Source organism: Esox lucius, chromosome 5 (genome assembly GCF_011004845.1).
Source record: "Esox lucius isolate fEsoLuc1 chromosome 5, fEsoLuc1.pri, whole genome shotgun sequence".
Lineage (NCBI taxonomy): Eukaryota > Metazoa > Chordata > Actinopteri > Esociformes > Esocidae > Esox > Esox lucius.
The window spans coordinates 18,615,849-18,745,956 of NC_047573.1; the positions used below are offsets into that span (position 1 = coordinate 18,615,849).

At 43.3% G+C, this 130,108-nt stretch overlaps 2 protein-coding genes across 11 annotated transcripts; one reads left to right on the forward strand and one right to left on the reverse strand.

Annotated features, from left to right (window-relative positions):
* Nucleotides 1-951: 951 nt before the first annotated feature.
* bahcc1b (BAH domain and coiled-coil containing 1b) lies at nucleotides 952-67,669 on the reverse strand. Of its 5 annotated transcripts, none has more exons than XM_010906056.4 (23): nucleotides 67,252-67,669; nucleotides 56,014-56,338; nucleotides 35,609-35,767; nucleotides 29,686-29,802; nucleotides 27,378-29,516; nucleotides 26,858-27,154; nucleotides 26,567-26,716; nucleotides 24,430-24,635; nucleotides 23,475-23,814; nucleotides 21,352-22,248; nucleotides 17,816-17,982; nucleotides 16,290-16,531; nucleotides 12,095-12,330; nucleotides 11,817-11,999; nucleotides 10,171-10,559; nucleotides 9,979-10,053; nucleotides 8,933-9,071; nucleotides 8,685-8,802; nucleotides 7,899-8,200; nucleotides 6,342-6,476; nucleotides 4,295-5,772; nucleotides 3,678-3,914; nucleotides 952-3,555 (listed from the first exon to the last, which is right to left on the reverse strand). In XM_010906056.4, the coding sequence occupies exons 2-23, from the start codon at nucleotides 56,180-56,182 to the stop codon at nucleotides 3,346-3,348; spliced, it is 8,385 nt and encodes a 2,794-aa protein (XP_010904358.2). In that variant the 5' UTR covers nucleotides 56,183-56,338; nucleotides 67,252-67,669; the 3' UTR covers nucleotides 952-3,345. The 5 variants fall into 5 exon arrangements, with proteins under 5 accessions (XP_010904358.2, XP_010904366.2, XP_010904383.2 ...); XM_010906064.3 differs by lacking the exon at nucleotides 67,252-67,669 and adding an exon at nucleotides 62,219-62,311; XM_010906081.3 differs by lacking the exon at nucleotides 67,252-67,669 and adding an exon at nucleotides 59,486-59,528 and having other exon boundaries at nucleotides 11,817-11,996.
* A 20,398-nt stretch (nucleotides 67,670-88,067) lies between these two features.
* On the forward strand, nucleotides 88,068-119,645 carry slc38a10 (solute carrier family 38 member 10). 6 transcript variants are annotated; one of them, XM_010906108.3, is made up of 17 exons: nucleotides 94,194-94,454; nucleotides 94,678-94,916; nucleotides 95,520-95,683; nucleotides 95,809-95,902; nucleotides 98,431-98,574; nucleotides 99,752-99,876; nucleotides 103,940-104,042; nucleotides 104,162-104,344; nucleotides 108,231-108,342; nucleotides 109,426-109,532; nucleotides 109,866-110,025; nucleotides 110,943-111,134; nucleotides 111,397-111,816; nucleotides 111,929-112,030; nucleotides 116,111-116,131; nucleotides 116,682-116,819; nucleotides 116,972-119,645. In XM_010906108.3, exons 2-17 carry the CDS (start codon nucleotides 94,821-94,823, stop codon nucleotides 118,168-118,170), a joined length of 3,360 nt encoding a protein of 1,119 aa, XP_010904410.2. In that variant the 5' UTR covers nucleotides 94,194-94,454; nucleotides 94,678-94,820; the 3' UTR covers nucleotides 118,171-119,645. The 6 variants fall into 6 exon arrangements, with proteins under 6 accessions (XP_028975840.2, XP_010904410.2, XP_010904404.4 ...); XM_010906102.5 differs by lacking the exon at nucleotides 99,752-99,876 and adding an exon at nucleotides 100,560-100,684; XM_029120005.2 differs by lacking the exon at nucleotides 99,752-99,876 and adding an exon at nucleotides 100,560-100,684 and having other exon boundaries at nucleotides 111,947-112,030.
* The last annotated feature ends 10,463 nt before the right edge of the window (nucleotides 119,646-130,108 follow it).

Consider the following 130,108-nt stretch of genomic DNA (forward strand, 5'->3'; position numbering starts at 1 on the left):
AAACCCCAAAGAGCAAACAACAGTAGTGTTGAATTTTTACTCAGGAGTAACTTCTGTCTAGCCACTCCAAAGGCCTGATTGATGGAGTGCTAAAGATATAGTTGTCCTTCTGGCAGGTTCTGGCTTGTTCACTCAGCTCTGTTAAAGTGGCCATCGGTTTCTTGGTCACATTCCTGACCAAAGTCTTTCTTGCCTAATTACTTAGTTTGGCTGGACAGCCAGCTCTAGGTAGAGTCTTTATGTTTCCAATATAATTTTATTTCACAGTTCTGGAGCCCACTGTCCTGGTGGAAACCGTCACTACTTAACAATAATTTTTTTAACATTCCCTGAATCTATGCCTCTACACAATTCTTTGAGGTCTGCAGAGTTCATTGGACTTCATGGCTTGGTTTTTACGCTGACTTGCACTGTGAACTGTGAGACCTTATATACACAAGTCTATGCCTTTCTAAAGTAATTAATGAATGTCCAATTAATTTAATGAATGTCCAATTAATTTAATGAATGTCCAATTAATTTAATTAATGTCCAATTAATTTAATTAATGTCCAATTAATTAAATTTGCCACAGGTGGACTCCAATCAAGTTCTACAGACATCGCAAAGATGATCACAGGATGCATCTGAATTCAATTTGGAGTGTTGGAGTGTCAAGGGTCTGAATGGTAATGCACATGTGCAATATTTCATTTATTATAAATATGCACAAAATATATACTTAAGTCTGTAACACAACAAAATTGTGGGGAAAGTGAAGGTTTCTGAATACATTCCAAAGACACTGCACTACACACCAACCCCAGAAAACCATATTCTACCATTTGTCCTTCACTTAACCATATAAAGTTTCAAGTTTGCATTTCCCTTATTTTTTCTCTAATTTCCCATCTTTCTTCATCAGACACAAATCCAGGTACTTTGTATCCACACAGAAACATTTTGCTTATATCCTTTTGATACTTTGTTTAATGAAACGCAACACAAAGGCAATAAAATTAAGATAAATAACGTTCGTTTTTTGTTTGTTTTTTTACACAGTGGAAATATTTTTCCAACAATGACCGAGACATGTCACAAAGTATATATCAACCCTACAAAGTAAGTCGTTTCCAGTGGGTCATAAAAACAGGTTTTGGAAAGATTATGTCACTTTCCCCAATGTGATGTTTAGAACTGAATCCAGTGTTTCTTTAAGAAAATACAGCTTTTAAAAAATCGTTTAAAGATTTACAAAAAGTAACATAATATGGGTTTTCACATTAGATTTCTTTGAAAGCGTTTGCTTCGCAGTGTAACAGTAACAATGTTAAAACTGTCAGTCGATGTATGTCACAAACAAAAAGGCAAAAAATATTATCCTTGTGAAAAACCCAAGACAGCGTCACAGGTTTGCATAACAGTCAGGAAAAAGACAATGGTAAAATAAACATGAAAAACAGCAAGAGACATTTTTGGCAAAGCAAGAAAAAGTGACACGGTTACACACAATTTTGATTTGATCCTCTTCTTTTCAACATCCCCCTCTTTTGATTGGCTCTGATTGTCCTTCACTGTCATGTCATGTGGTTGTCATGTGCCACAGCTGCTGTGACGTTTTCAAAGGCTCCCATGGTAACATGATGTTGAACGCTAAACCGTGTTTTATGCCAACAAGTGCGAGGGAACACAGGTGTCTTATTTTAAAACGATTGCAGGGATCCCGGAATTCTGATTTGATTGAATATTTTTATATTTCTTCATATTGCATTCTAATGTGATGAAGCGTAAACATAGAGGCGCTTTGGTTATTTTTCTTTTTGAGGCCAGATAAATACCTACATAGATCTTCTCTAAGAATATAATATAGATATAGCACAACTAGAACTCTAGTTTAGATCTTAAAGGATCAGCAAATGGAAGAAACTCAGTTTCTTTACAGTATTTCTAAAAATAACAATGCAATAGAGATTCGAAACCCCCACAGAAGAGTAAGCACATAATTACAGACATGAGAAAAATATACAAAAACAGACCAATGATGATATGGACACAAAAAGCCTTTTCCACTTTTCTTATAAAAACACCTCCTAACATCCCATCACCAAATCCACTCTAAACCCCAAAATGGGCCTTTCCGCTTTTTCGTATTTACAGCTTTACCCCCCCATGGACCCCATCTCCAGAAAAGACGCCCCAAAAGTTTGGGAAGAGAAAAAGTCTAAAACCGCCTCCTCCCAAAGCCCAAAAAACAAAAACGTTAAAGTCAACAGTCTTTGAAAAAATAACACAACTTTAAGAGCAACAAAGGGGAATATAATTCTCTCTTCATGTATATTATATATGTATACTATGTACAGTTTACAATGTCTTCATACACAATTCTGTAAAACACAAAGAGACGTACATCTATGCACCTGAATAGAAAGACATGACAGAGGTATTGAAGTGTATGGCTTGACTGGAGAAATAATCATTCCTTTTTGTCTTTTCTTTTAGTCTAGAGAAGAAGCCGTTAGTAAATCGATCAATATATTAATTTATATTCATAGATTTACGCTTAGTAGGTTTACTTTCCGAGTGTTAAAAGACATCGAGGGTTTTTCATGGTGAGGTCCAGACTAGACCAACCCTAAAGCACTATTTACTCTGAGCTCTTCAAGTACCAAATGCATCCATTACAACCACTCAGTACACAAACATGCTCACACACACACACACATACACACACACACACAGACACAGACACAGACACACACACACACACTTCAGTGTTTTTGGTCCTATAGGGATTTCTCAATCCTGCTGTCACATTTTATCGTCAAACTAGTGTGATCACTGGTGAGACCATTTAACCCAATACAAGAAGAGAGTGGTCGCTCCTGCCTGTCTCTCTCTAATATTCAACCAGGTCTATACTGAGAAACAAACACATTCTCGCCTAAAACAAAGACTTAGGGGGACAGTCACCGGAGTCTCTATCTCTCTGACAGACTGCCTGAGTGTCCGTATAAGACAGACTGTAGAACACCTCTTGGAGAGGGGACACCGTCCGACTGTTTTGGGTCACTAGAATCCTGAAACTTTTTGTTTATTCCAGATCATATCAGATAGCCCCAGTTCTGATAATGGAATCCATTGTGGTCCAAAGTGCTTCTCTCCCTGTTGGGGTTTGGGATTGTCCACACCCAAATAGGACCCAGAACCAAGACCCAGATCTAGGAGAAACTAGATTCTGACCAAGGAATGCCTCGTTTCCAGACAGAACCATGTTTTACTGACACCAGCGCCAGTAGCTGTCGTTGTCGACGAGAGGTGAGGTGGCCATTCTTAAGGCTTCATTTTAATCACTCCCCGTGGTTGTCGCTATGGGACGATGGCAACTCCCTCAGCGCTGACTAGCTGGCCTGTTGTTGGATCATAGGTGCCAGCCAAGTAGAACAGGTCCTGAGCTCCACCCCCCGGCTTCTGTCGACGAATCAGGTGCTCGTAATCAGCACGGCTGACCACCTGACAGCGATGGGAGATGGTCTGGACATCGTTCTCATCCTCGTGGCTCGACTGGTACAGCGCATGCTGGATGGGGGTTAGACACGAATGGATTGGCAAATCAAAACAAACACAGACACTTCTTTAATCTCAACGGGGAAACATCCTAAAGTCAGTTGAGAGCTTGATGGAAACAATGATGCGTGTACCTTTCCATCGCGATGCCTCTTTCCCAGACGCGTCTCCTCAGGATGGTAGAACCACTTGACCCTGACCACCATGCTGGAAGACCATGATTCCCAGAGGCTCTCCACACGGCCCACGTAGGGAAGCTGGGGCCTTCCGGGTGACAGGAACACCGCACAGTCCCCGACACGCACCGTCTCTCCACCGCGCACAATTGCCTTGTAGAACAGCTTACGCGCCTTCCCCTTCAGACCACGCCTCTGTAGGGCAGGGCAGGGGACTGTCATTCTCAACCTAATGCATGTTATTCTATGGTTCTCTGTTCTGCAAAGAATCTTTGAAGAACCTTTTTGGGGTTGATTTTTGAGTGGTTATGAACTTTTGAATTGTTATTCGAGGAACAATTAGATGGAGTTTTATTTTCTTAAATGCCCTTTGACATCCCAGAGAAGAGAATTAGAAGGACTGTAGGCCAGTGAAGTTGCGGAATCAAAGGTTAGTGACGGCAGAATGAAACCTAAATAGATGTTTGAGAAGGCTGATATCTATGATTCCTTCACTCTAAATGTGTGTTAAAACAGTGTTTGTGAACCATTGTGGCTCATGACGTGATGGCTCTGCTTTGTGGGTGTCCTCTCACCTGAGTAGGATTTCCAGACCACCTCCACAGCTGGCGACCCGGCAGGAGGGAGGCCATGTTGGCATGGGGGTCTGGAGAAGACATCCTCTGCCTCTTGGCTGCAGGGCGGTCCTTGGTAGGTTTGGGCTGGGAGGGCGGTGTCTGTGCGTTGGTATTCGGAGTGTGTGTGTTGGGGGTTGGAGCGTGTGTGTTGGGGGTTGGAGTGTGTGTGTTGGGGGTTGGAGTGTGCGTATTGGAGCATGGTCCATCTCTGGTCTTGGTTTGGATTTTGGCTCCACTGCCGTTACTACTGGATCTGCCTTTAGATATGTACTCCTTCCGGTCATCTCCTCTGTCACCTCCTCTGACCCTTGACCCGCCAGTTTGAGACATGGCTGCTTTAGAAACATAGTTAAGTGGGGGAGCGGAAGCAGAGGAGACGGGACTAGGGTTGGGGTTAGTCGACGGGTCAGGGGTTAAGGGGTTTGAGGTCACGCTTTGTCTGTGTTTCTGTTTCTGCTGCTGGAGCAGGGCTCGGCGAAGGAGCATTGATGAAGACTCCTCTTCGTCTGATGAGTAGGATGAGTCGTTGTCAGAAGAACAGAGGGAGGAAGAAGAGAGGGAGCCGGAGGAAGAGGAAGAAGAGGAGGACGAGGAGCAGACAGAAAGACGGGAAAGGAAACGTCCTGCGCCTGCCGCTGCTGCTCTCCTTCGATCTACGTCTTCATCTCCATCATCCTCATCATCATCCTCATCCAGTTCCGAATAGGAGCTGGGGCAGTCACTGGGGTAGTCCATAGCTCCAAACTCTCCCCCAAGTCCCCCTAAACCAGATGAGGGGAGCCCCTTTCTAACGGCAGAAGCCCCTTTCAGGGGCAGCTCAGATCTGGACCCTGCCCCCTCTCCTCCTCTTTCTCCTCCTTTCTTTCTGCCCTTCACCACCAGGGCCGGGTGGATGTACCTCAGGGGTGCACCATCAGGCCCTGCCGAGAGGCCCTTGTGTCCCCTTCCACCAGCCAGACGCAGTAGAGCTTTCCCGTTCTTAGTTTTGGGCGAGGTAACCCCCTCATGGTCCAGCTTCACTAGAAAGTGCTTCCTGTCCCTGTCGCTTGACTTCCTGTTCGAGGGTGTCGTTGTCATGGTGACCGATTCCCTGAGACCCAGGGGCATAACCGTGGTAACAGGCCTGTGGTTTCCAAAGGCGCCTGTATAACCATTGGCGATGCTACTGAAAGAGTCAACCTCAAAGGGGGAACTGAAGATGCCCTTGAGGGGCACAGGATGGGCATGGGGGTGGGTGGTAGGGCGGTGGAATGCTCCCGGGTCTCCCTGGCGACCCACCCTGTGGGTTTTACGGGATGTCCCATTGAACAGGAAGAAGTCCGCTGGAAGTCTCTTGGCTGGCCAGCTCAAAGAGGAAGGGTTACCTCCGGTTACTCTGTCTGACGCCATTGTGGAGGAACTATTGGTTCCTGGCTTGACCTTCTTCGGTCGTCCAACTGGAAGAAGGGAGATTGAAGGGTAAGAAGAAAAAAAGAAACTTTTTGATTTATTGACAAAATGTATCTACCTAACCTTCATATTAAAACCAGGTATGTCAGTGAGAACAGAGTTGTAACCATTAATAATGTGTCACATTTAGGGTGCATTGACTTTTGAGAATGCTGTGTGACTACAGGGTATGCAGATAACAGTGACATTCCATGGACATGGGGAGAAGTTTAGGAGATTAAATGAATGCAGTCTTTGTGGTTTTATTTTATGAAAATGACATCAAATTATATTAATAATTTATTTCCCTGAACCTAATTTAGCTTTTGATGTTATTTTCCTTTGACTTTTAGCTTGCAGTGGCTAAAGTTAGCTAAAGTTAGTTAAAATAGTTAAATTCTCCTTTAAGGTTAGTGACAGTTGAAACCGTATGGTGTAATTGCTTCCAGGTACAGGACATATGGGGGTTTACACACAATGAGTCAGTAAAGCTGGTCTGTTTACTAAATTGGCAGATGAGCCTGTATTTTGTCTTGGGGCTATAGTGACTCGTTAGTGACAGACTGGGACCTAGTACCTGGTCTCCTTTCCTGGCTCCTCCCTCCTGCCTCCCCATTGGTTGGTCTCTCTGTCGGTTTGTCTCTACTGTCCTGCATGGAGCTTCTGCTACCACGGCGGCCAGGTGATAGCAAGGCTGGAGATGGTTCCGCACCTGAGAGAGAACAATAGAGACAGAGAAAGGATGAGAGAGATGGGGGAGAGGTGGGCAGGAAGGAGAGCAAAAGAGACAGAGAATTAATCTTTGCTCTCAGAGAGTGAGCCTTCATTGAATGGTGACTGTCCCTGGGTAGCACAGAGGTTAAAGGCACTTTTTCATAGCCCCAGCCACAGTCTAGGTTTGAGCCATGACTGTTCCACCAGCTGAAAAGAAATGCAAGATGTCTATGCCCGGTAATGGGCGGATTGGTCAGCAGGGATTTCCTAATCTCACTATGCTCCAGCCAGGGACGTCACTAGAAAATCATGGTATGGGGGGTTCTCGGGATACTCCCCAAAACATATTTTCATCATATATATTTAGAGTAACAATGGGTGTAAAATCAAAATAAGGTTATTTTTGGTCAAGGTTGGCAAAAGGTATACCTGTCTCATAGTTTGTGTTATACACTTATCTAATATGACTTAAATTCTACCTAAATAAAAAAATAAATTCCACTCTGTCCTCATCCATCCAACACCAACAAAAGTCACAAAAACAGCTGTACTATGTAGCCAAAATACTTCTGTTAACTATAGTTAATATTAAATGAAGATATACAGTATATTCTGTTTCTAAGCGAGATTTTTCTGAATAATTTCAAGACAAAAACAAATTGTCATTAACCGATTAATCTCGGAATAAAGTCTTTAAAAAATATAACATGATTAAAAAAAGAAACATTTAACAACCGGATCTCCCTTCCTCTGAACAGAATACGTTGCAATAAGTTAACTTCAAACCCAAACAAACATGAATCTGTGAAACACACACAGTTTTGCAACTGTGCTCCTGATGATAATTAGTGACATACAAATGTTAGCTAGCATGTCATTAATGGGAAATTCATATTTTCAGTAGTTGGTTAGTGTTGTCACAAAAAAATACGACCCCCTATTATCGGCCACTGTCCCCAATTATTGGCCAACTTACTATTTTGTTACATTACATAATAATTTTTTTAAATAAAAATTCTAGAAAGAATTATTGCAATGAGACAGTTTTTTTAAATGGACAAATGTTGACAGAGCAAGTACATTTTGACAAACAAATCGATTTGTGGTCCACTGCTGAATTTTTGTATCCTGATCTAAACCCTCCTGAAGCACATTCTTTCCCCACACTAGTTCAATGTGTGTGTGGTGTGTGTGTGTGTGTGTGTGGTGTGTGTGTGGGATGTGTGTGTGTGGTATGTGTGTGTGTGTGTGTGTATGGTGTGTGTGGAATGTGTGTGTGTGGAATGTGTGTGTGTGTGTGTGGTGTGTGTCTGTGTGGTGTGTGTGTGTGGTATGTGTGTGCATGAGTGTGTGGTGTGTGTGTGTGTGTGTGTATGGTGTGTGTGTGTGTGTGGTATGTGTGTCTGTGTACTGTACTTACAGTGTATCTGGTATCCCGGTGGCAGCAGACGTATGTTGGGAAGAGAGATCCTCCCTCTGTCTCCATCATCAAACTCCACCATCACACTGGCCTCCTTCTCCTCCTCGCCCGGACCCCCCCTCTGGACATATCCAGGGTATAGGCAGCGAGAGCGCTCGCTCCAGTAGGCACACACGCGCGTCCCCGGAGTTAAGACGGCCTCGGTCTGTGGCCGCACGTCCAGCACTGCCTCCTGCAGTAGCTGTTCCAGAGAGTATATCCTTGGGCGGTTTCCTCTCTCCCCTTCAATCACTACGCTGAATCTAGACAGAGATTGGATCTAATGAATATCAATTCCCATGGCTAGTATTTTGCATCAATCTGTGTGCCTATTTGATTGACCTATCAGTGACCTACATGTCAGGGTTAGGGTTAGGCTCAGTGACCTACAGGTCAAGGTTAGGGTTAGGCTCAGTGACCTACAGGTCAAGGTTAGGGTTAGGCTCAGTGACCTACATGTCAGGGTTTGGGTTAGGCTCAGTGACCTACAGGTCAAGGTTAGGGTTAGGCTCAGTGACCTACAGGTCAAGGTTAGGGTTAGGCTCAGTGACCTACAGGTCAAGGTTAGGGTTAGGCTCAGTGACCTACTGGTCAGGGTTAGGGTTAGGCTCAGTGACCTACAGGTCAGGGTTAGGGTTAGGCTCAGTGACCTACTGGTCAGGGTTAGGGTTAGGCTCAGTGACCTACTGGTCAGGGTTAGGGTTAGGCTCAGTGACCTACTGGTCAGGGTTAGGCTTAGTGACCTACATGTCAGGCAGGTCCAGAGTGTGTAGCCGGGCAGCATACAGCAGTTCATCTTCCTTAGATATCAGAACCTTCAGGCCGTCCACCAGCATCTCCTGGCTCAGCACGCAGTTGAGCAGCGCTGCAGAGACACAGGGAGGACAGGGAGGACAAACACATAGCGTTACACTGTGACACTGAAAGGTGAAACTGTGGATGTGTACCCTGTGGCTCTGTGGTGTGTGAATGTGTGTGTGTGTGTGTGCTCTCACCTGGAGTTGTGTGTGCGTGTAGTACATGTCGCATGTCTTCCTCCTCCCCCTCCGAGAAGCTGCTCTCCTCATCCAGACGAAATCCTTCGTCAGCTGCGAAGCTCTCCAGCAGCCGGCTAACAGCACGGCCCTTCTGCCCCTGGAAACATGGAGTTACACCATTATACTGATGTCAGAACTGCCCCTTCCTTCCTCCCACCACACACAAACACCTCAGTGCCTCTTCATGGACACACACACACCAAACCGTTGTCTTATTCCAGTCTGAACTGGTTTCCTACTCATGATTGATGACTGATGATGAAGCTGTAAAATCAGCCCGCTCAACAGGTTCTTGCCTGTTTCTTGCCTTTCTACCGGAATTTTCCACAAGAAAAGGCCGTATATTAGAGTGACAGAGGTATTATCACCTCAGGGTATGGAAGATCACTCATCTCTCCAGGTCGGTGTGTGTAGTGGGACAATGTGTATGCACGCATTAAAAATGTCTGGAAGGGTATGTGTTTAGTATGTGTGTGTGTGTGTGTTTAGTATGGGTGTGTGGGTATAAGTAGGTGTTTTAGTTCAGTGCTGTTTGCCTCTGGTCATGTGCTTGTCACATTCCCTCGGTATGACGATGATAAGGATCAAATGACTGGGAGGACAGTTCTCACCAAAACACACTAGACTGGTGTTTAGACAACACATACGCCCGCAGCCTCCTTCTCTGGCACTACGCCCGCATCAGTTGACTGATTGATGCGGTTATTTGGAATTGATCAGCTCATCATAGTTAGGTAATAATGTCTTCAGTTGGGTCATGTTACAGTTTAAGACTTCTGTGGGTGTTGGGAAAGGCATTTGCCTAAGGGCTTTTCTATCACCTTTCTTTTTCTGTTATCTACCTTGTCATTCCTCCTCCCTCTACCCTGTTTTCTTCTTCCTGTTGTTCCTGCTTGGGATTCTTCCCTTTCAAACACACTCACACATTTCCTGTCCCGCACTGCCGCTGCCCAGATGCTTCATCAAATTCCCCAACACATGCCCGTTCAGAGCCCCATGCCCACCTGTTTGTTTCTGTTCCTCCTGCCCTTGGTGTTGACCTCTCTCTGGGTTTCAGTCTCCAGCCAGCAGCCTCTCCTCTGGAACAACCACATAGGACAGGACATCACAGGGTAGGTTAGTATTTTCACCACTGATCCTGTTCACCATGTAGCTAAAGAGAAACAGTAACCCCACCCCCATTTCCACCTGCTCACCTTTCCCAGAATGCTTTGTGGTCCTAAGCTCTTGCTTTCAGCTTCGGCCAGAGGTCCCTGGATCCCCCTGTTTTCCTGGCGGTTGTTTGCCACTAACGAGGCCCTCCAGCTGGGTACAGGTTCTCGCTTAGCCCCCTGTGGCTCCTGGATCTCTGGGCGTCTCTCATCTACAGTAGCAGGGCCTGACCTGCAGGGGGCTCCTTTCCTCCTCAGCTCCACACTGAGCATGCTCACATCATCAACTTGCCTGTCCTTCTTGCTCCTTGCTTTCTGACCGGACTGAAGCCTAGCGGCCTGGCCAATCACAGCAGCCATGCCTTTGGAGGATGGTGTTGTTTCACTGACCTCATTGGCTCCTCCCTCACTGTCGTAGCTTTCCCGCCCTTCCTCTGCGGGATCAATACAACGCATTAGAAACTGTTCGGAAATCATTTGTGACATGACCATATCAACCCCGGCCGTTATTGGGTGCCAGTGTAGAGCAGCTACTGTAGATTGTAAAACGAGAGCCGCCCCGTTGACCTTTGGCCTTCAAGCAGTTGTTAACACATGGGTAGTGGAGTGATGACACACTTTAGTCGGGTACCTGCGGACAGAGAAGCCCACTGTCCCTTCTCCCTTTCTAATGCACGAACGAGCATGCACTCATATGCACGCGCAAGTACGCGGCCGTGCAAAAGCATACGCAGGCGTGCATGCCGGCAAAGAGATCAGATGTTTATTGGCAGCTGTGTGTGGTTGACTGCTAACACCTTGCTGACACAATTGTCACTTACACAACGTTCTCGTCAACACTCTCTCGCACACACATCACAAACACTCACTTGGCTGCCCGCTAAGGGGACTGGAAGACGGTGGCACACACACACACACGCACACACACACACACGCATACAGATAAATAGACACACACACACAGAGGACCTAATCAAGTCACACACACTAGAGCGGCTTCAATAAGAGCTTGATTTAATTTCTATGTAATGTTGATTTGAGATGATTGGGGAAGGGGGGGCACAATGTCTTCACCGGTTGGTTTGAGGGGGTGCAGCAGGGACGACAGGGGTGTGACATTCTAACAGAGGCCATAGTGGGGCTCATGTTACGCCGGGGTTCGGGGGCCACATGCCACAAGGCAGCCGTTAATGGTTTTAATGGTGTGACAGACGAGCTGGGAAGTGAGAAGCCACCAAGATGGGAGACATCTCACTCTTTTTCTCACACACGCGCGCACACACACACACACACAAACAAACATAGATTTAGGGTTTTCAATCCTTTTTCTATAAAACATTTAAACTAAACCTATTCTCTCTACTCCTCAATCTTAACCCTAAACCTTAATTATAACATTTACCCCATTGTAGCCTTTATAAGAAACCTAACCCCTGTGCTAAAGGATAGTAAAATAACACAAACATATTTGTTCATCTATCCTTGTTGGGACAAGAAAAATCCCAATTTTTTCAAAACCCCTCAATAAACTAACTTTTATTCCTAAATGTAAACTAATCCCAATTGGAGGTTTTACCCTTAAACCTTATGCCTAACACAGAAACAGCCTTTTTTCTTGTGGGGACAAGCTAAGAAAACTCAGTAAAAACGAGATCACACACACAGCTGGATCTCACTGGCACATGACTCACCCTGGCCTGAGGTGTCGCTGTCGCTCTTCCCCTCTGTCACTTCCTGGTTCACTGAGGCCCCACACCCTCTACGAAGAGCTCTGGTTGAAGGTCTGCCCAGTTTGACCTTTGGCTGAACTCTCCTTCTCCTCCTCACCCCCTGATTGGGTGCCCAGTCCTGCTGGATACTGGATGGATCAGCTGCTGGGGGGACATGGAGAAATGTGTTAATGTCAAGGACTGTAGTAGTATGCCTGTGTATATGTATGTGTGCACGTGTGTGTGTGTATGTGTTTTACCTGTGTCACTTTCTCTGCAGTTTTCCAGGACTCCAGGTATAGGGGCCCCTCTGCGGCTGTGCCTGGCCACTGACGGAGCAGCTCTCTGGGCCACTGCCTTTTGCTTCAGCTGGGTCGCCCTCCGAGCCAGTCTGGAACTCAGGCTGGGACGACCTCTCCTTCTCTTCAGGAAGCCATGATTGGTCATCCTCTTCCTCCGCTTCTCTCCGCCTCCCTCTGCTTCCCCCTCCACCATCCTGAAACACATGAAGGAGGGAAATGGATTTTAGAGAGATGGTTTTAGTGGTGGTGAAGACGGAGAGCTGCATACAAAAAGCCCAAAGAAGATCAAAGAAAATGGAACAGATCGTGTCTTTCTGCCCTCTGTCCCTCCCTCCCTCTCTTTCTTTTTCCCCCACTCTCTCTTTCAAGCCTTTGTTTAGTGTGTGTGTGTGCGTGTGGGGGGGGGGGGGGGATCTTTCCCGTACGAACGCTGGGTTTGGAAGAGAAAGCCTTATGTCATTAAACTCTGAAATATCCAAGAGGAGTGTGAATATGAGACGCTGCTGAATCACCACAAGACAGAGACATGGCGGTAGAGGCAGGAGGTGGCAGGGGAGTTGATGGGAGCTAAAGGAGAGAGCACACACAGCAAGGGCTAGAGAAGGAGAAATAAGGAGAGAGGGGAGTGCTAGATAGAGAGGCAGTCTCAGGGGAGTCTGTCCGTTGACCTGAGCTCCAGGGCTGGATCGATAAACACTAACCTCTATTGAACAACACTCCTCCTCCTCCCACTTCTATTCTCTCTCTTCCCCTCCTCTTTCGTTGTCTCCCCTTTCTCTCTCTGTCTCTGTCTTTCTTTCTCACTCTGGCTTTCACGCTCTCCGTCTCTCCCTCTTTTTCTCTCTCTGAAAACGTGCCCGTGAACACACACGCGCACGCGCACGCACGCACACTGCGAGCAGCTGGTGTCTGAGGCAGGTGAATCCTATATTCCCCCAGAGTGCTCAGGATCTCCCTTCAAGAAGGAGAGAAGAGGAGGATAGGAGGGGAGGGGGATCGGAGAGCTAAGAGGATAAATCAGGGAACAAGTGGAGAAAATGAGGAGCGCAAAATACAGTTGGTAATCTCAGATATAAAGAAATCTGATGTTCTGATGAAGTCAAGATGTACAGAGAAACCAGCTTCTGGAACTTCCCTAAACATACCCAAACAGACCTGCACATATCCCATACCCGTCTTTCCCCATACCATTCATTCGCCATACCAGTCTTTCCTCATACCGTTGTTCCCATACCTATCGTTATCCGTACCTATTGTTCCTCATACCCATGGTTCCCCATTCCCATCATTCCCATACCTGTCATTCCCAATACCCGTCATTCCCCATACCTGTCATTCCCTATTCCGTCATTCCCCATACCCGTCTTTCCCCATACCTGTCGTTTCCTTACCCGACATTCCCCATACCCTTCTATCCTCATAGCTGTCGTTCACATACCCATCATTCCCTATACCCGTCATTCTCCATGCCCGTCATTCCCAATACCCATTGTTCCCATACCTGTAATTCCCCATACCCAACATTCCCCATACCCGTCGTTCCCACCCCCATCATTCCCATACCCATCATTCCCCATACCAGTTGTCTCCATACCGTCGTTCCCATACCCATCATTCCCCATACCCATCCTTCCCATACCCATCATTCCCATACACAACATTCCCCATACCCATCGTTCCCATACCCATCGTTCCCATACCCATCATTCCGATACCCATCATTCCCATACCCAACATTCCCCATATCCATCGTTCCCATACCCATCATTCCCCATACCCGTCATTACCCATACTCGTCGTCTCCATACCGTCGTTCCCATACCCATCTTTCCCCATACCCATCCTTCCCATACCCATCATTCCCATACCCATCATTCCCATACACAACATTCCCCATACCCATCTTTCCCCATACCCATCATTCTTATCCTCAACATCAACCCTCCATTGCCCAGCCACTTTCCCTTCATCAACCCCACCACCTGACCTCTCCATTGAACTTCTGAACTTCTGATTCCCAGTCAGCCCTTAAGTCCCAGATGTGGCCCTCTGTCACACCCTAACTGGAAGGAGCGTGTTGGAAGAGGGCCGCCAGTTGACATCCAATGACAAAAGATCCACAGAGAGTTACATTACAATAACATGAGCCTTCCTCTCTGTCCTCTATTCAACAACGCTGCCATTGCTACAATGTCGCTAGAGAAAATACTAGCCCTTGCATCTCTCGCTCTCCACTCTCCTTTCTGTCCCTCTTCTTTCGCTCCCTCCCCCTTCTCGATCTCACTATCTCTCCCTCTCTCCCCTCTTGCCCTCTTTCTCTCACTCTCACAATCCTCAATCTCTCATAGATGAAAGAATACACTAATGAAAACATGCTCATTAATTAAGACAAAAGATATACTGTCACATACCAGCCAGATCCAGTAATTAAACAAATCAGGGAATGTGTGTGCGTGTTATCTGTGTGTGTGTGTGTGTGTGTGTGTATGTGTGTGTGTGGGGGGGGTTGTCTGTCTGTGTGTGTGATGTCTGTCTGTGTGTTGTCTGTATGTCTGTCTGTATGGGTGTGTTGTCTATCTGTGTGTGTGTGTGTTTTCTGTCTATGTTTATGTTTTGTCTGTGCATGTTGTCTGTCTGTGAGTGTTGTCTGTCTGTGTGTGTGTGTGTGGGGGGGTTGTCTGTCTGTGTGTGTGATGTCTGTTTGTGTGTGTGTTGTCTTTCTGTGTGTTGTCTGTATGGGTGTTTTGTCTATCTGTGTGTGTGTGTTTTCTGTCTATGTTTGTGTGTTGTCTGTGTATGTTGTCTGTCTGTGTGTGTGTTGTCTGTGTGTGTGTGTGTGTTGTCTGTCTGTGTGTGTGTGTGTGTTGTATGTCTGTGTGAGTGTTGTCTGACTGTCTGTGGGTCTGTGTTGGCTGTCTGTGTGTGTTGGCTGTCTGTGTGTGAGTGTTGTCTGACTGTCTGTGGGTCTGTGTTGGCTGGCTGGCTGTGTGTGTTGGCTGTCTGTGTGTGTGTGTTGTCTGACTGTCTGTGGGTCTGTGTTGGCTGGCTGTGTGTGTGTGTTGGCTGTCTGTGTGTGAGTGTTGTCTGACTGTCTGGGGGTCTGTGTTGGCTGGCTATGTTCCTTGTGTGTTGGCTGTCTGTGTGTGAGTGTTGTCTGACTGTCTGTGGGTCTGTGTTGGCTATCTGTGCATGCGTGATGGCTGCGGGTGGGGTTTTGTCTGTCTGAGTATGCGTGTTGGCTGTCTGTATGTGTTTGTTGTCAGTCTATTTGTCTCAGCATTATTTGTATATACTGTGTACACCTGTAATCCTACCATATATCTGCACATACAGGATGTGTGGGTGTGTATTTATTTGCAGTCATTTGTCATCAGTGCATTGTAATCATGGTGGTAGCCATGATAAACCTTGAGTTTGTTTAATCAGTTTATCAGAGCTAGCGGGAACTAAAACTATGACAGGTGGAGTACAGCCAGAAAACACCTTCATCAATATGACCACTCAACACTGTAGGTGTGTTTCAGGGAAACGTATAAGAAGGTATATGGCATTAAACAGACACTTTTATTTAAAACACCTTATATGTACAGGTGGTACCGGGAATTGAACCCACTGGCGCTCTGAGCAGCATTCAACTAAATAGGACTGTGCTTAGGGTAGTAGGAATTTTGCTATCTAATTGTGTGTTTGCTCGTGCATGCAAACCGTATGTGTCTGTGTGTGTACTGTATATACAGACGTGTGTGTGCACGTGTGTGTGTGTGTGTGTGTGTGTGTTTGTGTGTGTTAGAAGAGAGAGTGTAGTGTCATTCATCACTATGATAAGTTTACATGGAGACTTTGTCCAGCCATATTAACATGTGCTGAGAGGGAGAAAGGGTCAGGACATAATCAATGAAAGTGATAAATATGATTAAATGTGATTAATGATGATTAATGAGTTTCTCCTCTGAGCTGATTAATCTATGAACTTCTCCCATTTACAAAGCACACCGGGTTTACAACCAGGATCGCGCGCACGCGTGTGTGTGTAGGAGAGAGATGGAATGGTTTTCCTCTCAGCAGGAAGCCCATCCTCTCATACAGAAGAGAATTTTCATTAATATTTAGCCACATAGCTACGTGATGAACAAATCCCAGCGGAGGCACTAACCTGAGTCTCTTGGGGCCATCTGGGTCAGTGGACACGGGCATAGATTTGCGTTTTCGGGGTCGTCCAGGCCCCCGGCGAGCTGGGCTGTGAGGGGTCTCTGTTTTCTGGTGGTCGTGTTTTCGCTGCAGCTTGGCTAATTCTTTCTGTTTCTCTTTGTAACGTCTCTGGATCTCCGCTAGCTGAACGCGCATCGCGAGCTCCGCTCCATCCATCGTCTCCATGGCACCCTTTACCGGACACACCTGCAATACGTACAGATAGGGGAGATTGCTACATGGAAAAGTGCACTGACAGTGCTCTGTTTTATGTAAATGAGAGCTTTGTGATTTACGTCTCCACTGATGTATTGATTATTATTCCTGTTATTGTACTTCTCATTTAGTGTATCTCTGGGTGATTTTGCCTATTAGGGCTGAATATTTTCCTGAGAATCTCAGATGGTTTCCCCTTAGAAGATTCGAAAGAAATTAACAGGCATCAGGGTTTTCCTGTTAAAACTGGAAGTGATATTTGAAAGTATAAAAATAAGTCATGTGTTGTTATACCAATGGAACAATCACATGTTTTGTTGTTGTATTTGAAATGTACTAAACTTTAGTTCTCTTTAAATAGTTGTACACTTTCATTAATGGAACTTATTTTTCTCTTCAGTTGTTTTCAGGGGAATTTGGAAAAGGTTGCATCTGCTTTTTACTAAATGATAGCCTGCCTGTTGAGGTGACTGTCAATGGTAACATCAAGTCTCTGCTAAACAAACAGATGAGCTAACAGAAACAGAGACCGGTTTCTTTGTGTGGAAACAGTGTGGAAACTTCTAATGCCCATTTCCTCAAAAGCTTATATTGCATGTTGTTATTAGCGACAGTTTATATTTTGTGTCTCTGCCGATGCGACAGACTGACATCAAGGATCGGCATTGCTTATCATAACCCAGTACAAGATATTGCCAGGCAATAAATGTTTTGACTGTTCTAATGTAGTCTATGAATGAAGCCAGAGGGCCCCGCTACGTTGTACCAGGTATGATCCGTCTGATGGAGTCCTGGAGTTATCTATTCTATCGCTGATCTTACATAGCTTGACGGTCAGCTTCCTGTATGCGATGGCATTGTGGGAAAAGCAGTTGCACAAAGCGTTTTAATCGGTGGTAACTTTGTTCAAGCGTAAGTCGATGCGATAGGCAGTGCATGCAGACACACTGAGGGTGGATGATGGAGTGGATGATGTATCATGCAGGGAGGAGGCTCCAGAGGAGCACAATTTAGACACCGGATGTAACCAAATCGCTCCATGTCGCATCACACTGGTCACAGAAAAAAAAAAAAGAAATCCCATTTCTCCTCATTATTTATCTTGGGCAACCATAATAGGTTTTGGTAGGATCTCCTGGAAGATCCAGATAAAACAGTTCCTGTTCTGTTTTATTTGAGTGTGAACAGTGTTATGTATTATATTCAACTTTTACTATAACAGGCAGGTCAGTTGGATGGCCTGGGTCTTTGTGTACTTGAGGCATAAGTTCATACCGGCTCGTGGCGAGGTGTCCAGCTGAATTTTCGTCGCAGGTTGAGGGTTCTCCTTATGGGACAGTTCTGCACCTCCAAGCTGTCTGTACCTCCGCCCCCTAGCTCCAGACTGCGGGCCGCAGCAAGGGTCGCCAGGCTACGCAAGTCAAAGGTCAAAACATCCTCTCCTGTGGAGATACAGAGAGAGAAAAAATACTTTTATTTTTTCTCCTACTTTTGTCCTCATTGCATTAAAACCTGCCCCCTGTCCTGGGCCAAACCAGAAATTGAATAAAATATATGTTTATTTTTCCTACTTGAATACCTGGGTCCTATCACAAGCATCCCAGGATGTATGGGCCCTATCACAAACATCCCAGGATGTATGGGCCCTATCACAAACATCCCAGGATGTATGGGCCCTATCACAAACATCCCAGGATGTATGGGCCCTATCACAAACATCCCAGGATGTATGGGCCCTATCACAAACATCCCAGGAGGGAGAAAAGAGAGAGAGAATGTGATGCTACAATTCTTAAAACTGGTGGGATTATATGACATGATTGACAAACGACCTAATGTTTAGCTCTTACACACACACACACCTACACACACATAAACACAAACATACACACACACACACACACACACACACACACACACACACACGTACACACATGAAGGCTACATGAGAGACAGAGAGAAAGGGGGCAAAGAAAGTAGCCGGAGAGTGTTGAAGGAGTGCTGTCTCCATCTATCACTGTCATTAACTCTGTCATCGTCACCGCCGGAGATCAGCTTGAATATTCATGAGGGACAAGCCAGAAACACACACACACCACGCACCCACCACACACACACACACACACACACACACACACACATTCATTTCTCTGAGCTGCACAAACACAGTCAAATGCAGGGTAGAATATTGAGAGAAGAGACAGAGACAATGAAACAAAGAAAGGGAGGAGGTAAAGGGAGGAGGTAAAGGGAGGAGGAGGTGAATGGAGTACAAGAAGGAGAAGTAATAAGAAGCAAAGTGTTTATTGAGCTATCTATTTATTCCCCCACATCTCCTCATTACTGACATGGACACAATCCACTTTACCCTGCGGGGGGGGGGGGGTTCAGTCTACTGTGAAGAAGAAAGAGATAGTGAGTGAGAAAGAGGTAAAGAGAGGGGGCATAGCAAGGGAGGAGGGAAGTGGGAGGGAGGCAGAAGGGAAGTGAATGACAGGGGAGAGAGAGGGGTGTGTCTTCTAGGCCAATAAGGGGTGTGTCTGTTAGGATAGTAAGAGGCGTGTCTGCTAGGCCAGAAAGGGTTGTGTCTGCCAGGCCAATAAGGTGTGTGTTTTCTAGACGGATAAGGGGTGTGAATGCTGGTCCAATAAGGGGTGTGTCTGCTGGCCCAATAAGGGGTGTGTCTGCTGGAGGGCACAGAGAGATGGACAGAGAGAGATGGACACACAGAGAGATGGACAGAGAGAGATGGATACACAGAGAGATGGACAGAGAGAGATGGACAGAGAGAGATGGACACACAGAGAGATGGACACACAGAGAGATGGACAGAGAGAGATGGACAGAGAGAGATGGACACACAGAGAGATGGACACACAGAGAGATGGACACACAGAGAGATGGACACACAGAGAGATGGACACACAGAAAGATGGACACACAGAGAGATGGACACACAGAGAGATGGACACACAGAGAGCAGAGGTAATAAAGGTAGAGATGACATAGAGGAGTAGAAGGTTGAGATGGAGGAATATAGACCTCAGATGGAGGAGCAGAATGTTAAGATGGAGGAGTAGAGGGTTAATTTGGACAAATATGGGGCTCAGATGGAGGAGTAGAGGGTTTAGATATAGAGGAAGAGGAATATAACTCTCCAGCTTAGCAGAGGACAGTGGAGTCTCATCTGTCAGACCTCTGGGCCAATGAGAGGTTCTGGTTACCCTTGACTGGATGACATCACCCCTGACATCAACAGGACTAATTTAGCTGCCCTGAGGATGGTCACAAAACCCTCAATGCCTTCCCCACACACACTGCTGTTTAACACCTTTAAAATGTTTAAACTGCTTTTTAATAAATGTAGATATTTTGTTTACCCACCTTTTTAACCCCTTTCCTGAGTTTATGTGGTTTAGATTATACACTATCTACAGCGCTGTCTTACGGCAACAACTACCAATGGATTTGGGAGAGCTAAGGATTGCAGAAAGCCTTCTTACAAAGCATCTACAGCAAGCTATTCTGCTTTTTTCCACATCAATTTCCAAGTCAATGGGGTCAAAGCATGTAAAGGCAAGCTCAATTACTTGATGAGCTCAGTTAGCATGGCAAGCTCAGGACCAGGAAATTCCTGCTGACAATGCCTCCCCCTGGTGATGCTCGTCAACTGGCGTCACCCATGGGGTGTCCCTCAGCTAGAGACCCAGTCAAGGCTCAAACGTGTCAGCTTGATGATACAACTGGCGTCACCCACTGGGCTTCCCTCAGCTAGAGACACAGTCAAGGCTCTAATGTGTCAGCTTGATGGTACAAAAGTGCGCCTTTTACTAACACTCATTCGTTTTGTCATTTGGGCTTGCTTAGGATTTACATACAAAATTATATACATTTTGCAACAAAAAAGGAGGAAAGAAGAAACTGAGAAAGCGCAGCCGGTGTGGTGGGGAGAAAACAGCGATGCTGATGGAGTGTAACAGCGATTCATCTGGGATTACTTAACAGCTTACACACACACACACACACACACACACAAAAATAAAAAAACGCTCTCTCAGAGGGACAAGGGGAAAAGAGGAACAGTTTAAAGAAGAAGTGTTTTCAACAAGATCTTCTAATTAGCCAAGCCACACTCCAGAGCCTGAGGGACACACGGATGAGGCACTTGCTTTGGCACTTTTTTTTCTTTCTTCTGCTCTTTCGTTTACTTCCTATTTCTTTCTCTATTTCTCTCTCTTTTTCTGTCTTTCGGTCTTCTGTTCTTTCTTTCTATCTGTCTCTTTTGTTCTCTTTCCACATCCAGTCTATGCCCTTCCCTCCTCCAGCCTCTCCTCCTCTCCACCATATTACCCCCAAGGGAAACATTTGATCTTTGGACTTGAACAGAGACTCTGAGAGAACAGAGGAAGTAAGCTGGACCGTCATTGGGGAACGTGTGTGTGTGTGTGTGTTTGAATATGTGTGTTGTTAAAGTGTGTGTGCATGTTTGTAAATGTGTTTGAATTTGTGTGTGATGTTAATGTGTGTGTGTTGTGAATGTTTGTGTGTGTGTTGTGAATGTGTGTATGTGTGTGTTTGTGTGTGTTGTGAATGTGTGTATGTGTGTGTGTTGTATGTGTGTGGTGAATGTGTGTGTGTGTGTGAGTTGGGAATGTGTGTGTGTGTGTGTGTGTTATGTGTGTGTGTGTGTGTGTGTGGTGAAGGAATGTGTATGTGTTGTGTGTGTGTGTGTGTGTGTGTGTGTGTGGTGAATGTGTGTGTGGTGAATGTGTGTGTGTGTGCTGGCTCTCACAGTCTCTCGCCTCACTCACCTCCTATCTCTTTGTCCTTGTCCCTGTTTCTCTGCTGGATCTCCAGTTCGGCCAGCTCCCCCAGTATCTCCATGCCTCGATGCGGAGGTGGGCACAGCGAGGGCAGGGGTGTGTTGGAGAGGGGCACAGGGGGGTAGCGGGCATCCCAGGTGGCACACAACGCTGCTGCAATAAGAAGCTCCAGACTCCAGATGCAGGGGTCATCCCTGAGGGTGAGGGTGGAGGCTGGGGTTGGAGAGGACCGGGGGCTGGTTGGTAACTCCACAGACGCTTTGCCTGGACTCCTCCTACCTTCTTCTTCCTCATCCTCCTTCTCCGCTACCTCCTGTTTCTCCTCCACCGCCTCTCTCTCCTCCCCCTCCCTATGTCCGGTCAGCTCAAAAGGCAAGGAGACAGTACCATCTGGTAGGAGGCTCTTTTTCAGCTCCACGGAGATGTCCTCCTCTTCCCGTTCCTCCTCCTCTTTCTCCTCCACTGGTTGTGTATTCATCAAGCAAGCTGGCTGGTCCAAGCTGGCCACAGATACGTCTCCTTTTCGAGCTTCCTCAGAGACTGTGATTGGAGATGGAGCTGATGCTTGGGCAGGACAAGGCACCGTTTCAGTGGTCTTCCCTCTAGGGTCTAGTAGTGAGGGCTCAGATAATGAGTGTCCCCCCACCTTTACTCCTTCCCTTTCTACAACACTACTAGATTCCAGAACTTTACACCTGCTCTCCATCTTCTCCGATTTCATCTCCTCGTCTTCCCCAGTCCTGACTGTGTGTGGGCGGGGCTTAGGGCTGGGTTCGGCTTGCTCCACCCTCAGATCAACATGCTCAGTCAATCGGGCCTCCTCTGGCGAAGGACCCGCCTTGTAGCCCATGGTGAGTTCTGGATAGGTGTAACCCGGTGGAAGATCTGAGAAAGACAAGAAAAATAAGCATGTTTAAACAATTCAATCAATCAATAAGGCAAGAGAACTATAATAGTTTGGGAAACATTGATGCAGCATCCGTTTCTGCATTGAGGCCTTATGTACAAAGTGTCTGTGTGTGCGTGTATTGATGACACCCTGCTGTCTGGCTGTGTGTGTGTGTGTGTATTGATGACACCCTGCTGTCTGGCTGTGTGTGTTGTGTATTGATGACACCCTGCTGTCTGGCTGTGATTGCAGTCCCGGCCCTGCCACCCCACCACTCTGTTATTGATGGTATACATCCGCCCCCTGACAATGCTGCCAGATGAATACATATCCTTCCGCCTGCTGCCTTTCAAGGACCTCTGAAGGATAAGGATGGTCCGTCAGAAATGTCTTTGACCTCGTGACTATAGCACGCACACACACACACACACATGCTAGACCATGGGTCCATTTTTCTTCAAACATGCTTTGTAGAATCAAAGAATAACAAACAGTCTTCAAAGACCAAGGCCTCCTTATCTTTCCTGCAGCATCGTCCTCTCAACATTTCCTTTATCTGTTTTCCTCTTTTCTTTCCAGATCCTTTTTTCACTCATTCTCTAGAAATGTTTCTCTCTCCCTCTACTCAGCTCTCTCTGGCTTTCTCCACACACACTTTCTCTTAATCTCCTCTCGGTTCTCCTCTCCCTCCTCTATCTTGCTTTTGTTCCCGCCTGTCTCTCTCCTCTCTCTCTCTCTCTCTCTCTATATATATATATTTCTTCTCTCTTTCCCCAATATCTCTCCCTCTTCCTACTCCTCTATCCAGCTCTACTCCTATCTCTCTCTTCCTTCGGTATCTCTCTCTCTCCTTGTCTTTATATCAGTATTAAATGGAGTCTGGTACAGACCCTAACCTTGAGAAGTGATGAAATGTTGTTTTCTCATCAGTGCAGTGTTTCTTGTCTCTCTTCCACTGAGAAAAAGGATAAGCCAACTCTGCCTGTCTGCTCTGTTTATTAGCTGGTGTTGATTAATACTGCATCAGTAATAAAGATATCACATTAGAGCGTGCCAGGGACTAGAGCTCAGGTGTTTGTCAAAGATGGAGTGCATGTGGTGCATATTTGTGGGAAAAATCAGAAAAGATAGAGAGTGGAGAGAAGCTAGCAGGCTACTTGTGTGTGATAGGTTTATAGTGTGCCATGAAACATATCACAGACATTAATCTATCTGAACTCACCTGGTTCTAAGGATTGTGGGTAATCCTGAGGCGGCTGCCCCTCTCCTCTTTCTCCTCTTTCTGCTCCTTTGGAGAGGTGTGAGGGGGCGGGGCTTAGAGCTGGGGATCTCGGGGCTGCTGCAGCAGGGCTGGGAGCGGGGTTTAATGGCTGTTGGGGGTGTGGTCTCCTGGAAGGGGAGTGGCAGCAGGGTGATTGGCGGCTGCTAGGACACACCCCTTGCAAGGGAGGTGTGTTCTTTGAGGGAGGGGTGTGGGAGAAGGGCTTGGCAGCACGGGAGGTTCTCGAGGTCTCATGGAGTGGAGGGTCGTCAATGGTGATAGTGGTGTCGTCTGCCTTTCTCTGTAGGGTGGAGTTGGAGGGGTGCGAGGGGGAGTAAAAGAAATAGAGGGTGGAAGAAAGGATATATGGTAGAGAGACAAAGGGGAACAGAGTTAAATGTATTTCAATACCACAAGTGAGAATAAAACAACAGTCTTTAAAAAATCCTCACCATTATATAAGGAACACAATGGCAATTACTGGGCCAAAGCCACAAGCTAGTAGAGACCTTTACAGCAGCCAAAGGTCACTGGCAGTCTGCTAGGGTCCTTTGTCTCTTGACAAACACTTTTCATTTGAAAACAAAAGCCTGGTTTTCCCCTCTCTCTGTGTTGAAACCTATCTGATTCTTGTGGTTGAGAATCAACAATATTTTAAAGAAGACTGAAGATGGTGAAAGCATGAACCCTGGGTTTGTTTCAGAATGTGATTTCCTAACTTCCTGATCCACATGTGCAGACGGTTTCACAACATCATGAATGTTGGTCATGGTCAAGGAGGAAACTCGAGTGTGGAAATGTAATTTTGGCCATAATGTTAATGGGAGCAAAAGTAACTGGACTTAAGTGTCCAAAGCGTTCAGGTCACCGGCGTGTTACCTCAGCCTGGTATAGGTGTGTGCCTGTGTGTGCCTACCTGTGACAATGTGTGTTGTCGGTGCATGTGTTCCATAGCTCTGTGTTGTTGTTGCTGCTGCTGCTGATGATGCTGATGCTGCAGGGCGTACAGCTCCTGTTGCCGTAGAAACGGTGAACGGGAGTACACTGGATGATGCTGCATGTGAGGGGAGGGGCCTCGGGCACCGTAGACCGAGGGCCACAGGGCCGACTGCTCCATCACATCTGAAGACAGAAGGAGAGTGAAAGAGTTAAAATACCACCGACAGAGGTACTTTATGTCTCTACTGTTCAAATAAATTAGGTTTGATTGAGTTTGACTTGGAAGTGGACTGTGTGTGTATAAAGAGAGAGCAACAGAAAGGATGTGTGAAAATAGCCATGTTGTTGTTTGTGTTGCTGTGGCCTTGAGCTTCAGACAGCCATGAGATTCTGACCACAACACTCTTCACAGGTTCTGACCACAACAATCCTGACAGGTTCTGACCACAACACTCTTCACAGGTTCTGACCACAACACTCCTCACCGATTCTGACCACAACATTCTTCACAGGTTCTGACCACAACACTCCTTACAGGTTCTGAACACAACACTCCTTACAGGTTCTGACCACAACACTCCTTACAGGTTCTGAACACAACACTCCTTACAGGTTCTGACCACAACACTCTTCACAGGTTCTGACCACAACACTCCTTACAGGTTCTGAACACAACACTCCTTACAGGTTCTGACCACAACACTCCTCACAACCCTCGTCTTTCTCATTGGGGTGTCTTTATGTGAATGGCAAGAGAAACACTCCACAAGACATGCCATGCATTTGCCCAATTTCCACACACAGATGCGACCTGGGTTCAAACACTACTTAAAACATTTTCAACATGAGAGTGTATTTGGAATGAAACGTCTTTGCATTTAAAACTTTTGTTTTTAATAAGTATTTGAGAATAAATTAGCACATTTAGAATAGAAGCAGTTATTTCAGGCCACGTTATTTGAAAATACTCCAATGCAAAGACCATAGGTATTTAAAGAACTATAGAGTTGACACATGTATTCGCAACCCGGTCTCAGTCCCATGCACATCCTCCTCTCAGTGGTTGCCACTGCTGTTGCTGGGAACCTTTGTTCTGTGAGATTAGCCTGAGTGGGCTTATGTTTCCCTGGGGAAGGGTTCAGGAGATGCACTATCCCTCTCTGTAGGAACTCCCAAGGAGCGAGGCAAGAGAGCAGGCAGATAATTAAATTTCACAGCCTGTTCGCAAAGGAGCGGTAACACACGCACACACACACACACACAACAATCATTGGACTATACCACACCACACACACACACACCCCACCAAATTGGATCACATTAGAACAAACACAAAAACTCATCCCACATATCTTTCTCTGTGGCTGAACCAGGAGAAGAGGTGCCATCTCTCTGGCTGAGTTTTAGTATCATTAGCTAATCATAGTAAAATGGTTGGCTAAGTCCCTCTGTCAGTGGTTCTGTGTTTTATGGCTTTGTTAATGGCAGCAGATATTCCAGTGGCTCCTCTTTGACTTCACAGCATTATGTAAACCATTCTAATTGAGGTTCATCTCATCTGTTGGCTCACTGACCGTGTGTGTGTCTGTGCCTGTGTCTGTGCGTGTGTCTGTGCCTGTGTCTATGATTCTGTCTGCGCCTGCGCCTGTGCCTGTGATTCTGTCTGTGATTCTGTCTGTGTCTGCGCCTGTGTCTGTGATTCTGTCTGTGCCTGTGTCTGCGCCTGTGTCTGTGATTCTGCCTGTGCCTGTGTCTGTGACTGTGTCTGTGTTTGTGTCTATGTTTGTGTGTATGCAACTGGGATAAACATGTTCCCAAACTGGTTAAATCAGAAAAAAATGACTAATTCCTGTCTCAAGTTAAAAAGAAAATGTAGATTGTGTTTGGTTTAGGACAAATGTTACAATTGGTTACAACGTTTAATCATAAATGTAGGGTTATTGATGTTAAGGTTAAGGTTAGGGTAATGTTTAAGGTTAGGATTAGTAAAAGTAAGATTTTTAAGGGCCAATCAACTTTGTTGTGTGTGTGTGTGTGTGTGTTTGTGTGTGTGTGTGTGTGTGTGTGTGTATGTATATGTGTGCGTGGATTGCATGTGTGTTTGTGTATCTTACCAAGGTGGTGGTGTGCTCCAGGTTCGGAAGGCAGAACCACCAGGGAGCCAGAGGCATCCTGGGATAAAGGCAGGACAGGCTGTAGGGGGCTGGGCAGGCCGGGGCCAAACCCTGGGCCCATACTCTGGTGCAGCGCTGCGTGGCTTAGAGCTGAGACAGAGAAAACAAAGAGGATTAAGACATGATCTTTGGTCTTGTTTCCACACTTCCTGAGCCACGTGTAAGGACAGTTTCACAACACAACAAGCGTTTGTCATGGTCAGCGGGACGCTGTACTGAAAAACAGCTAACCATATGAATGACCCATCCAGAGAGAGGGACTTCCCGTCCGTTGCATCCAATGGTGGTGGGCATGGGCAGAAGGGTCTCCACCTAATTGGCTGGCCCCACCTGGCACCAGAAGGTGAGAAGTCAGGTCCCTATGGCAACTACTGGATGGGTGGATCCGGGCAAACTCTACTCTCTCCTTGCTTTCCCTGATTAGGAGTTCTCTGTCTCTGTCGAGGTGATGAAGGCTTAGTTGCTCCTCAGTCATCCTCTTCCTCTCTTCAGCCTCCCGGCCCAGCGGGTACACTGAGCGTGACAGACCTGGTAATACACACCACAGGAAATAGGAGGTTAGGAAAGCAATCTGGCAACCCGGAAAACAAAGCTAGCCTAGCAATGCCCTAATTCGTCCTGCCAGATTTCTAACACAATGCAGCTGTTGAAAGGAGTTGGGAAACAATTGAGACTCATTGAAAACATTCCAATACTCAAACTAACTTCCATAACTTACAAATACATACAGATAAACAGAGCCACCCCTCACCTTTGACACTGGGCAGCACCCTGCCCTGTCGACTGTGTCCTGGGGGGGTATCAGACGGGCGTTGCGGGGGCTCTCTCTGCCGGGCAACGGCCACAGCTATACCCACGGGGGGCTGTCGCACTTCCCCTTCCCCTTGTGTCTCCCCTGCCTCCCTCCCCGTCCTCCCCCCTCCATCTGTCCTCTCTGCCTCACTGGTGGATCCTCTCCTGGGGGGTAGGGGCGGTTTGGGGGAGTCCTGAGCGGCGTTTGATTTACCTCCCTTCTCTCCCCTCTCGTACCCCTGTTTCAGGCAGCCAAGGCCCCCAAAGGGACTCCTCTGTGAGAGCAGCAAAGGCTGCTGGGAACTGTAATTCATCAGGTTTTTCATAGCGCTGCTCTCCTCCTCGGGGTGCGGTGAAGTGCGGGACGAGGGGTGAGTGTGAGGGTGAGATGGGTGAGGCGCTGTCATAGACTGCTGTTGATCATGATGCTTTGGAGTCCTGTTGTCGGGGCAGGACTCTGTGTGAGGTGACGTCCTCCTCTGGTCTTCTTGGGGACCCCTAGGTACACCCCAGGGGTTCAGGGCAGGGGGCGTTTGACCCCTGAACCCCATTATGCCACCACTCTCACCATTCTGACTGTGACTCTGCCTCCTTCCCTCTGCCCCCCTCTCAGGCCCTGATCCGTCAGAACCTGACCCGCTTCCATTACTACTGTGCTGCTGGTGCCGTATTCTAGCAACTTTCTGTCCCTCTCTTTGGGCACCTCCACTCCCCCCCGATCCCCCCTTTCCCTCGGAGGGACCCGAGTGGGAACAGTTCCGGAAAGGCGGGGTACTGGCATAGGGCCCGGTCTTGGTGGCGTGGGTGCCAGCACTGGGGTGAGCGCTCTGGGCTTCCAGAGGCAGAGAGGGCCGGTATACCTCCAGGACCTCCAGGTCTCCACTGGAGGAAGAGGCCTCCACGCTGCAGGAGAGAGGCCCGGACATGGGGTTAGGATGGTGGGGCTGTGGGTCAGGGTTGGCCTGGTTCTTCTGGCTCTGTTGGTGTTGGCTATAGCTGTGGTTCTGGTTCCAGTCCGGGGGCTTGTCTGCCTTGCCGTAGCCCAGCTGCTGCTGATGCGGCTGGGGCTGCTGTGTCTGAAATGACACCTTCCTCTGGCAGCTACTAGAATGAGGAGGGTGATGGTGGTGATGAGGATGAAGAGGAGGAGGAAGACTTTCATTAGACCCCCCTCCTCTCCCTCCGTTCTTCTCTGGCCCTTTTCCACCTCCTCCTCCTCCAGCCCCACGGCAGTCAGAGGCCCCCAAGTCCACCAAAGGCCCGACCGAGGGGACGTACGTTGGGCCAGACAGTTTGGCCTGCCTCCCCGACACTCCTTCTTTAGGGGGGGCGGCGGGAGGAGGGCAGTAGAACTCAGGCTGGGCGTGGTGGGGGTGGTGCAGCCAGCCCCCACCCACAGAAGGGCCCATGTGTAGGGTTGGAGGAGGGGGGGGTGGGGGCATGGAGTAGGAAGGCATGGTGTGGGGGCCCATCATGGCTGCTCGGCGCAGACAGTCCGACGAGGAGGGGGGGAGGTTTTCGCTTATCCTCATCTCCCCGCTGACACCCCCCTCCTTGGAGCACCGCCTCACCCCCCCAGTGCCACCCCCTTGGGGTCTGCTGGCCCCTCCACAGCTGTTCAGGGACCCGCCCTTGGACGAGGACCCAGAGTCCCCGTTAGATAGTTTACTAAGTAGAGCACAGTTAGTCATATGTTTTGAGCCCTGGTTTACGGAGTCATTGCCATGGTTTACGGGGTCATTGCCATGGCTTACGGGGTCGTCCCTGTATTCTGTTGGCAGGTTGGGGGTTTTGTGTCTGTGGTCTTCCTCCCCGATGTGAGTGGGGAGGGAGTGTGGGTGAGACAGCGCATTAGGCTGCTGCTGGTTGTGGTGGTGATGTCTCTCTTTGCTGCTAGATCTTTCTTTCTCTTTCGACACACTCTTTTCCACCATTCCTAGTTCCTTAGAGCTCTTTTGGGGTCCTCCTCCCCCAGAGTCTGTTTCTCTGCTACAGGACCCCAGAGGATGTCCAGGAGCCGTCCTGGACAGTGGCGGAAGGCTGTGATTGGTTGAGAGAAGAGGGGGCTGGGATGGCAGACTTCGCAAGTAGAAATGATCTAAAAAAAGACAGTGAAATAATTTTTTAAGAGCTTTAAATGTTAGGTGTAAGCTTTGCAATATCAACAAACAAAAAATAAATGTAATAATGTTTATAAAACAATTGGCTAATTCCTTTTTCACTAATAAAAAAATACCAAGTTCAGATCCAGATAAGAGTTCTCTCACCTTTTTGAGTGTCGTAGAAGCGGTGCTGTCCATAGAGAACGCTGCTGTTGCTATGGTGATCCAAAGGGCTCATGGGAAGAAAGGGAGAGGTCAGACCTCCTGAATACCGGGGGAACCCTGACAGACAGAGAGAAAAGAGGGGGAAAAGAGAGAGCGAGAGAATGGAAAATAGGAGAGAACCATAGAGTGACCCAGAGAAAGAGGGAGAGAGAGATCAAGAAAACGAAAGAAAACAAGAGAGAGAAGTACAATGAAATTCAAGGTCATTTTAAACAACTGGGCTGTTAAATGCAGCCAACATGATTATCCCAGTCACAGGACACAGCGGTGACATCAACCATGCCAGAGTATTACTGCCAAGGGCTGAGTATTTTACAGGATGGACTTTGCTTATACAAAACAAGTCTGTGTTTTTCTCTTCAGGACGCTCATCCAAGACAAATAGAGCTGCCCATAACCCATTCCAACCCGCCTTTTCATACGCACACACACTCACACAGACAAACACACATTCACACACACACACACAACCACACTTCTTCCCAGGAGGTCAGCGGGAGGTAAATGGCTGTTCCGTTCAACTCCTCTGCCTCCAAGGCCGTTGAACTGCATCCTGGTATAGTGGAGGTCTCAGCAGGGGTTTAGGGGATATTTATGTGAAAACTAAACATTTCTGTCACAGTGCAGCAGACAGACACACACAAACCAGATACACACACACATGTGCATCGAATGCATGCAAACATGTACATTCACATCGTAAAAAGGGACTACAGCTACAGAAAGTGACCAAAAGGTTTGGTGTGTGTGTGTCTTTGTGTGTGTGTGTGTGTGTGTGTGTGCGTGTGTGGGTGTGTGTGCGTGTGTGTGTGTGCCCTTTCCCAGCTGGTTTCAAGCCCCACAGTGTCCTTGCCGGGCCGGTTAATTGGCAGCAGTTAAAAGTTTAACGGTGGTGGCCAAAGTAAACAGCTCTCCATAAAACTCATCCTCCACATTCCTCAGACGCACAAAACCACCAACACCCCCGACATGCTGCTCCATCAGTGTGTGTGTGTGTGTGTGTGTTTTTAACAACCACTGAATCTAAATGGCAACAATTAACCAAAAGGCTTCACCGGCCATCCAGAGGCAATCACAAACTAATGGGGAGGGATAAACCCTGGGGAGGGAGGGGCTCGAGGTTAGAAAAGACAGATGGAGGAGTAGGAAAGACAGACGGAGATTGAGGTGGTAGAGCGGTAGGAAAAGGAGTGGTAGGACAGACAGATGAGGAGGTGATGGAGGAGTAAAGAAAGGAGTAGCAGGAAAGACAGATGATTGAGGAGTAGGCAATGGAGGAGTCAGTGATGCACGAATCAGAAAGAGCTGGAGGAGGAAGTGATGGAGTAGTCAGCAATGGAGGAGTAGGAAAGACTATCTGAGGAGGAGTTGAGGGAGGGCAGAAAGAGGAGGTGGTGAAGGAGTAAATCCGAGAGATACCAGATCACAGGAGTTTGGGGAGACAGGAAGAATGTGCTCATAACACCCTCAAGAAGAACCATAATCTGTGGGAAGTAAGCAATATTTATTTACCTGTTGAGTTGACTGAGAACACATTGTGCTTTACATTAACAACCTGGGGAAGACGTGCAGGCAGAGGAGGGGGGGTGGAAGAGCCAATGGGAAGTTGGGCATGATTAGGTGAACATGTGGGTATATCGGCTAGATTGGACCTTTAGCCAGTAGTAGACAGTATGGAGAAGGGAAATAAAGGGGTAGAGGATGGACGATGAAGAACAAGGGGTGGAGAGCTTTTAGATAAGAGAAAAATAAAGAAAATAAAAGCACATGGGAAAGAGGGAAGACGAGGACAGGTGTTTGACTGTGTGTATAAGAGGCCAGGCCCACCTCTCGGTGCTGGCTGGGCTCCACTCTCGGGAATGAGGCCAACTGGCAGGCTGCCTACTGGAGCTCCCTGGCTAGGATTCTTCAAAACAATAACTTGTGCGTATGTGTATGTGTGTGTGCAAAAACACACACACACACTTGAAACCTGATCTCACAGACTCACACGTTATTTAACGTTTGTCCTGTGGAGGTCCATGAGTGAAGTGAAAGCAAACATCTACAGATTGGGATCTGCAAGGCTGGTGCTAAGGTTAGGGTTGGGATTATGCATTATTGTAAAGGTAAGATGTTATGGTTAAGGTAAGATGTTGTGGTTACAGTTTAGGGTTAGGGTTTGGTATTATGGTTAAGGTTTAAGGTTAGAGTTAGGTATTAAGATAAGGGATTCATTTCGAATGGTTCATAGTAAAGGTTTCAGAAAATATCCAGTTCAGCAGCAGCTTAACTACAGATCCTCCGCCACTAACTAACAAAACCCTAGCGAACCAGCAGTCTCTTTAAATTGATTTGACTGCCCCTAGTGGCTGGTATTCATGTCATTTACAGACTTTTCCTTACTTGGACGAACGTCTAATAGACAATTCTGGTGCGATGCTCCACACACATAAATACGTTCACAAAGACAAACACACACACGAAAACACACACTTAACCGAGACATCAAAGGTGAGCCACACAGGCATCTGTCTGATACCCACACACAATTTCAACCCTGTCTGGCACTAACACTTAAACCCGTTCCCTCAACCCTGTCTGGCACTAACACTTAAACCCGTTCCCTCAACCCTGTCTGGCACTAACACTTAAACCCGTCCCCTCAACCCTGTCTAGCACTAACACTTAAACCCGTCCTCTCAACCCTGTTCAGCACCAATACTTAAACCCGTCCCCTCAACCCTGTCTGGCACTAACACTTAAACCCGTCCCCTCAACCCTGTCTAGCACTAACACTTAAACCCGTCCCCTCAACCCTGTCTGGCACTAACACTTAAACCCGTTCCCTCAACCCTGTCTGGCACTAACACTTAAAGCCGTCCTCCCTCCCTGTCTGGCACTAACACTTAAACCCGTCCCCTCAACCCTGTCTGGCACTAACACTTAAACCCGTTCCCTCAACCCTGTCTGGCACTAACACTTAAACCCGTCCCCTCAACCCTGTCTAGCACTAACACTTAAACCCGTCCCCTCAACCCTGTTCAGCACCAATACTTAAACCCGTCCCCTCAACCCTGTCTGGCACTAACACTTAAACCCGTCCCCTCAACCCTGTCTAGCACTAACACTTAAACCCGTTCCCTCAACCCTGTCTGGCACTAACACTTAAACCTGTTCCCTCAACCCTGTCTGGCACTAACACTTAAACCCGTTCCCTCAACCCTGTCTGGCACTAACACTTAAACCCGTTCCCTCATCCCTGTCTGCCACTAACACTTAAACCCGTCCTCTCTCTCTCTGACTCTTTCTATGAATTCAATTAAAACCAAATTTGCTTCAGGCAGTTTTAGATTAACAACAAGAAAACAGCAAACGTTAGTACTCTCCCTTTCTCTGTCTGACTATCATGCTGCTTTTACTAGTGTAGTGTACAGAATTTTTTATATACGGGGGAGATAATAAGTATTCCCCTCCCTTGTGGATTCATATAGGGAATGGGATTGTCAATGTTCGTAACAAAATGTTCTTCACTGTGTAACATATTTTTTTTAAATGTTAATTGAAGAAAGAAAGGAATATACATTGAACAGATAAGTTATAGATAAGAGGCAATACATGTTAGAAACAGCTTTCGCCACAATTCAAGTGGGCTTCTTTGGTCTTTGCAGGTCTGCATTGTGCAATATTTATTTGAGAATATTTTATTTGAGATTGCTACTATTTCTCTAAGTCTTACAATAGATTTCAGCAGATTTATGTCAAAACAGTGACAGTAACAGACTTCACGGTCTTCTTCGTAAACAACGCCAGCATAGATTTGGTGTTGATGTTATTGTCCACTTGCAGGGTTTCCTCTAGAAATTATTCTGTGCTTAACTCCATCCCAGTCCTTTTCATACTGAAAATCTCTCTAGTCTTTGTGAAACATTCCCATTCCATGACTCAGCCAACACCATGCTTAGAAAAAGGAGAGTTACCTAGTGATGTGTTGGATTAATCCCAAACATAACCCACGGAGCAAAACAATCTGAATGATGTCTTTTCAAAGTCCTCCCCTCAGTAGGAATGCTTTTCATTTTCTGTGGTATTACTTCAGTGCCTTGTTGAAGACAGCACACACGTTTCGTAACATGTGTATTCTGCATTGTATTCTGCATACGGATGCTTCTTTTCACTCCATCATTTAGGCCATTATTGTGGAGTGACTACTGTGTTATTGATCCATCCTCAGGTTTCTCCAATCACAACAATTCATCTATGTTGCAATTTTAAAAATCCCCACTGGCCTCATTGTAACACACGAATGCAGTTCTTCCAGTTCTGCAGCTTAGATCGTAAGCATAACTGTGTCTTTGATGTGTCTGAGTTATTTAATACATCATTCAGAGCATAATTATTAACTTGAGCACGCTTAAAGAGATATCCAATGTCGGATTTGATGTCTGTTACCAATCTGCTAAGTCTCATTTTACCAGACTATGAAGATCCCCGCCCACTCTGGAGTAGAGTCAGCTATTCTCAGACGAGAAGCTCTGAGGCCGAAAGCGACGAGCAGCAACAAGCCTTCACCTACTGCCTCAGAGTCGTACGGCCCACGCTTGTGGCCACGGATACGCCTTCCACGGAAATGGAGCTTTCTCTCAGTGACGGAGGAGACGGTCAGTGTTTCTGAAGGAAGAGGTCATTCTGTCCACGCACACACGAGACAGAGCGAGGCAACAGACCGGCACAATTGCCACTGGAGGACATAGCTTTCTTTGGCACATTAGAAACATTTGTCTGTGGCGACGGCGCGACGGCATCTCCTAATACACACATTATTTTGTGATTCGTTAAAGACAATTTTTACTCCTGAACTAATTGATACTGTAGTTACCTAAACAAGCAGAGTAAATACTCCCCAACAACTATATTCTATTGATAAATATATAAATAAACAACTTAACATTTTCACTTTCGCATTGTGGATTATTTTGTGTGGATTAATCACACAAAATAAACACTGTAAAGCAAGAAAATCTGAAAAAGATCCAAGAGGGACCAAAACTTCCCATCATCCCCTGTACACCCATACCTTCACTACGCATAAACAAATGAACAAACACAGACTTACATGCACGCATTCACTGAGTATTCCAAACTGCCATCGGTTAGCTGAGAAAACACTGAAAGCAACCTTCTGTTTAGTGTTATCTGTTTTAGGTCATCTCCTCTTTCAAACTACAAACACAAATACACACATATACACACACACACACACACACACACACCTGACTGGGGTAGATAACTGGGACAATCTCTCTTCCTGACCGCAAACGGTTAACAGCCAAAAGAAGACTCGGCGCACCCTTCCAAAAGATACAGAACACATGCGTATTTCAAGTGTGTGTGTGTGTGTGTGTGTGAGTGCGTGAGTGTGTGCGTGTAACAGGAAGGGGGCCGTTGGAGGTCGGTTAGCCCAGAGGGGCCCTGAGGGTGGGGCTGCGGTCTGAGTGGGGGGGGGGGGGGGGCGGGGTACAGGGGCTCCCGTAACCTGAAGCTACACTCATGATAGCCTCAGTGAGGGTGGTTAGTGAGGAGAGAGGGGGTTGAGAGAAGAGAAGCAGGCTGAGGAGAGCAGAGGGGAGAGACGATGACAGAGGGGCTACAGAGAGAGTGAGCAGCACACACACACTCTCTCAATCCCCGTTCCCCGACTGTGTAATCCCAGGTCGGATTTGGGATTAGATAGAGACAGAGTCATTAAGTGACTTAACAAGCCTCAAAGTCAAACAGGGACCGGCATAATTTCTGTTTACACAGCAACACTCCAAGGATTACACAGCTCGGTGTGTGTGTGTGTGTGTGTGTGTGTGTGTGTCTGTGTGTGAGCGAGTCTTACCTTCATGTGAGTGTGGGAACCAGATGGGAGAGGCACTGGAGTGAGGTCCTCCCCTATAAGAGGGGGATGAAGGGGAGGCAGGTGGGCCGGACGGGTGAGGGGGGTGAGATGGGGGAGAGCCCAAACTGCTGGCCAGGAACGAACCCATGAACGATGCACCTGAGGGAGGAAGAGAGTAATGTGAGTTGTTGTTGTGTTGAGATAGAGACATTTAACCTTGTTAAAAACCTCTGACAGACACAATAATCACATTCACGGCAGCCTGTTACACATAACGCCTGCAAACACACACAAACACACACGTGCACACAAACACACACTTGTCCTTGACAGTCAGACCACTACAAAACACCCAAGCAACCACAACCACAAGAACCTTCAACTGCCTCACATTTAAGATGTTGTTTTCCATCTACACCAACCCACTTTCACACACACAGGGCTATGCTACAACATAATCAGCTATGTGACCCAGAGTTTCATTTTGGAGGCACCTTAATAAATTCAAGGATCAATCCTTTCGAATTTCCCAATCATTTCTCCCCTGACCCCAACACCAACCAGGGACAATTACTAGCCCCGATCTGATAGGCCCACAAGGAAACTATATGTTTTCAAATTCTGAAGCAAAGCAACCATGACCGTCTGTCCTGCTGGTTCCATTGGGCATGAACTGAGCAAATCACAGGCTCAACGGATTTGTCCCCCAAAAATCTTTTTGATGTGTTCCCGCAATGTTGGTAATTTTATTTATGCATGCTACTACTTTCCTCACTTTTATATACACATACCTCTCCTCAACTGTTTCCTAAGAAATAGAAATGCACAGTGTTTTAAAAGAAAGTTTACTAGATTTATGTTGGAAAATAACTGTAGGAAGGTGAGGGGGTAGAGTTTCTCTCAACTTCTGTTATATATTTTCCCAAATACATTTGAAAGTAAAAAAACTAAAAACTATAACTATTCATAGAGAAAAAAAACTAAATTCAGGGTCAATTTTAATGATTAAGTTAAGTCAGAAGACCATTATTTTAGTTCTTGGAGAACTAAATAATATTATGATTATTCTTTTAATTCCCCTTTAATTTCCCATCTGGCCCTTTAATTGCACATCTGGCTACACATGGAGTGATAGACATGCTCTCACTACAGATACACAGGTGTAATATTACAGCAAATGAATTGCCAGATAGTCTGTTTCGGCCAACAATTGCCAAACAGAGTAGGACAATGTCAATATTGCATTGATCAGATAGGAGCTGGAGGCTTGTAGTGTGTGATAGTTGTGAGATCGGTTTATGACAGTTTCCTGAGAAACACATGAAGATTGCATGTCATTTCAGTTTGTTTGGCAAGCTATTAACATGTGGGCTGCAAGCTATAGGTGTCTATATATGAATCAACTCGTAAGAGAGTGCTGGTCTAAAGAAGCTGAAGGAAGTGGCTGAGAATGATCAGCAGGATGTATGCACAAAGGAATAGGCTAATTTGACCAATTTGGTTCCTTCCTTGTCATATTTCCTTTACTTTTATACTAACTAACTTTCACCCAAGAGTTTCTATGTAGGTACTGAATATCAAGTTTAAGTCAAATACCATGAATAATTGATGGAAAAAAAGTTACAGGTTTTGCTGCTATTGTGCTGCCCTAGTAACGACCTTTACCAGTATTACCGCTAAGTCACTATACCAGTATTACCAATAAGTCACTATACCAATATTACTGCTAAGTCACTATACCAGTATACCAGTATTACCGCTAAGTCACTAAACCAGTATTACTGCTAAGTCATTTCACCAGTAGTACCACTATGTCACTATACTAGTATTACCATTAAGTCAAAAGTCATGTTTCCAGTATTACCACTAAGTCACTATACCAGTATTAATGCTAATTCACTATACCAGTATTACCACTAAGTCACTTTACCAGTATTAAGCCTACATGTTGTAGCACCAACAGAAAATATATAAGTATTCAGAATATTCTGGATCTCAGTCTGGTAGAACTTCTCTGTTTCTGGTGATCTTACATTTTATGGGGTGCTCCAAACTTTTTTTCAAGACTTAAACTCTTCCAATTAGTCAATCTGAAAAGAGACAAATGGTGTGCCTTTGATGATTCATCGATGATGTAGATAAATGACTATCACTCGCAAAATACAGCTACAGTATCTAGAGTAGGGTTATGCTCACGCCTCTATCACTCAACAGTCTCCAAATATTTTGTTCTCACAGGACTACTTTTTGAATGGAACTTGTTGTCAAATACATTGTTTAATGGGTGAATTGATCAGTTAGACACCTTAAAGCTGTATCGTTTTGCGCCTTTAAATTAGGAGTAGCAGTACAAGCATTAAATTGTTTTTATTTAAAGCCCTGCACACAGTGTTGACAGTACAGGGAGAATGATGTGGTGACAGGATGGCTTGTGACTAGAGGGGCTGAAACTCTTCCAGTAGTACAGTGAATGAGACTGAAGAGGGCCATGGTCTGTGGAGCACAAGGCGGGTCATTTGGACGCTCTGTTATTACAGCTTGATCCCCAGCTTGCTCATGCACACACACACATGCACACACATATTCACACGCACGCACACACACACACACACACATACACACACGGACACACACATACACACACATGCACTAGCACGCACAACGTAAAAGTAGAAAGCATATTATTTACCATCAATATTTTCATTGAGTGCAGTCATAATAGGTTACTGGGTAAAAATGAAAGACACACAGATCTTTTCGTCCCGTTCCCGGCTGCCATCCAGACGGGTGCTAAATTCTTTCTCTCTAACCCCCTCAGCAGAGGACGGTTGTCTGTCTGACCCCAACAGTTGTACACATTTCTGTCCATCCAAGTAAACACTCCAACGCTGTCTGAGAGTCTGGGTTCTCACATAGCGTCACCAGGGTTCAGATATAGGACTGATACACACATAAACTCAGACACACATACCACATTGATGTTCAGGAAACCAGCCTTTAAACAAAACAGTGCCAATTCATTCCAGACTGCGTCTTGATTCTCTCTCTCCCTTTTTCAACCCACCCAACATCTCTCTTCATCTCCTCCTCTCATTCTGCTTTGTTTCCCGTCTGTGTGTTGAGGAAAAATCCTATTTGTTCTCCCTCTGGACAGCTGTTCTGGAACATCATCTCAGAGAACAGCAGGTGCCAATTCTCTCCTCCACCCCTCATAAATATCCATATTTTATTCTCTCTATCCTCTTCTCTCTCTGTTATTCCTGTTCCTTATCTCCATGGTATTCCTGTTCTTTCTCTCTCAAGTATTCCTGTTTCTTAACTATCTCAAGTATTCCTGTGTTTTTGCGCTCTGGTTTTTCTGTTCTTCACTCTCAGGTACAGTGGGGAGAACAAGTATTTGATACATTGCCGATATTGCAGGTTATCCCACTTAATAATTAATTAGCATTTTATTGCATGAAATAAGTATCGGATACATCAGAAAAGCAGAACTTAATATTTGGTACAGAAACCTTTTTTTGCAATTACAGAGATCATACGTTTCCTGTAGTTCTTGACCAGGTTTACACACACTGCAGCAGGGATTTTGGCCCACTCCTCCATACAGACCTTCTCCAGATCCTTCAGGTTTCGGGGCTGTCACTGGGCAATACAGACTTTCAGCTCCCTCCAAAGATTTTCTATTGGCTTCAGGTCTGGAGACTGGCTAGGCCACTCCAGGACCTTGAGATGGTTCTTACGGAGCCACTCCTTAGTTGCCCTGGCTGTGTGTTTCGGGTCGTTGTCATGCTGGAAGACCCAGCCACGACCCATCTTCAATGCTCTTACTGAGGGAAGGAGGTTGTTGGCCAAGATCTCATGATACATGGCCCCATCCATCCTCCCCTCAATACGGTGCAGTCGTCCTGTCCCCTTTGCAGAAAAGCATCCCCAAATAATGTTGTTTACACCTCCATGCTTCACGGTTGGGATGGTGTTCTTGGGGTTGTATTCATCCTTCTTCTTCCTCCAAACATGGCGAGTGGAGTTTAGACCAAAAAGCTCTATTTCTGTCTCATCAGACCACATGACCTTCTCCCATTCCACCTCTGGATCATCCAGATGGTCATTGGCAAACTTCAGATGGGCCTGGACATGCGCTGGCTTGAGCAGGGGGACCTTGCGTGCGCTGCAGGATTTTAATCCATGATGGCGTAGTGTGTTACTAATGGTTTTCATTGAGACTGTGGTCCCAGCTCTCTTCAGGTTATTGACCAGGTCCTGCCGTGTAGTTCTGGGCTGATCCCTCACCTTCCTCATGATCATTGATGCCCCACGAGGTGAGATCTTGCATGGAGCCCCAGACTGAGGGAGATTGACCGTCATCTTGAACTTCCATTTTCTAATAACAGTTGTTGCCTTCTCACCAAGCTGCTTGCCTATTCTCCTGTAGCCCATCCCAGCCTTGTGCAGGTCTACAATTTTATCCCTGATGTCCTTACACAGCTCTCTGGTCTTGGCCATTGTGGAGAGGTTGGAGTCTGTTTGATTGAGTGTGTAGACATGTGTCTTTTATACAGGTAACGAGTTCAAACAAGTGCAGTTAATACAGGTAATGAGTGGAGAACAGGAGGGCTTCTTAAAGAAAAACGAACAGGTCTGTGAGAGACGGAATTCTTACTGGTGATCAAAAACTCATGTCATGCAATAAAATGCAAATTAATTATTTAAAAATCATACAATGTGATTTTCTGGATTTTTAGATTCCGTCTCTCACAGTTGAAGTGTACCTATGATAAAAATGACAGACCTCTACATGATTTGTAAGTAGGAAAACCTGCAAAATCAACAGTGTTTCAAATACTTGTTCTCCCCACTGTATTTATGTTTCTTCTCTCTGTTGTATTCCTGTTCCCTCTGTCATTGGTATTCCTGTTCCTTCTCTGTAAGGTATTCCTGTTCCTTCTCTCTCTGGTATTCCTGTTCCTTCTCTGTAAGGTATTCCTGTTCCTTCTCTCTCTGGGATTCCTGTTCCTTCTCTCCATTGTATTCCTGTCCCCTCTCTCTCAGGTATTCCTGTTTCTTCTCTCTGTTGTATTCATGTTCCCTCTGTCTCTAGTATTAGTGTTCCTTCTCTGTAAGGTATTCCTTGTCCTTCTCTCTCATGGATTCCTGTTTCTTCTCTCTCAATGTTTTTCAAATCTTGTAAAAGCACACAGCTGGATCCCACAACCCAGATGTGGTGTACAATACTGTGCAAAAATCGTATGCACCTGAAAGTCGAACAATTTTTTTCAGTGCTCCGAAAGTAGACAGTGATTGGATAAATGCTGCGATTATGTCCTGCCCACGGGATGCTCAGCGTCTCTGGGGGTGAATGAGGAGTGGGCTGGCCCGGACTCCGGGCTTCCGCGTGATGATTGGAGGATCTGACAATCTGTCAAACTGCATCTCCTTTTGACTGACAGCGGTCTGTACTATAAGAAGTCACTGAAGCTATTTCGCGCTCAGTCCCATCGCGGATTTCTTAAGTGTATTCGAAAGACAAACTGCTGCAATATTTCTTGATATTTGTTTGGCGAAATTGCTAGCCGATTTGCATCATACATTTCACACAATTACAGGCTACGCCGCAATCCTTGTTTCAGTTTTACAAAGCTTAATATATATTTTTTTAGATAGTTAATTCATTCATTCATTCATATACAGTAGTAGGCTAGGCTAGTGTCGTACGCGGGTGAAACTGCGCACGATGGCAGACATTGCTAATATTGTCGACCTGATTTAGCAAATTATATTTGTAAAAAAAATAAATAAATAACAAATATTGTTCTGTTACAAAATTACATTTTATTGTCTGGGGTCCAAAAGACCCCAAAGACCCCCAAGTGTCACAACAAATGAAGACCATCAGAGGGTTATAATGTAGGCCGAAAAGGAGCTTCCCCTCTTTGAAAGACCAGCAGCCGCCACTGATATATATATATATAGCTCCGTAAAATATTAAGGGACCACTGCACATTTTTCTTTCCTTTCCAAAGAAGTTGCAGTGGTCTCTTGCAGTCAGCTGTATATGTACAATATCTCACAAAAGTGAGTACACCCCTCACATTTTTGTAAATATTTGCTTATATCTTTTCATGTGACAACACTGAAGAAATGACACTTTGCTACAATGTAAATTAGTGAGTGTACAGCTTGTATAACAGTGTACATTTGCTGTCCCCTCAAAATAACACAACACACAGCCATTAATGTCTAAACCGCTGGCAAGGAAAGTGAGTACACCCCTAAGGGAAAATGTCCAAATTAGGCCCAAATTGTGAATACTTTGTGTGGTCACCATCATTTTTCAGCACTGCCTTAATCTTGGGCATGGAGTTCACCAGAGCTTCACAGGTTGCCACTGTAGTCCTCTTCCACTTCTCCATGACAACATCACAGAGCTGGTGGATGTTAGAGACCTTGCGCTCCTCCACCTTCAGTTTGAGGATGCCCCACAGATGCTCAACAGGGTTTAGGTCAAGAGACATGCTTGGCCAGTCCATCAACTTTACCCTCAGCTTCTTTAGCAAAGGAGTGGTCGTCCTGGAGTCGTTATAATGTTGGAATACTGCCCTGTGGCCCAGTTTCCGAAGGGAGGGGATCATGCTCTGTTTCATTATGTCACAGTACATGTTGGCATTCATGGTTCCCTCAATGAACTGTAGCTCCCCAGTGCTGGCAGCACTCATGAAGCCCCAGACCATGACACTCCCACCACCATGCTTGACTGTAGGCAAGACACACTTGTCTTTGTACTCCTCACCTGGTTGCCGCCATACACGCTTGACACCATCTGAACCAAATAAGTTTATCTTGGTCTCATCAGACCACAGGACCTGGTTCCAGTAATCCATGTCCTTAGTCTGCTTGCCTTTAGCAATCCGTTTGCGGGCTTTCTTGTGCATCATCTTTAGAAGAGGCTTCCTTCTGGGACTGACTGACGACCAATTTGATGCAGTGTGCGGCGTATGGTCTGTGCACTGACAGGTTGACCCCCCACCCCTTCAACCTCTGCAGCAATGCTAGCAGCACTCATACGTCTATTTCTCAAAGACAACCTCTGGATATGACGCTGAGCACAGGCACTCAACTTCTTTGGTCGACCATGGCGAGGCCTGTTCTGAGTGGAACCTGTCCTGTTAAAACGCTGTATGGTCTTGGCCACCGTGCTGCGGCTCCGTTTCAGGGTCTTGGCAGTCTTCTTATAGCCTAGGCCATCTTTATGTAGAGCAACAATTCTTTTTTTCAGATCCTCAGAGACTTCTTTGCCATGAAGTGCCATGTTGAACTTCCAGGGACCAATATGAGGGAGTGTGAGAGCGATGACACCAAATTTAACACACCTGCTCCCCATTCACACCTGAGACCTTGTAACACTAACAAGTCACATGACACCGGGGAGGGAAAATTGCTAATTAGGCCCAATTTGTACATTTTCACTTAGGGGTGTACTCACTTTTGTTGCCAGCGGTTTAGACATTAATGGCTGTGTGTTGAGTTATTTTGAGGGGACAGCAAATTTACACTGTTATACAAGCTGTTTATTATTATTATTATAATTACAAATAAACACTTACTATCCAAATAAATGACTTTAGTTTGACTTTCAGGAGCCAAAGATTTTGCACAGTACTGTATATCATAACCTGAACTATAAACCCCTACTAAGATCTAAACCATTGCTCAGGTACTTGACTCTTTGTTTTTTCATTCAACATTACAGCCGTATTTGGTGTGATTCCCAGGCATTTACTGGAGATGTTACACTTTGCAAGCCTGACAGAATGGACTAACTAAAATGAAATGGAATGTTTGATAATTACAAGCATTCTGGATGTTACCTGAAATTAACAAACCTGTTGGAGAGCCAGAACCAAGTGGCAAAGTCTGCCAGTTTGTTTAGGCACAAAAACATTAATAGCCATTTATAGAAGAAAAAGGCTTTGCTGCCTTTAGTTTTCAGACCTTACATTATAGATGTTACAGAGTCTGAACTAGACATTCATATCTGGAAGATGTGTTGAACAAATGTATTCCATTGTTTGTCATTTGGAATGTTTTTAAAATCCTTGCAGAATGCATAGTGCATTCAGATTGCGCCAGTAGCCTGAATAGCCTGAAGACGAACAACAATTTCTATATGTACCTCAAAATTAACATCTACCAATTCAATGTACACAAAAATACAATATTGTTTTCTATTACGTTTTTCTGAAATATTGTATCAAAATATGCATGAGAGAATATCGATGTGTACGGTACTCTGTAAAATCTCATGAACCTGAAAGTCAAAGTAAAGTCATTTATTTAGATTTCTTTTTTTAAACACTTATAAAAAATTGCCTTAGCTCGACTTTCAGGTGCCTAAGACTATTGCACAGAACTGTAAATTATGTTAATCTACTTTACTGGAAACTGGACAAAATCACAATATTTTTGGGGACACTCATTATTAGAAAAAATAACACTCCTGTACAATTAACATTGTTGATAACACTCTTCTCATTTCATCTAAAAATAGTATTGAATAGAGTCTGCATGTGAAAATATAGACCGGAAGGATAATAAGAAACATGGTTTCATTTGGAAATGATACATTTTATTTTTGAATATTCAGGTTGACCTTTGCATGGAATGACTAAGACAACCACACGTTAGCGACCACAACCACAACCTAAAACAGACACAGACAGTCAGCCATGCAGGCACGAGCAAGCAGAAAAATGAAGGGGGGTCTAGAGAGGTAGGGAAGTGGCTCATAGACAATGCCAAAAATAACAAACACATCCTCTCTGATTGGTTTAACAGATGTTGTCTTCTTAGGCCTGGCATCAATGACCTCTAACACTGATGATGTCACCAGCGTGCGTCACCTTGGAGACACCAGAGACTGAGGGTCCAGAGACCCATTACAAGGATCAACAATATTTCCATATTTTAAGATTCACGGATCTGGTTGTCTTCAGCCACTGCTATTCTTTAAGCCAGACATGTGTACATAGACGCACACTGTTTAAACTGTTTGTTGTCCACAGCTGCTGAGTGGAATCTGGACGGGAGAAACCGAGTGAAAACAGATAACTGACTAGACGACTCAAGGTCTCCCTCTCCCCTACATTCTAACACAAACACACACGCACACACAGTGCTATTATCAGAAGTGTATGAGGAGGTAAGTTGGGGCGTAAAGATACAAATTAAAGGATGGATGAAACTGAAGAAAGAAGTGGGGCTTCAAACAGAGTGAGGAGGAGGAGGCTTGAGGAGGAATTTCCTTCAGTTTAGATCACTTTGAATATACCCTTCCTCCAAGTAGCCTGGTCTGACTGAATATACCCTTCCTCCAAGTAGCCTGGTCTGACTGAATATACCCTTCCTCCAAGTAGCCTGGTCTGACTGAATATACCCTTCCTCCAAGTTGCCTGGTCTGACTGAATGGACTGCCTCTGAACACACATTTACACACTCCTATGAGAGGGGAGGTTGGTAGACTCAGTCGATCAGCAGCCAATTGGAAATCAATATTTGCTTGTGTTCGATTGTCACTTTAGCCAATTAACAGTGCCTCTGTCTGCATGCTGACATTTTGACCACTGAACACATGAATTCACTACCTCTACCGGATATACACTGCCGGATAATGAATGAATTGGGACATATTGACAGAAATATACCTTGGAATAGGAGTGGAAAAAGGGATTGGGGGAATATTTGTGTGTGTTTGTGTGTTTGCTAGACGTTCTGACTCGGTTAGCTAAGCTGTTCTGTTCTGTGCTGTACAGTCATCACCCTCCCCTTGGTGGGACTCTTTCAGTGGGCTCCAGCCAGCCGCCCCCCTGGCAGGATGCCCGTTGTGTGTTTCAATGTGTGTCAGAGAGTGTTTCAGTGTGTGTCAGAGAGTGTTTCAGTGTGTGTCAGAGAGTGGTAGTCAGGCCAGGTCCATCTGATGTGTTTTGACGGGAAGGAATTGCTAAAGTGACAGTACTCAAATAAGGTGGCAGTGGTGAACACCCGTGCCGAGCACACACAAACACACACACACACACACACACACACACAGTTACATATACACATTCATGCACAAACATACACACACACACACACACACACACACACACACGGGACACACCCACCAACCCACCAACAAACATAAATAGGCACCAAGCAGTTTACCAAAAAGTCACACACAGACAGAAAATTAGGCTTTTTGTCAAACCAGATCTAGATGGCTTTTCCCTTCACTCTCCTTCTATTCCTCCGCTGTTCTGTTCTTGACTCATCCATTTTACTCCATCAGAGAGAGAGAACTGGTGAGTGAATGTGTGTGTGTGTGTGTGTGTGGGTGTGCGTGTGTGTGTGTGTGTGTGTGTGTGTGCATGTGTGTGTACAAGAGTGTGATAGCGAGGCTGAGAGAGAGAGTCTGAGCATGTCGCCTGGGACAACCAGCAGTACTGAATTACATTACGGGAGAGAGAAAAGAAAAAAGGGAAAGAAAGAAATGAAAAAAGAGATGAAAAGCTACAAATAAGAGATTTCCCTTTGAGGCGCATAAATCAGGAGAATATGTACAGGAGGGGAAGAGAAGAGGGAACCACCACTTTTATCTTCTTTTCCATCTCTCTCTCTCTTTCTCAGGCTCAAGAGAAAGGTGGACCTTCTAACAGCCAATCCCCATTCAGGTCCCTGTTACCCTAATATATCCTACACCAGATCACTGCTGATTCTCTCTATGGCCTGCCATGTGATTGCTTACAGAGGGCAAACAGCTGGTTTCCTAGATCTAAATCAGATGTTGATTTAAAGGAAAGAACAAAAGGTTGTGACTATGACTAAATTGTCAAACAGTGCGTTGCAGAACACCAGTCCCTTGGCTTGAATCATTAGACCGCTGGTCCATGGACAGACACCTCTGTCCCAGCAGACTGTAGTTTAGCCAGTCCTACAGAACGAATCAAGTCCAGATCAACCCATTAGGAGAGGAAGAAATGGTTCCAGTATTATAACCACATGGTTCTTCTGACTAGACTTCAGTCAACCCACTGTGGCAGGAACAACCATATATGGACTTTCAGGAAGTAGCTGGATCAGTGAACTTTCCATGTTCAGCATAGTAACAGGGGAATGTGGGGATATGGACCATTCAAGTCCACACTAATGAAAAGCATAAGGGTGGATGATATTTCTGGAGAGCCTGTGGTGATCTGCCAACTTCAGGAGAGAGCTGGGAGCCAAGAGCGCCTTGTGTTTGTCCACTCAGTCCATTCAATCTCTAGTCTTGGACAAACACTCACTCCCCTCAACATCAGAATGCAGAGCAACACTGATTCAAAACAAACATGAAAAGCATGCAGAGAGAAAGACAGGGAGACATTTTGCCAAATGAACGACTAAATAACAGATGCATATTTCTCTCACATTACAGAGACCCACAAAGAATTAGATGACAAATCAGATCTTGACAAACTCCTATCTCTGTTACGTTGATATTATTTTTAAACTGTGTGTAAGGTTACATTTATTGTCTGATTGTTTTTATTCTTCTTTAATCTGACTTTGCTTGTTTATTGTTGTTGTTTATTTTTTTTAAATTACTTGCTTTGGCAATGTAAACACGTTTCCCATGGCAATAGAGCACCTTTGAAGTGAATTAACAGAGAGAGTGAGAGAGATACAGAGAACTCCAAAGAGAGATTGAGAGAGAGAAAACGAGAAATGAACAGTGACAGAGAGACAGAGAAAGACATACAGAGAGAGATAGAGACAGGGAGAATGTTTTTCTTTTCAAAACCTTAATTTTAAACCAGCATTCACAATCCATGAACAGAAAGAGAGAGACAGAGTGACAGAGACTGAGAGAGACAGAGAGACAGCGACAGAGAGACAAAGAGACAGGGAGAGACAGAGAAAGAGACACAGAGACACAGAGTGACACGGAGAGACAGAGAAGAGAGAGACACAGAAAGACAGAGAGAAAGAGACACAGTGAGACAGAGAGACACGGAGAGACAGAAAGACAAAGAGACAGAGAAGACAGAGACACAGAGAAACAAAGAGAAAGAGACACAGAGACACAGAGAAACAAAGAGAAAGAGACAGAGACACAGAGAAACAAAGAGAAAGAGACACAGTGAGACAGAGACACAGAAAGACAGACACAGATAGACAGAGAAGACAGAGACACAGAGAGACAGAGACACAGAAAGACAGACACAGAGAGACAGAGAGACAGAGAAGACACCCACAGAACCCCATGCACCCACCTGTCTCACATGAAAACATTTTTCCAGTGCTCTGATTTGAGCGGATGTAGAAGTTGTACATGCGTATCTAAAGTTAGAACAGGTATTGTGCCCACCAACGCAACCCAAGCATGAACATTATCCCAGAAAAGCATTTTCACAAAGCACAGAGTGTGTGTGTGTGTGTTGTGGTTTATGAATGTGGCACTTTGCTTTACTTAAAGAGACTCTTAACAGCTCTCTGCACAAGTGTCAGGGTGTGTGTGCGTGTGTGTGTGTTTGTGTGTGTGTGTCATTAGCCAGTGAATGTGTGCCAGTGCATGAGGCACCATGTGGCAATGGGGGTTGAGGAGGTGAGGGGATGAGGGGACTGGGGATGGAGGAGCACTGGATGAGGGGAGGAGGGGACTGGGGGATGAGAAGAGCAGGGAATAAGGGGACTGGGGGATAGAGGAACAAGGGATGACAAGGGGTGAGGAGACTGGGGGATGAGAAGAGCAGGGGATGAGGGGACTGGGGGATATAGGAATAAGGGATGAGAAGAGCAGGGGATGAGGGGAGCGGGTTAGCAAACAAAGAACATGAAAGCAAGAGCGAAAAAGAGAGGGAGAAAGGGAGAGAACGAGAGGGACTTAACTAACCTAACCTCATTTCATCTATACGGAAGGTATTCAATCTAGTCCCTTTTCATATTCCCTGGCTTTTGCAATATTTACATGGGAATTTTCTGCCAATAAAAGCATTATTGAACAGAGAGATGGGGAAAGACTGATCCAATGAGAATCCAGAATGCAAGATAAGACGAAGGGATCGCAATTCACACAGACACACACAAACACAAATTCACATGCACGCACACACCCTGAAAAACAATGACAGATATGCACGCGCTGCAGCATGCATAACTAGGCACAAAAGCATGCGCGTAAAATTCATGCAGGCTTCCAACATGAAAATGCATACACGTTCTTATCAAAACGACTGAAAGGGACAGCAGATGATGATCAAAGTGACAAGAAAGAAAAGACAAAAAGGAGGAGAACTTCTAAACTTGCAATCAAAGATGGAATGAACCAAGCAAAAAAAATGGAGTTTGGTTTTAATCAGGGAACAGCCAAAATGTAGACATACAGCCGACACAATGAGTCCCCCAAGGATTAGGACCCAGGCAGTAGTGTGTGTGTGTGTGTGTGTGTGTGTGCGAGTGTCCCATGAGACTGATTATCCATGAATGACTGATGACGGATCTTTGTTGTTGTTTTTTTTCTTTTCTTTTTCTTTTTTCTTGTTTGGTTTCTCTCTGCACTCTTGAGCGTTCAGGAGACAGACACACTCAAAGATCTGCATGTATATTCAACAGAGGATCTGGCATAAACTAACACTTTCATGAGTTCTATGGTGTAACGTTCCACACTGTTCGACAGAGTCGCTTCCCCCGAATGCACACACTAAACACACACACTTGCTGAGAAACCGAAACACAAATGCACACATAATGAAGAAACAACTGTTTATACTCAACCTTTATTTAGGTAATCCTCGTAGCAAAAACATTGTTTTCCAATATAGAACAGGTCTGAATGGTTTTACAAACTATAGAAATGAGGCTAGATACAACTGGTGAGGAGTTCGCTAGCTATACAAAAGACAGGGAAATAAAGGCGGAAGATCAACCACAGTAGAATACAAGAAAAGAATCTTACTCCCTCAACTTCAGGAACATCCTCCATACTGGTCTATCTGACACCATATATTCAGTCACCTTTCTGTGAACCTCAGACCACTTCATCCATCTAAGAGCCTGACACTTTAACACACAAACACTGCTCAATGGACCGCATTACAATATCAATGAGCCAAATGAACCGAACACAGCTGAAATGAATCAAATAGAGCTGAGATGCGGCAAACAGAGCGGACATAAACCAAATAAGGAGCACACACATTTCAGTTGCACAAGGCCATTTCAGGGCAATTTCAAAGGGGGCTATCGCTATGCTTCATCTGTGGTCAGTAGTTTATGATTCAGATTCTAGACCAACGACCAGAGGAGAAATCTCATCCTGGGTGATGTCATGTCTGTCCCTGTCATGATGTCATCGCTCTGGCTTATGTAAATAAGGGATGCCTTGACCCAGGGCGAGAGGTAGATGCCCACAATTTCATAAACACCACCTTCTGTAAAGCTAGATACACACAGACACACACACTCATAGGCTCAAGCGTCATCCAAAGTGTGATCTCTTGTTTTCTTGAAAGTATTTTTATATACTCCAATGGGGTTGAAATAGCAGTATGAAATCATTCTGTCATTATAACGTGATAATGATGTCATTTCTGACTGTCCAGGTGGGGTGGAACTTTTGAACTACTGTGCAATGTCACAATGTTGATCTGGTTTTAATACCCCAGTGACTATTCTTCTGGGTATGTATGTATGTAAAAGCTTTGAATGTGTCCCCACCAACACTCACATAAATTATAAAAATGATAGGTCTGTCTTTTTTCTTTTCATAAGCACATACAGAGATTAATTAGACATGATCTTCTTAAACATTGCTAAGACTGAGAAACCAATTATACAGTACACCATTTAAAACCTTGATAAAAATCACGCAGTTTCCAATATACAGTCAAAGGCTAAAATAAAAACTGCACTTAAAAAATATAAGTAATGACAATATGGAAAACGGTTTCACTTGGAAATTTTTCAATGTTGTCTTTTTTTCCAGGTTGACCTTCATGTGGAATGGCTCTAGGACAACCACACGTTAATGACCACAACCACAACCTAAAACAGACACAGACAGTCAGGCATGCAGGCATGAGCAAGCAGAAAAATGAAGGGGGGTCTAGAGAGGTAGGGAAGTGGCTCATAGACAATGCCAAAAACAACAAACACATCCTCTCAGATTGGTTTAACAGATGTTGTCTTCTTAGGCCTGGCATCAATGACCTCTAACACTGATGATGTCACCAGCGTGCGTCACCTTGGAGACACCAGAGACTGAGGGTCCAGAGACCCATTACAAGGATCAACAATATTTCCATATTTTAAGATTCACGGATCTGGTTGTCTTCAGCCACTGTAAGTCCAGTGAAATATTAAACGCCGGAAGTGTGTACACATACATACACATTGACACACATACAAAAACACACACACTTAAAAACCTCCCCACCTCCCTCCTAAAGAACAAGAAGCTGTTTTAGCGTTGTGTTTTGCGGGCTGTTTAAAATGTCATTTTTCTCTCGTTCTCCGACTTCAAAGGCACTACGCTGAGCTCTTACTCCGACTGCCAAATCCTGCAATCGTTTGTGATTTAGTGAGCTGGCCACGAGCCGAGAGACTGGGACAGACTATTAACAACATTGAGAAGGAAGGGGAGGTGAAGAGACAGAGAGAGGCAGCGAGGAAAGAGAGATGTAGAAAGAGATTGAGAGGAGAGAAATATAGACAACAAACAGACAGACAGACAGACTGACAGGAACAAAGTAGGGACAAAAGAGAGGAGTGGGGGACAGAGAGTTGAGGAAATGTCCTGCTGGTCTTTTTGTTCACCTGATATTAACTCATCACTCCACATATAAGAATTGTATAACTAAGAACTGGCTGGTCCACATATTAGGTTAATACATACTATATCACTGACATACACCCCATAAAAACAGATACACAGTAGAACTTTGAAAGCATTCTATCTAGTGTGTGTCAGACATATATGTGTGTGTGTGTGTGTGTGTGCGTTTATTTGGGTGTGTGTGTTTCTGACTGGATTGTAGTAGCTATTTAAAAAGCTCTTGTATGTCTCTAAGTCTGCAACACCAGCAACCATCATCTCTAGCTCCAGAGAGGGGTTGCCTACCTGTCATGCCCCAGATGAAGGTTTCTCCCCTAGGAGGATGGTGAAGGGGGCTGGGGCCTGTCTCTGTATGTGGCTGCGCTGATCTGCTGACTCATAGCCGACACATATACCAGCTAATAGCCCGCGTGTTCCTGCAGAGACACTCTGATGATTTGCCAGGGACGTTGGTCGATGCCGTCAGGCAGTGGTAATCTGACTGGATTATCAGCCAGGTGGAAATGCTCAGCCACTCTCTCTCTTTTCCCCGAACTCCACACTCCCTCCATCCTTACCCTTGTGTGGTTTTGTCCACTCCTAACCTGCAGTTTTATCCCCATTGCCTCTCACCCCCCCCCCCACTCCTCTCCAATTCCACTATACCTCCCCTTCTCCTCCCCAACACCCATCCCTCCACTAGCTCTCCTGCTACTTTCTTGACTTCATCTAGTTAACTCTTCCTTTACTTCTCTCTTCCTTCACTAATTTCTTTATCTTTGAATCATCAGCCCATTCCTCTTTTCTACGCTGATACTTATCCCCTCTTCCTCCAACAACACATCAGACCTTCCCCCTGTTCCTTTATGAGGCTTTTAGAAGTATTCCGGAACAGATGCATGGCTTTAACTGTGATCACAGGACATTATCTTCCACTGTTGTAAAGACTCTGAAAGATGCAGGCAGGCAGGCAGACAGACAGTCGGTACTAACTGGTCTGCCATTGGATGGGGAGAGAGAACAGGCTGTCTCGTAACCGTGGCGATCAAAGTCATGGCACCCGGAGGCTACAGCACCTCGAAAGCCTCAACCAATCAGCTTGCTTTCTAGCTTCGAGTCCCAACCAGAGTGGTTACAAGTGCATTAGGATGACTGGACAGGACTGCGGAGTGTGAGACAGTGTCTGATACGCACACACGCAGCAAATACGCAGCAGTGTAGGGGCTTGCGCTGACATAACGAGACACAGCACTCGAGGAGAAAGGAAGAGGGGAGGGAGAGAAAAAGGGGAAGAATAAAGCGAGGAAAGTGAAGAAGAGAGAGCCAACGAGGGTCTGACAGCCAGGTCCGCAGGTCTCTCTGAAACATGATTATTACAGCACAAAGCCTGAGCTGCTACAGATAGGAAACCCCTGTCTGCGTGGCGGACTTTAAATGTGTGTGCGAGCGCGCGTGTGTGTGTGGCAGCATCTACAGCACAATTACTACTTTAGAGGCGGCCTCTTCTTCTCTGAAACGGACACACGCACGATAATCCCAACCTTCTTAAATGAGGCACACCTGTGTAAGGACAGGCTGGGCCACACCCTCCTTGATACAGCACACCTGTGCAATTATACACCTACAAGTTAGACCTGCTCTGTCTACCCCAGACAGAACACACACCTGCACCTATACCGCCACAGCCTCCAGGCTAACGTCAAAGAGAGGAGGGGGAAAGTGGAAAAGAAGGGGGTGGAAAAAAAATGCACACGATAGAAAATGTATATGGGAAGAAAATAAAAACACCAACAGTCCTGTGACAATACAAACCCCTCAAAGGTAACACAATATCAATGGTGTTCAAGTGAGGGGCTGAACCTTATAACGCAGGATAACATAACTGCCATTCAGTCACATCGTCATGCACAACAGTTACCATGTGACTCCAAATAAGGAGGTGGGCGTTACAGAAGGATTATATTACACGCAACAACAAAAGAAGGAAATTGACATTTTTCCTCTTCATATCTAAAAATGTGATTCTGGAATTACCCTCCTGCAGAAATTGGTGAGTGAGTGTGTGTGTGTGTGCGTACATGGGAGGGGGTCTTACTAACAGCAACCCCAGAAACCCTTTCTCCCTGCACCTCCCCTTGCCTCCTCCCTCCCTGCACCTCACATCAACCCCCTGCCCAGAGGCCTAGGGCCAGGCAGACAGCTATCTGAATCTCATGGGGGGGGGGGGGGGGTTCCACTGCCCCCCCTTCCCCCAGACAAAAAACAATTCCCATCAAAACGTCAGTTAGGTATAAGGATTTGAAGCTCTAGTATTCTATATATAATATCATACAGTAAAACTACGATGAGACTGCTAAAATACCACACAAATGCTTTTCGTATAGTTATTATTACAGTAACATGTTGTGCTAACATAATTGCTTCACCACCAAAGTAGATATCGAAGAGATTCCTAACAGTCTGCAAATACAGGCAACATTGTTTGTTTAGCAGAGGAGGACAGGAATTGGGCAGGATGACAGAAATATGCCTTCTATTTCTATGGGCAGGATATTGTATGAGCCAGTAAGATAAGGCCTTGGGAACCTTGAACGTTAGAACTGGTCAGAACACCAATCACGTTCAAACTCCACACACTTAGGGCAGGATAGTGCCCAGTACAACATGGGCAGACATATACACCACTTATTTCCTATAACCACAGACGCATTGACTCTATTGACTGATTCAATTAGTGTGAGTAGTGTGAAAATGGGACACATCCAAAGATTTCCATTAATAAGCTTAAATGCCCAATTTTGCTAACTGTCCCACTTTCGCAAAACTCAACCCATATAAAAAACGGCAATAAATGTTAGATTCAAAAAAAGTTATAATAAAAATAAACACAAACTAACTTTAATAATTTATTTGAGAGCGACCGTAATAAAACATTTTATGTCGGTAAATTATGGAATAAAAAGATCCCGGTAAATTAATGTTACAATAATTGTTACCAAAACTGTAGTGATAAATAAATACGTGTTGACAATAAATTCAGTCTGTATATATTTTTGACATAATTTGTCAGTTTAAACATTATTGTTCTATTTTATTTTGTCATTTTCACTTTCTCAACCTTAATTCAAAAGGCAGTCAGTAAATTCTTATTTACAATGACGGCCTGACAATCTGCTTTGAAAGTGATGAAAACAACCGCATGGAGGATGTTATTTCTTGTCATTAGTCTTTATCTCGAAGATATAAGGCATATGCAGCCTACAACGTCGTTCACTGTAGGTTAATGAATCTCGCCTATTACAGACAAAATTATTCTAATGCTTCATTTAATTGATAGGCGTAATGTATTTAGACCAACGTTCGAAAATAAATGTTCTTAAATGCACGTACATCAACATCGGTTATTATCTCAACGTTTAAAAAGTAATTAATCAGATTTCACTCAAGACACATAGTCTATCTTTTACATTTCTGCACGCATCCGCTGGGTTATATGATTCAATACATGATTTGGTGCAGCAGACACCCATCCCCCAACCTTTACACTCACACACACACACACACACCTTCCCAACCCCCTCTGGGGCAGGATACCAAAGCTACTTGTTAAAATCTAATGCATGCACTGTCAAACCATTCTCGCCCCGTCACGTCCGCGCTCAATATAGAAACAGGATTTTCTGGTATTACGCGCCCCTCTTTAGCGAGCTCCATTCCGCTCCCACCGACTGACCCCCGGTCTCAGTCAGGACAGTCCCGGGGCCTCACGGACCACGGAAAGGAACGCACCATCTCAAGAGTCATCCCTGCCAGTTCCACACTCACCACACCTCATGCAAACGGCCTATCGTATCGGACATAGAGCTACTATTAATTTTTACAAAGAAAACGGTTGATAAAAATCCATGCAATATACTGTTAAAAACGGATTAGAATTCACTTAATATTACAAGTAATCAATTTAATTAAACATAACGTTTTCTTATAAAGGTATAAAACCTAGCTGACAAGATTCAATTTAATTTAAAATAAATTGATTAATCATAATCTCAAAAAATCAGAATCATCTCATTATAATTCTGCATTAGCTCGTAATATTCTGAACAAAAAACTATGTAGGTTGTAATAGGCTATCCACAAATAACTTCACGTTGGGTTATTACTACCGCTTCAAGAATTTGTCTGCAAAATCTGTAAATTAAAAACACTTTTTGTGCTTCTCACAAGACACTGTGCTTTTTACACAGTGATTTTTCATATAAAAGTCCACTTGATTCTGATAGGGTAACCAAGAAACTGTATTAGAAGATTATGAGTTAACTTTCTTTATATTGAGTAGCTACAAATAAACATCAAATATCTAAAGTCAACACCAAATGATAATTTCCAGAATTACCATATCGTCTGTTTATTTGATTTATTTTCTAATAAGTTTACGTTTGTCTCAAAATGTTAGGATTAAGTTTAAACCCGTAGATAAAACTATCTGCAACCCATTTCCAACAGCCCCAAAACAGCAGAGTATTTACTAAAACCGTATAATTAATGTAATGCCACAAAACACATTTGAATTCAGACCAACCTGAATGTGGTGCCATGGAGATGTGAGAGTAGTATTTCCCAGGCTGGAAGTGAGCAGGATGCTGCACTGTATTGTGGCCGCCAGGAGCTATCCGCGAGGCGGCGTGGTGAACCAACGCAGCCCGCTCCGTCAAAAGGTGGTGTGGAGGAGCGAAATCCCGGCTTTCCATTCTGTCGAGAAGCGATAAATCCCAAATCCAGAGGAAAGGCCAGAAGCATCGAACGCTGCCCAGATGCAATAATCCCTTTTATGAACTTTGGATAGGTCGTCTTGTATTCAATCGAGTTTTTGCCTTGTCGACCGAAAAGTATGTCCCGGTCATGTTCTACAAAGAGAAAACACAAGACCACGTCAAAGCACTGAAAACAATGAGACAAAAACTCTGAAAGAACTTAGGCGTGTAATTCTCAAACGCATCCTGTCTAATGTTGCCAACCACACTTTTTCCTTTTATAACAAACGTAGTCCATAATGTGTCTGTTCTACATATTTGTAGAAGAACGCAACTTGTTAAGATAAAAAAATATATCTACAAATTCAGCCTACAGTTGAGTGGGCTACAGGTCCTTTCGTCTACTGAGACTCAAACCGACTACCTCCTTCTCCATGGCAGACAAGAGACGGCTACAAGCTGAACAACAAAAGGAGTGGTCTTCCTAAACTAGGGGTTGTTTTATTGTTGGGGGCCACAAAGCTATACATCGACTACATCGATGTCTTCTGAAACGCTGATGGGAGTCAGATTGTGAGGGGCATTGGCTGTATCAGTGCCAGAATTCAAGAACCAAATAAAACCTTAAGAAAAAGGTTTTATTTTTTAGCCACCTCATTATGTCGTACTGTTATGGACTAAATACAATATGTTTCCCTTCTCCAGCTACATATATCTAAACTGCTTTCTTGACGAAGCATCAAAGGCTGCATACATTATAAATATATCGACAAAATACTATAAAGACTTAAAGGTAGACAAATATATTTAGCATCAGCTAAAGTGTTTTGTTAGACTTCGGATAATTCTGACACCGTCAGTACATTTTGACTGGCTAATTTATGTCTTTGTATTTCTATTTTCTTTAATGACACACATGCCCGCGTATGTGCTTCAAATGAGGCATGGATGTCGTCTGTATATGGCAAAGGTAATTTAATAGTTAAATCAAAATTGCCTCTCCTTTCACAATGACACTCTTTTATTATACACGTATGGGTTGGTGCAACCGTAGGACATATATAGTAAGAACACCAACTAAATTACGTTCACAGACAGAGAAAAAGACACAAGCAATAAAAGGAATGGGAATCAACATCTCATATGTGTCTTATAGCCCTAGTCATTCTGTTCAATGGGATACCCCATGGCGCTCATATGGATAGGTGGGCCTATGTTCACAAAACACACCTCACTGGGCAATGTGTTAGGCCCCTTCAATAGTAAGTCCATTCAGCGGCACACTAGGCTGATACGGTGATTGTGAGCTTCAATTTTATCAGTAAAATCTGAGATAAGAGAACAAAGGAAATATCAAACGATGAGCCAAACAATAGGTCCCCTTGCTGTTTCAAGGAGAAAAGCACACAGCAAATGTTTTACTTTTAGAGCATTAGGCTAGTAAAACTGAAACTTTCAGAAATGTTCTGGTGAACGACACAAGTCTCTCGCACAACGAGAGCGCAGAGGCCTACGTTCAGGTAACAGTAGGCTACACGACTGACTTGTGTGCATGTGTGCGTGTGTTTGTGTATAAACGATGCGCTCAGAGATTTGGACACATCCAAATCCTTGAGCATTACAATGTGGTATAGAGAGTAGGCTATTTGCATTGAAAATGTAGACAGTCGTTGAAAATGGTATTGGTTATGAAAGGCATACATGTCTCATAGTTTGATCCAAAATGTTCTGTTTCATTCAATTACCAAAAACTGGAATGAATAAATGCAATTAAAAATGCCATATCAATTAAAATACCAGTCGTGACATGGGTTCATATAACCATGACAAACAAAAATGACATTTAATTTGCAACAATCAAAGACAGATGGCTTCCTATTATTTTTGACGCCGATACATTTTTACATTATTCGTGGTAAACAATCCTCTAAAGTGTTTACAGTCTAAGTCAGCACGAAGCCACTCAAGCTATGCATTTCGACCAAACAACATCTACAATCAATGTAGGAGCCTATAGGCCTAACGTCCTTCAACGGCGTCATAGATCTGACGAGAGCCCATCACATAAAAAAACACTTAAGCTATTAAAATCTGATTTAAAAACAAGGTAGCCTGTGCCTAATATAAAGATGGGATCAACGTGGGAGTATGCTTGGAGACGCGAAGACTTCCTTTCCTTCCACTCCTCTCTTTTTCACCCCCTCTATGGCTGCCCCATAAAGGGTCAAACTATCAGGAGACAAAAAAATCCCCATTCGAAAACTACCAGCCGAATAGCAATACTTGAAAAGCCTGCATAAGCACCGAGGTGAAGCAAACACGAATTTCTTATCCATTTCCAGTTCCTATCCGATGAGATTGGAATGAAACGAAGGCATTTTGGGCATAAAGAACTCTTCAGAAAAAGAACAGTCTTGTAAGGAAGTCACTGTTATCAACTTATCGTAATTTTTTGTTCACTTACACCGCTTTACCGTAGGCCCAAGAGCGTACTCATTGCACCCACTATTTTGCAGTAAAGCGAAGTCACAAGCTGTAAGTGGGATACTAAATCAAGATATTCAAAGGCCAGTTAAGCGAGATAGACACTCCAAGCACAGCGAAATCAGCCGGGTGGGACTAGGCAAGATCTGCCTGTCTACTAGCAAAGCCCCTCGATAACGACTGTGAAAAACTGCAGTAGGCCAAGCTTATGTAACCATACTGTTATTAAAACAACAAAACGACAGAAAATAATCCATTATTGAAGACCAAGTGGGAATATCTGAACTCCCCATAAAATCGTATAGTGGAATGCAACCAAATACATGTTAGTTATATTAAAATAGGATACATTTAAACGTGAATTCCCATCTCCTCGTGAGAGAGGAATTGGACATGATGAATTATACAATAATAATTGTTGTCTATACAACAACCAACGCTTAGGTTGCCAACAACATAATGAATATTGGCTCAAGTACAATATAACATTAGCTATAATGTAATTCATTATTACTCTAACACTCATCACATTATTATCTTTTTTATTTTAATATTTATAGTGAATTGTCAATATTAATATAGTTGTTACTTTCATTATTAATATCCTACTATAGCCTACTACTGAACTGCAAAACAATAAAATCTGTGTGGAGTGTGAATTAAATAAATGAATATTTTCTATACGCGTAATTACTCTAATAGGCTAAAAGAACACATACCATTTCCACTACAAAGACTCTCTTAAAACCAACAATTGAAAGTATATGTTTATTATCACTCACATTTAAATATAGATACAATAAATAAAATACTTACTGGTAAGTTATTCCTTGCATAACAATTAATTACTTAAAAAATAGTAAATATATATATATATATATATATATATATATATATATATATTATATATATACAAAGAAATGAAAGAGGCGTAGGCTACAAAAAGAAAAACATGTGGAAATAGTTACATCCTAGTCTGCAGATTGTAGTGTGCAGTTGAGGTATAGAGATGCATCGTAGAAGTTCAGGCTTCTAGTGAATCGAAGCCCGCACATCCACACAGAAACTCTCCCACTGTATCCGCTAGTGCCACTCAACTACGCGAGAAGGAGGGACAGTGGGGAACGCGCTCGCCTATTGGTTCGGTAACTACAATGAGAAGCCTGCCCGTGAGGCGCGCCGCGTGACCAACATAGCTTCCAATTGGATGACGGCGAACCAATAGCAAAGCTGCTGGATTCGCAAAACAAAACGGCGGGCGTTTGATTCAAGCCCTTTCCACAGCGCAGCATGCCCTGCAAACAAATGCTATGAGAAAGGCACAGGCGCCGCACAATACAACAGGAGGACATATTTAACTTATTATCACGAGAAAGTCAACAGAATATTTTGCGATCACATTAACTACACAATTACATCATTTATTTTGAACGTTAGCAGTTTTTATTTGTAGGCTATTATTTCACAGTAACGTTTTTTCATAGGTTCACAACAAGACCTTACCTAGACATAACGTTTTGATGATCAATTTACTTTAAATCTACCAGGGACTCTAAACGTTCGACCTGAAACCCAAATTGAGTTATTACTAGAGAGTAACTACAGGAACAGACAGAATGTTTTAAAATGTTTTTGCTGAGAGTGTATTTACCTTGCTCAATAATCTTATGACACATTAAGATGTCCTCAACGATGAGTACTTTGCATTATCATTCACGCACAATATATATTTGTAACATTAGCTCAATATAATACAATATAAATGATGAGTACGTTGTTGAACAACAGATACACAGGAGGAAGGAACATTTGTTTCTAATAGGCACTAAATTACTCGGGATCTAGAAATGCTGGGTTCTGTTTATGTTTATTGTCATGAGACACACACACAGAGAGAGTTAGCAAAATGATAGCATTACTGTCCTCGGGGTTAGTTTTGTTCATGGTTCACTAATTTAGTCAATTAAAAAATAAAGGATATGGCCTTGTGTGTTTCCATGTTAAAAATCTATGAGCCATAGGCAAATATTCCCAGTCCAGTCTCAGTTTGTTATTACTGGAAGTAAAGGGTTAAAACTAAAGCCTTCGGTCTGTGTAAAGTGTCTGATTGGTTGGCATGTTGCCAGAGCGCTGTCAATCACAGAGTGTAAACAAGGTTCTGATTGGCTGCTGGCCAGTCCGCACTGGGCTGCCTGAAAAAAGCAATTACTGGCCCTGCGGTTTCAAGGCGGCCCTGGGTTGAATGATGAAAGGAGATAAGGACTGGCTGTTTCAAGGCGCCCCCACGGCGAACCCCGTTGGCCCCAGAGCAAAAGGAGAGTCAAGAGTGACTAAATCAAAGGGAATACGTTAAAAAGGGGGAAATTACATGTTGTATTAAACATAGAGGCTAGATTTGCGGATTAATGCGATGGAATAACAACCTTGCATAAAGAAAATGGAAGGTAGCCTATGCCTAATACGGCTAGAATAACAGAAACAGCTAGTTAGCTCTTATTTTAAATGTTAATGTTGTTTTTCCAAGATATATCCGAACCGCAAAAACTATTAGGTCGAAAAGAAATACGCTATGCAGAGACAGAGAGCAAGGTCGATTCAGTGCAAGAAAACGTTGAACTCATGTCATTACATAGGTGTTTCTAAAACGTTCCGGTTTACGTTTTTATTGCCAGCTATTCTATGGTTTTTTTTAAAGGTTCACTATACCTTTTTATTGCCAGCTGTTCAATAACCATGCTTAAGTGGACATTTCCGTTTTTACGCAGTAAGTACATTACAAAAGCAAATGTGATTATTACCATAACCTCACATGGGTGTTGGTTTACTTGTTATGAATTAGGATAAGTTACATGGTTTGCTATAAGAAAACATCAACAATATATCAAGGAAGATTAAACGTATTTTTCCCCCTCTAAAGTATGGGCTACATCAAAACTCTGCAACAATCTGCATAGACCAGCACCATCTAATTGGGGTAGAATTTCAAAATGAATGCACTCACTGAACAATCGGACAACTAAACTATTTCTACTACTACTACCACCGCTAATACTAATCAGAATTAATATAAAATGCATGTTCATTACGCTATGTTACAACAACGCTGCCATTTATGCTAATCTGCATGTAACAGCCCTGATTTAATTAACAGCAAAACATGTACTTCTCCAGACTACAAAGATCAGTCTATAGTCTCTGCACCTCTGGGGTGGATCTACAGGCCTAAATCTGTAATGAGCAGTAAGACATCAGAGAAAATATTAGTTTTGCTCTTCTTATATCCAGAAAGCACCTACCAGATTCATCTCTATCTTGATATATCCGAATTATTAAACCAATTCCTTTTCTTTAAGCAAAAATTCCAACATCTGACAAGTAGCACCAGAACATATACACTGGACAATGTCAATAAAAAGAAATGTAACCAAGAAATTACGCTTTTTCGTAGGCTGTTTGAGGAAATATATTAATACATGTAATGACAATCAAATAATGTATAAACGCATAGACATGTGGATTTAACGTAATTAAATAACCGAAATCACTCACATTGCAATCTATATGCTCCCCACGTTTCATGGGTCCTGACCCCAGTGGCCTGTCGATGAGTTGGAGCTACCACGCACACACACACAAACACACACACACACGATGTGAAAATATTAATATCAGTACTGTCATTTATGCTTTACGCCCAATGCCCATTAGACTGAAACTCTACCGTGTGAAACTACGATATTTGTAAAGCCACAAAACATTAAACAGTTTCAATTTAACTCAGATTTCACGAGCTTTCATTGATTTAGAAGGTGAATGCCTACTTGGTGATAAATACGCGTGCCTTCCTCTACGGTTAAAAAGATAAAATTTTCATTAATTTCGTGGTGATTTCTAACCCCGAACTATTCACCTTGCAACCTCACTCATCCATTCCATTCTGTAGCACTGTTGTCTTTAAAACTAATGACATCGTGAAAATAAAGAATTCTGTTCTTCCACTCACAAAAGAGGTCCAGCACTTTAAACAGAAATCTGCATTTAATTTATTTAGTGACAAGAAAAAGCCCTTTACTGCCAGATATTTATTGGTTCTTTTTCACTTAAAGAGTGGGGGGTTGGGTGGTTGCTCGCCTCGGTGTGTATTGAAAGCAACACACACACACACTTTTATTTTCTCCTCTCTCGTCCGTGTGCCAGTACGAGCGAGCTACCCTACACGGAGGGGGCGCACGGATAATTAATGCGGATTGACTGATTGCTCTTGAAAACAGACCGGTCCTGCGCGAGGGATTGTCCTCGAGCAATGAAGCGTTCTTGACTGACACTTTCCCCCCTTCCCTTCCCCGTCCCTTCTCACACCCAAACTACTTGAGCAAGGCGCTTTTTCGCCAGGAAAGGCCCACTTCCAAAAATCCAGGCTGGAGTTTTCATTTCCGCTGAGAGAAGAACGTCTTTCTGTTTGACCTGCGTTTTCACCGTGACCATTCTAGAACCAAAGAACGTCCGCATAGCACTGTTCGTTCGCCTCACTCAAGGCAAAGGAAGCGTGCTGCTGGCTTGTGCGCACGTGTCCGGGTAAAAGGGCTGGGTATTCTAAATAAATAAAGGGTGTCACGTAGGTCTATATGTAAGGTAAAGTTGAATGACTGGAATAGCTACATATTCCCAGCGCAATTTGCAGTCAACGGGAACACATTGACAGGCAGAGCGAGGTAAATGAGGGCCAACTGAAGGTCTCTACGGGAGACCCTAGCGGGCAACAATTTGACTCTCATGAAAAAAATCCTGATGTCCCTTAATGATGACGAATTCCAAAAAGGGCCTTTCACCAGGCAACACATGAATAGCTAAAGGTTTAGGAAGATCCCTTGGAGACATTTAAAAATTTTTGCCTACAGACCAACTGAAATATAGCAAATTGACCTTACTTTCTGGTTATTACAAAAATAACATTGTGAAAAAAAAGGTTTTTAAATATAGGTGTATATTTGGGGCATTAGGTGTAATTTGGTTTTTCCAAGACATTGTGTTTTATAATTTAGTTGTGAACATGGGGTGTACGGCGCACATGCAACTGCAGTTTGAGTATTTTTAGGCGAACTATATCAACGAAGTCAACCTCATACATCCAGACAGAATGTGCAGGTCCCAAGATCCTAGTGAGGACACCGTCCCCAAAAGATGACATAATGGACTAAGAACTTCTGCCTACATATAAGCAACATGACCTTTTCAGCTCAGTGTGTGCATGAGAAGCTGCTATTTCTTGACATAGATAGATTGCTACTTCAAAAACATGTTTAAAAATAATGCCAAAAATAATTATACAGGCTTTAGAATAGGCCTGTGGCAAACATATTACTAAAGTAGTTATTTGAGGGAATTTATTTAGATATAAACATATTTTTATAGGTTACTGTAAGTTAGTTGTGAGAAATATATAGGCATACTTTTTCTTCTTTCTAAAACGTATTTAAAAAATGTTAGAATGGCTATTTTTCTTGCATTCATGTCTATATTTACAACTGAGTGAATAAAATGACAATCCAGGCACGTGAAATGAACCAAATATCTGCATGAAATTGCTAACGCCAATGAAAAAAAGGCACATTTCCCCAATAAATTTAAAGAATGCAAATCTATTTCAGCTTTTCGACCGCTTGCCAAAACAAGACAGTTACAATGGGCTAAGGCAATACACTAGGTATCAATTTCATCCATTACCGAGGTCGTCATCAACGCCATAATATATGTAGTCAATATCAGTATTTGAACATACATGCAGCAAGTCAATGTATAGAGCCAAATTACCTGGACGTTCCATCAATTCTCTACATGCTTAGATCTGCCTATGTGTTCATCCCTGGGAGAAGAAAAACAGGCCTTTTGGCCAGAACGCGCACGGTCCGTAGATAGCCTATTGACAAGTACCGTACGGAAGAAAACATGCTGGAGATATAGACTTACGTGTGACTGACATGCGACGAAGATTCCAACCTGAACTAAAGACCTACACATCGAGGGTAACGTGCATTCATCTGGACACCTCGGAGACTTGCAGCAAATAAGCTATCATTTTCGCTAATTAGGGCCAGAGCAGTTTTACTGGCGTCCTTCGACCAGGGGAAGCAAATTAGCGTTCCCTTCTCAACGCACAAGGCGGGGAAGAGCCATGGGGTCTAGAAAGGGAAAAGTGTTTTTCACTTGTATAATAGGCAATAAAATATCACCGAATGAAAAATGTGACACCCTTCTTTACACCCACACACTCTCAACACAACATGATTGGACATGATTTGCTTAGGCCTGCGTTTAGAGATGTAAGATATGCTACGCTATGATTTTCGGTTGCTGTGGGACGTTGAGGAGGAGGGGGAAAAGGATGATGAAGAGAGAGGATTGCTGTTGTTGGGAAATGTGAACTACGTATGTTGAAAGTGAAGTCAATGGTTTAGGCCGTGTCCAATATAACTTTTCACTTTTGGAGGTCGTCGAAGATTCCGTTTTTCCTTTTCCCTATATTTTCCTTTTACCGCCAAAATGATATGTGCAATTGAAAGAATGCAAAACAATACACTGTTCTCGGCTGGATTTAAATAATTAGTTATTATATGCCAATGTTAACTTAATATACTTAATATTCCAGGGTACATACAGACAGAACATTAGCATTGGCTATAGGCCCTCTAGATAAAACATAATTGAGGAGGAATCCACTTTCCCAGACCAGCGTTGGTAGCCTAATTTTGTACCCAGGTCACTACGGACATTTATGCTTTTTGTACCAGGTTATGGATAGAAGCAAACCTGCACCCCATTAGTGGGTATAGGCTCAGCTCCTATTAAATGGCACATGCCTCCTTAATTACGACCTGTTTTATAGAAAAGGATAAACGTCAAACTACGCAAAATAAAAGGATACTACCAACCAAAATGCTAAAAGCTTTGGTTGGCACAAACAATGATTTTAGCGATTTAAAGTAAAACCTACTGTACATCTTTGGCATATTAAATAATGTAATAATTTAGATAATGAAACATGAAGCATGTTTTGGGTTCATTAACGTAATATAATTGATTGATAATGTGCGGATCTAGGCCTAATCGAGGAAGATATAATACCTGACTAGAATCATTGATGTATAACTGTATACTCAAACTTAAAAAATGTTTTTATAGTGGAAGTAAAGTTTTGAAACTTTTTTGGGGAAATGGCCATATGCCACAAGGGTATTTGCCTGTTTTATTGGCTAACGAATAATTGTCAAATCACTTTCACCAAATCCTCTGATAAATAACATAAAAGAGTGACTTCATGAAACCTGAATGGAGTGACAAAATGTGTCATGCAAATAATGTCAGCATAGGTTATCTTTCGCAACCTCCGGAGATGAAGAACAATAACTGAACATTACTTCAACCATTGATATTTTAAATACTCATGTGAGGTTTGTTCTCTCAATTCTCTGTGTGTGTACGTGTGATGGGTCTCTCTCCGTGTGTGTGTGTGTGTGTGTGTGTGTGTGCGTGTGTGCGCGCGTGCGCGCTGGTGCGTTTGGTTCAGGGATTTAGGAATCCGCGAGGTTTTTGCACATAACGCACCGTTAACAATCAGATACGCATCAACTTATCGCATTACAATTACCATATAAAACACGTTTAAGTACCCAATTGCGCGAAGAAAGCAACAAACTGTCTAGTTAGATGGTCTAGCATCAAAACGTCTGTAGGCCTCTTCATGTATTTAAATACGTGTTTGTGTGTATGCGTGTGAACAGATACCTTAATAAAATAAAGAGTAGACATGAAATACAAATACATTTAAGTTAAAAAAAGAGAGATGACCTCAGCGAAAGAAATGCTAAATCAGCAAAGACTGACAATATCCTACTTTTACAAAACGAGGGCGACAAAAATGGCTTACACACATCCATATTCAAACCCAAGAGTTGCCAAAATTAGCCTACAACAAATGCTTCCTGATTCGTGTATGTAATACTTACACTTTGAAGTTACCCACGTGGATTAGGTTGCCTAATTACAAAAAACGTGGTAAAAAGGTAAAATATTACAGGAATGGAAAGTGGTGTTGCAGGTCATGCTAAGCATTGGGAATTAACTATACAGATTGAGAAACAAATAGCAAACCATGGTGGCCTACAATTGGCATACATTTGTATAGGACTTAATGCTCTAATGTTAAATGTTTTCTTCTAGAGAATGTGAAAAAAATTGTTTAACAATTGCAATATTAGAGTAGCCAAAAAGAGCATATATGAATATTCTATAGTGAGTAGGGTATTAGACTAAAAGTAAAACGTAGAACTATTTCCTAGCATACAAATTAATCATTTGTAGTGATTTAAATTATGTATCCTTACAGCGTTTGCAATCCATCTTAACAGGACATAATTGAAAACGCGTATGACAAAATAAAAACACCTAAATCAGTTTAAAATATGCCAGTCTATTCAAGTTATGTCAGTTAATCAACGTTTTAAAACGACATCCGTGCCAAATACAGCAGTGTGTTTTCACAGTGACAATGATAAATCAAAATGTGGAAAGTAGAAAACACATACCTATAAAAACGACAGTGGGTCCGTCACAAAACTGTAGCCTATTTATAACACACGGGATCGCCAGTGATTTACTCAAAAGCTAAAGAGTAAACCAAAAAGAAAGACAAGGGTGTATAACCGTACCCTCCATAAGTTTTAAATCCTCAAACAGGGTTAATCCATGTGATTGTAATGTATATACAAACGGAAAAGCGTATTATTGTGCAGATTTTTCGAATAGCTATCCTTTCCTATAATTCCTTATTCCAAATTAAGAATTCCTTAATTCATTTATTGGGTTTCGCGTTTGCGCGATCTGTACACGTAGCCTGGGGTTCTAAAAACACCGGATCCTGTGCCTGTGCGCGAGACGAAATCCGTCCTAACAGAGACTCGAAGAAGCTGTATAATCGCAAATGTATGGCTGGATGACGCGTCGCTCTCTCCCACAATGGAGCTCGTGCGCTGACATTAAACAGAAAATTGATGGAGACGAACGTAACGCAATCCCCATCTCTCCCTCTCTCTCTCTCTCTCCAAGTCCAGGACAGAGATTTTTTCCCCGTCTTTAATTAGGGGTGGGGGTATACGCACACACCTACCGTGAACATGTTTGCCCCCTTCCATCCTTAACACACAAATACAGAAAACACACACACACACCTTCCTGTACCATTATTGTTTTGTTTGCATATCTGATTGTAGTCAGGACACGGATCTATGGATATGTCTGATACAGAGAGGCTGAGAAAGAAGCATTCCCCATCTTGGAGATATATAGCTCTGTTTAACATCGAGTCCCATCGGGATTTTCACTATTTCTTAAACCACAAAAAAGATCCCTGTATCTGTCGAACTGGCAGTGGAAACATACTCCTAAGTTTCGGGTCAAACCCTTTTCTCAAAGCTCGGGTTCTGCGCAAACATTTTTACGGTTCTCAAACTTTCAGAAGCACACTGTTGTGTCCATTGCAAATATTACGAACGCACACAAACACACCGAGTTAATATACTAAACCTCTAACCATTTAACACAAGCGTCAAAGTCCATGGCTTTACATGCGAGCGTTGCCGAACCTGGATCAAGTTTGAACGGTTCGACTAGTCTGTCTAAAAGCCGCAATTTTGCGCTAAATGACGTGATCTGTTCGCCACTGATCGCAATGGAGAGAATACAATCCACATTTTACCCAAGTAGATACACCTCGCAAACACATTTCGGGAAACCAAAGCAATGAGGACACACGAAAAAATATGACACGCACACACGGTCCAAGCGTTAAGCAATTTACTAAGATGTTTACCTTTACGTTAAAAACAAATATCCAGGACAATAATATAGGAGATACAAAAACAAATATTTCAAAAATGTCAAAAATTGGGTTCTATAGTAGACTAGACATATAATAGTCAGGCTTTCTTTCCCATGCCCTCCCTCGAGCCCAAAATTCCCCTTCCATAGGTCACCGCCCCAGGAATCATGACGTCAGGAATTTAACCCCTACGCTACTGGTTGGAAGGAAACGACTTGCTCTGGCCCAATCCCAAATCGACCCCTAAATCCTACACCCTATGCCTTTGAGGAGATCTGAGAGGATTTATCAGGTGTACACAATGTGGAAATAACTCCAAAAGGATGTAGGATTTTGGATTGATAGGAGACAGGGCCTTAGTCTTTAGGCATTTTGTGTGTTTGTTTCTAACATACCTATATAGTAAGTATCAGTAATAAAAACTTCACCAAAATGGGTAAAATATCAAAAACGTGACTGATTTCAGGGACATTATTTCTTCTCAATAGCTATTTTTCTGGGTTAATTGAAAGGTTAGTGTTAGGATTACGGTGAGGCAATATGAGATAACTTTAGGGTTAGTATTAGGACCTAGGGTAATGTTAACTTTAGGCCTAAAAGTTAGGTTATTGGGGTTAGGGTTCAGTTTAGAGTTAGGTTAAGGGTTTGGTTTAAGATTAGTAGAAATATATATTTGTAAAGGGCAATCAACCTTGGAGTCCCCATTACAGTTAAGTAAAAAGGCATGTGTATTTTCCATACTTTGTGTAAGTGAGAGAGTGGGTAAGAGAAGGGACATCATCAGGCAATACACCATAGTTCCTATAAAATACATCTACAAATTTACAATATATACATCATTTCATGTTATTCATTGCATCTTAAGTCACTCATACATACACCAGGGCTTTTGTTATTGTTAAGGAAAATAAATGTCTTGTAGGATTGATGGGGAAGGGAAGTGGGAGGGTTAGGTTGACCAGAGCCTCACTCAGGAAGCTGACCTAAAGCCTACTCTAGTGTCACATCCTGGCACGACAGGCCTGCCATGCCAGTGAGATCCAATGCACTCTCTCCCCCATTTGGATCACTGTGGACACCTATTTGTTGTTTTTTGCCCTCACCTGTGTTCCTTATCACCGTCCCAATTTAAGTTACTCCCTTCTTAGTATATCTCATTGGTCATTGTTTGGATCCTATCACTTCTGTGACATTGTTATTTTCTTTGTTTGTCTTGTTTTAGTTTTGTTACATCTTAGTTCTCTTATTTAAAAGTCCCTTTTTCTCACTGCACCTGTGTCCTGCCTCTTACAAGTAACATTACATCTAGTCACTAAACCCTAATGCATTGTATATTCTGTATAACAAAATATAAAGTAAACACCTGTTAACTTACATTTGAGTTATTTAGCAGATGCTCTTATCCAGAGCCACTTATAGAAGTATGCATGTAACAGAGTTAAACATGTAGTAATGTTGCTCAACTATTAACTTAACATTTTGTGAATGAGGCCATTTAAGAGGTACATTTTGGGTGGCTTAACTCATTGGAACACCATGAAGTAATTGTTGCAAAGAAGAGAACCACTTGTTTAAACCCTGTGGGTGGCAGTCAAACAGTGGAGGAACAGGTACTCTCTAAGCAGTGTGTCTCATACATGTTCTATACTTTGGAAAATAAATCAAACCCTTGTAAATAACATGAAATGGCCTACCAACTGAGCCACACAGGAGCCCTTAGTAGTTTCCTACTTCCAAACCGGCAATGTTAGCATTAGCATTAAATACCCATTACTTATACAAACAAATGAATTATTATTATTAATTATTATTAAACGTATACCTTCAGTAAATATTGGTCTAATTATGAGACAAATCCCACAAGATCCACTTCTATTACAGATGTTTGTCCTAGGTGGGAAACATCTGTATACAGTGAATTACACAATTGCTTGGACAGTGACAGTTTTGTTACTTTTTGGCTCCAAACTCCAGCACATCAGTTGAAATAATGCAAACACAATTTTCTACCTTATATTGAAGGGATTTGATTAATATCTGATTTCACATTTAGATTTTTAGTGTAGTAACTAAAAGCCCTTGGACAGACTGACATTGAACATGGGATTGTCTAGCAGTCAGGGCCGTTGTCTCCTGTGCAGATGTATTGCTGCACCTGGGTTCAATTCCCGTCCACTTCTCTTCCAGAAAAAACAGCCTCCTCTATCTTTTATCACATACTGTACATCTCAAATATAACATAAAATGCCCTTTTTTATATAAATAATATTATGAACAATAAATTAGTCATGATTAGTACTTTGTTGAATGTGCTTTCCATGCCCTGATTGCCTGAAATATGTGATCCAAAGCCAACACCAGACGTTGGGTATTTTCCCTGTTGATGATGCCAGGTCGGTACTGTAACAATTTTAAGTTCTTGTTTAGAGAGCCTTTTTGCTCTTAGTCTTGTCTTCAGCATATAGAAGACCTGCTTAATTGGATTAAATCACGTTATTCATTTGGCAGGTCAAGAACTTTCTTCTTTATGGCTCTGAAAAAAAAATTTGGTTGCAATAGCAGTTTGGGTTATACTGTCCTGCTGCATAATAAAGCATCATCCAGTGATTTTAGAGACATTTGTGGAGTCATCTGAGCAGACAAGATGTTTTGATGCACCTTAAAACACCTTAGTGTCACCAAAATAACATCATCATTTAAGATAAGAGAGCCACTTTCAGATGCTGCTGTACTTGCCCAAACCATAAAACATCTACCATGTTTCACAGATGAGTATGTATGTTTTGAATCATTCGCAGTTCCTTTTTTTCTCCAATCTTTCCTCTTTCACTCACTCTGGTAGAGGTTATTTGACTCATCTGTCAATATGACTTTATTCTAGAACTCTACAGGCTGTTTTCTTATTGAGACTTACTATTGGTCCGCATCTTCTGATGTACCCTCTGAAGTCCTGCTAATGTACTCTTCATATTGTAGTCTTTGACACATATTTTCCTAATTCTTAGAGAGTATTCCTTTGGACTGTTGTTAGTTTTGATTTCTTCACTTTTAAAAGCATTTTTTGTCAACCTGTACAGTGATCTTTGTTGGTCTACCAGTTTGGTTGCCATTTCTGAGTTTGACAGTGTTTTCTTTCTTCTTCTTAATGTGCCAAACAGTTCATGTTGGGATTGCAAATGTTTTGACAGTGTCTCTGATCAATTTGTTTAAATGTATCTGCTTAATAATTGCCAGCTTTGCTTGCATTGACACTTCTTTAGTTGTCACTTTGTCAGACACCAGTAACTCCAAATGCAAATGAAAACCCTAGAATCAAGACTAGACACTGAGGGTTCTTTTGTGCATGCACTAACAATATAAACAAACACATCTGCCTAATAATGAAGAGCCCATTGCAGCCAATGGTCCAAATCGTTTTTGTACCTTAAAATGGGGGGCCTGTAGAAAAATTTGCTCTAATTACCAAATGGCTAATACAATATAGATAAAAGAACATACCCTGAAATGAAAGCTAACAATATGAACTTAATCCACATAATACTTTTGGCTCTGGTTTTGGCAAACAAATTATTTGGATGTGATGCCTCTTATTTTATCTGCTGCCACAATTTTTTAAGCCTTTCTCAAAATGGAACCCTTACTTTTAGGGGGAAATCTATCACTAGACATTATTGGTGAAACTTTGGTTCTTATTGTTCCAAGACAAGAGTTATCAGAGGTGTTTCAGACACTTATGCACCATAGCAGTATTTTAGAAAATTTGGGTCAGAAGAGTTCTACCAATAACGTCATTGGTTGAATGAGCTTGTAGACTGATGTAAAAATGAATGGTCATGTTTTGTAGTAATTATTGTGGCCTTTCTGTTTCACGAAATGCTCAATCACACTAGTGATTGGACTCAAACATTTTCCTATTGGCCACAACATCCAGGTTGACACATTTTCTCTGGCTTTGAAAAGACTACAGCCTGATGGGAGCCCTATTTACTTGTCAAATTGTTTACATACTCTCGAAGGTGGGCTTTTCAAAACTGGGACAGTAATAGTATTCACAGATTCCTAGGAGCTCTATTTACCAATCTATGTACCTGTTAATATGTTTATATTAATGTACATATATAAGAAACTAGAGCAGCATTAAATAGTTCCTTTAATAATGCTGAATTAACGCATAACCCTAATCATAAAATCTTACCCTAATAACTAATGATAATATCTAACCCCAATCCTTAATACCTAACTCTGATACCTAATCATAATACCTAACCATAATACATAATTGTAATACCAACCAATAAATATCTTATCATAATACCTAACCCGTAATACCGAATCATAATACCTAACCCGTAATACTTAATCATTATACCTAACTATAATACCTTGCCTTAATATCTAATCATAATACCAAACTTAATACCTAAACCTAACGTTTGAGTTTTCAGAAACTTTTTCTTTTTCTTCATCTAAAGATAATTATCTATTCCTGTAAAAACTTTGAATATAGATTTGAGCTGTGAGATCATGTTGCTTAGTATACCCTAAAGTCCCTATAGCACAATTAGTGACCTCTTGTTGGCAGTTTGTTCACTTATATGGCGCTTACTTAGACTATTATAGTTCCATTTAATGAATGACTTGTGGCCAGATTCATGTTGGCGATACATTTTCATATGGTGTAAATAGGTAAAATTCTTAATTGACGCATGCTACACTCCCAAGGTTCTGCTGTACCCTTCCTGACAGATACGCCCAGTGGATACTGAGGTTTAAAGACAATATATTGATCAGGGTGTATTGGAGTAGAATATGAGCTGTGACGTATGAAGTCTGGTCCTGCTCCATTTCGTTGAGAAGCAACAAAAAACATCTCACATAGGCACCGAAACAAATCTACTATCACCAGCAACAGAACTTGTTGTGTGCTATGTTAGTTACCAGTTAAACAACACTGTCACTGAATTTGTACTCCTACCATGTGAGTGGTCCGGCCAAAGTGTTACGCGTGCATGCGTTTCGCCTTACTGCACAGGGGCAGTTCCTCATTGTGAATCAAAAATTTTATTTATATTTCATGTTAATGTTATTTAAATTCCATAAACATGTTTTTAGTGTAATAAAGCTCTGGCCACACTTGGTACACAAATGTTTCAACTTTTCTGTGTATGTGTGTGAGTGCGTATTTGCAGGTGTGTGTGTAATACAGTTGCAGGTTCCTAATATGGCTGTGAATGCCTTGATGGGAACATGGCTGGTGGAGTGGGGGCTGGAAAGGGAGTGTTGTGTCAGGCAGGCAAGCAGGCAGGCAAGCAAGCAAACAGCTGGAGTGGGTTAAGAAGCAGACACTCAACCTGTTTTCGGCTTCCAATTTGGACCCACAGACCTGACTCTGGTAAACGAAAAACACTTCAAGGTGCCACCAGACACTCCAGGAACAAGTTGCCCTCAGGTGCAGATCTAGGATCAGCTCAATCCTGCCCAGATCTTAACCTTGATCATTAAGGGTGAAATGGAAAAAGTGACCCTAAATCAGTGACTATGGGGTTAAGATGATTTATTTTCAACAGCATAGAAAAAGAAACAAATGGTCATAAGTTCTGAAGAGAGCTTGCAATGGAAAAGAACCATATGCAAACACTCATATCTGTTCACACACACACACACACGCACACGCGCACACACACACTCACACACACACTGTTCCCCATAGTTAGTAGGGGCCTCATGTTTCTGCAGGTGGGAATAAAACACAGGAAAGGTTGAGCCAAATCAAGGAATGGACATACATGATCAGAAACACTGGACTGCCCACAGTCAGAAAATGTGAGATCGCAATATCAAATCCAATGATATTTGTGACATGCTCTGTAAATAGCACGTGTAGAAGTGATTTGAAGATGCGTAAAATGCATAGAATAAGTACGGTGTGACCAGAACCAGAGGAGTCGACAAGGGCAAAGGTGTAAGTTACACTCGATAAGTCTTTGACACGCTAAAATCTATGTTAATGACAGTTCAGTACATCATGTTAGGGGATGAATGTGCATCCAGCTTCCCTTTAACAAGGCTACATCCTCACATTATACATGTACTGTACAGGACAGCAGAGCGTGGTGGAGTCACAAACAGAGACATCTCTTAAACGTCAGGCTTCCTGGCCTCCCTGCCCTCTCTGCTGTTCCTTCCATCCCTCCATCCATCCATTATCATTCCTCTCCAGGGTTTCAGTCTAAGCTTGTTATATCGCAGCTGCTGATGCAGCCTCCGGGACAGAGACAAGGGTCGTATTGTCCTGCTCCCTCCCTCTGCTGACGCAATTGCTTGTTGTCTACACTTTCTCTGCCCCCCCCCTCCCCCCCCCGACTCTCTCTTCACTCCTTCGTTAAAAAAATCCTCTTTTTTATTTCCCTCTCTTCACATCTTCAGCAGCATCACGAGGAGTGGCGTGGCCAGGGCGAGTCATGTGATCGATAGCGATGGCCACCCTGCAGCAGTTGCCCGCCAAGAGAAGAAAAGGAAGTTTGTGTGGAAAAGCGTTTCAGACCCAGCTGTGGGGTTACAGGTCAACGCAAACGCTGATCCAATCGGTTGGTTGTGACAAAGAGCCAACTCTTTCTTCTCTTCATTTCGATTTTTCTCTTTCCATCTCTCTTTCCATCTCTCTTTACCATCTCTCTTTTTCTTTTTTCACTGCTGCCCTGTCTGATCCATATCCATCTCACCAGGCCCAGGGCGGATCTCCAAATAGCGCCAGTCGACCCGGGCATCACCCAGGCCGCCTGGGCATCACCCTACTAGCCGTCAAGATATGGTCCCAAGACTCCACAATTTAGTCTTCTTAGAACAAAGAGCAGTTCTTAGAATATCAAAATTAACCAGTTTCACATGGATGCCATTGGGGACTTTTTAAAAGAGGGAGAAGATACATTTGAAATATAAAATCTCTAAAATCATTGTTTTATCCTCCTGTTCACCTAAACCTGACCGGCAACAGTTTCGTCCAGGTACCAAATAATCTTTTGAAAACCATAAACATCAGAACAGGCCTTATTATAAATCTAAAGCTACATGCATTTATATGACACATTTGGATTTTACACGAGCTGCTAAAAACATCCATCTCCTAATTTCATCCCGTTGCTCCCCTTCTCATCAAATTTCCTATTCTTCTGTTGTCCCCGCCAACAGGTGGCCTCTTTCTTCGATTCATTTTTACATTGGTTGTATGGTAGCTGAGTGTGTTCCCAGCGTGAAATGGAGAGGTGATATTCCATAGATTGGGCTTATATATGCCTCCGGGAAAATTGAGTTATACACGACAGCAAGGCCACTAAGAGAGGCGGGGCTGCAAGGAATAAGCGGACAAGCACACACACACGACCACTCACACGCACACGACCACGCACGAGCGCACACACAACCACACGCGCACACACACGACCATGCATGAGCGCACATACACACAACTTCTGCACAACCTGAGTTAGCTGCTGATAAAATGTTAGTACCCATGGTAATATCCCAGTGCTACCTTCCCCTCCCCCAGAACCTGACCCCATCCCTTCACTGTCCCTGTTGGCTTGCCATTCCGCAGGAGTGACATACTGAATATGGAGCATTGTGTTGTGTGTGCCCCAAATGAAAGACTTGGTTCATTACTCCGGACCCACTGAGGTTTAAGGGGTAAGGAGAAGCCTTTTATTATAGAACATTACACATTTATAGATCTTCCTCTACTTTCCACAAAGGCAACAACTGTTTTGTGAAAATGTTGACGCTCTTTCTCTGGCATATACACTAACCGAGCACCGTAACTTGCCATCTAAATCCACATCAGATCCGCAGCGATGTGTCTGTCAGAACAAGCCTACTTGAGAGTGGATAAGCGGCAGGCTAGCATCACGTTATTACCACCTTCTAGGGAGGTAGCCATTAATTCAGGGTTAAAGTCCATTTGCATCCAGACAAAAGGGACATGAACCATCCATCTCCACACATAGGGGATGGGAAACCGGACGGGGGGGTGGATGGTGACGATATGTGTTTGTGTGTATGTGTGAATGATATGTTGAGGGGACATTTTCCTGTGTGTGTGTGTGTGTGTATGCTTTAGATTATAATGGGGAATGTGTGTGTGTGCTTTAGATTATAATGAGGAAGGCGTGCGTGTGTATGTGTGCGCGTGTGTCCGTGTGTGCGTGTCTGTGTGTGTGCGCAGACGTTAGGGGCTGGGGGGTTGAACAGTCTTCTTGTAGATAAATCTGTTGCCCTCAGGGGTGCGTTTACATAGGTGAGGACTGAGTGTTCAGCAACCCTGGAGTGATTTATCTGAAATACCAGCGCCTACCCCCGGCCCCCAGCCTCGCTCCTTTGGCACCACACTGAATAAATGGCTTTTCTATGGGTGGAGTAGGCTATTTCACTTACAGTAGGGAGTGTGTGCCGTCTGTGTGTGTGTGTGTGTGTGTGTGTGTGCCGTGTGTGTGTGTGAAAGAAAGAGAAGGGAGATAAAGAGAGGCAGAGTGTGTGTGTGTGTCTGTGAAAGAGTGAGTGAATGAATATATGCAGGGAATCTAGAAGTATTAACCCATGTAGAAGAATTACATTCAAGTGAAAGCACACGTACCCACCGATTTCATTGAATCACCTAAGTATTGCGCATGACTTTGCTGGTGATACGATTACAGCCAGTCACGTTGTAAAGCATTGCAAAGCGAATTGAAAAAAATCTTTTCACATCAACGGCTATAGCAGAACAGTGATTAGCTGTGCTATAGTGCCCTGATAACGTGGTAGTATATTAGGAGCGGGAGCTATATTTTTGTGGTAGATTAATGTTGTATATTTGGTGATTACGCATTTCTATTTTGGATGAGTATTAGCTATGATAATATATGGTTTGACTGATCCACTTAACCCAGGCATGGCTACAAATAATTATCTGTCCTAAAGACCAATGCTGAATAATGAGAAAATATCTGAATTCATAATGGATAATAGGTTAAAGGTTTGCAATTAGATGTAATACTTTAGACTCTACTGCTATATAAAATCTATAGATGGATAATACAATAATAAGGAAAATGTCGCCCATCAGGCGCGCTGGCAACGGAACTCTCGATCTACTTTCCTCGCGTGAATATGCAGATCGTCCTTTCACCCACGTGCCCGCGGGATTTGGTTAGAGACGACACAGCCCGGCTCCGCTCACCGGGGCTCCCTCCAGCTATCCGCGCGGGTTTCCCCTCCCCCTATTTCTCTCTACCGCTCTGCTGAGAAAAGAGAAAGGGAGGGGGAGATCCCTTCTTCGCGACTCTCCCCAGGAAGCCCAGCTGCCGTGCAGTCAGCGAGAACATTCGCACAGAGGGAATGGTGGTGTTTGGATACGGATAGGGGAGAAGGCTACGCTTCGAGGAAAGATGTAAAGCACTTGACTGGACCTGGACTGAATGGATCAGGGCAGCGAAGGAGGATCGTTGGGACGAAGAGCGCATCTGGGCCTTCGATACGGGAGAACTTGGGTCAAAGGAAATTCGTTTTGTGAGAAAACTGCATTTTTTTCCGAGAGGGGGATGGGGACATTGGACACGACACCATCGATGTCCCAAACCACGGTCGTTTTACTTAGAAAAACGCAAGAAAGCCAAACCGTGTTGTGGTGTAGCGTGTGTTTTCGTTAGGAACATGCGAGACTACCGGCAAATACCAGGGATGGTTTCATATTCGAATTCTACAACAACACAGGAACTCAGCCTATGCGCGCGACACAACGCTATTTGGAACGCCCCGTGACAAGGAGGTGTCCGCTTCAGGGCGCGAGATTCAAACGGACTTCTGCATGTGGTTTATATGTATTCTTGAGCTGAGCTGCGTCCGTGCTCCCTTCTCGTGTTACATGCAATCTGCCAACGGTGAATGGGTTTAAATCAAGGAACGAGTTTAGTTAAAATTGTTTTGTTTTTTATCCACTATGCGTTGACCTTATAGAAGACTTTCAAATAAATTGCCATGGTTTATGGAACTTGGAAACAACTATATATTTTTTTTATAATATTCGGAACTGCAACGGATTTATTACTAACAACAAAAGGTGGGGAATGCACATTTCCCTCTCCACTCCCCCCGTCATTTTAGTCATGAATAGTTAAGTTGCAGTTTGCTATGCTAATTCGTTGATCTTAAAAGTATTTGTATTCTACAATTTGCCGTCTTTGCTGGGCATGAAATGCAATAAACCACCACCACCTGAATGTAGCATTATGAACAAGCTAAAAATAGCTTTCATTATTTTCTGTAAAATAGGGTATATGTAGTGTATAGTTTAATTGCCTATTCAGTAGAAAAGTTAGGAGAGCTTATGGAATTATGGTGTTTGAAAAACATTGATACAATATTAGCATATCATATTTTAATTGTGACATAATCAAATGCTTTAATATACATACAAATGCCTATGAATTCGAACTTGTTTCCAATATATTTTTAATAAAAATACGGCAGAATAATACCTAAATGCAGTATTTTTGTTGCATATACAGAAAATATCATATTTTAATTACCCTGTATTTCATATCTTAAAATTGTAATAATATTATAAAATATACTAACCAGATATATATCTAAATAAGGGTTTTGAAAGCGCACTTAGGAGCCCGTGAATTGAAGGCGTAAAACCCACAGCAATAAAACATTATAATCGATCAAACGGGCGGGGTGGGCGCGCCTCATTCGCCATGTTGAAATCCTTTGTGTGTGTGTGTAGCCCAGATAAAGACTATAGCCTATTGTTAACCATAAACGTTTCATTTTTACTTCAGTATAATCCACTATTTCTAGTCAAACATTATGCATAATGTGACCCTAAATTATTTCAGAGTATAACCATTTTAGAAGATTTAATTTCGAATTCAACAGAATTTACTAGAATTTTTAGTGTTTATTTATATGACTCTTTCAATTACATGTTAAAAACAAGTACAACAATATTATAAAATAACGCGTGAGTTTGATTCAATATAATTTTAAAAAGTCTCTCAATATCCATGCACATTAATTTGGTTGATTAATATAGTCGTTGTCACTGCATTATTTAAATAGCCTATACTTTATTTTGCATTGCTAAATATGACCTATATGCTCTATATTCTCTAAATATTAACAATAGTGTCTTATTTGTTATTTTTTCCATTAAAAAATACGCTGTTGTTAGAATATTTCGACATAATTTATCTGCAAAAATATAATGTTAGTCGCAAAATGCTGAAGGATGATTTTAAATTATCTTCATGTTATTGTAGTCTATATGTGAACACATGCAAAAGCAATAAACGATATGTTTACCTTAAAGAAACAATAATTGTAGTTGTAATAAATGTAGGCTACCTATAATTCTTATGATTATAAGAAGGCAGTTTTGGAACTATTGTTTTGTTTTAATACGTTGTGGAACTACTTCAATCTTCTCTGCATGCAATCCACATAGGCCTGCATGCCTTTAACAAGGTTTGGCTTTTTTTTTTTCACTTAAACAGAATTCCATCATCAACACCCTGTTCATATAGAATTAAAGATGTATTTATTTATTGTCGACAATGAATGCTATAGTATACATACACGTTTGCATTATGTAGTGCGTTTTTGATTTACAACAAGTGGGTATTGAGACAAATTCTAAATAGCCCTAGCTCTTTTTTTTGTCAGAACGTTTAAACGTAAAGTTTTGGAGGAATTAAATGGAATGGAGGCTCAAGCAGGGCCCCGCGTGCACGGCTGTCGTGAAGTTAATTCGAAGTGACTGCGGCGGGAGGGGGAGCTTTAGACTACGAACATGATGACGGCGATAATAGCAATAATAATAACACCACCCGTCTGAGGGCCCAACCTTAAATATATTAGGAGGAAAATATCAACATTTTAAAACATCAACCTCGTTAAAGTTTACACTGACAGTGTTGTATGAAGAAGAAGACAAACTGAACGTAGAGATCAATTTCTTTACTTAAATCAATTTCCTTAGAATTCATAGGCTATAGACCAACACTCGAGAATCTTTAAAAACTGATCCCTTATTTGACATTTACATGGTTATGTTATATGTTCAGAATACAACTGTGGGTATATGAAGTTCGATGTTAAATGTTTTACTTTTTGGTGGGGGGATTTCTGGAGTAGCCTATTTAGCTAGCCAAACGACAATCAAGTCCCCTTGGTCAATTGGTATTCTTCTGCCGGTTATTTGTTGGGTGTAAGAAAAGATAAATGATTTAGTGGTACAGTGTAATAACATCATTATCAAAATAAAAATGAATACACAATACGTGTAAATAGTCTACATCACTAATTAAATAATTAGTTCAAATAAATGGTATTCATTCGTTTTAAAGAGCAACACCATAACAAGAGAGATCACATATGAGGCACACATATAATGGACTATTGGTGTTAAAGAATATTAGTTTTTCCTGTTTTTATTTTACATGTACGTTGCAAATTCAGCATATCACTATATATATATAGTGCAACACTTTCTAGTACGGAGAAATATAAGGGTTCTTGAGATAGACCTTCGTGAAGCCTTGAGAAATGTGATCGCCTATATAACGAAGATCAATATGTAATGAGGGAGGGCTACAGATCAACAACTTGGACGTGGGCAGGAAGCTATAGCCCACTGTATGCAACATGCAATCACCTACTTTATAGAATAGTCTCACAAAAGATGAGCATTTGTTCAACAAAAAACGTGAATGCACAGAACTTCAAAAAGTGGGGTCTATTCCGACTCCGTAGGGGGAGTTTATGTCCTAAGAGGGCTTGCGTTCGAAACCCAGATTTTCCCGGGGTACGCAGGACTTCTTGTAAACCCAGAACGTCTAAATTATTAAAGAAATTCGGTAGACTCTTCAAACACGATTCGTGGGTCAGCAAGGCAGAGGGATAGGTCAAGAGTGCGTTTTTGTACAACTTGGGGATTTCTCTAAGTATTGGAATATATACTTATTTGGGCGTTCTAGCTGACTACAGTCTCGCCTCAGCTACATGTTTTCAATCACCAACATACTTTGATAAGATGTTGTAGGACTTCAAACAATTGAAGAGATAGTTTGGGCCAGAGTACAGCAGCAGCCATCTCAAAGTGTGCGACCGATTTTAGATCTTTGGCTGCCTTATTTGCATAGATAAATCATTACTGTCTCAGATAGGCAACCACATAACATACACCCAGTACTCTGCCTTGGGGACACGTCTGCAACATATTTTCCTTTCTATTTCTCGACACAGATTGAGTGTCATTTTCAAAATGATTAGGCCTACATATTTATTGTGCAAGACAGTACTGACCGTGTTCGTAGATACAACATGCCTTCCTTAGCTACCAGTTGATTGTTTGGTGGCCAGCAACTTGCAGAATTACTGCCTGCCTGCAGCGGGGGAGCGGGCCTCCTTCTCGGCGGGGGCTTCTCTCGCCACCCTGCTGAGCTGGGACGGGCGGACGAATCCCCACCCTATAGGCATAAGGCGCCCAGCTAGGAAATACAATACAACGTCAATTAAATGCAGTCTCCGCTGCGATTTACTGCAATGAATGATAAATTGGTAGTCGTTCTCACACCATAGGATCATTCAAATTGCAATAATAGGGAAAATCGTTATGTAAAATATGTATAGGCTACATTTAGGCCTACCATATTTAGTCTCTCTGGGAAACCATTTCTCTATCTCTTTTGTTGCAAATTCCAGCCCAAGTAACCAGGTTGTTTTCAAGGCGTCGGTGTTTAAGGTCAAATTGTTTTATTGCATGATTGCTATAGCATATAGTTACAGACGTTTGAAAACATAAATGTACAGTAACACAGATTTGCGAATAACAAAATAATTTCGTGGCTGTCGACCGTGAAATGAGAACAGGGAAGATATTTCGTGGTAAACATTGTAGGATAAACAATAATTACAAACATAAAGGATGAGGCTGGACAGGCAGGCGGGGAGACAGCAGTACTCCTATACCAGGTCTAGGCCATAGGACTGAAGAGAGCTAGAGGGAGATCTATCGACCAGGTGTTTTAGAAGTAAAATCGTATCTTACTTTAAATTTGCAGTTTAGCTAATCAATAGTGTGAGATGAAATATAATGAAGCGTTATGGTTTTGTGTTTCTGGCTTCATTACTTTCAAATGATAATGTCGGTTTACAGTGATCCAACCGTGCATATTCTAAACGTTTATTCTGTGAGCATACAACTACCCAACTAGGCTTTTTGAAGATGCACGGTGATAGTATGTTCAGATTAAGGCCCTACGAAATTACCTCGCCATGTATTAAAATAGTAATTTCATTTAAAAAAATCGATTTAAATTTTCTTTCATTCGGCCTTCCATTTCATGGACACATTCATGTTAACATAACGAGAGGTGGCTTGGAACTGTGAATAAATATTATTGTGATAAATTCATTGCCCTTTGCGCACGTGAGACAGAAGTACATCTCTATAGTGGATATTGGCACGTGAAGGCCAGCCCTGGTCAAGTGATTTTACCTTCTATATACAATTAAAAGGACTGTTCTTATGATATAATGTCAATGGTTCACATGCCGTCTTAATCGTGTATTGTGAGAATAAAAGCACGATTTAAAAAACCCACACCAATATCATGTCAACTGAATGTACATTTATAACAGCGTTTTAAATCCAGATTTATGAATGTCAAATTGGTGTTATTGTTTGCTTTTGCGATAAATACAAATTCTTGATTTTATTGAGTTTTCCGTTTACCAAAAAAGTTGGCCTAAATAATAAATAATGCTATAAAATATATGTTTCAGAAGATGTAGTAGCTACATTACTTCAAGATGTATTTTACATATACTGTAAATGGGAGTGCATTTAAAATTGCGTGCCTCTTTTCTGTTTTCTTTCTCTTTATTAATCTATTTTATTCCCCTCCACTCCCAGTCCTATAATACTCCACTACAAATGTTTGGACAAAAAATGTAAAAGAAAACATCAGCACATCCAAATATTTTGTTGCTGAACCTTCAGCCCCCTTCCTTGCCTCTCTGGGGTGCAGGTAGTCAGTTATCCGGGTGTAGGTAGTCAGTTATCCGGGTGTAGGTAGTAAGTTATCCGGGTGTAGGTAGTCAGTTATGGGAGTGTCCTGGAAAGAGCAATGGGGCTTATTTAATTGGTTGTGGACCTCCCAGAGTTTCTATATTTCCCATGCATGGGTAGAAAGCCCTCTGATAAATTATTCTATGCTGATTTTTTCCAATGTAAGGTTTCATGTAATTGTAATTTGTTGTTAATCTAACACATAATGTAATCCAAATATCCAATAATAAAGACATTAACTGCAATGTGTCATTTTAGTTTTTTGTACTGACACAATGTATACACACACAATCTTGAGCGCACACACACAATCTTGAGCGCACACACACATGCACACACGCACACATTACACCACCAGGGGGCAGAGGAAGAGGTTCAGGTCATGGGGGAGTCCATTGGACCCTCAGACCTATCTGCACTAGACCCCAGACAGGGAGCGCCAGGCAGGGCAGGGCATGGAAGGGCATGCCCACGGCTGAGACTGACAGGCCAGAGAGCCACTGGAGCCGACAAGGGGGGCAGGTGAGTCCTTTCAGAGGAAAGGAGGCAGGGGAAGTATGCAGGGCCAGTAGAAGGGGAAAGAGAAGGGAAAGAGGGAGAGGGCTGGGAGGGGAGGGGTGAAGGAGGGCGGAGTGGGGGAAAAGGTGAAGAGAAAAGGGGGGAATATAAGAGAAAGGCAGAGAGAGTAAAATAAAAGAGTAAGAGTGTGAGGGAATGGTTGGAGGTCTCTCTGGACACGTATCCACTGTGGGATCATCCATTTATCATCTTCGCGTGCTGGGGGTTTACTTTGCCAATGGTAGAGAATGAAGAGACCATAACACTGCAGGGATAATGAATGTATGTGTATGTTTGTGAGTGTGTGTAGAGGGGGGATGGAGTAAGGTCTGGCCTCCCACTAACAGAGACGCAGATATTCAAGTTACGTCGGTGTCTCCTTTTGTTCAGGGGTGCGGTCGATGCTCCTATCTCTCTGGGACCCTGAACCTCTGCCCGTCTGACCTCTACACAACTCTTTTTTTCTGCTTCAGACTTAATGCATTATTCAATACATTTAAATGCCACGGCACAAACATGTCCTTTCATGGCATTCGGCGTTGAAGAGTTGAACTAGTTTAGTGCTAGATGCTATTTGTTACAACTTTATTTTTCAGATTAGTTCTGGAAATATTAAGGTTTTTATCATACTAGAGCGTTTTATGTATTAATTATATGCCATTTAGCAGACGCTTCTATCCAAAGCCACTTCCGCTCAAACATTTATGAATGGGCGATTCTTGGAATCAAACCCACTATCTTGACATTCCGTGGCATGTGCTCAACCATGCTTTATACTTGTTAAGTATAGTTTTACTTCACAGTAAGTTAATATTAATGTTGGTAACTTTATAGTTCTTTTGTGTTAATATTTGTACCTTCAGAGTTTTTTTGGGAATTTTAGTAACATCAGAGTTATTTTGTGTTAATTTTGGTAACTTCAGAGTTATTTTGTATTAATGTTGGTAACTTCAGAGTTATTTTGTATTAATGTTGGTAACTTCATAGTTAGTCTTTGCAAGAGGTGAGGAGTAGGGGGGAGGGTCTACTTTAGTGCAGAGTAGGAACGATGGCCGAACCAGATGTTGAGAGTGGTAGGGGGTGGGTGGTGTCAGAGAAGTGTCACAGGGTCAAAAGTAGCCCTGCCCCTCCCCCAGCTGACAACCATGTCATATGCCACCCCTCTTCTCTCTCTCCCTCTCCCCTTCCATACCTACAGATGAGATGGATTGAAATGGATGGCGAGAAGCCCTATCACACACATGGTTGTTTATGTATGTCCAGGAACCTGAACCGCCCACTTTTCTCTCTACCACACACACACAATTACATAATGTGGAGGATGCTAACTGATTACACTGACATTACCCTATTATCCGCGTTGCAGTGACACACGCACACGCACGCACACACACACACACACACACACACACACACATTTCTCTATATGACATCAAAGTTCTACACACCCAGCCCTCTCTAGGTGTTTCTGTTTGCACTGACATCTGCTTGAAAATGTTAGTCTGTGGTGTGTATGTGAGTGTGTCAGAGAGAGTTCAGGTTGAGGTCAGGTGACATAACAGATGACTTGGTCAGGATCTCAAACAATCCAGGGTTGTCATGGCAAACAGAAGACTATGCAATAGGCTGGAACAGGAGGAAAAAGGGAAGTGGAGTGAGGAGTTAGCCCCTAGACACTGATCCCAGGCCATAGTTCACCCTCCACCAAAACCTAATCTTAACCATTAATTCATGGGAAAGCACAAAACTGACCCTAGATCAGAATACATTATCAACCTCACTCAAAACTCTGGCTGAGCCTGAAAGGATGCTCTGCGGCACCCCCTACTGGTAAACACAACAACGTGTTGATGAGGTAAGAAGACAAACACAGAGGTTTCCACAAAGTGAGGGCGAACAATGTAAGTTTCTATTGGAGGAAACTGGATATTCTTAAAGGTGCATCCTGAAATACACAAGGCTGTCCTTCTAATGGACATGATCAAGCAGCAGATCTACAACCAACCCAGCCAGCGGATCAGTCTACCCGGAGGTCTGTGAGTCGACAGGGGGATATCTGGCAGTCGCCTGCACAATAACAGGACTGTTTCTCTTTAGTTTGTGGAGAGGAGGAGGAGGGTCATATCGGTAAACCATAACACCTGTAGGATATACAGTATGTGATTCGTCATAACATAGACATGTGCACTCACTCAAAGACAGGCATGCTCACACACACACACACACACATCCATGCAAACACGCGCACACATGCACACACACACGCACACAGAGGCAAACACAAATGGAGGAGCGTACACACACACACACACTAGTATGAACAGGAGGCAAACATCTGTCAGGGATTTGTACAGTCAGATGATACCCAATAATAAATAATGACAACATTTGAAACTCATTTTGGTCCCCCTCTGTTTGACCCCAAATGGGGCCAGAGGTGTGTGTGTGTTTTTCAGTGAGTGACTTGAAGAGAAATGAAGGATGATCTTTATGTGGCAGCTTATTTGTTTTTGAATGCAGGGAGCTCAGAACCCCACTTAAACTATCAGAGAGAGGGAGGGGCTCTAAATACAGCAGGTTACTATCAGAGAGAGGGAGGGGCTCTAAATACAGCAGGTTACTATCAGAGAGAGGGAGGGGCTCTAAATACAGCAGGTTACTATCAGAGAGAGGGAGGGGCTCTAAATACAGCAGGTTACTATCAGAGAGAGTGAGGGGCTCTAAATACAGCAGGTACCTATCAGAGAGAGAGAGCAGCGAGAGACACAGGACTACATAAGGCTTGATATAGAGGCATAGAACTATATAAGGCTACACAGAGCTGCACAGGACTACATAAGGATACATAGAGTGGCACAGGACTTTAAAAGGCTACACAGTGAGACAGAGGGCTATATAAGGCTACATAAAGATGCATAGAAAAACCCATATGCAACACAATTATACATAATATTTACTGAATTGTACACATAGTATACATGGATTACATGTTTAGTGAAACAAAGACACATAAGCATGCGCGCGCACACACACACACACACACATGCACATGCACGTGTGCGCAATGACAGCCTCAGGGGGTCAGTCTGATCAGTGGCTGGATAGCAGCAATGGCCTTTCAAATTTAGGGAAAGGGTGTGTCGTGCACAGGGTGGGGTGGGGGGGTGAGAGACAGGTCATATATAAATGCACCCACATGTTGCACTGGGATACATATCTTTCACCCTTGTGGCGGTTTTCTCCTGGTGGGAGGGTGATTAGTGGGGCTTGATATTAGAGGCACAGAAACACACAGACACATGCACAAGATGCCATGTTCCACACACAGAGATCCCACACATTGTCTGAGAGAGCCAGAGACACAGAAATAGGGAGACAGACAGAGAGATAGACAGAGAATGGGAGACAGACAGAGAGAGAGACAGAGAAGGGGATACAGACAGAGAGAGAGAGACAGAACAGGGAAGACAGAGAGAGACAGAGAATGGGATACAGACAGAGAGAGAGAGAGAGACAGAACAGGGAAGACAGAGAGAGACAGAGAAGGGGGGAGAGAGAGAGAGAGAGAGAAGGGGAGACAAAGAGAGAGTGCTTGGCAGAGGCTAACTGGAGTAAAGAAGTCACCATTATGTGGGCCTACAATAAATAACAGCTCCCTCATTTCTCTTCTGTTCATAAAACAGAGGCAGAGAATGGAATGACAAAGGGAACCCGTGTCTTTTGTTCTTAAACCACACTGCTCTCCCCTCTCTCGTCTCCTCATCTCCCTCCCCCTCCCTCCCCCTCCCAGTCTCCTCTCCTTTCTCTTTGACCTAAAATCCCCCTTCACCCAGTTGATGTTTCTCAACCATGCAGGACGTAGATCTATCAGGTCCACCAAGGGAGACTGACACAGCTGAATTTTGATGAGAGAAGGAGAAAGTAGAGAGAGAGACTACAACTCCGCATTGAAGAAGAGCATTGAAGAAAAAATGAGGTGGCGTACAGTTTGTGGATCGTCTGGACTGTAAGGCGTTTAGTGTGGACAGGACAGGGGCGCCAACCGTGATGGAGTGCAGAGAACACAGACAAAACACGTATGACCAGAGCAGACAACAGGAACACACTCAGAGTTAAGTGGACCCATCGCCAGGTAAGATTCAGACCTCATTGCACAACTGTTACGATGCATTCCACATTCCATTATATCGAAGTTACTCCTCCATTATGATCTCTATAGACTGTACGACATAATGTCGTCCACGACTGCTGTACATATTTGTTATGGAACGGGACAAGTAGCTATGTTACTCGGTCAGGGTTCAATGGGGGTAATGAATGGTCGTGTCTGCATGCTATTTACTGGCATTAAAGAGATATTTCCTGTTTATGAGAACCTTAATGTGTTTTTCTCCCAGAAACCACTGCTTCTTATCCGCCAGCTGTCTTAGGGCCATCCACTCGCATAGCGGAGTGGCAGGGGATGGGGGGGGGGGTCAGGAGTGAGAGGATGACAAAAGAGAGAGTAGGACATAGAGGAGAGAGATGGGAGTTCCTCAAGGTTCGATTATTCGGGCAATTGTATTCTCTGTGTATATTATAATGTTGTGAAACATTATCATAAAGATGGATGGAAACATGTATAAAGATGGATGGAGTAAAGAAGTCACCTAATGGTGACTTCTTTACTCCATCCATCTTTATGCATATGACCCTATCCTATATGCAACCAGCCCTTCAATAAATAATGTGCTCCATGCTACAACACAGATTTAATAACATCTAACACGCCGTCTATGACCTCCACCTACTACCTAAAAACAAAAACAAAACATTTAAGTTCCTCAATTTTAGCTACCTGCCACTCAAACATCCTCAACTTGAATTTGCCCAAGTGAGACTACATTAACACTTACAAATATGATGTATTGAATGCCCAAATGAACCACCTTCAGTCTAAAACTTTGTTGTCATTGTTCCTCATTAAGGCATATTTCACCAATGCTTCATAAAATACTCTCGTAGAAATGAACATCCTGCCAATCCCCAACTATAGTGACACAGTCTAAAGGCTTGCTGCTATACAAAGGTTCCTCAATGAATTGGATGTAATTCTACACAATGACATTTGCTTTGTCACCTTGTGTCGTTTCAACAATCAACACTGTGACCTTTACACTCTGGTTAATTGGCCCTTGCTACATATACAACACAAGATCAGCTGGCACCAACTTATTCACAAGTCCCTTTTAGGTAAACGCTACTCCAACATTAACCTGTGCTCTGGTAGATATATCACTCTGTTTACTCCTAAAGCCTACACCTCTGTCATTCATTTCAGTTCTCCATCTCCAAGGGCACCAATTGCAAAATGACCATTAGGCAGGAAGAGTGCGTGAGAGGTTGAGGGATGACGCAGGTGAATAAAAGACAGAGGATGACTTCTCGTTGGATGATGAAGGAGAGGGCGAATTCAGGGGTGTGTTGTATGAATGATAAGGTATAAGTTTTGTCAGTATAGTCAATGGGCTTAACTGGAAGCTGATCCAAGAGCTCAACAGGCTCGGAGAAGGCCTTTATGTCTATTGCTATATGTTTATCTCTCTAACAGTTCAGAATGATGGGACATTGGTTTTGCTGTATAAAAGTTAGTACACATCTCACTAAGGTGACATCACACAGGGTTGGTGGACACATATTTAAATCATGAATGGAAGAATGGCGGGAGGAGGGACGAAGGGACGAAGGCATAACATGTAGTGGGAGTGGTGTCAATTAAGGAGAAATACGACAGGGTTCATTTCCGCCCGTGCCAGAGGGACTGCGTTATAACCAGCCATTCAGTGAGTAATAGCCTGTGTAAATGGTCAGTTTAATGATCTACGGATCAACCTCACCAAAGAAACTTCCTGAATGTCTCTCTTTAAATGTGACTTATCGAATGTCTCTATATAAATGTGACTTACCGAATGTCTCTGTTTAAATGTGACTTACCGAATGTCTCTATATAAATGTGACTTACCGAATGTCTCTGTTTAACTGTGACTTACCGAATGTCTCTGTTTAAATCTGACTTACCGAATGTCTCTATATAAATGTGACTTACCGAATGTCTCTGTTTAAATCTGACTTACCGAATGTCTCTATATAAATGTGACTTACCGAATGTCTCTGTTTAAATCTGACTTACCGAAAGTCTCTGTTTAACTGTGACTTACCGAATGTCTCTGTTTAAATCTGACTTACCGAAAGTCTCTGTTTAACTGTGACTTACCGAATGTCTCTGTTTAAATCTGACTTACCGAAAGTCTCTGTTTAACTGTGACTTAGCGAAAGTCCCTGTTCAAATGTGACTTACCGAATGTCTCCGTTTAAATCTTACTTACCGAAAGTCTCTGTTTAACTGTGACTTACCGAATGTCTCTGTTTAAATCTGACTTACCGAAAGTCTCTGTTTAAATCTGACTTACCGAATGTCTCTATATAAATGTGACTTACCGAATGTCTCTGTTTAAATCTGACTTACCGAATGTCTCTATATAAATGTGACTTACCGAATGTCTCTGTTTAAATCTGACTTACCGAAAGTCTCTGTTTAACTGTGACTTACCGAATGTCTCTGTTTAAATCTGACTTACCGAAAGTCTCTGTTTAACTGTGACTTACCGAATGTCTCTGTTTAAATCTGACTTACCGAAAGTCTCTGTTTAACTGTGACTTAGCGAAAGTCCCTGTTCAAATGTGACTTACCGAATGTCTCCGTTTAAATCTTACTTACCGAAAGTCTCTGTTTAACTGTGACTTACCGAATGTCTCTGTTTAAATCTGACTTACCGAAAGTCTCTGTTTAAATCTGACTTACCGAAAGTCTCTGTTTAAAAGTGAGTTATCGAATGTCTCTGCTTAAATATGACTTACATAATGTCACCCACACACACACATCCACACCCACACTAAAACCACACAAAGAATAGTTGTTTTACAATACATACTTTGGGATCACAATTGATTTCCTTTTTTTTTTTTTTATCTAAACCTACCCAAAGCCTAAAAAAAAGCTATTTATACCAGTGAGGACTGGCAACTAGTCATGATTTGCCAAGGGTTACTATATTTGTGAGGTCCATTGGACACACACACACACACACACACTCACTCACTCATGTAACCGCCCACGCCCAAAGACGCTATAGATCATAGGCTCAGGTAGAGATTTCAGCAGATATGGGTAAATACACACACACAGACACACAGGCTGTAGATCACAGGGGTGGGCAGGAGTGTCGGGCACTCACACACACACACACACACACACACACACACACACACACACCCACACTGTGCCTCAGAGGAGACCCAGCATGAATCCACACAGACGCTCTGTTCCATTCACTCACACAGGTAACAGTCTCCGCCATTCACCCGCCACACTGTCCCCTGAGGGGAATATACTGTCTGTGGGTAGGAGTGTGTGCATCGGCCGTGTATCCCTAAGTGTGTACATACCGTGTGTGTGTGTTGGAGTACGGAGTCCTGTGTATGTATGTGTGTTTCAGCTGATGTAGATGCTGTGGAGGGGCCATACTGATGCATCAGTACAGCTCTGTCACCTCTCCACTTTATGAGTCTGGCCTTTTAAAAACATTGAATTTATGGTTAGTTTAGGCAGTATTTCAGAGAGAGGGTGTGTGTGTGTGTGTGTGTGTCTAAAATAGGTGAAGGTAAGAAAGAGACACCATTCGTAAGTGAGCAGTGTTGGAGGGAGGATGGAGCCTTCCACCTCACCAAGAATGTTACTCTGACACTTTTACTGTCCCCCTCTCGTGCTGTTAAAAGCTGCTATTTAGACAGGACCATAATGGGATGGTCCTAAGAAACTAACAGCTCTTTAAAACAAGCTCACTGCCCGAATACTTCAAACATAACCCACCATTTTCCAGGACAGACTTAACTCAAATTAAAAATGAATCCAGAAGAAAAGTGTCACGAAAAGTGTAATGCATTTGTAGCTTCATTCCAATTTTACATGGCCTCCCCGTTTAACAACAACAACAACACCAGAACTAATCATCCTGCCAAGAAGACATCTTTTGTCCAATCCCTCCTTCTCACTGTAGTCTAGTAGCCTATTAGCAGACAGAGTGGTCGTTAGGGCCTAGTCTCTATGCCCTAGTGTAATACTGATGGTCAAATGACAGGGGGTTAATAGAATGTAGAGAGGCCGGAGGGACAAAGGTAGGCAATGTTCAAATGGATAGACGGGCCTTGCAGTCTCTCCCTCTCTGTATAAGGCTGGTTGAAAACCCCATTCATGGTCAGGGCTAATGCTGCGTTGTAATTAACTGTGATTACTGGAGCAGAGGGTTCCCTCTCTCTTTCTTTTTTCCCCTCTCTCTCTCTCTCTCTCTCTCACTCTCACATACACACAGACACATGTAGACACACTGCAATACACACACAGCGATACACGTATGTTGGTTAAATACTAAGACACAGGCATGCTTTATCACTGACAGACAAAGATATGGGTGTGTATACCACATATGACTACATTTGCAGGCACTATGTTCATCCATATAGACTACACATCTCTCATCTTAATTCTTATTCTCTCTTTCTCACCAACACACACACACACACACACCTCATCTCCCCTCCTCTCTGTATGCTGGTTTCCTGGCCAGACTGAGGATCTCAAGGCCCCGGTGCTCATGGGAAATCGTATGCATGCCTGGCCTCACAAAGGCCTCCTTTCAGTCGCCTGCATGCTTGACCTCTCGGGGGTCAGCGCTCTGCTTTGTGCCCCGCGACCCCACTGTGACCTGGTGTCACCCTGGGAGGTCAGGGGGTCAAATCCAGATGCATGTGTCTAATTTCATCCTGACTAGGTTATCCTCCTAAATCTGCCCTAAAATGTGCCCCCCCCGAAATAGCTACAACTACTATCTATGTACCTGGTTCTGCCCCTACCAATCTTGCCAAGACAACTGCCCTCCATACCTGAATGCACATATCTCATGCATCCTGCCAACCCCAACTAGCGCGCACACACACACACACACACAGTCCTTATCCCAACCTAGGCTGTGGGCCTACCTTGAGGGATTAGGTGTGGACAGACAGGACCCTCCAGCCAATCAACCAGTCTGTCACATTGATTTTGAGGGGTCACTGGAGCACAATGACCAGGCTTTTCCTGTCTTAACCTCCCCTACCTCCCTTACCTCCATGACACACGCACACACACACACACACACACACACACACACACAAACACACACACAAACACACACAACCACGCACGTGTAAAAGCTCAGCCACTCACACACCCACTCTTCCCTTCTCTTGCCCCTTCCCCCCTCCCAAAGCTCCATCTGAGCCCTGCTTCAAATCCCCTTTCCCCAGAGACCAGAGCCCTAGCTGGGGTAAAGTGGTCTGGTCATCCCCCTCTACCTTCCTGGTCTGACAACGCAGCAGGCAACCTCCAGAGAGATAGGGCTCAGAGTGGAAGTTACCGTAATCACAGATCTAGCATCAGTTTACCTTCCCCCAATTCGAACCGTAAAATTTGAAAGAATAACACAAAAACAGACCACAGAATGCATCTGGGGAACCAAGTAGAAAACGCTCTCTTCCTAAAAATATAGGGTTGAATTTCTGTGTCTCTTTCAGGTTTCGGGTGTTGTTTTTTGTAGTGATGATAGCAAATTACTGTATTCAATTTCATACTGCACGTTGAAAATAATGATCCACGTAGGAAAGATGTCTTTATGAAAAATGTCTACACTATTAATAATTTCTCAAACTTTAAACGCAAACAAAAAATGCGTCATCCGAAAATGTATATATATTTTTTATTCAAATAGTGGTGGCTGCGTACATTTTTTGTGACTCGATCTAAACGCTACATTCAGTCGTGAAATGGAGCAACACCCCTCACCGCTAGAGGACGCCCAAGCATTCCAAGCCGCATCACCAGCAGCATTGTTGTCTTTTTAAGACTCGTGAGTTGACTTGTCGAGCAAGATTCATACTTCCTGGTTTCACTAATAGTGATTTCTGTAGCGTCCGTAATCGTGTATTATATACTTTTCTAGATAATAATGAAATACAATATATTTTGCGTTATGTGATGTAGCTATTTAAACAGATTACGGCATTTCCCTAACCCTGGACCAGAGTAATGTACAAGATTCATCGATGTCAACAACATACAGTCACTAGCTAAGTTTCAAAAATCTAGCAAGCTAACAACATAGCCATAGGTGTGTGTTTATCAAAGTTTTTGCAACATCTAAAACGTAAAGCTGTTTTCATTGTATTTGGCTGCCTGGCTTGATTTTAAACATGTAGATTCACGTATTATATTGAAATCACATTAAATGTCTACGTTGCGTAATCGATAGATAAAGTGATGTTTTGTCATCTTTCTTAACTGTTCCCTACGACTCGCCACGTCACGAACTTGACGGACACGCATTGGAAAAGGCAAAACAGAATTTGCTTCAACTACTGTCACAATCGCTACTGGACTTGGACCAAAGAACAACCACCACTACTGGCTGTTTCCATTTCTCATCGCAGACGTCGTATTTGAACAATTTTAAGGGTGAAAAAAACATCCTTTCATAATGACGGCTGCGGCTTCAAATTGGGGTTTGATAATGAACGTGGTCAACAGCATCGTTGGAGTAAGCGTGCTGACCATGCCTTTCTGTTTCAAACAGGTACGGTTACCGCTATCTCACGTCGTTTAACCGTTTATTCCCTAAGCATGCTTCGCATAGATTATACATAATATTTGTAGCTATGTCTGCCTGTGAACTCTTATCAAGAAGTGTAACATATGGTAGTGAGGAACCATACGTTCTGTTCAAGTGCGCTGCTGTAAGTCGTGTTTATTCGTTGAATCACTTACAGAAATGTTGATACTGGAATGTCATTACACGTCCCTGTTGTTGCCGCTTATGACGTGTTCACCTTGCTTTTTTGAATATTATGAATTGGGTGGTTTGAATCCTGATTGCTTGTTTGAATCCTTATTTGTCATTGGCTGATAGCCGTGGTATATGAGAACGTAGAATGACATGACATCACTATTTACTGCCCTAATAGCAGATGGTTGTATCCAGACACACATACTACATGCTGTTGTGCTTCAATGCTTATTAAAACATCCCTATTGAAATGCCATTTTAGTTTCTCATTTCGCACCTGCCACTATAAAATGTGTATTAAGGAATGTCCTTATTTCTGGAGAATATAGTATTGAGAATATAGAATATTTTCCTGTTTTATAGTATTGACTCTCCCTCTCTCCCTCCCTCTAGTGTGGGATAGTTCTGGGCACGCTGTTGCTTTTCTTCTGTTCATGGATGACCCACCAGTCGTGTATGTTTTTGGTCCACACGGCCAGCAGCACCAAACGCAGAACCTATGCCGGCCTTGCTTTCCATGCCTATGGCAAGCCAGGAAAAACACTGGTGGAGACCAGGTATGTGTCCTGTCCGTTAAAAGCCAATGCTGTTGTGATGTCTAGTATATCTTGTGTCTTTAACACCTTGATTACATGTCTAAATGCTTGTACTCTTACTCATCTTTCCTTGGCTGTGTCTACAGTATGATAGGTCTGATGTTGGGGACCTGTATTGCCTTCTATGTGGTCATCGCTGACCTGGGCTCCAATTTCTTCGCCCAGCTGTTGGGCCTACAGGTAGAAGCCACCTCTTTTAAATTAAAACGCAGTCAGAGGATTTCATTAAATATAATACTGTGTTAATATATACTGTCCCAGTCAAAAGTTTGGACACACTTACCTGTTCTCTCTGGATTCACCATGTTTTCTTCTGGATTCCAAAGGACGTAATGGGTGAGGTCAATGATCCACCTTGGCCCATTTATTCATGTATTCTTAAACCATTTCCTGCAATTCTACATACTCCGAAATGGAGCTGACAGAAATATTAGCAAATTAGCAAATTTTGCAATGAAATGTTCTGACATTGCCCATTATTCAAAATACAGTGTTTAGTATGAATTAGATGTAAATCTAAGATGTAGATGTAGATCTTGGGATAATGATAGATCGATGATGAGCTGATTTGCGAGCATGGGCCCATTCACCATTGAAATGTTTGAATCATAACAGCTGTACTGTCTTAGCAGATGCTTTGAACTTGAAAATGTAAGAGTCAGTGATGGATTGATCAGATGTTCATAAAAAAAACAAAAAACTTTTAGCTGTCAAATCCTTCTTAATGGACTAGCCTATCCATAGAGTAGGTCCAAAAGGTTACTGATTGAGAGTGGAAATAACAAGGTGAATGCTAGCTGCAACATTTAACCAGGCGTGTTATACTCCCTGTTTAAGAATAGTTATCATCCAGAAAAAAAACTCTGTATATTCTTATCGTATTAGGTCACCTGCATACACACAGAATAATATCCTCCTGAAGAAAAGTTGGTTGTAGCATTCAGGTTGTGGGCAAACACATCTTTTTGATTCTGTTTGATTTGTGGTTTCTCAGTCTTATCAATGGGAGGCATACTTTGGCTGATAAGCCTGGATGATGTTTTCCTGTTGTAAAAATGGCTACTTGTTTTTACAGACAAGAAGTTCAGGTACGTTGAACTTTTAACAGCCAGGGGACACTATCCAATCACCACACTCAACACGCACACATAACCGTAGGCAGGAGATGACTGGGATATAGTAGACTGGAGATGACTGGGATATAGTAGACTGGAGATGACTGGGATATAGTAGACTGGAGATGACTGGGATATAGTAGACTGGAGATGACTGGGATATAGTAGACTGGAGATGACTGGGATATAGTAGACTGGAGATGACTGGGATATAGTAGACTGGAGATGATTTGGGATATAGTAGACTGGAGATGACTGGGATATAGTAGACTGGAGATGACTGGGATATAGTAGACTGGAGATGACTGGGATATAGTAGACTGGAGATGACTGGGATATAGTAGACTGGAGATGACTGGGATATAGTAGACTGGAGATGACTGGGATATAGTAGACTGGAGATGACTGGGATATAGTAGACTGGAGATGACTGGGATATAGTAGACTGGAGATGACTGGGATATAGTAGACTGGAGATGATTTGGGATATAGTAGACTGGAGATGATTTGGGATATAGTAGACTGGAGATGATTTGGGATATAGTAGACTGGAGATGATTTGGGATATAGTAGACTGGAGATGATTTGGGATATAGTAGACTGGAGATGATTTGGGATATAGTAGACTGGAGATGATTTGGGATATAGTGGACTGGAGATGATTTGGGATATAGTGGACTGGAGATGATTTGGGATATAGTGGACTGGAGATGATTTGGGATATAGTGGACTGGAGATGATTTGGGATATAGTGGACTGGAGATGATTTGGGATATAGTGGACTGGAGATGATTTGGGATATAGTGGACTGGAGATGATTTGGGATATAGTGGACTGGAGATGATTTGGGATATAGTGGACTGGAGATGATTTGGGATATAGTGGACTGGAGATGATTTGGGATATAGTGGACTGGAGATGATTTGGGATATAGTGGACTGGAGATGATTTGGGATATAGTGGACTGGAGATGATTTGGGATATAGTGGACTGGAGATGATTTGGGATATAGTGGACTGGAGATGATTTGGGATATAGTGGACTGGAGATGATTTGGGATATAGTGGACTGGAGATGATTTGGGATATAGTGGACTGGAGATGATTTGGGATATAGTGGACTGGAGATGATTTGGGATATAGTGGACTGGAGATGATTTGGGATATAGTGGACTGGAGATGATTTGGGATATAGTGGACTGGAGATGATTTGGGATATAGTGGACTGGAGATGATTTGGGATATAGTGGACTGGAGATGATTTGGGATATAGTGGACTGGAGATGATTTGGGATATAGTGGACTGGAGATGATTTGGGATATAGTGGACTGGAGATGATTTGGGATATAGTAGACTGGAGATGACTGGGATATAGTAGACTGGTGATGACTGGGATATAGTAGACTGGTGATGACTGGGATATAGTTTCAGTTCTCACTGTGTCAGCGTGGCCTCGGCATTGGACACGTTCCATAGCACACACCGACCAGTAAAAATAATCTGCCGCGATGTGGCGTCCGTTCTCCACTGATCCGTCTGAATGCGCATGTGACGCTAGTGGCCTGACTGGTCTCCTGTCCCGCCCTTCCCCAGGTGTCATTCAGCTTCCGCGTGCTCCTGCTGATCGCAGTGTCTCTGTTCATCGTGCTGCCTCTTAGTCTGCAGAGGAACATGATGTCATCCATCCAGTCCTTCTCTGCCATGGCCCTCATGTTCTACACTCTGTTCATGTTCACGGTGAGACCACACCCACACTGGAATAGGGGACATACAAGCAAGCCAGGTGCCCCAGTTAGATGTGGAGAAGCTTTTGCTAACAGACTTGTAAGGTTATTTCAAACCAGCGAAGGCTTGCAGACATTTCTTGTATAATCTCAGATTGTTCTTGTAATTCTTACATTGAAGCTTGTCTACGGGATATTTTTATTTGCTGTTTACTCAATTTAGAGGAATGTTCTGATTAAAACAGCAGTAGGAGGAGCTTTTCAGGGCGGTAAATGCCTGCTGTAAGAGCTACTGGTACTTGAACTGTAAATGATGGAGGCAACAGACCTCCTGTAATGGCACCTGAAATGTGGAGTGTTTCCAGAGGCTGTTGGATGGTTATAGTGGTGCAGCCCTTTGCAGACATTTGTTTTTCTCATAAATAAATAAGAAATATGTATATTTTTTTATGTTGCTCATGTTTGGTACAATATACTCTATACATCTTTTCAATTTCAAATGTCTGTGCTGTGTTATCTTTTTAATATTACAGATTGTATTCATTCTGTACATTATAGGTCATCAGCGTTTGACTTTCAGGAAGTCGCCAGCAGAGGGAGCTCTCTTTGAACCTATTTTACCATTCACTTTTGGTGGTACATATAAAATCAATCATAACTTAACTATTTAATTTTATAACACTGTTTTGAGTGTTATGTCTGTGTATTTCTATTGTGTTTGCACTGCTTACACAGTTAGCATTTATCACTGCTACTGAAATCTAGTATAGCCTCCTTGTACTGTCCTGTGCTTTGCATAACGTCCTGTACTGTAGTAAAGCCCTGACGTCTCCACTGAACATGTCCGTGGAGTCCTGTAGTGTCTGGGGTTAGAACCAGACCCTGTCCTGGCCTTCACCACCACCCCATCTGGTTCTGACCACTAACCCTCTAACCTTGTATCTCCCTTCTCTTCTTTCTCCTCTTCTCCTGACTCCATTTTTGTTCTCCTCCTGACCCCTCCTTTTGTCCTGTCCCCTTAATTTCTCCTGACCTCTCCTCTATTGACCCCTCCTCTTCTATTGACCCCACCTCCTCTCCTGACTCCCGTCCTCCTTTTCCTTTCCACCTCCTCCACTCTGATTCTCTCTCCCTCATGCCTCCTCCTGTCCTGTGTATCTTCTGGCTGGCTGTCTGGCTGGCTGCTGTAGATAGTCATGTCTTCCCTACGTTACGGCCTAATCTCAGGCTCCTGGTTCCAGCGTATTCATCTGTGGCGAGTCGGGGGCGTCATTCAGTGCCTCCCCATTATCGCCACCACCTTCTGCTGTCACCCGTAAGTAACCCTGTTAACGACCCTTGAACTCCGAACTAGGGGGAAGGTATCGACTGTGATGCTAAGGGGATGAAATTCAACCACCCAACGCAGCTAACACTCTCCTCTCCTCTCAATAATCCAATCCATGCATTTTCCTTTCTGTTTGTTTTGGTTTGTCTTTAGGTTGTTTGCACCTCTGTTTTTGGTCCGGAGGCAATGGGCTGTTCCCCAACCCTCCACCCTCCCCTCGTCTGCCATCCTCTGATATGGTGGCTGTTCCTGGAGCGCTCCTTCCCTCCCTGTCTCAGTGCCCCTCTCTCTCCTCTGTTGTCCTGTGAAGCTGGAATGTATTAAGGACCAAATGCCTTTCTTAAAAAGGTTTTGACCTTCTGCGTTGTAGTTGACCCATTGGGATCTGTAACTCTCTAGCAGGGCAAAGAGGATCTTTCCCAGTATCGTCACGTCCTTGTTTAGGCAGTCCTAAATGGGGACCCTTTTTTCCTTTTTGTCAGTGTGGCATCTTTTCCCTCTTCGTTTCGTTCACATCCATTTCTTTGGGTTCCATCCAATCTTCAATCTGTCACTCGTGGTCACAGGCCCTCAGCAGGGGCTTCACCTCCTGTTCCCTCTCCTTGGCTCTTTTGGTTCATGCCGTAACTCCCCCTGCTCTCCCCTCCCCCTGCCCCCACTCCCTCCCTCAGATGGTGCTGTCCTCGTTCAAACATGGGCTGCTCAGCGGCTGGTGGCTGGGGCAGGTCAGTGTGGTCCGGTGGGACGGCGTCTTTCGATGCCTCCCTATCTGTGGCATGGCCTTCGCCTGTCAGTCGTAAGTACCTAGAAGCCCCCCCCCCCCGCCCCCCCGGGTTAGCACATATCTGATTTCGTAGCAAGGATCGTATCCAACGCTTTGTCCCTGATTGGAGAGAGGTTGTGTTCATTACCCTGACGGTGGTCCATCCGCTGTGTCTTAAAATGTGTCCTGTCTTGTGCCCGCGGGCCAGCATGTAGATTGGAGAGTTAGAGTGGATAGATCAGACGTGACGGTTCATGCGGTGTTTGTCGGTGAGTCTAGTGTGTTGTAGTGACCGGCCGTTGCATGTAGAAGGATGATGGGTCCACTGACCTGGGGCGTGACACCCGCATTCATATAGACCACACAGAGACGGACCTTTCGGTGCGGGGGGGTTGTTCGAAAGGGGAGTTTGCTGAGCCACTGCTGCACTTTCCAAGCCTCTCGCAGTCATCTGGTCCTGCCAGTTTACCAATACACGCTACACGGATTTCCGTCCGGTCGGGCCATGATTCAAACCGTTTGGTCACGGGGGCGTTTCCAGGTGCCATTGAGAAGATGTCACTGCACTGCGTTTGGATGGAACTTCAACCAATCAAACCAACTTCAACGAATCGAACCAACAACACACATGACGTAGTAAAGCGCCATAATTCACGACAACAAACTGTACTGGGCATTGAGCGACAGCAGTCAAACAATAAGTGTAGCTGATTAGCATGTCTGAAAACGATTATTGCCGTCTTTGTCATGAACATTTGCGCATCAAAGGCACCATAATATTTGAAAAAAACAAAGCAGATTAAACCAAATTACTAATAGCATTAGGTTTAACATTGCTGATTGCTTCTAAAAAATTAATTTGAGTTAGCACGTCTTCACCTAGACCACACTAGTAATTCATGAAAGTGCGCTGAGTGACCCGATTGAACTGTAGCCATCTCCAAACTTAGTCCAACTCATCCTGACCAAACTGATATCCCTGTAGCGTTTTAATGTAAGTTTGTGGGATCAGGGGACTGTGCGAGGCTAGCACTTTTCCCGGCTTTACGCTTAACCAATCAGCCTCTTTCTCTGCTGTTTCACCAGTGACTAGCCTAATACCACTGGAACCCGCCTCCTGTCTCTGACTGACAAAACTGCCTCATGTTGTTTCGGTATGGTTTCCAATGAGCTGCATTCTCACCCTGGTAAAAAAAAAAAAAAGCATCACTGCTTACATTGTATACCTTTAAATTTGTCTGTTTAATCCTGAAGACCAGATTCAAGATTTTCCAGAGTGAGGAGTAGGATCTGTGATAAGAAGTGAGATGGACCAAGAGAGCTTTTTTTCTTCCCCTTCTTCATAATCCATCCATTCCTCGACCTGTCCCTCCATCTATTCCTCCATCTCTCCCTCTATCCATCTGTCAGTCTTCATATCCATCTGCATGCTAAGTTCCTGCCTCCTCTCTTCTGTCACCCCTACAGTGCCTGGGCTGCACAGGGGAAGGGGGTGTGGTTGGGGACGGGTTTGGACCGTGCATTCTGGATTTTCGGGTTGACGTTGTTGTGACCCCTGCTCGCTGTTTTCATGTGCGAAGTGTTTTTTAAATATTTTTTTGTGTTGGTAATTGCTTTTAGGGGTGTTAATCATTTTTGGGTGGGTGTTGGAGGGTGAGGGATGGAGGCAGGCTGTGGTGCTGAGGCGGGGAACAAAGCTTTTATAACGGACGTAACACTACTCTCACCGCTGTGTGTGGCTCCCAGTCACACTGTAGCAGTGATGAGTGATATTTGGCAGGGCCCTCGGTTGGCCGGCGCTCAGAAAGCGAGCAGAGCTGCTGCTTCAGCCAAACCACTTATCAGACCACTGGATGGCGGCCATCTTAACCACACACTGATGTATTCACACACCGATTAAGCAGCTTTCAACACACGCTTTTTTTATTACCTTTATTAAAGCAGTTTACTTTAATTTCTAATAACATGAATGGGTGTCCTCATTAAGGGGGGCCGGGACACGTTTTGTTGTGTAGGGGTCCAGGCAGTTGGGTTGCAGAGTCATGGAAAACATTAATGAGAATGTCCCTCTGTGACGCTGCCCAAACACTCTGGAGCGGCCAAGCCAGTGAGATTATAAGCATTATGAAGACAATCTGTCTTTCACGCTGTCCCATGCGTCCATTTCAGTTCTCAGTTTCCTTATACAAATAGGTATTGAATGCCTTTTTTACAGACCAGTTGAACCATATTAAAACAACATACATTAAACTATTCTACAGAGGGTCAGAAGTGTACATACGAAGGGGAAATATGAGTTGCATTGAGAGAATGTACAGTACATTACCAGTTTGAGGTTTTGTTCCAATAAGCAGTTTTATTTTACCTCAGCTGTACGATGAACTAGAGTTTAAACTGGCGTCAAAGAAGAGTACCATGAGACAGTTCTCCACCCACATAAAATCCTGACAGAGGTTACTCTATGCGCTGTCTTTCTCTTTCATACACACACATACACACACACACACAGAAATGAGCACAAAAAAGACTGCCAAGAGACTTTATAACGGTCTAAACCCAGAGAAGCACCAGCTGTAATATAGAAGGCCTGCAAATTCCCCATGTATTGTAATATAGAAGGCCTGTAAATTCCCCTTGTATTGTACTGCAGGACAGTTCTTTTACAGTGCTGTTCAATGACCGATAACCCATTGTGTCACTGCTTTGTTTCTATGAGATAATAACCAGAACTTTAATGTAGCTCTCTCTCATTCTCAGACAAATAGGCGGCCTCACCCACTCCCATTCTCACACATGCATGGTGTCTCTCTCACACACACACACACACATGTTCAATACCTGCCTGTTGTTAGAAATGCCACAGCCTTTTTGTGTATTCACCTGTTTTTCGGCGGAGGACCTGTTTAGCATTTGTTGTTATATGACGACAATATTGATTGTCACTGTTAAATATGACTGTGTGCGTATGGACTGGACTAGAGCTCTAAACTCCATCGGACAACATGTTAAACTACAACTACTATCTATGTACCTGGTTCTGCCCCTACCATTTGACTGGTCTTTAATGTCTTATTGTCTGACTAAATATTGAAAGATTTAATAGTTTACTAGGATCTTAAGACCTCTCAACTATTTTAGTATATAACACTTCCAAGACCACTATTCTATTTCACGTGGTCTTGGATGTGTGACTTTTCTAGTAGCATATAAAGTGTTTCATTAAATGTGGACTATCTAGAAGCGTGTGATATGGCAGCTGCAGTTTGTGGGCTGGCTGTTTATTCACAGGCAGGTGTTGCCTACCTACGACAGTCTGGACGAGCCATCCATCAAACGCATGAGCACCATCTTCACCACCTCCCTAAACGTTGTCACTACCTTCTACATCACAGTGAGTGGCCCGCAGGTTCACAATGTCTTGGCCGCATAGTAAATCTGCCCAGTGGCTTGGGTGTGTGGGTGGTATTATAGCACTGACCTCTTGTCCCCCCCCCCGACCCCTCTCTCTAGGTGGGCTTTTTTGGCTATGTGAGTTTTACAGAGGACATCGCTGGTAACGTTCTGATGAACTTCCCATCTAACCTGGTGACAGAGATGATCCGTGTAGGCTTCATGATGTCAGTGGCTGTGGGCTTTCCCATGATGATTCTGCCCTGTCGACAGGCCATCAACACTATGCTGTTCGAACAACAGGTGACTATACACACGCACTCCCGCATTAATACTGATATGACAATATAATTCCCTAACCTGGAGGACCTTTACAGTAACCTTGATATAATTAACAATGGAACGTTTAGGAAATGTGTAAACTAATTGAATTTGGTGTTCTCTCGCTCAGTGAAAGAGCGATGTCAAGAGCTAGGTCACAAGGGTTGTATACTCCTCCCCTTACTGCAGAGCTACATAAAACTGGAACGCTTTACAGTTTGGGATAATGTTCTGTGGGACAAATCAAAAATGGAACTCTTTGGAAGACGGTCCTGATATGTATGGTGTAAATCAAGCAAACATTTGACTATAAGAACATCATCCCAACAGTCAAACATGGTGGTGGTAGTGTGTTGGTGTGGGGATGCTTTGCTGCTTCAGGGCCTGGAAGACTTGCCATTATTGAAGTAACCATGAATTCTGCTCCCTACTGGAAAATTCTGAAGGAGAATATCCTTTCATCAGTCTGTGATCTGAAGGAGAATATCCTGTCATCAGTCTGTGATCTGAAGCTGAAGCATAATTTGGTTATGCAGCAGGACAATGATCATAAACACAAGAGTAAGTCTACCTCAGAATGGCTCAGAAGAAACAAGATTTGGATTTTGGAGTGGTCTAGTCCTGACTTAAACCCCATCAAGATGCTGGACCTTAAATTCATGCTCAAAAACCCTCAAATGTCTCTGAATCACAGCAGTTCTGCAAAGATTGGGCCAAGGCTCCTCCACAGCGATGTCAAATGCATTTGGTTGCAGTTGCTGCTAAATGTGGCACAAGCAGTTATGTCCAGGGGGCAATCACTTTCTCACAGAGGGCCAGTTGGTGTTGGATAACTGTTCTCCTCCCTTTATATCCATTGTATGAGTGCTGCCAGCATTGCTGCAGAGGTTGAAGGGGTGGGGAGTCAGCCTGTCACTGCTCAGACCATACGCCACACACTGCATCAAATTGGTCTGCATGGCTGTCGTCCCAGAAGGAAGCCTCTTCTAAAGATGATGCACAAGAAAGCCTGCAAACAGTTTGCTGAAGACAAGCAGACTAAGGACACGGATTACTGGAACCATGTCCTGTGGTCTGATGAGACCAGGATAAACTTATTTGGCTCAGATGGTGTCAAGCGTGTATGGCGGCAACCAGGTGAGGAGTAGAAAGACAAGTGTGTCTTTCCTACAGTCAAGTATGGTGGTGGGAGTGTCATGGTCTGGGGCTGCATGAGTGCTGCCGGCACTGGGGAGCTACAGTTCATTGAGGGAACCATGAATACCAACATGTACTGTGACATACTGATGCAAAGTATGATCCCCTCCCTTCGGAGACTGGGCCGCAGGGCAGTATTCCAACATGATAACGACCCCAAACACACCTCCAAGACAACCACTGCCTTGCTAAAGAAGCTGAGGGTAAAGGTAATGGACTGGCCAAGCATGTCTCCAGACCTAAACCCTATTGAGCATCTGTGGGGCATCCTCAACTGAAGGTGGAGGAGCGCAAGGTCTCTAACATCCACCAGCTCTGTGTGGACTCCAGTGGCACCCTATGAAGCTCTGGTGAACCCCATGCCCAAAAGTCTTAAGGCAGTGCTGGAAAATAATGGTGGCCACATAAAATATTCACACTTTGGGCCCAATTTGGTGTACTCACTTTTGTTGCCAGCAGTTCAGACATTAATGGCTGTGTGTTGTGTTATTTTGAGGGGACAGCAAATTTAGTGTTAAGCAAGCTGTACGCTCACTACTTTACATTGTAGCCAAGTGTCATTTCTTCAGTGTTGTCACATGAAAAGATATAATGTGCAAAAATGTGAGGGGTGTACTCACTTCTGTGAGATACTGTATATATTAACCGATCACACACTAATAATCCTTGAACTTGCACTTCTGCATGTGTTATTCATAATACTGTTATACTCGTAATTACGAGTATGACAGGTTAGTTAAGCCCCAGGTTAGTTATTTGACATGTTACTACTTATTATTATTATTCTTTACAATGCTGCTACTCCTACACCGTTTAAGCTAGAAACTTTGTTCAAACTTTAAAACGTGTAGACTGGTTGGGATTAAGTTGCTTGCATACAACGTTTTGATATATTATATAATTTTTTAAATATTAAACTTTTAAAACTTCATTAACTTAAATGGGATTTATTCGGAATTCTCAAGTTTTCATTGTTTAGACTCGAACATTCTAATTACTTTTTGAGAAGTTAGTTATCGCAAACAACTACTAAAGTAGTTTAACACATAGAGAAAAATTTAAAAGATTGTGAGCGTCTTCAAATAGGTCTAACCAAACCCAAGCTACTTCAACCAGAATTACCATAGCAACAGGATTTTTTTCCAACTTTTCAAAATGGCCCCAATGGAAAGTACTTTCTGAATCAGATCCACCAACATGTAGGAAAATAAATGTAGTTATACTTCTCAGCTATTTAAATAAAAAATTATCAAACTTGAGATAATGCAACCGCTATAACCATAGCAACGCATTTTTTGCAATATTTTCTAAACAATTGCCATTTAACACATTTTCCCAACATAATAGACAGTGTTTACATTTCTGCTTTTCTGATGTATCAAATACTTGTGTCATGCAAGTAAATGCTAATTAATTACTTAAAAATCATACAATGTGATTTTCTGGATTTCTGTTTTAAATTCCGTCACTCACAGTTGAAGAGTACCTATGATAAAAATGACAGACTGCTACATGCTTTGTAAGTGGGAAACACTGCTGATTTTGCAGGTTATCAAATACTTGTTCTCCCCGCTGTATAAGAACAGTTGGTTCCCAGATATGCATTTCATTCTCTTAATTGCATTTGATACTTATTAACAACTGCGTCATTTGTGAGTAGATGCCATGGAATGTATCTATAAGCCATTTGAGTAACATGTTGCAAATGAGCTTACTACGTAACTTATTCTTGTTCTCAATGTAATCACCAAACAAAAGTATCTACACAATTGAGTTACCGAACCATTCAACATAGAAGTGTATATCTATGTCTATATATATTGATATGAGAACATTGACATGACCAACTAACATTCCCAATAATTAGCAAGTGTAAGTAGCGGTAATGAACAGCGCAGTTACAATGGCATCATACTATAACTCCAAACATGCTACATACAATACCCACTGTCTTAGTAAATAGTTAACTTATTGGTATATGAACACACACTCAGTACTTCCTCCTAATATGTGAAGCAAATTCCTTTTCTTTAGATCTGAGGTAATGTAATCCCTCTAAATCTATCACTGTCCACCATAACTGTTTTCCTGTGCATGGAATAGCACATACCAACTCAATAGGTTACCCCCCCGTATCTGTATATCTTTTGGTAGAGTCAACCTTTCTATTCAAGTAAAAGGTTTTGTCTTCACAAACCCTCATGCACTCAGAGCATGTGAGACCCCCATAAGCAACATCTGGTGCTGACTAAAAAGTGTTGAAATTTAGTCCATCAGTCTTGACCTCCATTTCAACATCCAGCTATGTCTTTCGGGAAGGGATGCTCGACACTGAAGCTTTCAGGCTCATACACCTGATGTCCTCCGGATCCATCAAACACTTTGCGATGGAGCTGTTCCGACTTACATTCGGATTGCCAAACTGGGGGTACCAGTGGGGAGTTTTGCTTTACTCAAGTTTTTCTTGAAGGCCCATGAAGTCATTTTTCACTGCTGTCCTAGCCTGGAATTAGCATTATTAGCATTGTACAAATTCATGAATTGAAACTGAGTACTGTGTCACAAATGCTGCACTGCAAGCGGAAACTAACTCAAAAAACAAATTTCGGAAACGTGTTTTTGTTCCCTTCAATCTCTCTCTCTCTCCTTCCTTCCTTCTGCACACTCTCAGCAAAAGGATGGGACATTTGCTGCAGGTGGGTACATGCCTCCACTGCGCTTCAAGATGATTACCCTCGCCATCGTCTTTGGAACCATGCTGGGAGGCATCCTCATTCCCAATGGTGGGTGTCTGTGTGTGTGTGTGTCTGTGTGTGTGTCTGTGTGTGTGTCTGTGTGTGTGTCTGTGTGTGTGTCTGTGTGTGTCTGTGTGTGTCTGTATGTGTGTCTGTATGTGTGTCTGTATGTGTGTCTGTATGTGTGTCTGTATGTGTGGGTGTGTGGCGCATCTGAAGAACTTCAAGGTGCATCTGTTGTTTAGTTTATGTGTGTTGTAGCTCAGGCTTTTTTTACGACATGTGTGAAGATGAGTTTACGACTCAGTGACTGTCACACTCTAACTCACTCCTTAAATCACACCTCTAACTTATCTCCTCTAGACCAACAAACAGAAAGATGCCACTGTTATTCTTCCTACACACACACACACACACACACACACACACACACACACACACACGTGTTTATATAGATGTGAAGGGTGTGGTTAGTTTTCATGTTTTATTCATCTTGTGTGGTGAATCTGTTAGGGTTGTGTTTGAGTAGGGAGTCACTCACTGCTATGTTTGTTTGGGGTATGTGTATCTAATCAGGCTAATAGAGTGAAGGGGGAGGGGCTCGGGTAGAAAAGGACACTAAATCTGAGGACACAATATGGCCTCAGTTCCCAGGATGAGAGACGGGTCCTGGGCCTGGCACCCAGACAGACCTGTCCAGGGGAAGGGAGGATGACTACATGGCCTGGCCCTGAAGCTTGTCCTGTGCTGCTCAGTTGGTGGTGCGTGGGGCTTGTAATTCCAGGGGTTGTGGTTTCAATTACTGTACAAACAAGTAGGATAATGTATGCAATTACAGTTGCTAAAATGTCTGGATTAAAGTGTCTGGTGGATGAATTAATTCATTTGTGTAATTCAATCGTGGGGATGAGTTGGGGGATGGGTGAGGGAAGGCGAGATGGATGAGGGAGGGAGACATTAATGGATGAGGGATGGATGAGTGGGGGACGGTGAGAAGGATAATTGTTGGAGGGAGGTATGGATGTATGAGTAAGAGCGATATAGATGGATGAGGGAGGGACGTATGAGGGAGCTGAAGCATGTTACTTCAGCCTTGCATTATTGACTGATTGCTTGTCTATGCTCCTCTAGTGGAGACCATCCTGGGTCTGACTGGAGCCACCATGGGTTCTCTCATCTGCTTTATCTGCCCTGCTCTCATCTATAGAAAAATCCAGAAGAATGGATTCACTGCACAGGTAACACTGACTATTCCTACTAGCCCCATCACATACCAACATCCTTCTCTTTATCTTTCGCTTTCTCTCTCTCTCGCTCTGTATACATACAGTGCCTTCCGAAAGTATCCAGTCCTGTTCAATTCATCCACATCTTGTTGTTACATAATTATTTTACAAATGGTACCATAAAATATTTTGCCTTCTAGATATACACAGTTCCCCATAAGAAAAGAACAAAGGCATTTTGAGTGTTATATTATATAGGATTTAAACAGTGTTTTAAAAAAAATTGCTGATAGTTACAAGTTAGAATGGCATGGGGAAATAAATAATGACTTTTTCTCTCTCTAGTTGGTGTTGTGGGTGGGGCTTGGCATCCTGTTGATTAGCACGTTCACAACGCTGTCAATCTCAGCCAGTGACCCCACCCCCAAGCATGCTCCTCCTCCCCCTGCAGCTGACAAGAGTGCTATCTTCAATGTCATTCCTAACATCCCTGATTTACAGGACGGTAAGGATCGTATTACTCTACTCAGTGTTTCACTGTAAAGTAAACTATTCTATTCTCTTTCACATTATTCTATACATTTTCCAAATTGGCAAAGCTCCCAGGTCACATTCGGATGTCAGAGCTTCAGAGAGAGGGACATAAAGTGGGAGTAGAAAGAGCAAGTGCCTAAAGGTGAAAAGTAAAACAACCTTAAAATGAAGAATGATGGACCTGCTGATGATTGGTGGAATATCCAGTGTTTGACAGACTGATGAGTGTAGAGGATAACCACTTGATAAGATCCAAGAGAAGCAGCGTTTGACATTGATGGAGCCAGAGTGATGTCCTTCAAACTCCACTGGTTTCTCATCTTTCCCTCCATCACCCTTTATCCTGCTCTCCTTCCCCCCTCTCCTAGTCAGCTGAAATGCCTGCTAGCTCTTTCCTGTAACCAGGGAATGAGATGGGGGAGGTAGGCTTCAGATGCACAGACAGGAACGGAGATATGAGTGAGGCCAAAGGGCTGGGCTTTTGGGGGTTCAGGGGTTTGGGATAAGAAGAGAAGAGGTCATTGAAACGATAGTGCTCCACACACTGGTGCAAGGACAGTTAAACAGACTCATCCTGTCTCCCCTTTCTTTCACTCTTTCCATATCAGCCTCCCTCCTTTAGGTTGTTGTACTCTAGGCACCCACTTCCTTCTGCACCTCTTTCCTGTTTATTGCAGATTAGTGAGGTCAGTAGAACAGGTCTTATTTCTTCTCTCCCTGTGGGTAGTGGACATGATGACCTGATGCTACAGAGTCGTACATCCAGTGGTCAATATGGCTCCTTGTCTATGACTTTATAGTTTAGTTCTCTGCTGCCATCTAGTGACTGTCATGCTCTCAGTTGTTGTAATATGTGTTACGGTGATGTACCACATGTAATCTCCCCAGCAGTAGATAAGCCAGTGGTGGTGAAGCCTGTTGTGGTGGAGAAGCATAAGGCCCCTGCTGTAGTTAAACCAGACCAACCAGTTGAGAGCCAACAAGGGCAGGCTGAGCCCCCCCAGATCAACGGACCGGCACAAGGTCTACCGGACAGGAAGAAGGAGGAGAAGGAGGTACAGCTAGACCGCCCTGACGCAGGTACGGAATCAGGGAGAAGCCTTTTGGAACCTTGGAGGTCCCCTGTGGAACCCGGCAGGTCCCTTTTAGAATCAGAAATATCCCTTTTAGAGCCACACGAAATACCTTTTAGAACCAGGGTTCAAGGATGTCCCTTTTAGAACCAGGGAGATTCCTTTTCGAATGAGGGAGATCCTTTTTAGAATGCGAAAGGTCACAGGGAAATCATTCTTAGACCCAGGGGCCAAGGATACTTTTTTTGCAACATTGTTTTCTCCTTCAGGTGTTGCAGTGCCTGACGGGGAGGCCCATCGGCATGAGCCGCCCATACCCCATGACGAGGTTCAGATCGAGGAGAGGAAGAACAACGCTGAGCTGGAGGAGGAACAAAAACAACCTGCAGCAGGAGAGCAAGAGGGGCAGTATGAGGGTCAGGGTGCACCGGACCAAAAAGAGCAAGAGATGATAAATAAAGATGGACGACAGAAGGAGAAGTTCTCCCAGGTGGTGAAGAGGGAAGAAGTGGCAGTACAGTCCAATGAGGTGCTGGAGAAGCCTGAGCCGGAGGCTGGAAAGAACCAAGTCCCGTCCCTGAAGGAAGTTGAGAAACCTGACCCTGTAAAAGAGGAAAGGGCTGGGAAGGACGTTGTTGCTGATCAGGCGTTGGTTGATGTGACCAAAGCCCCAGAGGCTGTTGAAAGACGTGAGTATGACTGGTAATCATCCAGAACGTTCAAACAATCCCCTTGCTGTCAGGGATTTGAATAGTTGTAGGTGCTGTATATCGCCTGACCTTTAATGTGACTCTGGTTTAGCTGAGCTTGCTGCCATAGGTCCTGAAGCAGTGGTTCCTGGGGCAGAGGTGGTGTTCGCTGCTCCTGAAGCCAGGGAAGAAGTGGTGGAGGACAAGATGGATGGTGAGTGAGTGATTGGAGGAGTATAAAACAAGGCAGATAACATTGCTGTTGGATGCAAACCTAGTATCTCCAAAAAAGGCAACTTGTCAGGAATTGGAAAAGAAAACACAGAGCAAAATATTCCTTGTAATTAAAGTGCAATTTCTCTTTCATCTCTGGGTAGTCCACAAATGCCAACCAAAAAATCTACTCCGTAGAGTGAAGATGTGCTATTTTGATTGATTTTAATTGGATTGATTGATTTAAATTTTTAAGTTGTCTTGAAACCTATAATAAAACATTCAAGGGAACCAAAACCATTTATTTATGTAAAAAGAAAAGTTGGACATTGGAGGTTTGCATCCGACAGTGACGATAAGCAGGAGTGAAGTACAGATTTCAGATTAGGTTTACCAGTCCATAGTTACACAGAAGCATGTATGGATACATTATTTACTATTGATAGTGGATATACCATTCCATTCTACAGTATGTGTCTATCTCTGTCTCTCCCCTCCTGCTGCCTTTTCTTTTATTTTCCTCTTTTTCTCTCTCACTCTTTTCTGTCCATGTTGATATTCAATTTAAATGTAAAGGGAATTATTGACATGGTATTTTTTTTCCATTGCTAAAGCTAGTTCAAAATAGCAAGTTAAAATAAAATATCTGAAATCCAAATTAAACATATTTAGGTTTCAGATGGATAAAGACATTTTAAATGTTATTTGGTAAGCTATGTGCAAATAGTATCAATAATAATGGAAGATAGTGATGAATATTGGTTCTATATTCTGAATGTTATTTTTGTTAAACTGGTTGCACGTTCCTCATGGCAGTGGGTCATACATCTTGCTGCTACGATTTCACATTGCGGTTTTACAGTGGTCAGGTTTTTTTTCTCCTTCAAATTATTTGTTGGTCTGTAGAATGTGAGGGACACGTGTCTACTACTGTCTATTGTGGTCATACATTTGACAGGAGGTAAGTGCAGCTAATTTTCCACAGTTTTGTGGGAGGGGTATGCATGTAGCCTGGCTTCTCTTGAGAACCAGGTCTGCATTTACCAAAATGTTTAGATTGCAAGGCCATGCTCACTGAGTCTGTTCATAGTCAAGATTTTTTTATCCATGGGTCAGTCACAGTGGTCAGGTATTCTGCTGCTGTACACTGTTTAAAGGACAATTCCAAAGCTTGTCTCCACTACTCCCAGACGACATGGTTAGAGCCCTAGTAATCCAAATCTTTTGGAACTTCTCAAATCGATGACCAACTTGGTAAGAAAATTGCCTTTTGTCAAACCAGAAACAAATTTGTCTGAATTGTGAGATTCTTAGAACTTCCATAGTGCTTTGTGACAGGAATGCAAGTACGGAGGTGCGTCTAAAGATAGAAGAGTGCAGTTTTGTCTCCCGGACTAGCAGATAACAGTCACTAATAAGTGCCTTTTTAGTTTATTAGTAGATAACAAGTACATAACATTTGTTTCATTATACGTGAAGAATGTATTCCATAAAATAACGATGCCTGGTCGTTGTTCAGTGGTCGGCTGTGACAGCCCAACGCCAAGAATGCAAAATCGAAAAGGGTTTATATATCGTTATTTCCCAGAGAGGAATATTGACAAAGCAAGTAGCTGTTTATGGCTTTAGAAACCCTAAATACTATGGAGCGCCGTTAGCCTGTCAAAATTAACACATTAAGTAACTGTATTTGACTGACTAATTATATAACTATGCTGATGTAACAGGTCCTACTCTGACTCAAACCTAGGTCCTCAGGATGGGATTCGGGCGCTCTACCAAGGAGGCTAAAACCCACAGGCTGTAGCGTCTGTCGCTAGAGTGCCTCTTAAGGCTTCAGAGAGTGAGATTTTTAATCATTGCACAGCACTCACTGGCCTCCTTTACACTCACCCCCCTAAACCTCACTCCCACATCCGGGTCACGGCACCAGTGTAACAGGTCCTACTCAGACTCACACCCGGATCCTCAGGATGGGAGTTGGGCGCTTTAGCAAGGAGGTTAAAAACCAGGGGCTCTAGCGTCTGTCGCTAGAGTGCCTCTTAAGGTGTCGGGAGTGAACTTTTTACTCATTGCACAGCACTCGCTGGCCTCAGTTACACTGACAGCAGTGACCACCGACTGCAGTCAATTTTCATTTTCTTAGTAATGTTCTATTAAAACAGTGGAACATGAAAATACCTTAGAAAATGAACTACTAGGCCCTGTTTTGTTTTCCCAAGCAAAGGCTCACTAACGTCATTATACCAGACATCCCAACCAGCAAAAAATATTTTCAAGGAGGTGTCTTCACTGGCTACTGCCATCCGTTAATGAAAAGAAACGATATGATAGTTTTCTTCCGATGCCTCAGGGACATCATTTGTTTAGCTGGGACAGCTAGCCAGAAAAAAAGCTAGTGGGTGAATGCAAACGATGATCTCCCCCACCCCCAAAAAACATATCAAATTGACATACTCTTATCGTTTCACAGCTGAAATCCCACAACTCCACAAAAAACCCACCCAAACTCTGTTGTTTCTGTCTAATATCTGTACATCGACCCGCCCACAGTAATTTTTGTCCAGACTGTCATTGAAAATAGCCCAATTCATCAGGAAAACTTCCCATCTGGCAACAATGGCTGATGGGCAGCGATTTACCGAGATTTACTACGTGTTTGCTCCACGCACGTAGTAAATCGGTAAACTGGATCGGTTAATTGGTAACCTAGTAAATCGGTAAACTGGATCGGTAAATTGGACAAACAGAAATCTTCTGCGCGCAACCATGAGAGAAACAACATAATGGCTAGATCATTTTAACTGGGCTATCTTATGAAAAATTTCACAATGCTTACAATAATAACTAGCTAAATTCATACTATTGTCTTCTATGTGGCATGTTATCAAATTGTAGCGAACAGCTATCTGATGTTCAATTAAAAAACAACTGTCAACTTCTTCATCCTAATGCATGTTGTAGTTTAAAAAAATGAACACTTTATTACCCCCAAATACGTCACTGAGGGCAAAATTTGGAAACTTGCCGTACCTAGCTTTCAAACTACAGAACGCATTAATAAGCTGTTTTCACAGTCTGACATGATCTGCACAACACTTTTGAGATGTTTTAGGTGTGGAGTTGTCCTTTACGGCAAGATAGCTTTCCAATTTACGTAGTTTCGTTGGTTATTCCTTACCAGTGTGTGAAATAGGTCTTTGTTTTCTCAAGATGTGGTTTGGTCCAACTGTGTTGCTGTCTTGGGGTTCTGTGGGATCTGTTTGGGTTTGTGTGCAGAGCCCTGGGTTCATTTTTCTGTAATGAGGGCTTTATAATGGAAGGTTTGAGGTTTGGCTTTCCTTTAAGTATGTGTAAGTAGGTGTAAAAGTTACTAGCTCTTCTGGATTTAGCTAATTAGGGGGTAAAGTCCTAATTCATGCATTATTTGGGGTTTGTGTTGTACTCTGGGAAAACTTTTGCAATATACTTAGTTGGGTGTCTATCCCATTTTGTGAATTGTTGGTTGGTAAGTGGACTTTAAACCTCACAACTATAAAGGGCAATGGGCTGTTGCTTTGTCTCTCAGGTCATTCACAGCCTTGTTGAATTTACCTGCCATCTTAATGTTTGGGTTGAAGTAGGTATGATTGTGTTTCCTGTAGGGCAACAGTTTCAAGGTGGAATTTGTTTGTTGTCCTGGCATATGGACTTTTTGTGCAGGTCTGCTGTAGGCCCTCCCTGGTTGGGGACAGAAGCACCAGATCATCTGCAAATACTAGCCATTTGATTTCTAGAACAGTAAGGTAATGATGGCCATTGTAAACTTCAAGTGCCCTTTGCCAGCTAGTTTTAGAGTTGGGGTCAAGCTACATACCTGTCTCGCTCTATCACAAATGTGTCTATGGAAAATATGTGTTGTCTAAAGAAGACATTGTCTGGTTGTGTTTTTAAATCAGGATGCTCTCCTTTCTTTCTGTTTGGCTTGATTGACTCAGGACTCTCCGCAGCTCATTTTTGGTTCCTTTCTCTGACTCACAATCTTTATTTTCTTTCCCTTTATCTCTCCCTTTCATTTCTTCTGCCCCGGCTCCTGTCACAGTGATAAAAAAGCTTGTTGCAGGTATGAACTTCTTTCTCTGTCCCTCTCTGTTTTTCTCATACTGTCTATATTCACATATAGTCACTCAACCAACTAATGAAGACTAGAGATGAGTGTAGTATGCAGTTTAGAAGTCCTTACATGGTGTGTGTGTGTGTGTGTGTGTGTCGTCGTCGTCCCCCCCCCCCCCCCCCCCCCCCCAAGTTAACCCACCTCATCCTCTCTCTCACACATTACCCTTCACCTAACTCCTAAACTGGGTTTACATCTTGTTTGTGGCAACCATACCCTACATTAGTTTGACTGAGTTATCTCCACTCCAAACCCCAATCCACTTTCAAACATATCCCTGTGTTGTTTATCTAGATATTCAGTACCAGTCAAAAGTTTGGACACACGTACCCATTCACTTCAGCCGGTTTAGTTTGTTGAAGGTTGTTGAAACTATTGACTGGTACCATATCTAACGGCCAGCCTTTTTAATGTAATTTGGTACATTCCAACCCCTCTCTTGCGTTTAATCGACTCCCCCTGTGCATGTTTCCATACTATCCCTGTCTCCCCCGTTTAGAAGGCCAGTTGGACCATGCCGTGTTGCTCCAGGTTATAAAGGAGCAGCAGGAGCAGCAGAAGAGATTGTTGGACCAGCAGGAGAGATTACTGGCTGTTATACAAGAACAGCACCAAGAGATGCACCCCAAAAAGCCAGGTAAACAAACACACACAAATGTTCAGAGGATCCACTTTAGCGTTATCTGTCTAACTTTCCATTTTCGTATATGTATTTGTTTTGATATGAGATATTAAAAAGTGGAGTGAGGAAAAGGGAGGAAAATAATGATCATCTTTGTTTACCAACAGATGGAGCACCTGAGGCCGATGCAGAGAAGGGAGTCCAGGAGGAGGGAGGAGCCGACAAGTCCAAAGACCCAGCTCTAGGTGCCTCTGCTCTGGCCTCTGACAAGAAAGAACTTAAGGAGCCTGTTCAAGCTGGTGCACCACAGGATGGAGGTGTCCAGCCCCAGAATGAGGTTCTCCTTGTGGGGAAGAGCACAGAGGAGCAGGCCATCAAGGTGGTGGCGGCTGTGATCCCCAAGGAAGAAGTAGTTAAGGAGGTCCCTATAAAGGCAGGGGTGGGTGGTGCTGCAGCAGACATCCATAAAGAGAGAGAGCTGGGAGCCAGAGGAGTACCGCTAGGTCAGAAGGTCACAGAAAAGCTGGAGGTAGAACCAGACCAGCACAAATACAAAAAGGAGCAGCTGGCACAGGCTAAAGATGAGGATGGGGCAGCGATAGGAGGGTTAGAAGGAGTGGAGAGACTGGAGGAGGAGAGACTGGAGAAGGAGAGACTGGAGAAGGAGAGGATTGATAGAGAGGTGCAGGCAAGAGTGGAGAAAGAACGGTTGGAGAGGGAGAGGAGAGAGAATCTGCTGAGAGAACAGGAGATGGAGAAAACCAGAATAGAGGAAGAGAGGGTGGCGAAAGAGAGGCTTGTAAAGGAGCAAGAAGAGAAGGAGAGAATGGAGAAGGTCCAAATGGAGCAAGATAGGTCCCAGGAAGAGAGAGAGAAGACTGAGAGGGAGGTGATGGAAAGAGCAAAGAAGATGGCGGAGCTTCAAGAGCAGAGAGAGAAACTGGCAAAGCTTGAGAGGGCTATCCAGGCCCGGGATGAGCAGGCTCAGGCTAAAGCTGGGACAGGACCTGTGGAACCTGGAGGGGAACCAGCGTTAGTAGCAGAACTTGGAGCTGTGAAGAAGAGTGGACGGGACCTGAAGGAGAGGGCAGCCGTTCAATCTGACAACAGGAACATTGTGGAAGAGAAGGCCCCAAAAGGCCAGGGGGTCCAGGACTATGCCCGGGACCAGGGAGACATGGACCTAAAGAGGAGAAGGAGAGCCCTGGGAGGTGTTGGAGGTGCAATGGAGGCTATGGGATCCCAGGGGGATGTGCAGGGGCTGGACATCGGGGGATCGGATCTCCATGCAACCCTGGAGAGACAGCTGCTGGGTGGAGCGGCGGTACACTCTCGGCAGATTAAACAGACCTACGAGGAGGAGTAACTACGGCTGGGTTACTTCTTCACCACTTGCCTTTACAATATCTGACCAGTAAAAATAGCGTGTGCAAGTGTGATGCATGACATTTTCTGTCTGCATTTACACTTTTAACCCTATTCAGACCCTCTCTTTTAGCAAAATATCTCTTCTGATTGGTCAACAAAGCCAGTTATTGACGTAATATGAAGTAGGCTACCTCCGTGTACACAGTAACCATTTGACCAAATTCTTGATTCTACCAAAAATATGAAAGCTTCCGTTGGAGTTCTCCACTGATTCCAGAAGATATTGCAGAGACAGTGTACTAGTGCTGAACACATTCTAGAATGTTCTATAACTGTTGTATTCTGCTGCCATACATCTAGAGCCTTTACTATATATATATATAAACTTTTTTTTTATGTAAATATTAACTTATTTTTGTTTTATTTAGGTCTTGTGCTAGACTGGAATGTATGTTGAGCTATGCAGTAACAGGTATTTTTTGTTTGAGGGAGAGCAATGTACCTTCTTTTCAATGATTTCAAAGTGATGTGGTGTTTTTGTTTTGGCTTTGTAAAGAATACTTGTGGTCATAACTTCAGTTTATCATTCTTAGTTGTAAATAGTATGAAGACAATGTTCTCTTAAAGCTAGCTGAATGTCCTCATTCTGGTTTTGCATACTTTTTTTTAGAGCAATGGTTCTGTTCTGAACTGTAGGCCTAGATTGATCATTGTTGGTTTTCATTCTAGTCCTCCAGCCAGGGATTGGTTTAGATCTAGGCTGCCATTGAACAATTAAGTCTAATATAAACCCAGCGCTACGCCTTTAAAGTACATTTATTGTAATTTTGTTAGTTACATTTACATTTTCCCATGGTTTTAAACCAGAATTTACTGTTCAGTGACAGATACTGCAATCTTGTCATAAACATACTGTGCAATTTATTTTATTTTTTTAGGACTTCTGAATCCATCCCAAGTCTATGATTGTACATTCCGTGTTCTGTTCCTGCTTTCTCCATCAGTGCCTTTGGTGTCTTGCAGGATTGATATTTTCATTACATCCAGTAATGCTCAATTATTTTGTATTGTGAGCAGGCTCATCTGCTTTGTTTCTGTCGTTAATTGGAGTGAAATTAATTGGTCAAAATGTCTCTATATTCCCATATTGAGATGTAAGTTTAATAATGTCATGATTTTGAAGTTGCTTCTGTAGTGAAATACTTTGACAATACAGGGACTTTTGGTAAAGATATAGTTTATGCTGTTAGCTGTCAATGTTGGCTCTGTTTTTGTTAACTCAAACAATGGCTTGGACTTTGACAGGTGTCCTGTAATCTGGTTATAAGGACCTTGAGTTGACTACACTGAGAGATGATAGCAACAGCGGCTTCATCATTCATCACTGACTTGAGAAAAAGAGGTTATTTTTCTGTCGAGTTATGAACTCATATTTTTTAAAATGTGTCAATAAAGTGTGAAGTCATTTTGGAATGTAGCTGTTTTTCTACTTCATACCAAAAGTATTTATACAAAGAGTATATCAAGTCTTAAATAGTGGACAGTATGTTGTTATTTGTTGTTCATAATGGATTTACGTTTGACTATTGAAAATAGCTGGTTTTACCCCTTGGAACCAATTCAGTTGGGTCAAACACTCAGCACCTGCCATTCATAGAACGTAGGGGGAACATTGACTCCACTTCCATGGGTCTTTACTGCAGACTATGGCAAACGTACATTTTAAAATGAATGACTTTCTATCAGACAAATTTTGCTTGGTCTCTGTTTCAGCCTAGTGAATATACACCCTTGGTTGTGCTGAAGATACAATCTCCTATGTCAAAAGAATCATCTACTTCGTGCCCCTTATTGGCCTGCAAGAGAATAATGATGTCAAATGAAATTATATATCAAAGACAGACATTTGGACAACTGTACAATGGAATGCCTAAGTGTAATATGCCACTCACTGCTGTATAAATCATGTCTTTAGCACATCAAAATCTTCATCACAGGTCCTTTCTCAGGTCCTGTCTGCCTGTGGTGGTAGCGGTCACACACTTCCCATAAGCAGCTGCCTGGGGAGGACTAGATATTTGGGAGTTATTAAGAGACAACTTAAAGTGGATTCCATATGTATTCCACCCCCTTAGACTATTTCACATTTTGTGGTGTTACAAAGTCTGATGGATGTTATACATTGGAAGAATTCAAACATTTCAGAGATCTAAATTGAGTCCATTTGTATTAACTTGGAATATCCTAAGCGGGGCAGAAGGGCTACAGCAACAGCCAGGGTAACGTACAGAAAATCTAAATGGCTTTGAATACTTATCCCTTTATACAAAAAATAACAAAAACAATGAATTGACTAACGATATAATGCCCTCAGCATTAATAGACCGCATATATTGGATCACCCCAGCTCTGAGACGGCAGACAGCACCCTGTTTTTGACCCTGAAACAGGAAATGACAGAAGTGTAATCTACAAACGTGATTTGCTAAATTGCTCTTTGATCATCGTGGAAATGGATTGGGTGCTTGCTGATTTCGTCAATGGTTAACCCTGATGCAAAGCATTTGTTGATTGATTGGCTACCTGTCATTGTAGACTCACCCTCATAAGTCTGTCTCATGAAATTGTGATGCGAAGTTCAGAGAAGACTTAAAGTTCGTCCAAAATTCATATTTCTCTCAAAGTTCACTTAAAAAATATATTCCAGAATGCCCAAAGAGTCATTTCTTCAAACAATCCATTATTCAGCTCTGTCCCAGGCTGTAGTTAGCGTTATTATCATCTTCCAAATTCATAAAATGGAAACGTTACGTATTGCAAGCGGAAAACCACTCCAAAACACTTCAAACTACATTCAGTAATCTGTCGTGGTAGCATCGATTTTTTTAAACTGTACACTGACAAAAAAGCCGGCAGAATTGGCAGCATTCAAACTGGCACTAACAAACTATTTTCTATAGCCACCATACACATACAGATGTGTGCCATGTCACAAGAATTTCATAATGCAGGATGATCCTGTGTTATTTGGTGCATTTGATAAATACACTTTGAACTTCTGGATTTCTTTGTAAGTATCGATGTTGGCTTCTGTCTGCTCATGGATCTTGAGTTAATTAAATTCTACCCGCTCTGCAATTGGGACAATACCTCTGCCTCTCCTGAGTCCAATTGGGGGAGAATCAATGGAGCAACTTTGCCAATACAGAGAATCGTGCCCCACGTTCACTTAGAAGAGGACTAAAGTCGAATGCAATTCCATCAAGTTACCCAGTTCAACCCGTGGAGACATGACAGATTGTAAGTAATACTTCCGATTGCTATCCTATTATACACAAAGTACACATTGCCTCTGAATATTCTGAACATGTTCACCATTGCCCCCCGAAATGAAACTTTATTTCATTTCACAATAGAGCCCACTGTGCTTTTTATAACATTATAACAACCTAGATTTATGCCTCAACACAATTCTATCTCAGACGTCTACAGTTCCTTGGACTTGGTTTGGTTTTTGCTCTGATATGCACTATAAAGTGTGAAACCACATAGACACGCGTGCGCCTTTTTAAAATGATGTCCAATCAACTGAATTTGCCACAGGAAGACTTAAAATTCTATAGTCATCTCAATGATTATTTTTTTTATTTTTATTGCCAAAGCAAATGGGGAAATAATATAATGAATAACAACACTAGAAACAATACCATCAGTATATCTAAAATTCTTAATGAACATTATACTCAACTAAAAACAAAAAAGGCATTTTAATTGTTGTATTAGGTAGGCTTTACACATTGTTGTAAATAATGTACAAATAGCTATAGTATGTACAAAAGTGAGAAAGACAAAGGAAATTCATATTTTTCTCTCTTTCTAGTTGGTGTTGTGGGTGGGGCTAGGCATCCTGTTGATTAGCACATTCACTATGCTGAAAATCTCAGCCAGTGACCCCACCCCCAAGCATGCTCCTCCTCCCACTGCAGCTGACAAGAATGCTATCTTCGATGTCCTTCCTAACATCCCTGATGTACAGGACGGTACGGATCATATTTCTCTACTCAGTGTTTCACTTTTTCTATTAATTTCCAAATTGGCAAAGCTCCAAACTCCAAAGATCAACTTTGGATGTCAGAGTTTCTGAGAGTGGTATAGAAAGTGGGAGTAGAAAGAGCAAGAGCTTAAAGATTTAATGTGTACACAACCTTAAAAGAAAGATGGACCAGCTGACAAATAGTGGACTATATTGAGTGTTTGTAGGACAGATAAGTATAGAAGATAACCAGTTGATAAGACAAGCAGCATTTGAAATTGATGGAGTCACTGATGTCCTTCAAACTCCAATGGTTGGTCACATCTCTTTTCTGTTTCTCTGTATTTAAACCATCTCCCCCATAGTAAAAAAGCTAATGGTGGTGAAGCAGGCTGGAATGAATCCTCAGTCTGTCCTTTTCTGTCTCCTACTGTCTGTGATCACATCTAGTCACTAAACCAACTAATGAGGACTAGAGATTATCCTAATTGTTATGTCACAGCCTTATTTTAAAAGGGGATTAAATATTTTGTTCCCATCAAATCTACCCTTCTCATCCCTCATTTAGGAGGCCAGTTGGACCATGGTGTGTTGCTGCAGGTTATAAAGCAGCAGAAGGAGCAGCAAAGGAGATTCTTGGACCAACAGGAGAGACTACTGACTGTTATACCAGAACAGTACCAAGAGATGCACCCCAAAAAGCCAGGTAAATGCGCACACATATCCTCACAAAAGTGAGAGTAGAAAGAGCAAGAGTCTAAAGGTAAAAGGAAGATGGGACCTGCTGATGATTAGTGGAATACACTGAGTGTTTGACAGACTGATGAGTGTAGAGGATAACCACTTAATAAGATCCAAGAGAAGCAGCGTTTGACATTGATGGAGCCAGAGTGATGTCCTTCAAACTCCACTGGTTTCTCATCTTTCCCTCCATCACCCTTTATCCTGCTCTCCTTCCCCCCTCTCCTAGTCAGCTGAAATGCCTGCTAGCTCTTTCCTGTAACCAGGGGATGAGATGGGGGAGGTAGGCTTCAGATGCACAGACAGGAACGGAGATATGAGTGAGGCCAAAGGGCTGGGCTTTTGGGGGTTCAGGGGTTTGGGATAAGAAGAGAAGAGGTCATTGAAACGATAGTGCTCCACACACCGGTGCAAGGACAGTTAAACAGACTCATCCTGTCTCCCCTTTCTTTCACTCTTTCCATATCAGCCTCCCTCCTTTAGGTTGTTGTACTCTAGGCACCCACTTCCTTCTGCACCTCTTTCCTGTTTATTGCAGATTAGTGAGGTCAGTAGAACAGGTCTTATTTCTTCTCTCCCTGTGGGTAGTGGACATGATGACCTGATGCTACAGAGTCGTACATCCAGTGGTCAATATGGCTCCTTGTCTATGACTTTATAGTTTAGTTCTCTGCTGCCATCTAGTGACTGTCATGCTCTCAGTTGTTGTAATATGTGTTAAGGTGATGTACCACATGTAATCTCACCAGCAGTAGATAAGCCAGTGGTGGTGAAGCCTGTTGTGGTGGAGAAGCATAAGGCCCCTGCTGTAGTTAAACCAGACCAACCATTTGAGAGCCAACGAGGACAGGCTGAGCCCCCCCAGATCAACAGACCTGTACAAGGTCTACCGGACAGGAAGAAGGAGGAGAAGGAGGTACAGCTTGAACGCCCTGACGCAGGTACAGAATCAGGGAGAAGCATTTTGGAACCTTGGAGGTCCCCTTTGGAACCCAGCAGGTCCCTTTCAGAATCAGGAATATCTCTTTTAGAACCACACGAAATTCCTTTTAGAAACAGGGTTCAAGGATGATTATTTTTAGAATGAGGGAGATCATAGGGAAATCATTTTTAGACCCAGCAACCAAGAACATTCCTTTTACAACATAGTTTTTCTCCTTCAGGTGTTGCAGTGCCTGACGGGAAGGACCATCGGCGTGAGCCGCCCATACCCCATGACGAGGTTCAGATCGAGGAGAGGAAGAACAACACTGAGCTGGAGGAGGAACAAAAACAACCTTCAGCAGGAGAGCAAGAGGGGCAGTATGAGGGTCAGGGTGCAATGGACCAAAAAGAGCAAGTGGCAGTACAGTCCAATGAGGTGCTGGAGAAGCCAGCACCTTATATCTGTCTCTCCACTTCTGTTGCTGTTTCTTTAATTGTCCTCTCTTTCTCTCTCACTCTTTTTCTGTCCATGTTGATATTCAGTTTAGATGTTAAGGGATTTATTGGCATGGTAAACATCTTTTGTACAAAATAAGTACAAAATAGCAAATTTATAATAAATGACAATAGTTAGAATCAAATATCTGAAATTGTAAGTAAACATTTAGGTTTCAGACGGATAAAGACATTTAAAATGTTGAATGTTGTAAAAAAAAAATGCAAATAGTATTAATGATAAGGGAAGATAGTGATGAATATTGGTTCTATATTCTGAATGTTATTTTTGTTATACTGGTTGCACTTTCCTCATGGCAGTGGGTCATACATCTTGCTGCTGTGATTTCACATTGTGGTTTTACAGGGGTGTATCAGTGTTTTTCAAATTATTTGTTGGTCTGTATAATCTGAGGGACATATGTGTCTAATGTGGTCATACATTTGGCAGGAGGTTAGGAAGTGCAGCTCACAGTTTTGTGGGCAGTGTGCATGTTGCCTGGCTTCTCTTGGGAACCAGGTCTGCATTTGCCTGCAGTTTTCGATTGCAAGGCCATGCTCACTGAGTCTGTTCATAGTCAATATTTTTTTATTCATGGGTCAGTCACAGTGAGCAGGTATTCTGCCGCTGTGTACTGTTTTAAGGACAATTCCAAAGCTTTTCTCCACTACTCCCAGACTACATGATTAAAGCCCTAGTAATCCAAATCTGTTGGAATTTCTCAAATCAATGACCAACTTGAAAGTTGCCTTTTGTCAAACCAGAAATTAATTTGTCCGAATTATGAAATGTCTAGAACTTCCATATGGCTTTGTGACAGGAAGGCAAGTACCGAGAGGAATATTAACACAGCGAGCAGTTAATGGATTTATAAAACCTAAACACCATAACGCCGTTTGCATGTCAAAATGAACACATAAGTAACTGTATTCGACATGTCAAATAAAAAATTATAGAACTATCCTGACAACACGATCACCGACTGCAGTCACTTTTCATTTTCTTAGCAATGTTCTATTATATTATATCCCCTCCATGAACTGCCACCTTAACGTGGTGGAGGGGTTTGAGTACCTGAGTGACCCTAGGAGCTATGTTGTCTGGGGCTATATGCCCCTGGTAGGGTCTCCCAAGGCAAACAGGTCCTAGGCGACGGGTCAGACTAAGAGCAGTTCAAAACCCCTTAATGATGAGAAAAATTTTGAGGTCCGTGACGTCACCCGGTATGGCGCAGCCGGGTCCACACCCTGGAGCCAGGCCCGGGGTTGGGGCTTGTACGCGAGCGCCTGGTGGCCGGGCCTTTCCCAATGGGGCCCAGCCGGGCTCAGCCCGAAAGAGCGACGTGGGGCCGCCTTCCCATGGGCTCACCACCCACAGGAGGGACCATAAGGGGCCGGTGTGGAGAGGATCAGGCGGCAGTCGAAGGCGGGGGCCTAGACAACCCGATCCCTGGACACGGAAACTAGCTCTAGGGACGTGGAACGTCACCTCGCTGGCGGGGAAGGTGCTGGAAAGTGCTCCAACTGGGGATTTTATCGTTCTACTGGGGGATTCAACGCCCACGTTGGCAACGACAGTGACACCTGGAGGGGCGTGATTGGGAGGAACGGCCCCCCTGATCTGAACCCGAGCGGTGTTCAGTTATTGGACTTCTGTGCTAGTCACAGTTTGTCCATAACGAACACCATGGTCAAGCATAAGGGTGTCCATCAGTGCACGTGGCACCAGGACACCCTAGGCCGCAGGTCGATGATCGACTTTGTTTTGCAGCCCGGGGGGTTGTGGAGGCAAAAACTCGGGCCTGGGAGGAGTTCGGTGAGGCCATGGAGAAGGACTATCGGCTGGCCTCGAAGAGATTCTGGCAAACCGTCCGGCGCCTCAGGAGAGGGAAACAGTGCCCTACCAATGCTGTTTACAGTAGAGGTGGGCAGCTGTTGACCTCAACTGGGGATGTCGTCGGGCGGTGGAAGGAGTACTTCGAGGATCTCCTCAATCCCACCGTCACGTCTTCCATTGAGGAAGCAGAGGATGAGGGCTCAGAGGTGGACTCGTCCATCACCCGGGCTGAAGTCACAGAGGTAGTCAAGAAACTCCTCGGTGGCAAGGCACCGGGGGTGGACGAGATCCGCCCTGAGTACCTCAAGTCTCTGGATGTTGTGGGGCTGTCTTGGTTGACACACCTGTGCAACATTGCATGGCGGTCGGGGACAGTGCCTCTGGGATGGCAGACCGGGGTGGTGGTCCCTCTTTTTAAGAAAGGGGACCGGAGGGTGTGTTCCAACTATAGGGGGATCACACTTCTCAGCCTCCCCGGGAAAATCTATGCCAGGGTACTGGAGAGGAGAATACGGCCGATAATAGAACCTCGGATTCAGGAGGAACAGTGTGGTTTTCGTCCAGGCCGTGGAACACTGGACCAGCTCTATACCCTCTACAGGGTGATGGAGGGTTCATGGGAGTTTGCCCAACCAATCCACATGTGTTTTGTGGATTTGGAGAAGGCATTCGACTGTGTCTCTCGCGGCATCCTGTGGAGGGTGCTTCGGGAGTATGGGGTCCTGGGTCCTTTGCTAAGGGCTGTCGGGTCCATGTACGACAGAAGCAGGAGCTTGGTCCGCATTGCCGGCAGTAAGTCAGACTTGTTCCCAGTGCATGTTGGACTCCGGCAGGGCTGCCCTTTGTCGCCGGTTCTGTTCGTAATTTTTATGGACAGGATTTCTAGGCGCAGCCAGGGGCCGGAGGGTGTCAGGTTTGGGGACCACACAATTTCGTCTCTGCTCTTTGCGGATGATGTTGTCGTGTTGGCCCCTTCAAACCAGGACCTTCAGCATGCACTGGGACGGTTTGCAGCCGAGTGTGAAGCAGTGGGGATGAGAATCAGTACCTCCAAATCCGAGGCCATGGTCCTCAATCGGAAAAGGGTGGCTTGCCCACTTCAGGTTGGTGGAGAGTGCCTGCCTCAAGGGGAGGAGTTTAAGTATCTAAGGGTTTTGTTCACAAGTGAGGGAAGGATGGAACAGGAGATTGACAGACAGATCGGTGCAGCTTCTGCAGTAATGCGGTCGATGTATCGGTCTGTCGTGGTGAAGAAAGAGCTGAGCCGCAAGGCGAAGCTCTCGATTTACCGGTCAATCTACGTTTCCTACTCTCACCTATGGCCATGAGCTTTGGGTCATGACCGAAAGGACAAGATCCCACATACAGGCGGCCGAAATGAGCTTTCTCCGCAGGGTGGCTGGGCGATCCCTTAGAGAGAGGGTGAGAAGCTCGGTCACCCGGGAGGAGCTCAAAGTAGAGCCGCTGCTCCTCTACATCGAGAGGGGTCAGCTGAGGTGGCTTGGGTATCTGTTTCGGATGCCTCCGGAACGCCTTCCTGGGAAGGTGTTCCGGGCCGTCCCACCGGGAGGAGACCCCGGGGAAGACCTAGGACACGCTGGAGGGACTATGTCTCCCGGCTGGCCTGGGAACGCCTCTGTGTCCCCCCGAAAGAGCTGGAGGAAGTGTCTAGGGAGAGGGAAGTCTGGGCATCTTTGCTTAGACTGCTGCCCCTGCGACCCGGCCCTGGATAAGCGGAAGATGATGATGATGATGTTCTATTATAACAGTTGAACATGAAAATACCTAAGATAACGAATTACCAGCTAGCCAGAAAAAAAGCAGGTGGAGGCAAACGCTGATTTTTTTTATAGTGTTTATTATGTGACGTGTCAAATACTTTTAACACATAAAATACAGATATTTAACCCGTCAAAAAGCATAAGAAAATGTACCTCTCAAAACAATGACAACAATTCATATTTGATCATATTTAAGAGTAATTTCAAAAAATAAAAAGTGAGTATTAAAACACGTTCCAAGGGCAAAATTCAGACAATGCCAATGACTGAATATGGAATATATATTGCCTCATAGCTCATTGAATATTTAATATTCCACAGAGAAAGCGATGTAGGAAATGTTCAGGAGAGTGTGTAGAGTAAGACAAACCTGTCTAATCATGGGGAATGGTGTGCTACATCTAGCAACACAACATTTTCCACACCCTCTTTTTCCACAATGGGTATAAAATACATATTGACTCATACAGAAAAAAAGTATTTACGCCGCAGAGAATGTATTGTAGGAAATGTAAAGGAGATTCCATACTCTGATTATATGCAAACAAATCAAGGGGCACTGTGTATTTGCAATTGTTGCTGGCATTTTACTCCATCAATCAATCAATCAATCAATCAAATGTATTTATTAAGCCCTTTATACAACAGCAGTTGTCACAAAGTGCTTTTACAAAAACACCCGGCCTTAAACTCCAAGGAGCAAACAACAGTAGTGTTGAATTTCAGTGGCTATGAAAAACTACCCAAGAAGGCCGAAATTTAGGAAGAAACCTAGAGAGGACCCAGGCTCAGAGGGGTGACCAGTCCTCTTCTGGCTGTGCCGTGTGAAATATTAAGAGTCCAACTGGAATAATTAATAAATGCATGTGGGCTAAATCCAGAGTCGAAGCATGACCAGATGGACAAAGACAGGGACAACACGGGGGAAGGGGAGGTGGCAGCACAGTGGCAGCTGAAATCGTCAGGTATCGTCTTTATCTGCAACACAACCAGGAGGACTTTGGACAGGGACAGCAACGGGCCCCCCAAACCAGGTACTCCGCAGATTTGGACCAGGACCTCATGTCCTCCTAGTTTAATACAGGAGGAGACTGGGAAAATTCAGAAAATGCATTCCTCAAATCAACAACGATTTATAGTGGAGAAGGAGAATTTAGTGGGGAAGGAGAACTGACCCTACTCCCCCAGCACAATAATATAGTAGCGTAAGATCTTGGGATTCCACCTATCCCACTGGCCACAATGTAACTCAATGATCTAATGTAGTTGTCAATAACTTATATTAACTGGCTATTAGCCTGCTGTATCACCTATACACATGTATATGTAGTATTTTATCTTTAAAAATATGAAATGTGTGTTTAATGTGTGAATGTGATACTGAAAAGAAAGGGAATGTTTGCATACTTTCTTTGTAAGAAATGTTGTTGTTTTTAGCTACATCAGAACAGTACCAAAATGTCTTAACTATTGAAAACACCAACATGTAATTATATTCCAACTATCAAAGTACCAAGCTATACTGCAATATATAGTGTAATTACCAGTTGAACTAAATTATGCAAAATCTAGCTCACTGCTCAGCATTTGTCTTCATTTCTTAGAACATTTAAAATGTTATTACTTCAGCTTCATGACTGGGTTTCTTTGATCATCTATAGAACTGCTTGCAATTCTATGCATACAAAACATTTGGCTGACTTTTGTTCTTTTTATAAGGTTTATACTTTTATACATTTAACTATAAAATGTACTTGTGCTATAGTAAATGGTATTTTGTACTCACCGACATCTCTAAAGGTGGTACAACTGGCTAATGACCAGTTAATATAAGTCATTGACAATTACATTAGATCATTGGCTGAATTAAATAAGTAATCACCAAGTGGTGATTATCACCTCCATTATCGAAAGGCATAATGGATCTATTCAGCAATTTGGAATGTGGCCAATGGTATGGGTGGAGTGAAATGGCAGCAACTATTGCAAATACACAGTGCCCATTGATTATTTTGCATAGAATTACTCTATCCACTCTCCAGAACATTTCTTACAATCCATTCACTGCGGTGTATAGAACAGTTTTTTCTGTATAGTGCAATATGTATTTCATATCCATTGAGTT

Bases quoted from the DNA above. Each gene is read 5' to 3' on its own strand.
- slc38a10 (XM_010906108.3), top strand. From the start codon at position 94,821: ATGACGGCTGCGGCTTCAAATTGGGGTTTGATAATGAACGTGGTCAAC. The intron at 111,135-111,396 runs GTACGGAATCAG...TTTCTCCTTCAG, and splicing joins GCTAGACCGCCCTGACGCAG to GTGTTGCAGTGCCTGACGGG. The intron at 116,820-116,971 runs GTAAACAAACAC...GTTTACCAACAG, and splicing joins GATGCACCCCAAAAAGCCAG to ATGGAGCACCTGAGGCCGAT.
- bahcc1b (XM_010906056.4), bottom strand. From the start codon at position 56,182: ATGGAAAGCCGGGATTTCGCTCCTCCACACCACCTTTTGACGGAGCGG. The intron at 9,072-9,978 runs GTGGGCATGGGG...CCATGTTTCCAG, and splicing joins GGAGGAACAGAAACAAACAG to GGGCAGAAGGGCCGTGCTGT. The intron at 3,915-4,294 runs GTGAGAGGACAC...CCTGCCCTACAG, and splicing joins GGTCTGGAAATCCTACTCAG to AGGCGTGGTCTGAAGGGGAA.